We start from the raw sequence: 141095 nt of genomic DNA, 5'->3' as shown, positions 1-141095 counted from the left end.
GCTGGATAGTGGGAGGGTGGTGAGAGAGAAAATATGTGGACGATCACAAATCGTACGTTAAATGGGAAGAAACAGGGAGAGGTTGGGATGAAGACTGGGAATAAGATGAGAGAGTTCGATTGAGGAATGGGAGCACACTTGCCCTGTTGATCTGGCCTCAGTCGAGCAGCATCACCCCCACTCTACCCCATAATGCATTTTCAGGTAGTACCGTGGGACAGTAGTTTTAATGTTCCGATAATTGAGTCTTTCCTGCAGGAGCACTGTCTCATGTGGCTGGAAAGACGGGAGGAAGATTAACTGTGTCCATGTGTTTTTGACCTTCTCTTTATCCTTGTTTAGCCCTGTTTCACTGCACTGGAGATGAACACCCACATGATGAAGAGAGAGCGAGAGAGAGAGAAAAGTAAGAAGCGTGTTCTCACACCGCTGCAGGCTCTCCTGCCAAATTCCGACTCTGTCTCTCTCTCCCTCTCTCCCTGTCTGACTCATCGCAAAGTCATGAAATACTAAAGCGAGGGTAAATAGAGATTATTTAGAAACTCTCCTATACATTCAGCAGGAAACCAGGACTGTCAGCTCCTGGCTAATCTGTCCCACTGTCTTTTTGTCTCTGGCTCACTCGTCCTCGCTCTATCTTTCTCCTCCACTTTGTATAATATTCAGCTCATTAGCATTTCAAAAAAATCATATCTTTATGAGTCATGCATCGCAAGGCACTCTGGTGAGTTTGTCATTACTTCGGTCGGGGGAGCCGGGGCGAGTCAGCCTCCCTCCAATGCAAGACCCAGTTCAGAGGGGGCGGGCGGGGGGGGGGGGTGGGGGGGGGCTGTCGGAAGACATTTAGCATCCTGGAAAATACACCAAACCCACTCTGTCAGTCATGCGACAAGCGAATGCAGCTGGATGTATGCGAGTGCACATAAGATCCGATGAAGATTCACAGATCGCTGAGGAGAAAGTGGGTCAGTGCAGCAGCAGCAGACGGAAACAGGATACAGCACGAAATGAAGGAATTTGTATGAGCAGAGCAGATTGGAAGGATTGAAATGATGAGCCACAGAGTCAACATCAACAATCATGTGACTTTTAAAATCAGTTCAAACAAATGCATCTTTTAAATCTGCACACAGAGCGCGTCCGATGTTAAACAGCAACATGGGAAACAATGAGAAAATGTGATAAATTGTGTTGAGACAAACTGTGTTCTGCTTCCTATTAAATCCAAATGTGTCCAGACTAAAACGAATAATGACTTCCTCGCCAATTCCAGTGCATTTAAAAAAAATACTTACCAAACATATTTTAACAGCTAAATGCTACTAACCCTTTTTCTCAATTTTTTTTGTAATTGATGAATTATTTTGGTACATCGATTTCCTTCCTTTCTGAACCCTGACCCAGCATTTTCTACAGTGTTAGAGTCTTTTCTACATATTAATAATACAAGATTATGTATTAGTAGACTATGAGTTTTTATTTAACAGTAGAAACCTTGATCTTATGGTTAATTCTTGTTGAGCATTAATTCAATATGTTATTTTACCAGGCATATTAGAATGAATCAAAACAGGGCAGGAGATGATAGTTCTTCTTTGGGCATGTCTTCAATTGAGAAATGGAATTCTTAATGTGACATAAAATAAATTCAAGTTGTTACTCAGGCTTTACAATAATGTCACATTTATCTAAAATATATATATATATCTAAAATCACAACTTCTGTCTATTTTTCATGAATCTTCACAGTTACGTGTTGAATCCAGGGTTGAAGCTGAGCCAGGGTTTGAGTTTGTGGCTCTTTATGTCACACTTGACATGTTTGAAGTAGTCAAGCTAAAGCTCAGGCAACATGTCTGCATACTGCATGTGGATTGAAGTCGCCTACACTATGAAAGGTGGGATGACAACAACGAAAAATAAAAAAATATGCTTTAAAAACTGAAGAACAAAACATTTTGATCCACTCATAAATAACTATTCTCTGCTCTACTTGTGAGCTGGATATAAAACTTTGAACAATAAAACCTAAAATCAGGTCGGAGAAACTGTCGGATCCCATTGGTTCAATCTTAAAACAAGGAATAATGGTTATTACACCAGCAGAGTTTAATGAGGAACTTTATGTTCCTGAAAGTGGGTTTTATGGGTCTCAAAAAGAACTGCTTTCCAAAAAATTCTTTTTCCCAGAGAGGTGAATCAACTTGTCTTGAGTTGCTGTCAAACGTCATGTGAGGATGACTCACAATGTATCCATGCAAGTCCTTGATGAATGTGTGCATTACGAACTTAGCTCTCCATAACCCTCCTCTAGAGCCTGTGGGCTATGGAAGACAACATGATCAGCATATCCAGATATTCTGGCACTGGTTCTACAGGTCCGGCTTTTTGGTAACCAGCTCTGAATCTGTCATCTTCCTAATATGGTTGCTGCTTGGAGGACTTCTCAGAAGGGGAGCATGGTTGCAATAGCAGGCCTCCCCATCATTTCCCACAGGCCCAAGAAGACAAGTTGTTTCTCACCCGTGGAAACTTCCGGTAGAAAAACTGCAGGGTCCTGGAACTTGACTGCAACCAGCTAGACCCCCGTAATCTTCCCCGTGATGAGAAGAAGATTGCGAGCAGGCTGCACCATCTGAGCCGCTCCCCCTCCCCATCATGTCCTCTATTGCCTACAGCTCCACAACTGGAAGAAGGGGAGCATGACTGCATCTTAGGCCGACCCATCCAAACCTCTGTATGCTGTCATCCAGGCCTAAATTGGAGTCCGTGCTGTCCTTGACTCTGTCCTCCCCATGTCAGATATATCTGTCCCTTATCATCCCTGGGCCGTATCTCACACATGAGACAGTGTCAGCTGTTAGACAAATCAATGTGGTCGTAGCGAACAGGTGACAGGGTTGGCAATCGATCATCTGTGCTGGTATCACTTAAACTATCACATATGAGGTGAGTGATTTACACACACAGACACATTCCCCTACAAGGAACAAAATGTTTTAATTTACGGGGCTACACTGCTGTAAAACCGCCTCCATTAATGACGGGATTAACTGCCGACATTTAGGAGATTAAATTCTCCGTGTTGACAGGGAACATCACCCACTTCGACACGAGCACACACTTTGTCTCAGTCATCTGCAGAGAACACGTTACACACACATGAAGTTTACTGCATGCTGCGTAAAACGAAAAATATTAAATATTTTATTCCTGCGGAAGGAGAAAATGTATTTTTCCCTCCAACATCGATGTCATGTGCAAACAGCTTCATCCCTCCCCATTGAAAAGTCCAGAAAAAGGAACATGGAGGGAGGCTGAGCGACTCATCATCGCAGCGGCTCGGAGAAAAGGATCCGTCCCTGAGAACCGTGACACAACGAGATAAAAGAATGAGGCGAGCAAGTGCATCAGAAAAGCGAAAGAGAACAGCTTTTTCCCCCTGATGTCAAAATGCAGTAAGGACTAAAACGTTCACTTGTCGAGCATGATTTCAGTTTGTTGAGACTCATGATGGTGAAGTAGGTCGGAGTCACGAGAGTCATACGTACAGAAGTGAGTGGGAACTAATTTGCATGGAGCTTGTTTGCATTTGACATTAGTGTCACATGCTGTTGTGCAGCGTTGTTGTTTCAGTGTCGCATTGATGAAAACATTGCTGTACTATTCTGAGTACTGCTAATGGAAAGCATGTCAGTGAAGTGTTTAATAATAACTGTTGGTATTAATAATATGATTGTGGTAAATGAGGGGACTTTATAATTATAGGCTCAAAGAAAACAAAGAGGAAAGTCTGTATTTTACGAAAACAGGAGCAGGACATAATATAAAATATTTTGGGGAAAAATACTTTTATTTTGAAAGAATACCATAGAGATGGCCGAGTGTCAAAAAAGAGCAGGACGTTTTTTTTTAATGTGCCGTTCTTTCCTGTTCCAACTGCGTCTAACGTCCTCTGATGTGCACAACATGTCCCAGGACATCGGTGACCTCCAGACCAACTCTTTGTTCCTGTGCACATTCGGCTCATTCAGTACAACAATATTCAACAGAGACGCCAGATAACTGCAGAGTGGAAAACTACACTGAACATTTCAGGAGCTATCAAGGACATGATCTAAATGTGAAATATGTAAGACTGTCCACCTACATCTGTGACTGACAATAGTACTGTCATATAGGGCAATATGAAATCAATAATATATATTGTTAATATAGCGAAGGTTTATTAGATATATTGATGTAAAGCTTAAACATTTTGTAAGCACAATGAGGAAGTACAACAAATAATTGATGATCAAATGTTTTAAATTTTGCCAAGTGAAGAAAAGTCCACCACCACATCACTCAAATGACAATTAAACTAAAAAACAAATGTTATAAATGTGACATTTATCAGGATAATTATAGAAAGTTACTTGCATGAACATTTTATCCTGAAAAAATGTTATATGGTCCAACATTTCAAATGAAGTATAAGTAGTAGTATTAACAGATTTGTCAAACATTGTGATCACACAAAGCAAAGAAGGCACAGGCGTGAGTGTTTGTGTGTGTGTGTGTATGTGCGCGCTGTGGGCGAAGCTTCACTCCCCCGATTACCTCTACCTCCTCCTAATCGTCTCATCACCTTCAGTATAAGAGCTCCAGCCGCTCATCTTCAGCTTGTCTTCTTCACCTCGGTGGCAGCTACTCGTGTGCTCTCGGCCTTGGCGCTGTGTTTTCCTGAATCTGTCAGTGATCGTCTGGTGTTTGTGACTGTTTACTGTTTCCTAGCTCCACGCCTGCTACAACCAACCAACACATGCTCACTTGTTTTGCCACAGCCACGCTGCGCCTACCAGACAGCTTCTCTAACACCTGCCTGCTCCACCACGTGCTCCTGAAATATAAATGTAATGCTAAACTCTCATCCAGTGTGTTTCTGCTTCTGGATTTGCCTACATTTTTTTGCTACAGGACGGAGCCATCTTTAATGCAATGCATTGAAATGTTTACAGAATTTACAGAGTTGTGTAATGAAGCGCCATTGGCCTTCAAATAATAATCAGAGTACATGTAGCGCAGCTAATCCATCAGTTCTTGGCAGACATGCGTGTGTGTGTACAATAGAGAGTGTCAGGTTAAGGCCTCCTCCACAGCACCTCACTGAAAATAACAAGATAATCTGATCAAAGCAAATCACCCACCTCCTCATGTACACTTAAAGCTGCAATCACAGCGTTCGCCTTGAGGCTTCATCACGACTGATTAAAAACACATTTTGATCCGGCAGAAAATCAAATGTGCAAAATGCATATATGATACACAATACACGTTTCCCTGTAATTTACCATGATGTGTTTTGCACTGGGCTATAACAGCAGAGCCAGCTCTATAAATGGAGGCAGAGCGGTCGCCAACTGCTCCAGATTTTGTCCAAGTGTCCTTGAACAAGACGCTGAGTCCCTGCTCCTATTGTGCCGAAATCCCCATCAGCATGTGGAGTGTGTGTGTGTGTGTGTGTGTGTACATAACAGTTGAAGTGCTTCGAGTGGGAGACACACCAGATAATCTCGATATAAATGGAGTGCATTTAGTGAGCGAGGGATGAGGTGACATTGTTGGTTGGAAAGATGAGTGCTCGTTCAAAATGAGAACAATGAACAGAACAGCTTCTGTTACAAAATCAGAGGCGTTGGTTGCTGATTGAAGACTTTGAATGTAATTTAATAGACCAGACGGCAGGTGACATAGATGTGACTGAGCTTCTGACTTTCTCTCAAAGTGATCGTTACCTCTCTCAAGGACTTTGTGTTGTGTTTATGTCAGTTAGGCTAACACGAAGCTAAAGGGAGGCTTACCACGGAACTCTTATGGATCAGGACAGAACCCTTCAAATTTAGGTGTGAATCTGGATCAGATGAATTACCTGATTACTTGACTGGAACAATTCAGAGAACTTGACATAAGAAATCAGGTTTAGTCAAACACAAGGTTGAACAAAAGAAGACAACACTTGACTATGTTAATAAAAGGGACTGTTTGTCTTTATTGTTAGTCTTTAAGACTTTCCTGGGAAATGGAAGAATAAGTTCACAATTGATGTTGTTGATAAGTCTGCTCCGATTTCTGTGCATCAAATGACTTAGTTCACTTTTTGTCAGTTCATTTCCGGGGATTTTCTGTATCAATGTTTACCAATGAAGTCATTTTGATATGTTTTCCTCTTTATTTCTTTGCATTCTCTTGCATTCGTATGCTCTGATCGTCGCTGTCGCTGTGACCATCTGAGAGCTGATCATTTCCAAAGCAGATCTACGTGTTAGATGTGAATGGAACGAAAACAAATGCTTTGGCTTATTAACACTGACAGTCACGGATGTATTATGAATGCAAAGTGGCCTATTTCACTAGAAGGAGGAGGAGAAGCTTTACAAACTCATTATGAAAATAGTGCTTCTTTTCTGCCTGTTGTTGAAACGGTTGTATCAGATACCGACACTAATCAGGTTGTTCCTCGATGATATAGTTCATTAACAGGCTTCGCTTCTTCTTTCTGTTGGAAATAAGTTTCATGTGGAGGACAACAAGAATTCTCTCCGAAGACTAAACAGAGGTAGAGTTTTGAGAGTTCTCGAAAATGAACGCAGGGTCGTGACAGTGTTTGAATGTCTCCTCCATGAACTCTCTCAGCTCTGCCTTCATCTTTGGATCGACGCGATCAGCAGCTCTTACATTATTTTACTTGAACGACTCGACGTGATGATTCAGATGCGATGCGTAACTTCTGCTGCACCTTATCGTTTTGCTCCAAACACAACGACTCAGAGATGTAGAATGAAAACACAATGTCCTTGACTGTCTGAGTGTGGGACCGCTCTTTGTGCTGCACCTTCCTGTCATCTTTCCAGTAACATCCCTCACAACCCACACTGTGTCTCTCACATCAATTTTCTTTTATGTAGGATCTTTATAGTTTTTATTTTTTGCAATAAATCGGACCTCACAGCCCTTGAACTGGGCTGAAAATATATTTTTTTTCCATTTAACTTGCCAAAATTGAAAAGGAGCAGTGAAGATCTCCTCACAAAATTAAATAAATAAAATATACCAGAAATCAATAAACTAGAATGGCACTTAGTAGAGCACATTCCTCTGTCAAGGTCAAACAATTGCTTTGAATTGAATCCAGACCGGACTAAACCAACAAAATCCAGATCATGAACTCAAAATCTCCATTGTAAACATGAGAGGTTGATATATAGACAAACCAGGGCGGAAACATAACCTCCTGGGCAGAGATAACAAGGGACGATACAAACCGGACTAGAATTTGACTACGAACAGAAAGATGAAATGTCAGTTTGTCTCAACTAAAATCAACAAATGTCAAATGAGTCAAACTTGCAACTTGACTAATAACTAATTAAAAATTTCTAAATAAGGGGACAATGAACACAGCAAAGGATCATGTGCTGAATATAGAGTCAGAAAAGTAGAATCCAGTGGATCAGCAGCACACACCTGCCCTTCCAAACGAAGGCCGACAATGCCTGCTCTCAAAATGATGGACCTGGACTTCACTCTCATCTCTGAGACTTACCAACACATTTGATGAAACACATCCCACAATGGTGTGAGGATCACAACAAGCCGCACGCCGCGGAAAGGCAGCCGCGACGAAACCAATGCGAGACTGAGCAATGACCTTGGAAACCGAGACTGTCAACACATCTCCGTGTCTCACGTCCGAGTTCTGTCACAAGCCCGGAAACTGCTCCTTTAAAATCCCTCCAAATCATGTCAGTCTGTTCACAGGATCGTATTTGTGACGAGCTGAGTTGTTTACTAAGAATTCTTTAAGGTTTAATTCAGCCGGGCGAGGTGAGAAAACTCAATTGTTCAACAAGCGCGCTTCCCTCTGCTTTCTCACAATAAAAACACACACACGCACACACACATGCAGACATGAACACACACATACTGTGCACACGCAGCAGAGTGGTGTGTGTGAAATATGAAAAGCTTATTGCAGGGAAACCCATCTGATATCTGTTTCAGTCATTACCATAATAATTGGCACTCCACTGCACAGAGTGAAAGCCGAGCGGACTGGGATAGAATAATAACTAGAGACCAGGGAGGGAGGGGGCACACTGCAAAAAATATCAATCATAACAAGTCTCACATACAGTCCGACACCCCTACCCCAATTTAAACGGCAGACAATTGACACCCAATGGGCTGCAGTTGATCTTCTCCTTGATCCCAGCACAGATCACCTCGCATCAGGAATTGCCCCGAAATAAAGGTCATTATAGTCAAAATTTAGAAAATGTATGTTTCAGAGACAAACAAATGAGGAGCATTTCCTGTCCCTTGTTTAACAGAGATTCAGATTTCAGAAACAAGGGGTGAGTTGAGAGGTATGAGTGCAGAGTGACAGAAAGAAGAGCAGGCGATGCCCATGATGCTCAGTTTCACGCTGCACGTGCCTCTGCTCCCCTGGCTGACAGCCGTATGAATCCCTGCTCCCCCGAGATCTGTTTTATCTATCTACCATGTCACACTCACACACACACACACAGACACACACACAGACACACGCACGGCTTTGCTCCTTTTTTTTCCTTTCATCATCGATTTTGCTCAAAGCTCCCTGCCCTCACTGATGATGAATGGCTTCATATTAGTGTAAATTCTACACCCTGAAGATTAAACTGCTTCTGAAAACAACAGAGATTCACAGATTTCTAATGTGGTACAAATCCTCAGGTCACTGTGGTTATCGCGGAAGTTCAATTGATGCAGTGTTTCCAACATCAAACAAACAAAAAAAAAAACTGTTAAAAAAATAGATAAATAGACCTTGAAGGAAATGTAGGCATCCAGTAGCTTTAAACACACAAAGGCAAATGTGTGTCTGCAAACAGTCGACAAATTATCAGTAATATATTAGGAATATTTTGCTTAGGTGAGGAAAATGTAACATAAAACCGATCATATTGTGCACCGCCTCACATCTTTGTTCCCTAAAAGTCATTCACATGACCAAGCTTCAGGTCAAACTGAAGCTCACATAAGGCCTGATAATAACAAATGCATTTTTCCATTTGCAATTTCTCTTCTCCTGTCTTTTTACATTTCATATCAGATGGGGAAAGTCTCTCTTATAAAAAGTGGGGATTAGAAAATCATCACCCTGCTCAACGGTATAGCCAGAGGCAGGGTATTGTGTGTGTGTGTGTGTGTTTTCGTGTGTGTTTGTGTGTACATTGAATAGATAGATTTTTACCAACCTTGGCTGTATCACTTGGGAGGGTGTATCTGATGATGGGATGAGAGAGGTGCTCTCATGCTGTCTTATCTTAATTACTCCTAAAACCTCCACTTTGTATTTTGATAACATTACCTTTCAATGCAACTTGATTCCATAAGTTCAATGTAAAAGGGCAAATTTAATGAAGTCCACGTTCGTTCCTGTCTTTGAACTGCCTTTGTGTGTAATCTTATTGTGTGAAAAATGATTGTGTTGTGTGTGAGCGCGACACAAGTCTAATTAAAGAGTGTTTGTCCTTGTGTGGAGTCTTTCATCCGTGTCCTCGCCTGTTGACCGTCACGTCTGCAAACAAATCGGTTAGAGAGACACTCTAAAGCTCATATATCAGGAAATTGAATCGTAAGGACATCCCTCCACATTTCTTAAGTCATCCCTGCATCTTATAGGACTATAAACTTAAAGCTTTTATAGTTTGAAAACATATTTGATCATATGGTAGGAATTACATCACATCAAATCAAATTATTAACTGTTGCAAACAATGAACCGAGACACAAGAACCACGGATTATTAAGATCGACCAAACGCGGTCGTCTGATGGTTTGAATGATGTCATGATGATGTCATTATGAAAAGGCATTGTTACAATATAAAAAACTTAGCATTGACCGATTGTTTTTTTTGTCATTACCCATTAAAAGTCCAATTTGTTCAGATCCGACGCTGTATGTTCAGCTGCAAAGTATTTTCCCACCACTGTATTAGAGGAACAAAGATGAACACTTGATGTAACTCGTGTTCTCTTCCCACCATCTGCACCAGTACAGACTGAGCCTCCATCAGCGAGACACCAGTCGGCTAAACGACAGCTGCAGCGTGTGCCATTGATCAGCAGCTGTAAGGAGAATACTAATGCAGCGCTCGATGAGTTGCAAATAATAACGTCACGTCAGTGGGTTTCTCACACGGATGGAATTCCAGTTGCGCGACGGCGGGAGGGGGGGGGGGGACTTTGAAGGTGAGGGGAGATAAACAGTGAGAGGACTTTTCCAGGTAAAAAAAGATGATGAGGTGATATTTTACCGGAGCAGAGGGTCCACCCGTTATTTACACCCCCGCCCTGATTCGTACGGTTCTACAAGGTCCCTTTCCGGGATGCTGCTGCTGGGTCCCCCCCCCCCAAAAAAAAAAAACAGAAATGGCAGAGGACGGTGACATAAAGATGGGCTGTCAACTGGATTCCCTCATACCGGACAGTTTCCTCCAAGGTCACGACGGAGCTCTGGTATGACTCATTGAATTAGTTCATAAATCATTCAGCGGACGAGGAGATAACAAACCACCACCTGGAGGCAGGTTTGTGATGGAGCCAAACCTTCCCACCACAAATACACGTGTAAACAGCTCATTTACTTTGAAAAAATACTTCTTAGGGAGGTACGATTACTGTGTGATGACAATCAGGGCTGCATGAAGGAGATTTGGGTTTTCACATGTCTACAGGGACTCACTACAACAAGGGTGTTTGGCTGCTTTCCTGTTTTCTTTTAAAATGTTTTTCCCTAGCTCACTTTTATACCTCTCTTACATGTGCAATATGGATTTCAGTCTGTGCAATCCATTTCACTGTGTATAACCCCACACTGCATATTCTGCATGTTCTATTCTATCTTTGGTTATAGTATCTCAACTTAACTTAAGAAAATACACGTAATTGATGTGGCAGGAGGAAGAGTTAATAATACTTTTTTTGGGGGGGGGGGGGGGGTGCACAGGACCTTTGTACTGGAGATAAAGTCTCAAATCCTGAGTTCCATATTGTTTTGGCAATAAAAACCCTTGTTGAGAAAAACATCACCCAGGCAGTATTTGTTCAGTACAGTGGTCATGTCCATGAGAAATATTTTTCGGCAACGGTCCAGGAGAAGAAATATGAAAGCTCTTGGTCCAGTGGTAGAAGGATGTGGGCCAGGAGGGCTGAGCTCCAGGGGCTGGAAATTTGCGCGTTGAAATCCATCATGACGGCAGCATCATGTTTTATATCATCCGATTCAAATTACTCGATAATAATGTGACAATATTCCTGCTCTCTTTCACAACCCACACGCTTAGTCCTCGAGGTTTCGGTGACTAATGGACGACAGGTTGAGTCGTCATATGCCGTGCCATTAAATGACTCCTCTCTCGTCCGTCTCTCCTCCTATCCTCTCTCCATCTTCGTCTCTATCTCCTCCCCAGGTCGTTGTAGGATGTTATTCGTCAGCTAATTTAGTGCCGGTTATTATGATTCGTCATGAAAGGCTCACAGTCACACCTTCTCTTCTTACTCAGTGTCTCAGTTTAGCATGACCTTCCCACAGCTCTGTCTAGGCAATATGTCTCATTACTGCACCACAGGGAGCTGACCCCACACACACACACACACACATACACACACACATACACACACACACAAATACACACACACAGATCAAAGATAATTGAAGAGAGCACAAGAATGCTGACAGGCGCGCACAAGCAAATCAAATTCGGAAAGACAAACTCAGAAATGTGTTGCCGCGTCACTCACACTCACACAAACACACAACAGAGCATCGGTGACTGACAGAAAAACTCTGGAGGAAAAGAAATGGGTCTTAGAAGTGAGGCAGCATGAAGGTTTGACAGATTTACACGCACCCTTGCCTCTTCACACACCCACACACACACACACACACCTGTGAAAAACTGCTTCAAAACTAAAGTAACAGAAGTTGAAGTGGAATAAAAAAGTGTGAGACGATTGTGCAGGTGTCACGAGGTGAAATAAGTCAATAACTCTCGGGCTCATACACTGTGAGGATCAGAGTTCAGCCTCCGTCTTCTATTCATTTCAAAACTTCACCATTCAAGTGTCCATTTTCATGAATTGAGAAAAAAATTTATGAATTTTTTCCTGAACCTTAGCCAAATGGATTTAGCTGTAAAAATACTGCTTATTAAAGTAGAGGCTCTGTGAAAGTACACATAGACAGTGTATTTCATTTATCGACCTAAATGCAAACACAAAATTTCAAATGTTGAATGAGAGGAGCAGAAGAAGAATAATCTTATATAATCAGCCCCTTTTTCCCCAGGCCCCAGGTCCAGGAACAATGAGGAAGTCGTGCAGATTTTGCTTTATTATATTTGTATTTTTATCCAGTTTAATCCCCTTTTTCACTGGACTGTTTTATATTTACCATCACCAAGGGCATTATGTGTTCATGTCTTTCTGGATTACACAAAGGGCTACTGATCCGATTTAAAATGGCCTTATTTTATACACATTCAGGTTCATAATTCCTCATATTGTCCATTGTCCCCCCTGATAAAGCTCTAATACTGAATGGCCAGCTGGCCCACTCTTTTGTGAATGGCCAAACACTTCAAGCGAGAGTAGGAAATGATGGCCTCCACTCTCACTTTACCTGGCTTCGTTAGGAGGCGTGCCAGATATGCAGATGTGTGTTTTACCTCACAACCCAGCCAGTCCACTTCACTCTGCATCGGCCAAGCTCTTACGACTACACCTTGGTAAAATAGATGCGGGTCTATAATCCAAAAAGTTAGTTGCACGTACACGTATATTGTATGGCTTTTTTGAAGATAATGTAGTAACATGATTCTTGCAGCTCTGGGTTTGTTCCCTCATGGTTGAATGTACATTATTGTAAGTCACTTTGGATATACACTGCAGCTAAATGATATGTAATGTTCTATTTGTTGCTGTGTATCAACTAACATTTTCCTTTAAATCTTTTCTATTACAGTAGCTAGTTAGAAATGTTTAGGATTTTTTGGCCTTGACTCACAGATAACAATATGTTTGTATTTTGATATATATTTTTGCTCTGTTGCTTTTGGTATTTAATTTGCTGCCCTGTGTGACCATGGTCTCTCTTTTGGTCTGACAGTGCAGAACTTTAGTAAATGTTTTCATTCAACTGCCTGAATGGAGTAATAACTGCAGGACACATTCTCCCTGACATTTGCATTTACGAGACAGCTCTTTAGCGAAGTGTACACCGAACAAAATGTTATTTACGAACTGATGAAATGCAACATTTCCTTTGAGATGGATACAAAGCTGCAGTATTATTATTAGTTTTCTCATTCACTGGCTACAATTCATTTCAGCAAAAAAATGATATTGATGAATAGAATTTAATAAAAGGTGGTCGACACTACAAAACTAGCTTCCGACGTTCCCTGTGCCATTGTCACAGCAGAGCAGTTTTAAAAAATGAGAGGGAGAACAGGGAGGAAATGAAGCGCTGAAGGCGACAGGCTCCAACATGACATATCATCATGGTAGATACCTCTTGTACTGTGTTGTCCTATTGGATATTAGCACTTGTATGATGTATGCATTGGGCAATCTAATCTAGGTTTTTTACCAGTGTAATGCTCGACATTCTTATCCTGGCTTTAATCTGACATCAGGAGGATCTCTCTACAATCACTCTTTGCTGTCTGTGACGACCACACCCTGTCCTATCAGCCACATATGTTCAGATATTTCACTTGAAATACAATAAAACATCAATCTTCCTGTTCTAATTGAGCATCTACGTCTAAAATAAGAAGTGCCTATAGTTCTCTCATGTCACAGTCGAGCCATTTTCCCAGATCTTGCTGGGTGACATGAAACACAGAGACAGCTAATCCAATGTTGTCCTTATCACAGGCACACAGAGCTGTAGATGAGAGATGGCAGAATGTTTCTTTAAAAGCATATGGGTTCTGATGGGAGCGTATCGGAAACCGGGAGCCCCGGGGGTCGTGAGTCCCTGTCAGAGGTAGAGCTCGCGATCACATGATGACAAATTGTCTCTGTAGCAGACTGCATGTTCATAGGGTGCCACTCGTTTGTCTATCACACACACATGCACGCACACATGTCAGGTAGGGAGACAACCTTCACAGTATTTGTGTGCAACCGTGTGACTGTAACGTAATGGCTTTATTGACCCGAGGCTCAAGGACACCGCGGCACTCCCCCACCCAAACAAAGTGCTTGTTTAATGGAAGGCCCTGCTCCCTCCGACTGTTTCAGCCACAGTTTTCCTCTCTCGCTCCTTTACTCCCCTCACCAATGATGCCCCCCCCCCCCATCTCATCTCAAAGACCACCTCTCCTCCTGATCCTAGCTCCTCCTCTTAATCTGCTCAATCTTTCCATAATCTCTTGCTCCTCTCAAAGTAAGTGAACGGGGGAGAGGAGAGTAATGAAAGTCAAAGAATTGTAATGTGCCCTCACCCTTCAATCTGAGATGGTTTATTCCAATCAGGGGAAACTTCGATGTAAAACAAAATGAACATTTATTTAAAGTGATGTGATGTAAATGAGTCCATTAGGCGCTTAGCAACCTTGTGGTGTCGTCAAGGGTGAAGGGGGGGGGGGGGGGCAGTATAGGTAACTCCCCCAGGGTCTACACAGGGGTGGTGTTTGATTCTGTATAATGTTGAGGATGTGAATGACATGACACTTAATATGGAGACTGGATGTGACGGCGGAGGAAGGTCGAAGTGAATCACCGGAATGACAGCTGACAGCCAGCGAGTGGAGAGCGGCTCTGAAGTTTGACAGTAACGACATGATTGGCTGATTGAGATCATGGCCAAATCCGATTGGATTACCGTAAACACCCAACAGTCAGCTGATTCGATTAGGTCAGGAGAGAGGGAGAGAGAATCGTGAATGAATCACAGAGATAGTCATCCTGATTGAAGTTACTGAGAGAGGCTTCATATCAATAAGGGAAGAACACTGGGAGATATATGGAGCTTAAATTGGGAGAAATCTAAAAAAATAAGTAGCTGCTGAATACATATCACACACGTTGCTCAGAGTTGACCGAGAGTTGATGGTAGCCTTTTGGATGGAGGTGGCGATGTCTGTTGGTATAAGGAGTCAAGAGGAGAAGAGTACAATATATATATTAAAGACAGGTGTTAAAGCAGAGTGTTTCAGACAGAGGCTGAAAAGAGGAGCTGCAGCAATAGAGCATGTTAACATTGACGTAAGTTAGTAATAATCCACATTTAAACCAGGACCATGGTTATTAGCATACTTATAAAGTTGTTTCAAGACAGGCTTGTCTAATTGTATTTTTAAACGATTCCCTTTTATTAGTGTAAATACAGTGTAGGTCCCCTTGACCTCAAAAGTTAAATGAAAGATAGTTTCTGCTATAACTAACTATAATAAAGTGTTTTACAAGTGTTTGAACCTGTGCAGTAATTCCACTGGCCACTTGCACGTAGTTTCTCAGCATCCACCACCAGGGGACCACAGTCGACTGCTTCCTTCACAGGCTCCTAATTGATTTCAGGATGAAGTCTGGTCACTACAGGCTCCTATGTAAACTCTGTAATTGTGGCTAAATAATGATAGCTTTACAAATTGACACCATGTGGCTGTCAAACATCTCAGAGGTGAGTTGTCTCTTGTGGTGTAACTTTTCGTTAGCTTTAGTCTCAGAAACAATAAGGCAGCAGCCCATTTTCTCTGCTACTTTCCCTGCAAGAGGACCCACAGATTAACGAGAGCTGGATTTTTACTCATAATATTAAAATCTGGGCCTTTGTGTGATTTATCAGACAACAGAACAATCTAAACCAAGTGGAAAGCATTATATTTGTTCGAATGAATAACTTTAAGGTAATAACTTATTAACACCCTGAACGTTGATAACAGTCCACCAGGTTGTTAAAAATAGTCGCACCCACCTCGGAGCAGCACGTCATCAGCTACTCCTGTTAATTAACACTGATGAGACTCAAGTAAACATGGCTCCTCCCGCTGCACGCCAGCCCGGCCAGATGACAGTTACAGAAATAAAGAGGGGGCTGAGTTTCAGCAGGACATCACAGTTGGTAATAAAGTTGAATTCATTGTAAGGACAGCTGTTGGAATTGGTGAGTGAGTTGTATTTATTGTTTGCTACGGATCTATTCATCTTTATTTTAGCTTCTTTTTTGTCGACCAAATAAAAGGAAGTTGAAACATCATTAAACATTAGAAACTGAGCTGGCCAGGCTCAAAGGATTGATTGTAGTCTTGGCCCCTAACGAGAAAATGCTAATGAGGATGTTCATTAGGTGTATTTGGACTACTACTGCGCTTGGTTGGTGATACCGGTAGTAATATCATAACGATAATACAGCGGCAAAAACATTGATTTTTTCGTTCAGACTGAAAGAATCCTAATCCTTGCCGATCTGAAAACACACTGTCAGATCAGAACAAACCTGTACAAGGAGACAAAGACATTTGGTTCAACCTTTAAGGAATTGAAATCTTTCAATTATTGATCTTCTCACTAGTCTCTGGGAGTGATGTCCCAAACAACATGTCGCTTTTAATGGCACCTGTTGTGTAAAAATGACTTGTACTGTTAATCCAGACTAGACGGGCTGTTAGAGAACTCACATCCCCATCATCAGTAACGAGGCTTCGGCCTGTTACTCACTCCCCTTCTTCTCCCTTGCTTGGACACAGTGGCAGCTGTTGAGTGTAAATCACACCACGTGCTCCTCGAAGGTACTCAATTCATGTTTCACACCGAGCATTGATTCAGCGGTAATTGTATATCGACCATGATGACGCGGCAACGGCTTCGACAAACAAGCTTCAGGAGCTCGTTCTTTCTTAGTGGCGATGGATGGCCAGGTGTGAGGTTGAGCACGGTCAGAATCTCAAGGACGTTGGAGGTCGAGGAAGGCGGAGTTGCTCATTTCTTCCCAGAAAACAAAGAAAGGCTAAAGAGGGACACGGCAGCCACCTGACAGAGGAGAGGGGATTGTCATTCAGGAGGCGTCTGATGTCTGTCAGGCAGTTCTCCTCCACTGCAGATGTGACGCAAACATGCACTCCTCTTTCTCCAAACTGCGCTGTGTCACCCTCCTCCCCCTCTTCATCCTCTTTCCTTTCCTTTCCCTCCTTTCCTTTCCCCCCTCCTGTCTTTCTTGCTGTTTTCTCTGCGTGCCTCTTCTCCCTCTGTGGGCTTTTTTCTCTCTTTCTCTCCATCCACTCTCCCTCTCCCACTTCTTTCTTCCCCTCTCTATCTCTCAGCCGAGATGAGTGGGTGGAGTACAGCATTGTGCCCTGGAGATTGTTGTGCCATCCCCTTTTCAGACGGGCGAGACCCTGCGTGTGTGCAGACTGTGTGTACACGCATTTTTGTCTGTTTGTGTATGCGTGCGAGTGTGTTTCCTTGCAGAGCCCCTTACACAAGGCAAAAAATGGACATTCGCTTTTACCAGGCTTAAATAAATGATCCAAGTTACTGGTTCATCGTCGCCCTGCAAATATATATAAATCTTACTTAGAACGTGACAGCTCATTTTCTATTTCAGCGAGTTTCTCGCTTTTCTAGATTTTGTTTCCGCCATTTATTTCTTTTATTTTTCTTTCTGATTAAGTTTCCTTTCGTTCCCTCACCCCCCCCCCCCCTTTTCCTCTTATTCTTCCAATCCTCTCCATGTCAGCTCAGAGAGAATTATATCCCCCTTGCCTCTCCACCATGTATCTTCTCACTTACCCTGCTTGTTTCCCCCTCTCCTCCTCCTCTCCGTCTCCGCCCCCTCCCCTCCTCCTCTTTGGCCATTTTTAGACCGTAAATCCCATCCTCTCCTACAGTGAGTGCCTGGATGTGTATGTAAGTACGTGTGTGTTGAAAGAGATAGTATGGGATACACACACACACACACACACACACAGGGGCACCAAAGCTGAGCCACTCACCTTCTCAACCCTCATACTTTAAATTCTTAAACACACTAACTGTGATATGAAACCATCACTTGTGCACCACTGTAAACACACCAGCATCTGCCGAAGCTATATTTATTTTTTTCCGCGTCTTTAACATTAATATTTAAACCAAAAAGTAAAACCACAGCTAGCAGCCTGGTCGGAGATGTTTTTTTGATCACTTGGCTGATTGGCTGTGTCCTTTTTTTATTTTTTTTAACCACACTGGTTTGTTTTACTGATCTTAGAGGATAATATCTGTCAATCATATCTTCCTAAATCCATGCAAATCAACACATGTTACCAGACCCTAACCTTATTCCAGTGTTTATGCCCATTGACGTTTCGCTAAAAAAATCAAGTCACAAATAAAACTGTAAATCAGTTATATTCACAATTTTAGCTATTTGTTTATTTATCGTCTTCTTACATTGACAGCTAGGGCCAAAGTACCTCACAATCTGAACCCTTTACTTTACAGGTGAGCCGTCTCTGTTTCTACTCTGGATTTCGTTGTTCAGTTTTTCTTCTATAAATGGGATATGTTGACTTCAATTCGATGCAAATACAGCGCAGGCAAACTTCAAAAGCCTCAAGACAACATTGGCTATCAAACAGCACGTGAGAACGACCCCATTAACCCTCATTTACATCTGTACATGAAAGACAAAGAAATACAGAAATACCCCCCATCGTGACATTTTTCAATGCATAATACAGATGAATTATTCTTCGAGCACGGACCATTTACCCACATAAATGCATCCTGATGAGATGAAGCATATTTAATTCTGCCAAGTAGGTTATGTTTTCATTGCTGTTTGTTCTTTACCAGGATTATGCATAAACTGATAAAGGGATTTTATTGAAACTAAGGTTGGGTATGGGCCAAGGAAAAACCCATTAATTTTTGGAACAGATTAGATAAGGATCTGGCAGTATTGGCAGATCTGGCATTTTCTTTCCACATCTTCAACATTGTGAGAAAAGGGCATTAGCGTTGGTGACAGTATGTGCTCACAATCCCCCCCCCCTTCCAGTTTGTTACTGGCATTGCTGGTTCTATAGAAATCTGACCCATTTGATGTATAACTGGAATAACCACTATCTGAAACAAGTGTTGAGCCTAAAAGTCACAGGATGTGTCTGAATTCAGAGTGACAATTGATGTGTCTTTGCAAAGTAATAACTAAAACAACAGAACAGATAGTTTGATCAAAGCCACAACATGCAGGACAGAAGCACTTGTTAGAATCACTGTGATTTCATAGCTACTTCATGTAAATTGCATGGTTCTTAGAAAAATATTAAAGAGAGATACATAGTTATATTGAGTCAAAGATAGAATCATACATGTATCACACCTGAAGTCCATTGTAAATCTTTATATAATAAACAACTCCTATGATCCCAAAATACCTCTGATCCTGGCAAATCATATTTCAGAAGCACAGAGTAGAGTCTGCCATCTGTATTTCTACTGGCCTCCCTCCAGAACGCTGCTAACCATACACCTGGGTCCTAACCAAATCAATCTGGCCACACAATTAGAAAGCACAGAATGGTCCATAATTAGAACTAGATTAATTGAAATGCATCCCAAACAAACTAGGGCTTCACAGAAGGAAAAACTGTGAGCCCTCTGTACGGTGAAGAGAAATATGTTTCAGGTGACTGGATGTGGTGCGGAAACCTCTTCCAGATTCTGTAGGAGAGTGTGAACTCGTGTTTTTCATACCTCTACATCTCTTACAAGTGGCAGGGGACTGAATGTAAATGTTGCACAGAAGAAATTGGTTTTAAATGGAAGTCACTCTCCTCAAATAGCTGTTACTTTTTTATTTTTTGTTTTGAAATAGTGACTTCTGCTCTTGAAATGTCGAAATTGAATAAACTTAAAGGTCCAGTGAGTAGGATGTAGAGGATCACGGTATTTATTATGCTTTCATTTGTGTATAATCACCTTAAATGAATGGTATTTTTGTTACCTTAGCATAAGCCCTTTAAATCTTCATTGAAAGTGGGTCCTCCTCAAACGAACGTTGCACCACCATGTTTCTGGGTAGCCTAGAACGGAAAAAGCAAATACGGGCTCTAGAGAGGGACTTTTCTATTTTTACAAAATTCAACCATACACACTCAACCTTGAACTTACCTAATTACTTAAAAAATGTTGACAGTTTTCTTGATGAAGGTTGGATTTGGCTAAAAGTCTTCTCTCCTCTGTTGTTTTATAAAGAAACAGCAGAAGAGTACATGTGTTCTCAATGTTTTCAGAGTCTGTGTTTTTTTCCACATACACCTCGAAGACCAGGTGCAGCAGGCGTGGGTATGTGTCCTTTCGTCCGCCCCATCCATCCCTCCATCAAGTCATCATCTTGCCTTGACAAGGTACATGTATCACTTAGCCCTGGGCTGTCAGGCCTTTCCCATAAGCCACTGCAGCTTGGAAGATTAATGGCTGCCCTAATGTGACACTGACACCGCACTAATAGCCGGGCCTGCAGACACGCCTCTCACAGAATCCACAGGAAAATAAAACCTGCGGTAGCTTTGGGATGTTTGTTGTTCACCTCCTGTAGAAACCCTGCACAGAGACTACACCTGCTCGGTGTACTCCGGTGCTGTGACAGTGATTTTCAGTTCCTGTTGTAAGAAGGTCAAAGAAAAGGTCGTCCCTCCAGCTACTGAGGAAACTAATCAGGGCATTAATTAGACATCTGTTGGACACATCTGTTCAGCACATTGACCTTTAAACAGGAATTAACTAAGATGTTTGAAATATTTAAGCAAAAGTCGTGGAGACATCTCGTGGTAGGAGGGTCATTGGTCTGAATCCTTGAAAATGCATTAAGGAAATGAGCGAATGCGTTCTCCTCATCCTGCTCTCGACAGCTACTTACAAGGTGCCTTCTGGCATCACACTGAGCTCTCATCTGTTTTGGATGCAGTGGGTGGGCAGCGATAATATACACTGCGCCCCTTAGCAACAGATTCCAATTTAACGTCTGAAAGTAAAATTATATTCACCAACAGAAGAGATGTTTATTTTTTTTTTACCCTTTTATTATCTAACATCAAGTTGATATATCTTGTTAAAAAACAGATTGGATTATTAAGGCACATTTGGAGTTTGGCTCTATATGTCAGTCTGTTGGTAGGTCCACCAGTTTGTGTCGGGCTGAATCTCTGATACCTTTACTCATGTTGTTTATGGAATAAATGGTAAATCTGGTTAACTAAGTAGTTTTCATGAAGCTGTGATCTGGTTGAAATTTGGAATAAAAATGTTCAGATTGTTAGCATGCTAGCACGGTTAGCTAAAAAAGTGACCACAGTAAATATCACTCAGCCTTATCATTGCTGTGCCCAAGTCCAGCTAATGGAGCAGATAGTTTGGATGTTACGGTTTGTTCAGACCAAATTTGAAGCCCTTTTTTATGTCAAATTATTTGTGTGATTATGGCCTCTTTTGTTTGTGATAAATAACTGTAGAAGGCAGCTAAAACTATGCTAACTTTGTTTGGTAGTAAAGTGCGACACATAGATTGAAAAACGTAACAGCATACGTATTTTCAGAACCTTACCTTGTATGCCTTTTCTTCAAGTCCTCTTTTTTTTAAGTAGGCTACAGGAGTTAGAGGACCCATCGTATGCCCATTTTACCACAGTTGATATGGCTCCTTGGGGTCTTAATGAAATGTCTTTAACATAATTTGGTAAAAATACCACAAGGATAATTTAAAACAGCCCCCTTTGTACCCTGTCTAAAACAGCCCTCCTCAGATTGACCTGTTTTGAGTGTCCCGCCCCCCCTCTCAGCCACAACAAATCGCAGGAGTTGTTTTTTTCCAAAGTTTTTGGGACGGTAGATATACCAGATACCCAAATTAACTCGTAAAAGTGGAATTTTCATAATATGTCCCCTTTAAATATCATGAATCTGGCTGCAAACAAATTGGGACAATAACTTTGTCCTAGATTTCGGAACCGTGATGGAATTTTGGAACAAGGCATCAGTCATTTTCCACAAAGGGTGACAGGTCTGGCTTGGATTCACAGCTATTTGCATTTTTTTACTTTGCATGCAATCACACCATGGGAAAAATTTGCTTTGTGATTGGTCTGACCAATATGTAGATAAATGAAGATGGACAACCGGTGTCCACGTCCTCCAACGAAGCCTAAATATGTCCGTTATGAACTCTGCTATCTTGCGTTTGGTGTCTGTGCAGTAGCCATCGGGAACCAGTAACCCTAACCCAATTACAAGTCAGCCTCAGCTGTCAATCATAGGGTTAGCAAATAATTAATTAAAACCTAACTTAACGGAAAAAATAACACTAGATGAACAACACTACAACTAGCCGCTAGGGGGCGATTCAGATACTTTGGAGCTGTCCAGATTTATATAAAGACTATTGTCTGACCTCAATATTAGATTAGAAGAGAAATGGACAAAAGGAGACGGTCGATATTTCCTTTTGAATGCTGTTCTGTTTTGTTGCCGTCATATTCACTCACAAAACAAAATGACTGTGAGAAGACACCTCGGGAGGCAGCTAATAGATTTCTGAGATATAAACAGGCAGCTAATTTGTTTAAGTAATCACTTAAGTAAGTGATTACTTACTGCCCCTGTGGAGCAACAGTTAACGCAGTAATACAACTTTTGTGATTAGTAATTCTGCGACAGTATGGCACAGGTGAGTGACTGTGTATGACCAGGTCCCTCTTTAATAATGCTATGAATAATAATGTCTTCTCAGTCAATTGGGAGTAATTAAATAAATGAATGCTTATTAGCCACCTCCTTGTTTCTGAGTGTGCATGCAATGAGTTCATTAAATCTCCCTGAAGGAATTTACGGAGGGAGAGCTGCCTCTTAATGGTTGAAAAGGGCCTATTAGGTGTGTTTATAATTATGCTTTGTGGATTATACTCTTTGTTATAAAGCATAATCTGTCCCAAGTATGTGACAGTCAATTACCGAGACGTTGACTTAATGAGGATGATCGTTTTGTCATTTCAGGTCGCTCCCTCCCTCTCTTCTTCTCTGCTCGGGGGAGCTCAGACGACCGTCAATTTGAAATCACACGCGGCACATTGTGAGTCCACGTGTAACAAAGCGCCGCGGAGGCAGCCACCTCATTCTCCTCATCGTGTCAGATACTTATTCTAACAAGGCGCCGCAGACATCCCGCCTGTCATTCAATTGCACCTTGTTGAGTTGTTTTACATTTCTTCCTGCATTTTGATTCCTGCAGCGTCGCTCAGTCATGTTGGCTCAGCCGCCTCATCGAGAGTCGTTTCTGTAATACAACATGACGGCTCCTCTCTGCCTCTTCTAATAGGGAGTCTGCTCTTACATGTGCAGGAGAGGGAGATGTCTGATTCATCTGTTGCATTTATTTTTCTGCATTCAAGTTCATATCTCGGTTGCTGGGAATCAGAGGAGAGGGACTTGTTTTATGATTTTCAGGTTTGTGTGTTTTCCTTTTATAAAATATAACCTTCAACCAAAGTCTCTGCAGTTATGCAATCCCAAGAACATTCTATTAATCACAATGGGGGAAAAACTGCAACACATCCTTCAGCTGTAATCCTCCAGGTTTAGCTGGATACACAACTGTTGTTCTACACAATAGCTATTTGATATTTGTGCAGACAGACGCAATGAGGGAAAGTTTTACTTGGTGGAAAGTAAGTCTCGCTTAAGGGTCTCACTCTATCGAATTTAAACACTAAAATTATATTATAAATATAACATTTGAAATGGTGACTTTTCAACTGCTGCTCTCCATTAGACAGTTTTGTTTTTGTTTTAATCTTTCCGTTCCTGGAAAAACTAAAAAGGTTCATGATTCATTTACTGTATCACCATTACTGGTCTTTTTTTAATTTCTTTTATGCTATGACATGGTTTACTTAATGTTTTTATGTTTACATTCTATCAGGCTTAATATGAAAGTACCTTGTAGTGTGAGTGAAGGGATAGAAACTATAACGGTAAATATATGATGGAAGAAAAAACTTTCTGCAACTCCAAAGAATTGCGTAAAAAAAAGGCCTGATTGACCAAAGTAGAGCTTTAGGTATAATGTACGTTATATCTGGTTTAGAGTTGAATATTTGTATAATATAAGAATATTTTTATTGTTCTGGTGATTGGGTGACATTTAATAAAATGCTTATGGTTGCGCCTGATGCGGATGGCATCACAGACAATGTCAGGAGTGGGAACAATTCAGAGACACACGTCTGACGTCAGTGTCTGGATCTTGCCTTTGGATGCGGATGTGTGGGTAAGCGGGTTTTCACTGTCGATGCTGGACTGAAACAGATTCACAGCAGTTAGAGAAATACGTACATGAGATCAAACCTGTTAAAACCACTATAGACTGGGATCGTGTTCAGCCTTTTGAAGCTCGGTGGATTAAGTTGATTTAAATTCCAGTCAGTCAGTGAGTTGAGACATTGTGATGCAAGCGTGACTAAAACAGGCGATCGTTTCATGAACTCTTAAATCCCTCAGATCTCCCCGATGTGGGTCCATATGTTACTGAACCATATATATATGTATTCCTTCATCAGAATTTGACATAAGCTGCAAATTAAACCGTGGAGCTCAGTGCTTTGAATTCATGAATGAAGCAATTTTGACCTCTAAGGCTGTGGTCCGCTCTGTGTGTGTGTGTGTGTAGGGGGGGGGGGGGGGGCTGGGAAGTCCTGGGGGGAGAGCAGGAGGAGAACTGGACCCTCTGAAGCCACGGACAGGAGGGTGTTGGTCAAACTCTCAATCGTAGACAACGTCTCCCACAACGTCTCCCGGCCTCATACACAGCTCTTTGCCTTTCCAGAGTGCGGACTCGCATGGAAACTATGGACTGACTTTATTTATGACTTCATTATGTTATAGGTCCAGTGTGAAAGATTTAGGTGAAAGGGATCTGTTGGCAGAAATTTAATATAAATAATCCTAGTGATGTTCTCACTGTTGTGGTTCATCTAAATTGTACAAATGTTACTTTTCTTTACCCTAGAATGGGCTATTTTTATACATATACTTTACTATTACATCTTGGAGCGGCTCCTCTCTATGGAGGCCACCATGGTTTTTTTTACAGTAGCCCAGTTTGGACAAACTGAAAACTTTTTGAGTTTTAATGACAACTGAAGGCTCCCACAGGTTCTCTTACATGTTTGGAAGGGGGGGGGGGGGGGGGGGGTATTCTGCAGCAGCATGCAGCTTCACCACTAGATGTCACTAAATTCTACACACTGAACCTTTAAGTCTTCTTCAAATGCATTTCAGTTAGTTCAACTTCCTGCTATTGATCAGTCTCTCGCCAGTTTTTCCGTCCACCTGTTTGCATTGATATAATCTGACATCCTTGTATTCACCCCCCCCCCCCTTTGGTTCACTTCCTGTTTGACAGATTGCCTTCGCTCTGCAGACTAGCTTGTGTGTGACATCTGCCCGTTTTTTGACCTTGATTATTCCCTCAATCCTCTGAGGCTTTGTGAAGTTTATCTTCTTTGTCTTTTTGGCATTATTCATAAAAGAAAAATGTGGAACTTTTTGTGTTATCCTTGATATTGAATCAGGTTTTCACCCATATTCCATTTTCCATCCGTGTACCTTGGCACATCGGGGTTAATTCAGTGTTAAATTAACATTAATCTACTTTGATGTTCACATCGTTGCCCATATGCCAATATCCTAACTGGATGTTAAGTGCTTGTAAGAAAACATTTTCCCTGCGGGGATCTTTTTGGGGTTCTGAACTTAACTAGTCCAATCATGTCCCCCTGAGGGTTCGTCCTCTGAGCAGCGCAAACATCGACTCCACGAGGGCGTCCGTCCTCAATCTGTGTCTCACACAGCCTCATCTCAGGCTTAACAACCTCCCTCTCATTCCAAACAAAGGTTAACACAATGATTATGTTTACTCTTTTAGAGCGTCTGGCAGGGTTAGATATGCCTCAAGTAGTGTCCTTGCCCCAGGAGTGAAGCAGAAATGCTGCATAATACCAAATATATTGAGAAGTAAATATCTTGTAAGTGTATATCGCTCATCATTGTTTATTACATTTTTTGAGCTGACCTGTGTTTCTGCTGCTGAGACATGAGCTGTGTCGAAAGAAGCAGCTTTGAACAGATCAACTGTTTGACATGGATTTCTTCATTTATGTATGTATGTATGTATGTATGTATGTATGTATGTATGTATGTATGTATTGTGTATGCAGTACAGGTCATAAACCCTGCCTCCTCCATGTTGGCCGATGGGACTAGATTGGTGCTTGGGACACTTTTTTTGTGTTCAACCCCAACAATACCAAAGCCTGACCCACACTCGACAGGCTTTCTGTTTTTGTGTATTTACCTGATATATCTGCAGTGGAAAATGGTGTAATCGGCGTAAGATGGCAGTTTTTCAGTTCTGGGATATTTGGGCTTCCTTTCCATATAGTGGGAGGAAGTGGAGACGCTTTGTCCATCTTTATATACAGTCTGTGCTACATATAGCTTCAGATTTCAGTGTGAGGGAGGAATGAGAATCACAACAGGGAACATCCCAGCTGCGGAGATAAAGCTGATCCGCCTGAAAAACGGGCAGAGCGAGCAGAAAGAACAGACTGATGGAAGAGGGAGAGGACGGAGGATATTAACTCCACCTGACCATGAACAGATTGATAAACTGTCCACTACAGAGAACTCACTAGTTTAATATGTTGGGCTGATGGTGCGGTCGCTCCTCGTACATTCTATCTTGTGTTAATGATAGCATGAGTGTGTCATAAACTAAAGTTAGTATCACCACTCAAATACATTGTTACGGTGCAGTGAGGCTTGTAATGAGAAGAGAGGAGGAGACACCACGCACTGTGAACTCATTAAAAAACATAAACACAGTTATATGATTTTATCACAAATATTGATCATTATAATTTTTTTTTTTTTACCAAATTTAAGTTAACTGTCACTTAGTGTGGAGAAGCTGAAGGAAGGAGGACAGCATATACAGTAAACCGTCTTATATAAAAGGAAAATATATATTAAGTCTTTGAATTCTTCTACATTATTTTGGTTGCTAGTTGTTTAACATCTGCGTCTCCTTGTTACCTTTATTATATGTTACTATCTAATTGGATTTACACGATTATTGATTTCTTAATTGTGCAAATATAAAATGACTAAACACGTGGCAAAGCTGAGGAAATTAAAGCTGTAGTTTTATTTCTTTTGTTTGGTGATATTTTCTTTATGCATCCAGATCAAGTTCCTGCTTCTCCACACGACGTGAACATCTCGGTTGAGACCCACTATCTGACATTAATTAACAGATACCTGTGTGAAACTATAGGGACGTACTTTCCCAGTAAGATGACCTGTGAAAAGCTTTCTTACCTTCATGTGAATGGAATTTATCAGAGCCCTCCGGTGCAGACAGAGATATATCACATAAGCAGAGGTGTTAGAGGAAGTGAACCGAATGAGTTACTGGCAGATGGGAGAATGTTGGATCGTAAATCAGCCTATCCAGGACTTTCTGAGTTGTGTTTACCTTTTCTGCCTTAGCTATTTGACGAGGTCATAGCCTACCATCAGTGTATTTCACTCAAATGTTTTTTTTTTATTATACATATGCATATTTTATTATACATCTCCCTTATAAATAGATTTGTTTATACAGATGTATCCACTTCATTTGTTTCAATTCTTTCAATTCTCTCTGATTTTAAATTGCTTTATTTTAATTTGCAGTTAAAAATTAGCAATAAAACTGCCTCATCTAAATTAGACCAGCCCGAAAAACTATTGCTTCTAAATGTAATTTGCTGTAATAGTATAAAACTCTCACTCTGAATGTTGACCATCAGACAGAATAAAACTCATCTGAGCCAGCCACATAAGTGGACCTGATGGAATTTTTTGTATTATTCTTCCATAAAACTCGGGAGCAATGTTGTTTAAAAATTGTTTAAAAGTTTTTCTCATTTCAAAAAGAGCTGTATTCGTTTGTGGAGTTTTCATTCAGTTTTAGCTTCAGCAGGATGGGTTGCAGTTGCACAATACAAAGGAGAAACCTGATTTTGCCTGCATCTGTCTGAAAGTGAAAGGACTTTACAGAGTTTAAGGTGGCAGAGCAAATGCAATTTAGGGGACGAGGCTCCGAGGCTCGGATCGAAATCCTAATGGACAAATTGAGGCAGCTGTAGCTCAGGTCATTGAATGGGTTGGCCCTTAATTGCAAGAAACGTGGTCCACATGTCCAAGTGTCCTTGTTAAGCAAGAACCTGAACCTCAATTAGTCCTGAAGGATGTCGGGGGGGGTTGCTTTGTTCGCGGAGTGTCTGCCAACATAATCCTATTTAAAGGCGTCAGGGTTGAGACACTCAGGTTGTAACCGAGCACAGATCTGCTTTTTAACGAGAGGAAAAATGTGATAGGAGTTAATCCCGGTGACCTAGTAAGTGTGTGTTTGTGTCTGTGTGAGTTTTACTGATGGTTCTGAGAATATCTCCAAAGTTCAGCGTGCGCTCGGGGCTCGCCGTCTCATGCCCGGCGTCATCAGGCCGACAGTTTCTCACTCACACACGCTGCAAAGGACAGAGAGCACGAGTGGCACAATGATATGTTTATTGAGAGGCTTTGGATAATAGAAAAGGTGGTGGCTGCTGCTGGAATGTCACAACCATCGACAAGAAACATGGACATGGACTCCCTAATCTAGACACACACACACTCACACACACACCCATACAGACACACACACACACACACACACACACACACACACTCTTAATTCCCTTCACTCGAGAAGAACTTACAGCAAAATGCACAGGACGAGACAGTATCACAGTTTCTACGAGCTCATTTCTACATGGAAAAATGTCACAGTATACACACATATGAGGGAGATTTTCTTCATAGGCACAGCAAAAGCAATAACTTGTATTAAATCTCAACAACGACAAAATAACAATTAAGAAAATAAAAACATCTTCAGGAAAACCTCTGGCTCCCAGATGGACTGAATGTTTACACTGGCTTTGAGGAACATCTGCCTCTCGCGGCTCCCCCCCCGCAGGGTCTCGAGCTAAAGGTCGCACTCATAGCAAAAGGAGAAAATGGTGTACGGGCCCATGCATAAAAAGATGGAAGGACAGAAAAATGTCTGCATGTGTTTTCTCATATCTGCTCCAGAGTAAGGAGTCAGTTCATCTGGAAACCTTCCCACTGTGTACGTCTTCATGTGATCTCTTCCTTCACATATACACATTTAGGGAATCGCAGAGCTTGGGACCAGAACATTTAATATAAATGTAATCCCAGGTCAGTCAGAAGAATGGCTATTAGAGCGTTTTTAGTCAACTCCACTGGTCCAGGTCCAGCGGCTTTTTGAAATTTACGAGTAGATAACACACAGACAATATCACGGAACGTCACTTTTTTTGTTGCTCTTCTTCAATATTTGCAATTCAAGTTCAGAAAATTCTGCGTGCTGTCCCGTCTGCGCAGAGTTCTCGACAAGTCCGCTAAATATATAACAAGGTAATCATCGATAATTTAGCAGCCCCCCCACTCCTCTTCTTGTCACGCTGACCCAACAACAACACAGAGACAGACCCTAACACTTCATCCTCACCCCATCTTTGGAAAACCTTGTGTGCAGACGCCCCACCCCCCCTGCCCCCTCCCTTAGTTTTTTCTTTTTTTTTTTTTAAATAACATCTATCATAGCAGCTGGATTGTGGGAAAGCACGGTGATGGGACGTAGCTCGCACCGGAGCCTTGTACGTTAAATGAGTGCTGCTGAGTGGTAAGCTGGTGTTTGTCCTTTGTGTGAAGGGGACACACGCACGTTTGTTTCACTAGAGAACTACGTTTGGTTGTTGTTTATTTTGTCTGTACTCTACGGGAGCCTCAAGGATCCACAGTAAAACAAGGAAGCACCGGGGCAATGAGCAGTTAGACGACCCACAAAATAACATCTTAAAAAACTGAAGAGTATTGCTGGCATTTACAGTCAGTTCCCACATGACTGCGTCAATAGAAAAACTAATCTAACTCATGACTGCTTTAAATTAGAATTTAAATGTCCCATTTTATTCTGTTGGAGTTCCATTCGTGATATTTCGCAAAAGTAACGTAGGTACCAGTACACTAAAAGCTCAATTTAAATGAACCGGAGTTCTCGTCGGACTGAACCCTGATTGGCTAAAAAATCAAACTCTCATTAGAATGAGGTAAATCTGCTGGTGGAGGTCCACCCATGCAACAAACAATACATGGTCCTGATTGGCCACATTGCAGTCGCTCTATAATGAGAGCCAATCAGAATCAATTCATGGTGTGTTGTGTTTTACTAGTTATGCTGCGTTCATGTGACATCATAGTTATCAGGTTCCCACTTGTACATGTTGATTCATATTATTATCCAAGTAACTGAGTAATGATGCTGTATGATGCTATATATATATTATAAATATTTAATGTATTTGCCTGAATACGTCTGAAAGCCAAAACAGACATGCACATCTCCAACAGCCTAGATCTGTCATAAACAACACTGCCCTCTTCGACTCTTTAAGGACATGGACAATGCATTAGTCTAAAAATGGACCCACAGAGTCCATGTTCAAACATCACAGCACACGACCCTACCGTCCATTAAATGATGGCTGGCTGCTTAACGGAGCTTTTAGGTAATCTTGGTCAAATTATATGATCATGTCATTTCTACCAGGTCCATGTGCTAATGTGAGCCTGCACTGGTAATCATATCACACAAACCAATTCAATTTCAGGTTGTCAAACTGGTTGTGAAATTGGGGACATGCACATTACTGTCACTAAAGAAATTCTGAATTTGTGATATTTGTGTAATGTGACGCCGTTTTTGTTTTTATTTGATAGAATTTCATGGTCCCGGGTCTGAATGTCCAGCTCTGTGCTACTGGCTGAAGGAGCTACAGTACCACGGTGATACTATTGCTTCACACACGGCAGATCACAATGAACGCTGGACGCTCTGTGGCAGTTTAAAAAGAAACAACACACACATCCAACACACACAGCGATGGGATGGCACTGGGTGGAAGGATTTTCAGCCAAATCGAGTCAGTTTGAGATAAAAGTTTTCATCTTCACAGCTAAAATGGTTAATCACAGTGGCAATGGCGTTATGGCTGTGTGTTATATCTTTGTGTGTGTGTGTAGGTGAGTGTTTTCCTGAATGAGAGACAGACGTGCTGTGTGCTTGTTTAGATAAGCCTGTGCCTGGATATACAGTACTGCATCCAATGTTTGAGAGTGAGTGTGTCAGCTCGGCAGATGGAGTTTGATTCTCACCACTGGGAAATCTCAATCCCACAATGCACTGGGAGCGGCGCCAAATGAGGAAGCAGAAGCAGACGCAGCAGCAGCAGCAATGAGGAACCAACACAGCTTGAATAATGGAAAAAATGTGATTTCCCTCGCTCTCCTTTCTGTTGCTGTTCCTCCTGGACCGGCCATTGTTGTGCTATCTTTCAACTGATTTGGGTCTATAGCATGAGTCGATGCTTCACTGATGAGCATAAAGCACAAACACATCTATCACAGGCGCAGTACAAAACCATTAACACCGATCACAAATGAAAACCGGAACAGACAAATCCAAAATAAAAACAAACTTGTCATTGTTAAGTCTACAGAGGAAATCATTCCAAATCTGCCCTGCTTTTACATGGGATCTCTTCTGTATTTCAGGGTTTTCCCGAATCCCCCTTCAGTCTGTAGGAATGTTCTTTGTTGGTGTGCTGAGTTGAAGAGGGACAAAGGACGGAGGAGCTGATGATGACGTTTTCCCAGCATCCTCAAAACACAGCATATCACACACAACTACGACCAGCAGTTAACATGAGGACTCAGTACAGCAGTAACCAGTAAAAGCACAAGGGTGTTACAAAAGGAACAAGGTGCTCCCAGTAAAACAGGAGGGGATGGAAACATGAGCTGCGAAAAACCATTACGACGTGTCAAAGCAAAGTGATGACATCATACTCCTCCGCCCACAGCAAGTTGGGTTCAGATCTAATAATTGTCATGGTGTATGAGTATGTGTGTTTGTGTATGTGAGGGTTTGACCGACATGTGATTTTGCAGCGAGTACAGAGCCCAATTTAGCTTTTTAATTTACTTCCATAATCAAACGAGAATTGAATGTAATAATATTTCAATAACTGCATTGTAAAACCTCAGAAAAACTATTTAAGTATTTTGAAACTGTTTATTGAAATCCAGACTAATGACATTAAGGCAAAGTGGAGCATGTGTCATTGTGTTTTTTTTTAATGCTAAAATCTGGAAATAATCTGATGTCAACTTCCCAGTATCTATGACAGCAAAATCACATATCCATCTAACCCTCAAGTGTGTTTACACATGTGCGTATGATAGCTCGCTCACAGAGACAAACAAAAAACATGTCTCCCGTCCCCTGTAGCCCTTCTTTGGCGGGGCTGGAACAAAAAGCAAGGTCTTGCCTTCCCAAATAACCAATCACAGTCCGTGGTGGATTGCAAAATAGTCCAAATAGATCGCTATGGACAGCGGAAAAAAAAGGGCGGAAGAGGAAAGCGGCTGGTTCGTTGTAGTTAAGGGTCTGTGTCTGACGTCTTCTTCGGGGAGGAGTCCTGTTGGTCGCCCCTGGTTATCGTGCTACTGCAGTCCCAGTAACTGGAGGCTGGTCTCCCAGAGGCTCAGTTTGAGCTGGGGGTCAAAGGTCGGGGGTGTTGTCAGCTCCCTGCACCCATTGGACCAGTATCCTTCACCGTGCTCCCCCTCCAGGGCTGGTGATAGGGCAGCGTGTAACACAGTGGCAGCGCCCTCTACAGGGGTCTGTGGACGACAGACACACAAACACATGCACCAGCTGAATAAAAAAAGGAATGAGAGAGTCTGCAGGATGACAAGTTCAACAACAAGTTATCGCCGCGAAAACAAAGAACGTGTGTGTGTGTTTGTGTGTGTGTGTATGAACGCCAGAGGACGACTAATGTCATTGTTTGTTAGTGTCAGCGAAAAGAAGGCTCAGGGTACATGCCTGTGTGTGTGCCTGTGTGCGTGTGTCTGCATGCATAAGTGTGCGTGAGTTTTAGAGTTGATGCTTTTTAACAATGATCTCAGTGTCAGCTGTGAGACCAGGAGCAGGTTTCAGAGCGGAGAGGGGATCACATCCTGCGAGCATCAACACTGACACAGGCATACTCTGTGTGTGTGTGTGTGTGTGTGTGTGTGTGTGTGTGTGTGTGAATAAATACGCCATAATATTTCCCCAAAATCTGTTTAAAAAAATATTGTTTCCATGACAACAGGCCGCTCCTGAGTGACTTGTTGCTCTGTTGTATCTGATACTACCAAAGATGCTGCTCAACAATATTCACCAATAACAATGACTGTGTCCTCACAAAAGGGGCTGTTGATTACATATTCTTTTTAAAGAGCGTCAGAAAATCAAAAAGCTTTCATTAATCAGTTATACATTAGAGACAGCATGTGAGCACATCACATTCAGATAAATAATATAATAAAATCATTTTTTATGTCACTTTCCTTGAGAAAGTTGCAAAGTGCAGCACAGAAAAAAAGGTTTTTTTTTCAACACAAGACTCACTCCATTGGTGGCTCATGGGGAGATATTAGCCCTTAGGAGCACTCCACATTGTATTTCAATAAAATAGCATAGGTCTAGTGGTTTTCAGACATTTAAATAAACACCTGTTACAGTTTTATTGAATTTTTTTACTTTGTGTGTGTGGATGCTGATGATTTACATGCATGAGTTTGTGTGATGCATGTGTTTGTGTATGTGGGGCAGAACCCTCCCACAGGTTGCGCTCGGAGACAAATGCCTGTGACAATCGTGGTTTTGGTCTCAAACACGCACACGTCTCCTTCCATTAAATCCCAGGGACATTAACAGCAGCCTGCGGCCACCGCTTTCAGCTATGCAGGAAATGTTTAAATATATAACACACAGTGAAGAGCCTGCTTAGATTTTTTTTTGCACTTCCATTTTTAGCTATGTGGAGGGACTGTGTGCATTTGTGTGCGCATGAATGAGTGTTTGCATTTCAAATTTAGAATATCATCTGCAGTCGAGTCGGTATTTCAGGTCACCGTGGTGACAACAGCACTGACAGACGCAGCTCCCTTCTAGGAATGCAAACAATGAATGCTGCAAAGCTACTGACATTTTTTTAGTACAAAAGTCAATCAAAGTTGATGTATGGGTGAATAAAGCAGATGAAAGTCACCACAGTGTTTACCTTCAGAAGCAGGGGGGCAAGGGCGCTGTGTGCCAGGTGGAGGGGCTTCCAGAGGTGGCAGTAGAGAGCAGTGTCCACCATGCCAGGGTCCACAGCACATGAAGTCACTGGGAAGCCTCCGTGCTGCAGCTCCTGCTGGAGGTGGGAGCTAAATACCAGCTGGGCCAGTTTACTGTGACAGTAAGCAGCATGGGCTGAATAACACTGGCTGAAGAGAGAGAGAGGAAGTGCCACAATAGAAATACAATTGTCATTAAATAAGAACTTGTCCTTGTTCAGCAAGATGAGTTTGTCCTACACTAAAAACTTAACACTGATACAATATACACAAACTAGACTAGAAAGGTAATTGAGGACAATGTCCAAACTCTGGATTCATTTTAATTTGAGTGAGAAAATCAGTTTGCATAATCAGTTGCATTGCGGAACCGGAAGTGATTAAAAAAATAAAGCATAGACTTCAGAATAAGGGCACCTATTAATAATCGTTTGAATAATCGTGATTTTGATATTATCCAAAATAATCGTGATTATGATTTTTTCCATAATCGAGCAGCCTTAAGAGTTTCCAGAACATTTTATATCTTTTATATCTTGCAAGGGTCCTTGTCTTTAACAAGCAACCTACAGTCACCATCATGATCTGCCTGTTGAAATCTGTGTGACAACAGGACTTGGGGATAAATAAAGGGAGAGTTTTGTTTGTTTTATCCTTTTCCAAAGATCCTACAGATCACTACAACAGACTTGTTCAGATTTGATAACATGTGAGAGTCTTTGCTCACAGCCATGATCCACAGACCAGCCCAATGGCAAATGAAACAACACAATGAAGACGTTGGGGCTGCTGATATTTCCGGACAGCAGTGGTGCTCTCTGGCAGGATACTGAACCAACTGGAGCCAACAGCTACTAACCCAGAAGAAACTGAGGAGCTTGTGTTTGTGATGCCAGTACAGAGCGCGAGCAGGTGAGCATGACAGGCTTGGCCTGGAAATCTTTTACCAAATAAAACAGCACAGAAGCCAAAACTCTCACTTCTCTTTTCTTGACAGGTTCCCTGAACATTTCTCTCATGTAGTTTTCAGCCGGAGATAAACACAAATATCAAATTTTGGGCTTAAAATATTCTTTCAAATGAAACACCACAACATGCGAGTGTGTGCACGTGTGCATGCGTGTGTGTATGTTTGAACCTACCGGCTGTTTAAATCATTAAGTCGGACCTCGCCAATGCGGTGGGCGGAGGAGGAGACGTTGACCACACGAGAGAAGTGACCACACTTCCCAGAATCCTTGAGTGTGTCCAGGAGCAGCCAGGTCAACAGGAAGTGACCCAGGTAGTTCACCCCGAAGTGCTGCTCAAATCCATCTTCAGTGCGGCGCTCGGGAACCAGCATGACACCCGCTAGACACAGAAAATGTACACAGAGGCAAGTCAGGCACAGAAAAATACTTCTCAGCTTTTTGATAAGCATTTATTTTAAGCATGGTGCAGAATTAAATTTACACAATCTACAAATTGTTTAATATATCAATATTTTTAAATCCTGAGCATTTCTAATATCCCTGCAGTGGTCAGCCCAGAGTTAGTGATGTGTTTTCTTTACAGCACATTCTTACATTAACTTTAAATGGCATGTTGCTTTCAAACAGAGTATGTAAACATGAAATGGAAAGCCGTCAGTTTAAGATAAAATAATATATGAGCTTTGATTACTGGTGACGGCAGACATCTTCTGTGGCTTGCTTATCAATAAGGACACAGACCTTTCCGAGGGCTTCAGTTTAGAGCAGAGTCTGACTGATTTATCTGTTGACGGTCAAATTTTGAATCATTTCAAATTTATTTTTCTAACATACTGTATATTTAAGCCATCTGACATGGCCGGGAGCGTGCATTGGTTAATAAGCTGTCACTAACTGATGAAAAACAAACATATTGTTCTTCTTCCAATACTTAAATGGGAAATACTATATGTTAAAGATTTGTCAGTGAGTCCAAGGCTGAGTTTAATACTTCAAATTCAGGTGATAGCATTTAAATTACACTGCTGTGTGGACGATCCCTATTTACCCCATTAAGTACTTTATAAACTAACAAGACATTTCCATCACTCACCATTATTGATAAGTATGTTTAGTGGCAGGCCCTGCTGCTTGAAGTGTTGGACAAATTGATGGACAGACTGCAAAGAGGCGAGATCCAGCTTCTTGAACTCGACTGAAATGGAGACACACACACACGCACGCACACACAGAGAGAAGCACATACATCAGAGCCATTGCAAAAGGATTATTTCTGCTAGTCGTTGGCAGTACGACATCAAAGAGTGTATTAATCATGAGACTTGGTGGGTTCTTACAGTAGGACACTGGCAATGCTACACTTTCTCTGTACATCTTATAAAACCCTATACTTCTACCTGAACCCCATCAATGCTCGACACACTGGTATATCAGGTATAATGTATGATAAGATACAGGGAGGAGGAAAGCAAGGCCCAAGAGTTGACATCAATTGAGAATGAAAAGTTGGGGAACACTGACTTTACTTTCACAGATTTCTTCTCTCTGGCTAAATATTACGATTGTTAATATTAAACAAGCACTGCTATTGTAAAATACTGAGATAAAGGCAAAAAGCAAATAGACATATTCTTATTTATGGCCGGCAAATTATATGGGGTCGTGGGATTTATAGGCGTGTCTGTCTTTCATGTCAGTCACATGATTGCTCCAGCCTTTAGAAGTGTGTATATTAGTGAGTGGACACGCACCGTTTTGTGTCGATTTGAGGCATAGTCATAGCCAGTACATTGTGGGTTTTGTGCTAGGCTACATCCTTTGGGAGCATAGTCATTAGTAAATCTTTGGTTTAACTTTGGGCTTGCACAAACTCTTACATTTGCCATTTCACCTTATTTTTGTTTGATGACAAAACATCACTTTTTTTCGTCTTCCTTCTTGATCTGGATTAATTTCCTACGTGTAACTCCCCTAGTTCATTCCCTAGTGTTTAGCACGGATGTAATAGGAGCACATTTCAGTCACTGAGATTTCATCTCTTTCTTTTCTTTACAGCCAAAGACAAACACATAGATCATAGAAATGCAACTAAAACATAAAAACAGTAGAATAATATACAAATTTGAATAATACAGTAAGAAATAAGCAGTATGGCCTCACTGATGATTTCTTACAACGCATTCTCTACTGTTGTTTCTTAGGTTGGCAGGTGTAATCATCGATTTACTCTACAGAAATAAAGTAACGTTGTTTTCCATGTTCTGAATAGGAAGGTGACAGGGGAAATATGCTGGGATACAATAATTTTGTATTTGAGAAATCTTTTATCAGCTGCTGCCAAAGTACCACACAAAGGCACTGCCATTTTGCAGGAAGAATACAAAAGGGCCATATCTTTCATATATCGAGAGCATAATATCTTGTTCCCCCAATGAGTGGAGTGAGTGTGGAGGGTCAAATATAATGGACAAGGACAGGAAGAGGCCTGAGAGGGAGCAAGGGGAAGGAGAGTTGATCGAACTGATAGAGGAAAAGGCCACCACCACAGAGGAGAGTGCAGCCGTCCCCGATGAAGCTTTGATAGCACCTTATCTCCAAGCCACGCCATTCAACTCCTGCTATGTGTGTGTGTGTGTGGGGGGGGGCATCTGTGTGTGTGTGTGTGTGTGTGTGTGTGTGTGTGTGAGAAAAATAAGGACAGAGGGAGAAAGCAACACAGAAGTAAAAAGGAAAGAAACACAAGCAGAGAAGTATGTGTTTGCATGTCTATGAGCATACGTTTGTAACAGTATGTGTATGCATTTAAAAATGACTACAAAGTAAATTTGAGTGTTTGCACATGTGCATTGGCCTGACGTGCCTTTGTGCGTTTGTCTGTTTGGTGCATGCTGCTCCTTTCCTGTCCTCTTCACTGGGCTCCCTTGAGGCCAGTTCCTATCTGACAGGCCAGTCATATCTAGAAAGCCCACTGGGAGTGAAACGCCATCGATCGGGGCGTTGCTGTCAGCCCAGAATTCAGATCCCAGGTACTTCTATAAAGCTAAGCTTCCTCAGCTTCAATAGACAAACGCACCCTGACTGTGTTTTTGGTCGAGAGAAACTGCCTATGGAGACGTGCACTGAATCCATTCATGACTCCTTTGAAAGTTTCCATTTATTTCATCCAAGCTGCATGTTAACGTACTTAACATGGAAGGAAACCGAATTAAAGGGTTACTTTAATCATTCAATTTGAAGTTATCAAATTGTTGCCACAAACTGGCCATACAGTGGGGTAACGGCCTTCCCTACTTTCCTTTTGCCTTCACCTGAGTTTTGCAACAGTGTGGATGGAAAAGCAAACGCAAGTGTTTCACAACTGTGTTTATAATTGTGGACACTTAATGTGATTACAAATGGCTCCTGCCACATCATTGCACATTTAGAGCAACTACAGTGACAAAAGAGACGCTGAAAAAATGAACATACTGTTCCAACTGAGATTCCTTCAATAACTCATTATACTGAGCGTCCAGATTCATCCAGCTTTTAACAAAAGTAAGATATAACGAAGGTCAAACATGTAATACAAATAAAACAATTACAATCATCAGTTAAATTTAGACAATAAAGTTAGGAATTTTAATGGATTTAACTAACTATTCTGGGTGATAAGAATTTGAGACACAAATATGTTCAAGGTATAAATAGTATCCCCTGCTTTAGCTGGTGCTTCTTTGCGAAAACTTATAAAAAATATAATGAGGGAGGACTTCCTGCTTCTTCTACCAAAAATCCCCTCAATCCACCTGGCTTTAATATGCATCATGCATCCTGATTGTCAACACAGGTAATACTAAGCCGGATTATGCCTAACTCTGATATGAAAATGCATCACTGGAAAATCCCATTGAATTTCTCCTCTGCTTCCCAACAGGTCAGAGCTCTATTACTCACATGCTCTGCATCTGACAGAAATAATAGGTGAATTTAATGTGGTCAAACCATCTTCAGAAATGTTTGAATGTGTTTTGTTTGCTTGAAACCCAACACAGTATGAAATGATAGTCAAGTCACAGGATATTCTGTATTCCTATTACAGTACAGTACATGGCTAGTTGATAAAGGTGGAGTAGGGAAAGGCACTCAGGTTCCTTGAGAAAATTGAGGACACCACCTTTAGTGACTGGGATGACCTCAGAAACACAGAAACAGGTGGTCAATCTGGAGCTTACATTGCCCTGAGAGTAGTGAAACAATTTTGAGTATGCAGAACTGGTGGAGGAGTGCTGCAGAAGAGCTGCACGCACGGTGAATGTCAATTGAAATGACGAGCAGGGGCTTTGCAAGAGAATCTCTGTGCAAAGCTGACAGCCTCCTGGGCATCACTGGTGCACACACAAAAAAGAAGCCAGCAGCAGAACTTCAGAGACAGCAGGGAAATCCCCAGGAGGGCTGTGGATCAGGAGGGTCAAGCTGTGGTCTAATGTCTGAAGTTGAAAGACCCACAACACCTGATGACCCAAGACACTATCACTGATGATGTGTCCAAGTGAATCAATAAATCTATGCTACAAATTACAGAATATAGAGCTATAAAGAGTGTGTTTTAAGGCAAGACAAAATTAATTATAGGTCATAATATGAAACCAAACTGTTCCTACACTGACTTCAGTGTCTGTCGGGGGTTTGCAGTCTGGGTTATTATCTATTTTGAGCAAATCAAATAAGCCAGCAAACATTTACTGCAGGGGTGATGACTCAATCATGACTAGACCAAAATAGTAAATGAAACTTGCAGTTGAAAGACAAGAAGCACAGGTGTAATGTGTAATATTGCCCTGATTTTAAGTAGTATAATGATTTCTTGATTGAATGGATCTAGATAAAATAATTTCATGTGTTATAAAGAAACACTGCACATGCAAACGCAAACTCACCAACACACACAGGTTGACTTGCTTCACACCGTCAATCTAGGCCTATAGGTTGCGGCAAAGTGTTACTGTCAAGTGCACCGTGACTAAAGTTAGTGGACAGACTGCACTGCCTGTGGCAAAAATACACCCAGTTTCTGCATGTGATGTGTATTTGTATGCAAATGTGTGAGTTTATAATTTTACGTAAAATAGTTAAAGCCTCATTGACTACAGCTCACTTGCAGTCTAAAGTGATTAGCATATTCCCACAAGATTGTACTTGAGGTTTTCTGGGCCTTATACCTTTGTTTCACTCCATTATGGCACCAAATGGTACCAAAACACCTTCACATATTTATATCTAGTGACTGTTAGATAGAGAGAGGGGGAGATGAAAAGTACATATCTATATATACACTTGAGTTAGATGATTGGTGCAATGCTATAGCTCTCAAAATACCAATTCTTTGATAGGAAATGTCGATATACCAGCAAGTGGAGGTGATTGGGCAGCTAGTGTGGTTGTACATCAACATGGCTTGGCAGCTTTTTTTCACTAGACTTCCATTTCCTGAATCTCGAAGGTGGCCTGTCCGGCTTCAAAACAGAATAAGACTAATGATTTTTCCTTTAATTGCATTAAAGGTGATTCAGATGACCAGTCTCTATTTTCTATTGTTTACAAAATATAAGGATACTTTGTGAAATTAAATTATGTGTATAGTGACAACCAGTGATGCCGGTAACGTGTTACTTAGTAACGCACGTGTTACTTAGTAACGCACGTGTTACTTAGTAACGCGTTACTCTAATCTAATCTGACCACTTTTTTCAGTAACGAGTAATCTAACGCGTTACTATTTCCAAACCAGTAATCAGATTAAAGTTACTTGTCCAAGTAACCTTGGGTTACTATTTCGGTATTTGTGGTTAAACCGCTGGGCAAGTCCTGCGGCTGGGGGAGCAGTCGCCCCGTCGCGAATCTACTTTTGTTTTCTTGCCAATCGCCATGATGATTGACGGAAGAGTTGCGTGTGTGTTTCCTCTTTCACCATGACCTGCCAGGCCTACAGCCAGAAAGTAAAATATTCTATTATTTTATATTTTGTTCATATTACTGATTTGCTTTTTTGTATTAATGAATTGCCTTGCGGGCCAGATCAAACTGCTTCACAGGCCACATATGGAGTGGAGGCTAGGCGTTCCACGCCCCTGATGTATATTATGAGCAATCTCCCATTTCATAACAGACTAATGTGCAAACGCTAGGAAAGATGCCAAAGGGTGTTTGGACAGAGATGTTTAAAGCTCCTGCTTCACATACTAATGAGAATCCATTACTGTCGCATTCAAATATGCGCACACACACGCACGCATGCACACCCACACGCCAACACATTCTCATTCAGTGCACAAGCATTTGGCTACAGACACCCCTCTTGTCCCCTATGCCTCAGTGCCTGCCAATTACAAAAGAAGTAATCAATTCCACCACGGCCCCGTCCAGGGAAATCGACTTCAATGACACCAGCTACATGGCTGCTGTCTCTGTACCTGACAGCCACTTACACACAAGCAGGGACCCAGCCACCCATCTTTCTGCTGCTCTCCACTGCGAGGCCGGGCAAGACGAACCACTGCTTGCTTCCCAATTGGCAGCACTACATGTTACATCATATCTAAACTGTATCCAACTGTACCAGGAAGAATGACAGCATGTATTTATCCTGTCTAACTGATGCATAAGGGACAAGCGTTCGTAAGTGCATGAGGCTCAAGTGGAAAGAATGTGAAGAAGAGGAGAGTTTATAATAGCTTACAGTATGTCTATAGGACGACAGCAAAGAAAAAGAACGAGTGCAGCTTACAGTTTTGATAAATAGTGACATCAAGTGACGAAAGTAATAATAGTAAAGAAACAGCTGGTGCTTTCTCACTGCATTTAAGGAAGCTCCAACCTTTTCGCCATTTTGTCACTGCCTCGGCTCATTGATGCCAGGCAATGACCCCAGCTTGTCATCGAAGGTCCAGTTTGTAGGATTTAGTGGCATCTTAATGGTTAGGTTGCAGATTGCAACGAACTGAAAAGCCCTCCCATCACTCATCCTTTTCTGTGGGAGGAGAGGTTGATGCAAGAGGAGTGCTGGGAGGTGAGGGGACGGTGATGTGAAAAAGATTCCAGTGATGTAAAAATGAAAAAGGCCCCCTCTAAAGCCAGAGTTTTGGTTGTTTGTTTTGTGATGCTGCAGAAAAATTGTGGTCCAACATGAAGGACTGAAGGATTTGAAGAGCTCATTCTAATTTAACTAAATTACAACAAATCAGGTGACGATACTCTGATGAAAGCATAATTATTAATATTATCTTAAATTACTGTCAATAGATCCCCCAAAATCCAATTAACTGTGCTGTTACACTTTGTTTTGATTCTCCATATTTGCTGACATCCTTCTTGCTGCGTTCACACCAAATGCAAAATGATATTTAGCCTCACTTTAATTACTTGCAAGTGGCATCAGGATCATGGCAAGGTCACCCCCTTTGCCCGCCATTTACTTCCAATCTGAGCGAGGGAGTAGGCAAATAAAACATCTACTTCCTGTGGTGAGGCAAATCGGCAGTCTAGCTGTGGAAGGAGTATAACTTTGGTGAACTTTACCCAGTGACACCCTAAAGTTGTGTCTTTTTGTGTCTTTGTATTGACTTTGTATGAAATCTCATCACGCAAAGAAGTAGCCTCACGTTTGGTTTGGACGCACCAATCGGTCTCACGATCACAATGCCAGTGGTTTTAATATTACCTGATGAACAGTGTTCTCTGTTGACTCTACAGACATTACGGTGTTCGATTAAACTACGCAGGAAGTAGGCTAAACTAAGGACCTCTTCAGACGTAATGATCATACCTCATTAATGCAGTGGTATAAATCTTTGAGCATCCTCTGAGTTAAGAAGCTGCTGACAAACCCTGCTAGGTGGATTAGACTCCAGGATGTTTTGTACACAGAAAGATAACTCACGAAGCATCTCAGTCAGGAGACTACGGTGGAATTGATGGTGCTGTGAAGGTCAGCTGCATCCATTCCTCAACATGTGAGTTACAGAGAACACTTTAAGGTTTCGGTAATGGATGGTAGTACATTGCTTTGTGGCTATAATTTGTCTCTTCTCATATGCATCTCTTCGTCTGCACCTCTGCCCTTTATCTTCAAACACTGGCATACAAAAACAAACGACATGTACACAAAGGTTTAGTGTGTTTGTGGGTGGTTGTGTGTTAGTTCTAAGGGATGTTCGCAATGTTACCTTTGGCCTCTTTATACTCCTCACAGATCCTTGTGACGGCTGCCAGGCCCTCACGCTCATCCCTCCCACCTGAAGAAGAGACACACACAGATTAATACAATGTTTGACAAGCCCTTAGAGGCTTTTATACAATAATAGTTTTTGTGTCTTTTGTCACTCAGATTTTTAAGTATATTATATAATGATTCAGTGTTTAGAAAAACTTTAAAATGTTAAAGTAACAACAATATGTTTGTACTTTAACATCAGATACAGTACATTAGATAATTTAATATTTTTATCAGCTGCAAATGCCCGGGTGTGAGATGCCGTCATTGACTTGGACTGTTTACAGAGAACGTCTGCATACAAATGAAATATTACATAAGATAAGAAAGAAATTGGGTACAAATATAGGGAAGAGAAAGGGGAGGATGAGGAAGATAACGGGGCTTGTGTCTAAATTATTATTTTATTGCCAACAAATGATTGCTGACAATAAATCAATTAGATGATCCAGTCAATTCAGTCAATCTACAAACATCAGTTAAATATAAACTGTTCACCACTTCTCAAATGAAGTCAATCATTACACATACAAATGTATACCATCACACACACACACACACACATGCAAACTCTCTTCCTATTCAAACTCATTCACACAAATAGCCTCACTCTCATTTTCTCTCTGCACACACAAACACACAGACACACTAATCTTGGATTATCACGCAGGCCTTTTCAAGGGCACAGCATCATTTACCCTGATGCACTGCGGTTCAGGCTCGATGTGGCTCTTCAGGATGACGTGTTACAAGGGTAACACAAATGCACATATTCAGGACAGACCCACACAGATTTCACACACATACAACTGTTTTCTTTCTTTACACAAATAGCTGTTGTTCGAAAGGCCTCTCTGCTCATGAACTGGCACTCAATGAAAATGTTGCATATCCTTACATTTCTGCTACTGGTAAAAGCTCTCTATTAAAATAGCTACTGATTAAAAATATGCCCAGAGGAAATCATTGCCTACTAGATATTTTTGGGCTTGGGGTTGAAAACATAACCTAATTTTTTCACACCAAAATGTCTGCAAAGTTGATACAGAATAAGAAAGTTACAAGTATACTTTCCAATATTTATAAACTAGCTAAGGCATCAGTTCAATCAAATCTTACGTGCAACACAAAGTGCACAGAGCAAATAGCAAATGCACTTGCAGCCTTCTGAGTGAACATGGGAGTGTTGGTCTTAGTACATTTTTGACACATTGCTAAATTAAGGCAGTGGACAGCTTTTGATAAATTTAACTGAGTATCTTGTATTTTTTTTCTCTGTGGACTTTCTTTATGGCTGCTGCTGTCACCTAGATGTCTGTTTTGGACTGTTGCACCTCAGCAAAGTCAAATTCACTCTTGATACCTGGAAATCCATCATTAAAAGCCAAGGTCTAGGAGATGGCACTCAAATTGGTTTATCGCATGTTACGCCCAAAACAGTCTTATAGAACATGTGTCAAACATTGGTTCGACACAGTCTGACATACAATCATATTTTCTAATAACAACCGCACATAAAAATGACCTAGCGGTGTGTCGGTTTCTTGTCCTGTGATCTGATGAAGAACCTTGAATTTGAAAAATTGTTTGATAAAACAGTGGGTTCATTTTATGACAGGATATCATGTTGTGTGCTGTGGCTGCTAACAAAAGCAGAGAAATCATTTGTCTGGCGCTTTGATCAATCTGCTGCTAATCTATACGTGAATGATTGGACCGTGCGGAAAAACAAGCGTGCAACTTGGGGCTGTCAGTGAGACATTATTCAGGTTTGGTGGAGCAGACTGATTGCTTTGCATGACAAATGTATTTATGAATGAAGAAATGAAATGAAGAAAGAGGGAATTATTTTCTACTGTGCTGGGAGGTTCAAAATTAATTATAACTCATAACTTATTTTTTGTGATGGGTCAAATTTTAGTTTGTCCCACAAAAAGTCGGTTTCAGTTTTTCTGATATCGAAATGTTTTTTGTTAAATGATGAAGATTATAAAAAGGCAGCTTTTTGAGTGAATATCTCAGCATTTACAAAACCAGGCTTATAACTGTAAATGGATTAGAACATTTTCCCATGGAAAACATCCTAACCTGCTTGCCTCTTGGGTAATGGATCAGGAAAACAATCATGCAGCAGCTTGACTGATAGTTCACTGAAGAAATTTAATTTCGTCGTATTTAACCAATTTGGCCTCCAGAGACTTTTTCTTCCATGGAAGCAAATGTGATAACAGAAGACAAGGATGGGTTCCTTTGTACGTCCTCTTTATTGATCCCACATATCACAATGTGTCATTTCATGAAAAAACCTAATCCAGCTGCTATTCGGCGTCTTTGAGAGGCTACCGGAATTTATTATCATGAACTTTTCAACTCTGGGAATTAAAATGGGGAAATGGAATCAGAAGAAATCTGTAAATGTTGATAAATGTACCTGATTTAAAACTCCATCAGTACCCTTATCACATCAGTTATAGTAGCTGAGACAATGATAACTGATCTATCCATGTTTTTCGGGGGGAAATAAAGCTCTTTGCATTACAGTAAATGTGTGTAAACGATTAACAATATATTAAAGTACAGCTTCAAACAGATTATAATTTTGTTTGTATTATCTTTCCTACACAGAATAATTAAAGTGTAATTATTTCTCTTAAATATATTCCCTTTCAATCAAAACCCATTCTAAAACACTTCAAAGCAAATTGCACACTGATAAATCTCCATCTCTGGCATTTGCCGGTACACGGGCTCAAACCATTAACTCCCCTCACGCAAGCACTCTGCTCCCACTCCACCTGAAATATGCATCCACTCCGTTACGAGAGTCGGATCTATTTTACCACCAAATATTCTCACTTCATGAATTATCTCAAGAGGTGGGGGGGAAATTGAAAATGGAGATAGACTCTTTCCTGCAGGATCAGCTTCAATACACACGCAACTGTCTGTGTCTATCACGCACACTTGAAGTTCTTCATGTATTGATTCTGTGTGTGTGTGTAATCATACAGAGCACAGCTCTCAAGTCTCGTTATCTTCTGCTCAAACCGTCTCCAAGGATACTCTGACACGGACTTGGTGGTGTACTCAGAATGAATAAAGCTTGACTTTTCTTCAAAGTTTTCAAACTCGTGAACTGAATGGCAAATTCTGTCTCACCCTGGCAGCCAAACCACATTAAAACATATTGCTGTACTGTGCACAGCATATTGAAGCAGTAATGTACTGCACCTTAAGTGGGTATTTTAAGAAAATTTATTTAAAAAAAATTTTATTTGTATTTCAGGAATCATCGCAAAACAGTGATGTGAAAAGCTCCCATAAAGTCAAGCCCCTCCACTCCTTCGACCACCTCCCTTCCATCAACACCAATACCACAAAACAAGACTAACATTTTATTATCGGCACATAAAACGGTTGGACAATAAATCCTTACATCCCATGAGAGACCCTGTCACATCCAGATATCGACATTAATCGATACTCATTATTTTCTTATCCGAGAAAAACTTTGGGGCCATGTCTTTGTAGATGCAACCTAAGTTAATAATGTTTCGGTCCACTGTGGAGACAAATTGCCCACTATGGATTTGTGGTGTGTGTGTTGTGTGTCACATTCAGGCAACAATGCTCCCTCCTAAAAGAGAGGCTTCTTCAGTTGCCTGAATGTTCATTTTCTGCCTGAACATATGCTATGTAGAAGAACACAAATCAAATAGTCATATTGCTGTAAAGAGTGATTTTAAGGTAAAATTTAGTTTTTCTATTGTCAGCCAACATGTATACTCATATTGCAAAGCCCTGGCAAATATTATCATATTTTAACTTTTCGAGTAATCCGCAGAAAACCCACACTGCCGCAGGGAGCACATGTATGTGCACTCCAAACAGAAAGACCCTGGCCTCTGTGTCATTAGCAGAGACCATGTGCTCTCCAAGGTGCTGAATCAAGAGTTCACACCGTTTCACAAGGGCATCTTAAACTCCAGCCTTCATTACTTTACTGTTTAATTGTTCAAACACAATTAACAATTGTGCATGAGCAACATTATCTTCCAGTTAATTTGCATTTGCAGTCTCTGGACAGGGAGTACAACCTCTCTGCAATGTGTAAATAAGGTGATCCAACTCAAGTGGGTATTTATACAGAATGTAAAATGTAGCTGTTGTCAACAAGTGAAGTACTCCTCATCACAGCTACCACAGGGAGTTCAGTGGTTTAACATGATGATTGAGTTGAGCTGAAACCAAACCATGTGACTGGACAAATAGAGTACAGAGTCAAACTTGATCCTGATAGCTTAATGGGCACAGCAGAAACGACACCAGTCCCTACGGGACGCTACGTTTGAGGAGATGCTAATGGCAGTTAGCTCAGCTGCCAGTTCTGGGTCGTTGCTGAGAGAGATGTTAGAGGAAAAATGGAAAAATGCACTTCCTCCAACCACAGAACCCTCCAGACAAAAAGAAAAATACAATACAAACAATTAAACACATTGGAATCTTACCACCAATGTGTCTCCAACAAAGATAAAGCTATAACCAGCTTGTGTGAAGCTTGTTGGTTCATCATGATAAAGGATATCAAAGAAACAGTGTCAATGTTTTAAGAAAAACTTTGACAAATAGGGTTGCTACTGTAATAATAATTTCACACTTATATTTCTCCTAAACCTGTAACTAAGAAGAAACGTCTGAAATGCACAAAAAATATCAACATATAGTCCAGAGCGTGTGGAAAGAGCAAACTATACATTCTCCGACTGCACACATGTGTACATGATCGCAGCATTCATCCCTCTTTAACAGTGGAATTTATTTTCATCAGTTTCACCATAGGGCAACAAACACCCACTGATATCACAAGTGGGATTATTGCTCCAGCTCACTGGCATCAACATCAAACCCTAAATGCTAAACAAAACACTGCTGCTCCTTCACAAGTGGGTGAAGGAGCTGAACTGTTAATATAAGTGGGAGACAGGGATGACATCATAGGTACTGATCTTGATCAACATATTTTAGGAAGTGGCTGCAGGGAATAAAAGATGAGGGAGTGATCAATGTAGTACATCACCTTGGTGAGAAGGTACAAGGTGGCACTTTAAGGAGGAAAGCAAAAAAGTGATGCACCATATAAATGTATACGACATAAGGGGTTCATTCATTTGATAATGTCTGTGCAGTCCACACACACACACACACACACACACACAATCTCACTCTCTTCATCTGTTTTTTTATATCTATTACGCAAATCCTTTGAAAAGGGCAACAATGTCCAGAGTTTGGTTATCACAGGCTTTCATTAATAATTCTATTTAAAATTAAAGCTGTCCTTTTTTACCAACACATTTAAAAGATAAATACTTATACTTTGTAGGTAGTCAGTATTTTTGTGTTCTGTAAAATGATGACGTTTCTCACATACTACAAGAAATTCAGTCCATTCCTCTCTGAGACTTTGTTGGGTCTTTTGCAAAAGCAGATAGCACTGAATATTCAACAATAACCATGGAACAATACAAGACCTTGTTTCATGCAAAACGTAAATTTGCATTTAACACTCAATTTGATATTAACCTTTAAATCCCGACAGAGCTCAAAAATCATCTCACAGTTTAGTATCACATAATTTCTAATGATGAAAACAAACCTTGAGACGGATCAGCGGGGCGTCGAGAGGCATCTGAATGTGCCACTGACCTTCTGATACTAATTAAGGATTTCTGTTAGCAACAGGCTTTTACACAGATGATTCCTTCCACATTTTGGTTCACTGTACAATACGAATTGCTTTAGTATGAGGGTATATCTCTGGAGCCATTTATCCTCGCTGTCGCTCCACCAACAGAGAGCCATTTTCCTTCAACTAAACAGGATGTATTACATGATACATTAGGACACCATACAAAGATAGGCACTGCATCGAATAAGGTTGATAGTTCTGACTACTGCACTGGACCTGAAGATTGTGATACTGGTAATAATACCATCAAGATATTACAGTGGCAATGAAATTAACGAAATTAATTATTTCATTCATTTTCTCCATTCAAGCGGGAAAGACTATCACCTGTCAAACTGAAAACACACAACACTGTCAGAAACTCATCTGCCTACAAACCAATCAATGTCATGTAGGCCGACACAATCCATGTAAGCGATGATGACAGAACGTACGTATGTCATACAAAATCCCTGAATTGCAATCTGAAAGTAAAACTAATCGCATCAAATGGAACGAAGAAACGTCATAACTCTTAACTACAATCCCTGTGTCGTTTTCAAATTGATTGAAAGGGATTCAATTAAACGTGCTGACATTTCCTACTACACACAGCCTGACACACGTCTTTTCGGTTCTCCCTGTGCTGCCGCTGATCATCTAGCTGAAAACTCATTTAGGCCCATTTAGCAGTGATTAAGGGCGTTTTCACTATCATCTCTAAGGTTGCTATGCCACCAGCTTTACACCTGCTTAAGCTGTGAGCGGGTTGACAGATTGCCTTGTCAAGCTCACTGCTGTGGGCAGGTGGTTATAACCTGTGCATAACTTACTTTTATGGATGTAAAGTCAAATTATTCGGAATATATTAACGTATGGGGAGAGCGTGGCCTAGGGGATAGAGCGGGTGTTCTGCAACAAGAAGGTTGCCGGTTCGAATCCCACTCTTTCCCATCTGCATGCCTAAGTGTCCTTGGCAAGATACTGAACCCCTAAAATGGCCCCTCATAAATGCTGAGTGTTCTAAAGATGTAAGTCGCTTTGGACAAAAGCGTCAGCTAAATGACATGTAATGTAATGTAATGTATCAAATCAACCAGCAGGCTCAACATAATCACAATTTTATTCGAGAAAAAAAGATAACTTTTCTGACAAAAACCAACACAGGTTAGGTTTAGTACACTATTTTATAGATCTATTGAGGTTTTATGTTAAATGCTGCAACAGTTATAAATGTTTTGACATATCTATTTGTCTGAAAAGCTGTAGTTCATCCACACAAATCCATGGTTTTCAGCCCGATATAATATTTTCTCCTCATAAATTCTCAAGGCTAAATATATTACGAAGGAGAAAAGGCTACTCCTCCTCAAAGTATCTTTTATAAAGCAACGAGAGAATGAGAGAGAACTTACAAAAGGGTTTGTTTCTCAGAAAATTGAGGGAGTCTGCCATTTGAAGAACAATGCTCACCAACCAACGTTTTTTCTTTTCTTTTATCTTCTTATCGCCATGCTTTTTTGTTTCCATAATTTATGTGTTGTTCCATGTTTTATTGCTTCCTCTTTTTTGTATTGTTTGTTTAAAAACTGTGAAGCACCAAAGGTTATCATTAATATTTCCATTTCATTTTTAAGTGAAAAGAAATGTGAGTAAGCCTGAGGGGAAATCTCTTTGACATACACATGTGTTTACCCTGTATCTCCTGCCATGCTTGTGTTTCTCATTTGTGTAGCGGTCTCATACTGTACCTATGATAACGTGCGCGCCCAGTCTGGCCATGTGGCGGACTACCTCATAGCCGATTCCCCTGCCCCCTCCTGTCACTATGGCAACCTTGCCATCTTGTCTGGGCATCACTGGCAGAGGCAGAAGAGGACACACAGATATCAGGGAGAATGTCATTGGACAAGGAAGCTGCTTCAAGACGGGACGCTTTTTCACAACAAGAGAAGTCCTTGAAGCTACCCTTGAAGATAGTGTGGAAACCTGGAAGTGACTTTGTTTAGGTTTTTAAATTCAGGTTGTACTGTGAAAGGACTTGTCTTAGCTTTCTTAAACGATGTTGAATTGAGTCGCTTGTGTGTTCTTAAATCACCGGAATACATTTTTTGTGTCACTGCTAATTTCTTGCCTCGTTCCTCATTCCTGTCAAAGAAAAAAACTTGGATACAAAAGTATGACGTCATATTAAATTTAGCATAGTATAGAATAATTAGTATAGAATAGAATAATAATAATATAACTAGTATAGTATAAGTATATAAGTATGAAGTCATATTTTCATGTATGTATATGATGATGACCTCGTTGCATGACATGTGATCTGTTATATAGATTTAACAGTAATTTGTCACTGTAGGTCTAATATTCAGAAACACCTACAGAGAACCAGAACATTCATGAGAAATGAGCTGCAAAATATATCTCTTAATTGATTTGTTGACGTCATTGTGAAGCCTCATCATTGACCTGTGGCTGTGATACGTTCTGTCCTCTCGTGAACAGCCACCACCGACCAAGCCACATTATAAAAAGAGGTTATTTAAGCCGACGTAGCTTGCAGAAAAACGCAGACACTTTTAAAACGATAATTTAATTTTACAATGAACTGCTAAGCTGTTCCGGTGAATTCGGCTGACATAAGACACCAAACAGAGGCTAATGTCTCTAGTGTTTTGACTCCTTTCTCTCTAAAAACTAGCTAACGCGGCTAGCTTAGCGTCTGACACACGTTCCAGGACTACGGTGACAGCCCGGGTTAAAGAATGGCTCCAACAGGCACAAAGTAACGTAACGACGCGTAACTTACAGGCTAATGGCCGTGCATCACTCACAGTACAACCTGACAGGGACACAACACAACAGTGGGTGAACCATAAACTGTGCGTAGAGGTGAAGGAACGCAGCAGCACAGCGGACAACTTTATCGGGATTGGAACCGACCTGGCAGCCGGAACGCTCTCGTGAAGAGCTGGAGCAGCAGCACCTTGACCCCGAGCAGGTAGAGTCTGAGCACCGGGAGGAGACGAGACCGGAGAAAGAACATGTCTCAGGACCTGAGGAGGAGAACAGGGGAGCAACTCACTCTAAACGGTACTGATCGGCCTGCGGGACACGTTCCAATAGGAAGTCATTCAACCTCACTTACTGCAAAGGCATCACATCAGTCAATCCTCCGTCGACACTTTACAAACGCAAAGCACTGAATATTTGTGTATTTTGTATTATAGTTTGTTTTTGAGAAACTGGACATCCTATTCTATTATGCACTAGTTTTTTTTTACAGTTTTTTAATTTTATTCTGTATTTATTCTGTATTTAGTGTTTTTAAGAGGTGGGGGTTAAAGGGATAGTTCAAGGACTTCCTCCACTGTTGGCCGCGAAGACCGAAGACCCTTATTGCTGTTTCCTTGCAACAGCTGAAGTTGGACACTACGAAAAACGTTTAATGACCCTTGTTTTTTAAAACATTTGCAGTATTAGCTGTTAGGTTGAAGTGAAGCGTGATACTCAAGCGTTGTACATCTTGTCAGTGAAGAGCAATGAATCCTAGGATCGATTGGGCCGGGAAAGGATCAACCTGCTTGATCCTTTGTTTCTCTGGGTCAAAAGGACAGAGCCCTCGAAATGTGACTGCCTTGTCGCACTGCTCTAAGGCAGAGGTCTTCAACAGGGGGTCCGCGACCCCTAGGGGGTCCGCGGAGGTACTGCAGGGGGTCGCGAAATGTTTGGTAGATTAAACAATTTTTTTAAATTTTTTAAATTTTTGATTTATTTTCTAACAATTTTTTTTCCACAAATTTAAATGTCTGTAAATACACATTAACATGCATCCAACATATTGTGAGGCTGATATGACCCTCTGCTGCAACCTCCATCCGTTCAAGCTCAGATAAGTTGTGTGCTACCCATCAGGGTCCGACATCTCACTAATGTGGGAGTATGTGTGCCATCCAGAGACGGCTTGAGGATTCACTGTCTCTTCTACATGTATGTTTAAAATAAAAACATGAATCTCTGAACTACTTTAATAGCTCAGTGTTGTTTGCAAGATGTATGTTTATAAATGGCAGTGGCATGGCCACCCTGTACCGTGCACATGTTTAAATTAAAAACATGAATATATGAGCCTGTGTAATATTTGAATAGCTTAGTATTGAATGCACAATAACAGGGTAGCTATGTTTATATATGGCACTAGGCAATTTTATACAATATATATAGTAGGGGGTCACTGCTCCAGCTTTCCACCAGTTAAGGGGTCCTTGGCCTGAAAAACGTTGAAGACCCCTGCTCTAAGGGAATAGGTCTTCAGATTCCCAGATGGCGATAGGACCATTGACATGCCCCTAAACACAAACATGTGATTTCTAGCGAGGAATATAATCTCCCTCCTGCATCCTCTACCCAGACGCCACCCTTCGCCTGATTGTTCTGGTTGTTGTGAAGGCGTCGGTCCCGGAGAATCTCCTGCTGCATTCTTTATATGTGAATTGGATGCCATTTACGTGAGCTTTTCTTGAAAATCAACAAATTGGCCAATATCGCCGACGCCCCCGATGAATAGTTGACCTTGAAAAAATCGGATCTCCAGTAGCCATCCATCACTCGGCTGTCGAGGTTGAATCAGCGCATGATGGAGGGGACTCGTCGCTGCTGCTTGGCTGCTTGATGCGCCATATTATCCTTCTCTGTAGATCCAGCATATTGCTCCCTTCAGCTCACTGACTATCTCATTAACTGCTGCCAGAGAGGTCACGCACGATGGAGGCAACAGAGGGATGACACATTAGTTTGATCCATAATTTCCCAGGATAGGCTTTAAAAGCATGTTACTGGAGCAGCGCGGCTTCTGTCTGCAGCCTTATTCCTCCTCTTTTACTTGGAGGAAGTGATTTCTGGTTGACTGCTGGATGTTGGATTTTCCTCTGGGATCACTTGAGTCCATATCGCAACAGTGTACTCTTATTAGAGGCCAGTCATGCTGCCGCGATAATTAGTCAAAAAGGACCTCAGCTGTGAAAGTCCTGGCTTTTTCTGCAACACTAATTCAACACTAATTCTCTGATTTAATCGGGGCTAAGTGTCCCTTCAATTTGCACAGAGAAGATCCACCATCTTTGATGTGAAACAATAAGATGTAACGCAAGTATGTTAACTCAAATGATGTTGTGATTAGAAAGATAACCACATACTGTTTTAATAGAAATGTGTAATATGCATCATATCTGCTTCAGGGAGAGAATATCCTGCTTTCAATACACCCTGTAGATATGGAACATCAACCATTCGATGGGCAAAAAGATTTTTTTGTATCATAATTCCACTTGAGTAAACCTTGTTTTTGTTGAACAGAGTAGATAATAATGATGGAAGTACTCAGATCCGTTACTAAAGTAAATTGTGTCATCACGTGTACAATTTAAATCTCTCCATTACAAATAAGGGGGAAATTATTATTAATAAGTAAAAAGTAGGCTACACAGGTGTTCACAGCTAAATGTATTTGAAACAATTCTGGAGGAAAAGGGTCACAGTGACCACTAAACTACGAAATATCCCATTATTAGACTGTTACTACTGACACATCATTAATAAGTCACTTTTTACGTTTTACTGTTGTCAAAAGCTACATCTAACAATCTGAGTACGGGCGGCTGTGGCTCAGGAGATGGAGCGGTTCATCCACCTACTAGAAGTTCGGAGGTCAGTCTCCCCCTGGCGGCTGTGATGGCAGCGTAAGAGGGATGTGTGATGAGTTAATGAACTACCACAGCTAATATGGTAGAAGAATCTGTATTTGATCATGTAAACTGAACTGCTTCACATTAGAAAGGCAAAGCAACGTGTACAGTACATATCAGACTGTATCAAACGGACAAGCAGGTAGAGGCCTTGTTCACACCGCTCTGAGTACAACTGATCAAACACGGCATTAGAATGCGATTCCACATGCGACACATACATCCAGGTTCCACTTTCACACTGGTCTTAACATTTGAATTGATTTAGCCGTTGCCATAAGTCACCTTCCCCATTGCAAAATCATTGATTTGTTATTACTGCTCACGTAATGAAACATTTCCATTTTGGGTATATAAAGCAGGTATGTGTCTTATAACCTTGTCTTTTAGAATCTTGGCTTAATTCATACACTGAATCATTTGTTAGCAAAGACAACAGGGTGAGCAACTAATGCTCCATGTTGTGTTAGACACTGGTGGCCAAGGCTTATGCCAGTTGTTTTTGACGAATCAGCAAAGGCTATGTCATGACTGAAAAGGCTCAATCAGCAAACAGTTGTAAGTCTCTATGTAATCGTTACCAAAAATCTCTGTTTCTGCCCATCAAGACTAAAGCTGATCCAGTGGATAGCATAATTTCCAAACTTCCAAACACAGATGTGTGGTAGTGTGGAGGTAGCCTTAGAACAATAATTCTTCAGAGCATCTGGAGACTGAGGTGGACATGACAAACTCACCTGCAGAAAATGGGATAAACATCTGACACACACCACAGATCTAAGAATATCATTAAATCATAAAGACTTTAAGCCTAATGTAAATTTTTTGTTCGTCTGCTGCAGTGATGCATCGTGTCTGTGTTACCAGCCTAAGGAGCCAGCCACATCTGTTGTCCCTGGCACTTTAAGTTGGCCAACCAAATTCATCACGACCCTCCCTTCAACCTTATTACAATCATTTCTGTTAAAGACAAGTCTGGGGGCATTCACAATAGCTTCTTCCTGTTTTCCCTTGGCAGGGAAATCAATAGTAATGGTTTGCGTCTTTCTCACTACCAAATAGTTAAGGTCTAACTAGACCGACAGTGCTGACAAGCAGTTGGCCCCGGTTATTAAGTCTGCTTAGAAGGCAGCTAAAAGAGCAGCAACCTAAAGAGACTGTGTCATCATGACTGGCCCCGTGGAGGCTGAGCTGCGGGAGGCTGTGTATGTGTGTATTTAAATGTAAGTGTAAATGTGAGTTAATGCAAGCTGAGAGGACGCACGTGTGTGTCGTGTGTCATGTGTATGTGTGTGTGTGTGTGTGTGTGTCGTATGTATGTTTGTGTGTATCTTTTGCCGCAGCCTGAGAGGTTGGGGGGTCACCGAGGCGAGCCGGCCTGCTTTTGTTAAAAGGAAATCACATCTCACGGATGACTGTGGAATGATTATTTGGGTTGATGGAACATCAGGGAGACAGTTGTCTGCACAAACACACACACACACACACACAGTCAAATGAAGACATATGTAACCCCCCCTACACACCCACACACACACACACTAGACATGCCAGGGACAGGACGTGACAGGAGGGTGTGTGATGTAAATAACGTTTGAACAGCATCAAAATAGCTCCAACCAACAGTCACCTAGTCTTATATGACAACCACTGGCTGGCTGTAAAACCCGACTTGTCTTATTTTGTCAATTCAAGGCTGACAACCCCTCTAGAGCATCTCTGCATGTTTGTGCCAGTTAAAAAGTCATCTTTATTTCACATTTTACAAAAGTTTATTCCTGCTGAGACGAGAAGTTGGATGTTATTTTTTAGCAGCTAATGGCATAACATTTTTCAAATAGGATTATTTTGACACGTTATCACATTGTTTTTTTTTACTACTGATCTGCTGTCACCCGGGGAAGATGGCAGGTAGAGTGTCATATTGGGAAGAGAAGGCAATTTTCTGTTTCTGTCATGGGCAATTTGGGCTACAGAGTGCAAAAAGCTTGGACGAAGTGATATTGTCATTGCGTCTCTCTTTGGCTTCCTCTTTCAAAAGCCTTGGCTTGTCCATCGGAGCGGCTGGCAGTCAGGGATGGACTCAAAGTTCTGAGCTGCAGACTACACAGTGTGCAGACCTTAACGAGTAGAGAAAGGAATCCATGGGGTATGCCTTTAGCAGCCGGAATCGCACATATCTGTGTTCACCTATTCTTGATTCTTTGTGTTAATAGCAGTGGGTGTTTAGTTGTGTGTATTTGCTTGACAGTGTGAAGATAGAAATGTATCTTTAAACCAGAATTAAAGTCCAAAAAAGACAATTTGACATTTGACATTTGACATTTCAGTTTTTTTAAAGATTAAATAATAAATGGTACAAGAATCAAACTAAGAGGTGGTGGCAGGCTGATTCTTTTAAAGGGATAGTTCACCAAAAAAAATAAAATTCACTCATTATCTACTCACCACTATGCTGATGGAGGAGTGGGTGAAGTGTTAGAGTCCACAAAACACTTTAGGAGTCTCAGGGGTGGACAGCGTTGCAGCCGAATCCAATAAAATGTAAGTCAATTGTGACCTTTTCTTCAAGCGTATATATAAAACAGAAAAAACATGCCTCCATACTGCTCGTGCAGTGTCCCAAGCCCAGAGATTCATATTCAACTCAAAGCGGCGTCATTTACACTGTGGTTTTAGCATGAATGTCGTAGGCCCATTCACGTACCCTCGGGCACATGGAACATCGCACACACTCTGGCCCAAGGGCACGAGCGGGGTGCACAAGCAGTATGGAGGCATGTTGTGTTTTTCTGTTATTTTATAACGTCTGCAGAAGAGGTCGCCTTGGTTGAAACTGTTTACCCCTGAGACTCAGGAAGTGTTTTGTGCCTCCATCAGAATAGTGGTGAGTAGATAATGGGTGCATTTTTTATTTTTCTGGCAACTATCCTTTTAAGCTGCTGGCTTCGTCTAATCTCACTTTCCACAAGAAAAGATATAATTGCATTTCCCAAAATGTGAAACCACTCCACTCGGCACATGTTTCAGTTAAGACTTCTATCATGACATCTTAAAGGAGGAACTTCTACCTACTTGCAGTTGTTTCGTGGGGCCCAGTACCATATACATAAGGACAGAGGGAAAACACAACAGCAAAAAACACTATTACAATGTAAGTAAAAAAAGGAAAAAATCAAGAGAGGCAATTCAGAGAAAGAGAAGGAGAGAGAGAGGGAGAGAGAGAGAGGGAGATCTCCTCCTTGTGCATTGTAGCCAAGGGTGGGAAAAGGCAGCAGACTGTACATGGACAGATTTGGTAATTGTTGTGTCGCCTCAGTTGCAGCTGCCACAGGCTTTCCATGGGGAGTGAAGCCAAAGGCCAGCTTGTAAACATGAAAGCGAAACCTGAGATTTTTCTGCATGTGTTTGCAGTAGGAAACTGCACACACCCTCTATCAACATCTTGGAGACGCATCTGGTTTTGGATTTTCTCCTCAATTTTTTGGACTTAAAGGCTTTTGCGACAAAAAGGCTTAAAAATGTCCCAAACGCTAAAATGTACACTCTCATATTTGGAATTCTTAAATCAGTTACATTAGGGCACTTCTGTTTCTAATTGCTGATTGCCTGTTGGTTATTTTGAAACAGATTTGCATGTGTAACGCATGTTGTAATAGTTTATTTTCTATCTATTGATTTCTGGGACATACGGTGAAAATGTTTCAAGGTGTTTTAAGGTGTTTCCTATCTGTTTGTGTTATTTTCATGCATGTGTGTGTGTTTGCACTGTGTATATATATATGCGTGTCAGTTTTAAGGAGATACATTTCTGTGCAAGTGACTGTGTTTATACATTCTTATGTTCATCAAATACATCCCAGCACTGTAGAATAAATATATATATAAGATATAGAATAAGGAGCGGTGGGAGAGATATTTGCTTGCACCGATAAAGAGCGTCAACCATTAAAAGAACACACATACACAGCACATATTGATTTCCTTTCATTGTTTCATTGTGGTAAGCCAAACCAAAACCATATCCCTAACCACAATTCACATCTTACTCCTAACCCTGGACAGGACCTCATGAATTATGTTTTGCCCCATTAGGCCACGCTTTGGTTTCTAATGACGTCTACTGGTCCCGACAAGTTCATCATAGTAACTATGATGGAAAAGTTCCTAAAGAGGACAGCACACTGTATTTAACACATTTAATTCAACAGCCTGTTAGTCAGTTTGTGTGCCTCTGTTTCTGTCTGAAACCAGTTTTCACTGAGACACGGCTGTGAGCCTCTGCATGAACACAGATGGTGTATTTAGGTCTGTCTGTGTGTGTGTATTTGTGTGTGAATGTGCGTCTCTCTGTCTCTCTGTGTGTGTTTTGCTGCCTTGGCCTCTAGCCCTTCCCTACCCCTCCATTTAACCCAACAACACAGTTTCTTCAGCTCCATCATGGTATCCAGGTGTCCTCCATCACAGACACGCACAGGTTTCAGACAGAAACAGAGGCGCACACACACTGACCCATGGACTGTTCAATTAAATGTGTTAAATACTGTGTGCGTGTGTGACTGTGTGTCCTCTTTAGGACCTTTTCCATTCTAATTAATCACCTTGTCAGGACCAGTAGACCTCCTGAGGACTGAAGCCTGGTCCTAATGGGGCAAGACATAATTCCTGAGGTCCTGTTTAAGGTTAGGACTAAGATATAAATTGTGGTTATATAGCTTAAGTTTAGGGTTAGGTGCTAATTGGCCTTGTTAAGTTAAGGGATAAGGCCTTTCGTTAGAATTACCACAATGCATTTTTTTTCAAACAAAATCCGTTGAGGTGGATTCATAATTATTTTTCAACATTTGCATCATCATTCCCAGGGATCTTGATGAAAAAATCAGGCATGTTAAAGGGTTTGATTTCTATGTGTGTAAGTAACCCTGCAAAACTCATAGTGCGTCTCTACCTTTCTTCGCCTCACCTGAATGAGAGCAACACTTTTAGTTAAATTTAGATCATTAAATGGGCCCATTTTACAACCCATTCCCTGCAGTTATTTCGAAAACACTTTAGGGTGCATTAGAGTTTCATTTGAGGTGGGAAAGCCTCTCAACCTGCATCAGACCACCAGGGGACAAAAAAGCCTCCATTCAAGGCCAAGTTAATAAGGGAGGAAAATATATTTGCATGGAGGATGATTAAAGTAACTCGATATAAATAATGCAGGTTAAGTTTTTCCCATAGGAAACCCGTGCAGATGATAAATGTCTAATCAAACACCCTGCACCACATCTGCTCTATGGAGAAAGAGGAGGTGACACAGACAGATCCGATGTTTCAATGAAGACGATGGAAAGCTCTTTATATGCTCTAGATTCCAGCCCTGAGTTGTTCCAGGTTTACCAACATCGATTGAACTGTCCTCCTGGCCGTAGGGAAGCTGGATCTGGCTCATGTCTGTAACGCAGTGTTTCTGTTTCCAGTCTGAGCTGACATGCTAATCATGTGCATTGTTTGGGCTGGAGGGAGTCTATTACGCTGACTGTATCACATCTATGTCCACTGGGGGACACACACTGGGGAATGTAGCCTCAGAAAGGAAGGAAGAGGGAGAGAGGTTTGCACGCACTCTGGGAAAAGTGTGCGTGCGTGTGTGTGTGTGTGTGTGTGTGTGTGGGTGTGGGTGTGTCTGGAAGCTTGGACACAGCAGACACGTGTCACCTCAGCTCCAGTGCCGTCAAGCTAAACTGACATAAACAGCCCCAGGCGGCCCTATCAGAGATGGACTTTACATAACGGCTGAGTCACTCACAATCTATTTTTATGGCTTTGAGGTGTGTGTGTTTGTGAGTGTGTGCGTGTGTGTGCCAGCGCTTGTATCTTTCTAAAAGACAATTTGAGTTTTAGGTCTTCAGAATGAGGACATATTTGTGATGTCAGGTCATCCTGACCAGGCTCCACCGCTCTGAGGTGCTGTTTGAAGGCTGTTACTCTGGTTTTCAGGTTAAGGTATAAATATGGGTTATGGTTAAGTAAGGCTATGAATATAGTGCTTTTTAAACTTGAGATAGCCTTTAGGAGAGAGTAGGGAAGTGATAGGAAGGGAGAGAAGAGGGATAAGGGGGATAACTTGCAACAGAACGCACCAGTGATGATGGCAATGAATGATTCAGGGAAGGAGAATCCAGAGAAATAGAAGGAAAAAAAACTACATTTTAATCTGGTTCTTTATCTGCCTCTGCATATTCCCAATTATTTCTCTTTTCTGTTAAAGATAGTGGAGTTAATTATGTGAAAAAGTAAAACAAAGACCTAAAGATAGTAATGATGGAACAGAGATGTAATGTAAACATCCATCCATCCATTATCTATATGCAGCTTATCATTTTAGGGTCGTGGGGGGAGCTGGAGCTTCCCAGCAGACATTGGGTGAGGGGCGGGGTACACCCTGGTTAGGTCGTAGAAGGAAAACATTTTAATTAAATTCAGTTCCCTTCAGGGAAAATCACACAGCTAGAAGGTTTGGATCTGAGTCTATGCAAACCACTGTATCCAAAATATGGAAACTTGAAAAAACAAAACATGAACTTACAATAATAATGATGTAATTACATTTTCCTGAGGTTTTGTATTTAGATTTTCACAAACCCCACCACTTAAAAAAAAAAACATCTCAATAAAAAATGTATATTCCATGATGTATCAAAGTGAACTGTACGTTCACGTGCTCCTCGGAGGCTCCTGTTTCCTGAGCTGTGAAGTCGTTCTGACTTTGATATGTTGAAGTGCTCTGAAGTCGGAGTGAGGAAAACGAACGCTGTGAACAAAATGTGTTGTATTTGTGTGTTTAAACAACACACCACACATGGACACCTCTTTCCATTGTTTGAATTATAAGAAAGAGCAGGTACGCGATTTAAAACCTGTGCTTGTTAATCATGAAAATGTCTGTAGGGCTAAAGGTGCTTGTGGGAGATGGAGATAATTTGTCAGTGATAAAATGTGATATTCGACAAGTTGACTTTAGTAGCCCCTATTTGATTGTTAAATGAGTTGATTATAAAATGATGTTAATGGGTTTGAGTGATGAGGTAGCAACATTTTTGCCAGCTTTCCAAATCTTTCTTCCGACTTGAGATGCCAGTCATGTTAATGGTCCCAGTCAGGACCCTAATTTTAGAGAGAATTCCGACACCACACAAACGCACAAAATTACCAGATGTTCAATAGTCACACCATGCATGCTTTTCCTATCACCATAAGAGGGAATGTGAACTACACTGCTGTTAATACCACAGCAGCAATATTTTAATTTCAGTGGGAACAAACAAATTGGAACCCGTTTTTGATAAAAGCTTAATTTACAAGGTTTTATGATCCATAACTAAAGGATTCATTAGCTGCTTGTAAATCATTGAAACAGTTGACTGATGGATTTTGGTCTACATGTGCTGCAGGCTTTTCCAGAAGATGAGTGGTCAAACAGACAACAGACTGAAGAGGTTCGGCCTAATAAATTAGAGAGCTAAAAGTCAAGCTAAATGTCACGCTGGTTGAGAACTCTCTACAACCCTCATTACATTCTCCAGATAATACAAATGAGAAGGCAATTAAATACCATCTTGAACAGTGTAAAATGTGAGAGTTTGTTTGATCTTAATTATTGTTACCCAAAGATATACACAGACCCATGTTCAGGAACAAAGGCTGTGTTCAGACTTCAGGGTAATAAGATTAAATAAGTTTCTTAAACCAGATCTTTAGGACAGACTGTCAGACATATGCTTTGCTCTAGTAGTTACGTATTTGTCAGTAACTATGTGGCTAAGTGGTCAAAAGATACTTTGAAATCCAATATGAGCCACTGGACTGTCCAGACTGGGACACAGCTGAAGAGATTTGAATAGAATCGCATTTCAAACCACCTCAAATTGTGGCTTTGATCTAATTTGCTAAAGTCGCTGTCCGGCTGGTGTTCCTCCCGAGCTTTTTAAAATCGATCTGAACGTGCCAAAAAACAAAAACAATATTGTTAATGAGTTGACCTGGACCAGTGTGGACACTGAAAAAGAAAGTATTATATTAAACCTCTACAGCTGCTTTTATCATGATAAAATAGCCCTGGTGAAATCAGTCCTGGATGTACGGTGTAAGAAGCGCTCTTAATACATCCTTGTAAGGAGCAGAGCACCCTTCAGGGAAAAGCAGCAGTGTCATTAATATTTCAACGCTGGTTAATTTTTTTTAAATATATTTTGAATAATGTAACATAAATGCCATGTTCAATTACTTGTACCAGTAAGTATTGAGTCCTACTGAAATGTCCTTGAGCAAGACACTGACTATCCAAGGTCCCTGCTGTGTAGCTGTAGCTGACCTCTGACTTCAGGCAAGAAAATAACTATTATATAGAGTAAATACATTGTTTAAAGTAGGAAAAATAAAGCAAGATTTATATGCTTTTTCTTAAAGCTGCTATTCTTACTGTTGTTACTTGTTATAGCTAAATTTGTGTGTCTCAGTGTTATTGGAGTCTATAAAATAATGTTCATCAGGCATGTCAATTCTATTAGTGTTAATATTATCAATAAATAATAATAATATAAAAATAACAATGAAACTATGTATTTATATAGCACCTTTCAAAACACAGTAAGGGGCTTTACAAAGTAACATTTTATAATTGACGGCAAACATGGGAAACAATAAAGCTATTTGAAGATCGCACAGCATTAAAGCACAAATATGAAAATGGAAAGTAGATAAATAAATGAATTAAAATTGTAATTAAAAATGTATAATTGACCTTGTTACGAACTGACTGATAATGGATGTTGACGTGAGGTGTTTGCTTAATGGCATTTGCAGCTGTTCAACAACTAAAGGAAAAAAATAGAAAATTGAAATACATAAAGAAATAGGAATAATTCTCAGTGTTTGCTTTTATTTACTCAGCTCTGACTTGATTCAGCTCCTGGGCCTCGCTCCTTGACCTTAAACGTCCCATCCCAGCAACTCGAGCAGAAGAGTTAACCTTTACAGCTGCGTTAATAGTTTGATGATGCGTAACGTCTCTGATCATGTCTGTGTTCATGAAGGCAGGTATTATGTGAGACTCAGGAATTCATCAGCAATGGTGGTCAAGCCGCTCTGTCCACTATGAATTATTTGTGAGAATGAACAACCGGAGGCAAACACACACACACACACACACACTCATTCATACTCTGCCAGTATTTACACATTCTGAGGTCAGAATAGGTTCCAAATAAATCCTAACTCAGTCTCAGCCGGTTTTAAAAATGTACTTTTATCCCTATATTTTATGACTTCAGTCTCAATTCATCAAGCCGTATTCACGTTCAAGCTTTCTGAAAGAAGCCACGTCTGTTTTCATCCTACGGCATCACATCAAGTTTCACTCTGTTGTGTTAGTGGAATAAAAATACCCCTGATCGCACATGTGACCATAAAGATTGAGGTGAAACCAATCCAGTGTCGCAGTCTGACGCACTACATTACAAGAGATGTGTATCTCTGTTTATGGAGTAAAACTGTGGACAGTTATTTATATTGTGGCTCAAATAAAATTCAATCTAAGAAAACGTACAAAGAGAAAAATAATGAAGCCGGGTGAAATTGTTGAGTTATTTTAGGTTATGGCGACGCATTAATTATCGTATGATTGATTTGCTATGTGATATGTAAAAAAGAAAGGACATCTTTTATGTTATGTTATATATATGAAATGGTGACAGGTTAATGTGAGTACATTTAAGTATATACAAGTATAAATATAAGTGTACTGCACAATTTACAACAAGAAAGAACTGCTGCACAATTGATATATTGTATGTTACAAAGAAAGGGCAAATTGTCCAATTACACAATCTTGATCACTATCTTGATATTGTACATTTTGAAACAGTTGTTTTTATTCATATTTTTGTTCTTACAACATTTCCCCCTTCCACTGTAACTTCCATGTGTCAATTTTGAATTTTCTCTATGGAGGATCCACAAAGGTATCTCCTCTCATCTTATCTCATCTTATCTTATTTCATTTTATCTTATCTTATTGTTTTGTAAAATCGTTTCCAGATTACAATGAAATGAACTAAATTCAAAACTGAACTGCTCTTCAATATGTCTGTGATTGGAAGCGCTGTTCAATTAACTTTTCAGCTCACGCACGCGGCATAGAACATCACTTCTGCCATCACACACTTGCTACGCTGCAATATTACAGTTTGAAGGAAAAGATGTTCAATAAAGTTGAATTTTACTCATGGTCATGTACACACACTCTCACACACACTTTCACAGGAACAAACACACCTGTCTCTCGTGCTGAGCCTCCTCTGCTCCACATTTGTTTTCCTCATCTGTCATTCTGGGGCATGTCAGTGTTTAACCCCCTCCCACGCTGGCACTCACAAACGCACACTGCCTTTCTTTTTTTTAACAAACTGCACAGACATACACACTCGCTCAAACACTGCTTTTTTTCCACACCTTAACACACACTTACACACTTATACACACACAAACACAGGCAATCCAGGGCAGTGGCAGACAGACACCAACAGTAAGAGCAGGATCTTTCTGTGTTGGGGCTGATGAAGTTGGAACAGCCTGGAACAGCCATTTACAGTGTGTGTTTGTGTGTGTGTGTGTGTGTGTGTGTGTGTGTGTGTGTGTGTGTGTGTGTGTGTGTGTGTGTGTGTTGAGAAGTGACAGAGGTTGGCTGTATATCTACTCATAGCTGACAGAAATCATTTTGTTGTCCGGTCAAAGAGGGCATCTGCTATCCCTCCAGACTCTCCTTTTCTAGGAGAGTGCACACAGCCGTTTTACCGGGCTGCATCCAGCAATTAGGCTGCTTATGGATTTTTCCACGTTGCGCCTGCAGCTCTAAATAAGAAGGTTTATGAAAAAATGTATCTTAAACTTTCATGAATTGTGTGGGGGATGCTTGGATGTTTAAATCCTCTGGGGGTGTTAAGGGGTGTTCCGTGAAAAGGGGCTAATTTTACAGTGTGTGTTGCTGATACTGATTATCAATCAGCACTAATCTGGTATGAGTCATTTTTCCTGTTATAGGACCACCCTCATGTTCCGTGAAGATGCGGATGTGCAATTTTTGTCGCATGGGGTTTGCTGTGTGTCCTTCTCTCCACATTCCTGCTCCAATGTCTTAAAAAAGCCTCATAAGGCAACGTGTCCTTGGTGTGTCCTTCACATTATCTACTTTAGAGTGTGCACAGCTTCTTCATTTCCCCCTGTCTGGGGTTGCTGCGGATGAAAGCAAATGACTTTGGGTCCGTGGAAAGCGGCAATCATATCTCACACTTTCATTATCTTCAATATCTTTATGGGCCATGAGACAAAAAACATGTAGCCACTGTGCAGGTGCCAACGTGCCTGCAATGTTGAGAGGTCCTCCATCAAGCGTGCGGCCAGATTGTGTATGCGTGCGTGTGTGTGTGTGCGTGTGTGTGTGTGTGTGCGTGTGAGTGTGAGTGTCTGTGAGACATCTTACTTTAAACTAAGATTGGACATACAGCGTGTTGCAACAAGCTCAGAGGATGTCCAGGGGAATATAAATGCGCTATGCGTAAAAGCATTAGAGGGTGTATTTGCGATAAGGGCTCCAAAACATGGCACAAAACAGATTAGGAAGAAGACGCGAAGGAGCCAATGGAGATAATCCCGTTATCTCGTTGGATGTAAAACGCCAATGTGGAAGCATCCACAGAGACCAAGATGAACCGAACGTGACCTAACGCTGCAGATGTATACGGGAGGAGGAGGTGGGGGATTTGGGAAGAGGGGAGGGTGGAGGGGAGCGCCAAACAATATTGGAAAACACTGCTGTTCTTGACCTTACGGGACACCCCCACGCTGTCTACCGCAGTGTGACCGGCGGCCCTTCGTGCAGCCTTTTAAATGTGAGCGCGCACACGCTCCATCCGCGCCTTCCGCACCAGTTCGATATCCTCCTCATGACATTGTTTCACCTTTGAGTATTTCCCTGTAATTACAACAGTGTGTCGGTGGTGCATAATGTTGCATATTGATAGATGACCGATATGAAGTTGAACAGAATTGATTGAGGGTCTCTCTCTGGGTTCAGGGTGCCGGGGGCCGGGGGGGACGCACGCCGGTTATCACCTTTGTAAACCAGAGCGCATTTACCATTACGCGCGAGGGGATAGGACAACGATGGGAATGCAAGCGTGTACACACACACAGAAACACACGCACTGCCACAGACAAGCCACAAACACAACAAAAAGAGAGCAGACTCACGGGATGACCCTGGGCTCCTTCGCGCGCCCCATCGCGAAATCCCCGTTATTCCCGTTTTTTTTAACGGAGTCCTCAGATGCCGTGGTCGCAGTCAACGTCCCTGCAGATGTACCAGAGGATCACATAGAGAATGAGGAGTATGGCGAAGATGAAGAGCGCGACGAGGATGGCCTTTGTCACCGGAGAGATGATCGACTGCATGTCAGGAGCAGAGCCGGGCAGAAGCGGCGTGCAGGGGGGCTCCGTGCGTCCGTCCTCAGTCCGCTGTCTCCCTCGCTCTCCTCCGCTCCTCTCCTCCGCTCCGGTGGCAACTGTTGAGGATGGAGCCCGGAGATTTGCCGTGCGCGAACTTACACATTTAGACCCCGACGCACTCCAAGCCGTGAAGGTATCCTACATGGGCTGCCGGCGATCCAGGCGCGCAACGCGTGGAGGGGCTTCCCCGGCTAGAAGAGAGGCGCAGGAGTGAGTGGGCTGTCAGTCCACAGGTCCCCTCTGTCTCTGCCCGTGGCACAGCAGAGAACACAGCAGCGAGAAAGCAGATGATCGCTGGATAGCGCGATGAAATCCAGCAGGTGGAGGTTCTGATTCAAAACCAGCAGAGACGTCTCTAGACTCAAGAGAGGAGAGAAGTCCCAAATCGCGAGCCGAGCTGCTGCACTTGTCAGCAAACAGGTTGATTAGTATTCCTCACATTGGAGGGGGTGTGTTTGTGTGTGTGTGTGTGAGAGAGAGAGAGAGAGAGAGAGAGAGAGAGAGAGAGAGAGAGAGAGAGAGAGAGAGAGAGAGAGAGAGAGACTCATATCGCGACCCTCAACGTGAAGTTCTGTGGTAAAACAGTCATATACCTCCTATAAGTCATACAGTATTCCCTGGATCCGTCTTACTTGTGTATTACAATAAAAAATAATCATCAAAATCATATCTTTTTTTCCATCTCTGATGAGTAACTAAAACTAAACTTTTCATTGACACCCTGACATTGTGCCTGGGAATCCCAGGGGTCCACAGTACCTCATTTGAGAACGACTGAATATGACCATTAAACCCACTTGATTAGCCCATTAGCCTATTTGTATTTAACAATGTTCTTATTCTAAACAATTCTGTACAGCCTTAATAGTTCGTGTTTTGTTGAGGCACCTTTATTAAAAGAAGTAGCCTATAGTTCTAATGTCTCCTCGTATTAAAGGGTAGATAATTGAGAATCAGTCGATATTAATAATCATCACAATAAACGTCAGGTTATTTCTTTAAGGTGCTTGACAAATTGTTGCTCCTGAGGGAAGTTTGTGGTTTTAAACTCTATTTGACAAACACTTGATATGTGTGTTAATGTGTGTGTGTTGAAACGTTATATTACTATAGTTGAGACTCATTATTTGTATTGTTGTATTGCCCAGCTTGATGACTTGATAATTTGAGATAGAATATAATAATATTAATAGTAAAAGTCCCACTCGATTAAACAGAGTTGAATATAAATTGGTATCAAAGGGTTGAAGTTCGTTTTTACTCGTTTGTGTATTTGTTTGTTCTCTTTTAGCCTCATAAATAAATTGTGTTCAGCAGTTTCTACTTCAGAGGCGCACTGCTCAGCGCACTAACCCCCCGCCACCGCTAGATGGCGACAAATAGAGACGTACGTGCCTCCCATGTCAGTGATGGTGTGTGTGATTATTCCGCACACCATCGTTACACTGTGTTCTTCTCGCATAACAACCATGTCAGCCGGGCAGGTGTAAGACGGCCAGAAGGTAAGAAGAAACAATGCGGCTCTACCAGCTGACATTTCTCCCGTGCGCCGCCGGGACGCGTCGTATTTTTGTCTTGGTAGCGAGCTATAGCTAGTTAGCTTCACTAGCATAGTGGCCTGTGGAGCGCAGTGGGTGAGGAAGCTATAGCACCGCTGAGAAGTTTGCGCGAACCGAAGTTGTGTTTCGTGTCATTCGTGGCGTTTGGTGCGAGCTGGGATTCATTCACGCGTGTTGCTTGTAAGAGGACTCTTCCGTCACTGTACGGATGCGGTGTCAACTGAATACTGCGGCTAAAGGAGCTGCTCAATGTTTGCAGCTACGTGCTAGCAGCTAATTAACTAGCTTCATGCAGGCCGTAGATAGTGGTCGAGTACTTGCATAGTAAAAGACTGGGCTTCCGGCCGTAGCCTTCAGAATAAGGCTTCTAGTAAGACATGTGTTTGGTAGTCAGTGGACGAGTTATAGCAGAAACATTAAATGTATCCTGCGACATTTGCTGGGTGGGATTATGCTATAGTTATAAGTCTCGACTTGAATAAAAATAACTGAAATAAGGTCATATTTAGTTTTCAGGATACTTAATTTGCTTGGCTGATGTGGTTTATAGCCCTTTTCAGATCATACTACCAACGAGTTTCAATAAAAATCTAAGTTTGAGCGTTGTTTTGTTTATTTGTACACGCTGTCCTATTCGAAATGATAAGCGAGGTTTTAATTTGAAGGAGCGCCGGCCCCTCTTCCTACGTCTCCGCAGAGGTTTTGGTTGTGAACGTGATGAAGTTAGCAGCTCTGACAGGCGCGGCTAGCTAGCTAGCAGGCTAGCTGCCAGGCGAGGGACTTAACCCACTTAACCCGAGTGACACAGTGAGTGTGTTTACATATGGGTCGCAGCGGTTGTTGTTTAAACCGGGAGAGACTCCCGGGTCAGTGTGGATTAGCTCACGTTCCAACGTCCACTCATTTTAAACGGTCCACAATTGCTAGGTTAGCTTATGTTACACCGAGCCACTGCTGGTTAACTAAGGAGGTGTTGAAGTGCAGCTACAAGTCAGTGTCATTGTTCAGTGTGAAATATGTATAACTGGTTTTATATCTACTCCCTCAGAGCTGGCAAGATCATGTTCTGTAATTTAAAAGGCCACATTAAACAAGTATATTTGACCTGGATCATTAAGACATTAACTTAAACAGCCATCAGCCAGAACACTGTAAGGTTATTGGTTTTAATATTGTTTGTGATCAGTGCATGTGATCAGCTCTAGGTAAGGTTGACTTGCTACCCTTTATATAAATCTAAATAACTTGTATTTCTCTTTCTCAGTCGACTGTCTGCTGATGGTACAGGGCCTCTTATAAGTTGGTGTCAACTTTAACTGGGTCAGCTGTTGTGTGTGATCAGACCTTACACAGAGGGACATACTTGAGAATTTACTCTAATTTTGTGCTGTTTTCACGGGCCTAGTGTTATTCTTATTATTGAAGTCATGTTGTACACAGACTAGTTCGATAACTTCTTTTACATTTTATGTTCCTATAAATTTCGAATATATTTCTTAAACAAATTACTAATAAGTAACCTTCACATAAGAAGGTCAAATTATGGTTCGTAAAGAAATGTTGTATTGAAAGTTTAAGCTTTTCCTTCGTATTTACAATTGTCTGTAATTTAGGTAATTTTATTCATGATGATATTCTGTTCTATCTCATATCCTAACACTTTGGGCCACACCATTACAGATCTTAATGTGATCTAGCATAAATTTACCAGTGCATGGTTGAAGTAAGTTGATTTAATTTGGCCTCTAAGACAAGATCTTACATGAGAGATGGCTGCATAACATGGATTCTACTATTCCTGCCGGAGTTGCTGTTTTGTGTTGTGGGAATGAAGGAGGAAAAAAAGGGGGACATTTTCATGCTGATTTAGTCACATGAGAAATCTATGGAACCTAATGTCATGTGTCTCATATCCTAATTAAGAAAGATATGGAAAAACAAAGCCTGAATCTATTGGAATAAATACAGTATGCTATCCCAAATTAAAACAAATAACATGAGTGATTATAACAGTAAAAAAGGGAATTGCAAAAACATGGTGTTGGTTAGGCAAATGCAAAATTACCCATTTACTAGTTACAGCATGAAATATTTTAATAACATTTGCAACTGTGCGGCCCTGAAGTGTGATGGTTTGCAACAGAATGACCTACTTATGGTTAGTGTACTGGTTGTACGCTTTTATGATGCTGCTGATATTGACCTAGACTTCTCTTTCTCCACTATATTTAGAACATGTACTAATGTGGCAATATAATGTCTCTTTTTTTCAAATAAAACTCCAGAACTACTCTATGTAAGATGAACGCTGATGACAAGTTGGATGGCATGCTGCTGAAGTGCAGCAACGGAGGGGTAGATGGAGGAGCGCGAGTCGGGCTGGCCGGCGGAAGAGGACTAGTGTTGATGACCCTGGGTGAACGGTCCCTGGTGAACCACCCTCTCTTGGCCGAGGACGAAGACGACGATGAAGACGACGAGGAAGACGAGGAGGACGAAGACTTGACCGGGACCTCGCTGGTCACTCACGACCTTCTCCCACCAGAGCAGCTGATGATGCAGGAGGAGACGATGAAGAATATTGGTGGTGGAGAAGAGGAGGAGGGAGGAGGAGAGGTGGGAGTGCATTTCCCCCTAAAACTCACCAATAAGTTGCCGTGCTTGCTACATATGCCAGTGAGTCCATGCTGGTTTAAGAAGTGTTTCATGTTTTGATAAGATTATTTGTGTGACTGCTGTTCTCAGGGTTCAGTGTGATGTGATATTAATGACATTCTTTGGCCTGTCTTTTAGAGGCGGTCAGTTCATTCATCACTGAAAATGTATCTTAGGCATTAACACATGGAAACCACCCGTGCCTCTGTTAACAGTTGTACACCTTCATAGTCAAAAAAGCCTGAATAGACTTAAGTAACATATACAATATTTTTGATGTGGATGGCTGTTTAACATTTCACTCAACGACAGTAATTTTTAATTTATAGGGTTGAGTATCGTGTCTTTTTTTTCTAAGCTTGTGCTTAATTCTTCACTTAATTTTACTTTACTTTATTACCTTTATTGGACAGGGACGGTTCATATTAACAACATTTCTGAAAATATGCCTATTCCCATCTGTAGTCCCCTGGGCAGGCAATAAAAGCATGACATAAACAGGGCCTATTTTACATAAAAGCAACAGCAACAGCTGTTAAAATACACAGAAGGAACAGTACGTAGCAACAAATAGCAAGACAACACAATTTTCTATATAAGGCCTGGTGGTGAGGTGTGAACACTTTGCACAGAGACATTGACAAGCAGAGCAGCTGCCAACCTGAGCACAAGAATGACATGAAAAACAAAAGATAACAAATACCATTGAGGTGTTCACAGTTTTGATTTAGAATAATCCAGGCTCTTAATGTAGAGAAGGAATGGTAGTTAGCACAGTTTCTTATGTGTTGCTGTACTTTTTAAAAGTATGGAAATATTAACAAATCTAAATAACAAAGTCACTTAAATAAAACCAAATCCAACTACAATAATTTAATACTAAATAATAGTTTCAGTGCTTGGTACAGCAAAAATGCTCCAGACCAGATGCTCCAAACTCTACATCAATCGTCTGCCCACTGCCGAATGATGTGCTTGTCATGGAGTCACGCATGAAGTCAAACACGGTGCAACCTTCTGTTTTCACATTGGTCCTGTGTGTCACCAGATGATTCATTATGCTTGTCGTGTTCCTCCCTTAACACAGAATTGATTTCTGCTCATCCCAGTGCAGGAATTCTCATGTGAAAATACAGCCACACTTTAGCTTAAGGTATTTTTAGGTTGTCGTGTCAACTCGCGTTTGAGGTCGCTACGAGCTAACTCTGGGCTAGTGTTACATGCTGCCAGAGCCTTACAGAGTGTCTGTTGCTACCGTACTTAAGTGTAATGTTAACTAGGCATTCTTATTGATTGCTATTTCACTACAGAGCTCAGTCACTCAAATTAGGCACCGAAATCTGCCTTGAGGTTTGGTCTGTCAACCAAAAATGTTTGTGCTTGTGCTTTTTATTTCTCTGCATCACAGACAAGATGAAGCATTTATTTTCCCTGTATATAACAATTGGATCGTATTTTCTTAAGCTCAGGCCATACAGAAGGTTATTTTCAGAAATCTTGGAAAGTGGCAGTATAATTAAAAAAAAGTCTCTCGCAGATGTAATTTCTCAGCATTTCATAGGTTTTCTAGGACTAGTGGTTTTCCTCTGGTCTATTATCCCTCAAGCAGGGGTAAATCCTTAGAGAATGCTTGAACCACATTCACTGGCTGCTTAAGTTGTGAAGGAGTCGCTGCTAAATAGAGTGACCGCCTCACTTTGGTTGTGTGAGTGCTGGATGGTTTTAGAGGAGGTCATGTATCTGACTTATCTTTGGTCCTACATTAACAGATGAGCATCAAGCAGGAAGTGAAGCTGTCTGAACCAGCGGTCCAGATAAAGAAGGACAAGAAGGCATCCAAGGACCTGCTGGTGTGTCCCAAGAAGAAGAAAAGGAAGCAGCATTCACCAGCAAAGGTGAAGGTCACAACACAAAAGAAATTCAGGGTTTAAAACCTGTTTGCGAGCTTGAGAGTGGAGGGACTGATGCATCCGCTCAGAGACAGCTGAAAGATTAAAACAAATACCTGTGTTTGTCTTTGTTCTTTAATCATAGATTCTCAGCAACAATGACGACGAATCATTGGGCATGCAGAGTCCCAAGTGTCACATCTGTGGTCACTGTAATGCTGCGTTCAGAACCAACTATCATCTGCAGAGGCACGTCTTCATTCACACTGGTATGAATTACTTTTTTTTCGTGCGGATGGATTATTTTTCCCAATTGAAATGCTAAATCCAAAAAGGGGCCTTCAGCAGTGTTCAGCTTTGTGTCCCTACACTGAGGTTTCTGCATATTTATGTATTTCATTCAAACTCTAGGTGAAAAGCCATTTCAGTGCAGCCAGTGTGACATGCGCTTCATTCAGAAATATCTCCTCCAGCGACACGAGAAGATCCACACTGGTGAGTGAAGAATACAGTCAGTATTTACTAGGATTTTATTTATAATATAGAAGTGAGTCTGGTGTATCTCCATTTTCTTTTGTCTGTTTGTGTTTAGGGGAAAAGCCTTTTCGCTGTGATGAGTGTGGGATGAGATTCATTCAGAAGTATCACATGGAGCGACACAAGAGGACTCACAGTGGAGAGAAGCCCTACCAATGTGACTACTGTCACCAGGTACGTTACATAGACAATCTGGAGGTATAAAGATTTGTAATATTCACCCAATTCACATTTATTGGACCTTTTAGCATCTTCATTATTTTAGACACACTTTATTCTATTCTGTATATTTATATTTAAGAAAAAGAAGACAAAACAATCACCAAATAAGCTGTGACTTGTGTGTCCTCCATCCACAGTACTTCTCCAGAACAGACCGGGTTTTAAAGCACAGGCGAATGTGTCACGAGAGCAGGGAGAGAAAGAACAACAAGGCTGCTGGAAAAGTGGGAGCTTCACGTGAAGCAGATTCTTTAGGTCTCCCCATGCTTGCCAAAGAGTGCTCACTCCCCAAGAAAAAACGCCAGAAGTGTGCAGACAAGAGCTCAGGCGCTTCCTCCACTGTCCAGACGGAAGGGCACATCATCGCTATTGTAGAAACGGAGGAGAAGGAGGAGCAGAGACAGAAAAAAATTGAAGGTCCACCTCTCTATGATGTGTCCTCCAAAGTCAAACACGAGTATGTGATTGCCGACTACTCAGTGGAGTTCCCTGAAGACATGGCCGGCCACCACGAAGAAGAAGAAGACGTGTCGTCAGAGGAGACGACCCCTCCTAAGCTTGTTCTGAAGAAAGTCCCCAAGAGGAGTCAGAAGCTGTCCAGCGAACAGACTCCTCCTTGTCTGTCCACGTTGTCTTCCTTTGAGGAAAATACCAAGGTCACACAGTACACCTTTGAAATCGTGGACAAGCAAGGCCTTCTAGAAATAGAAAGCAACACTGAACTGGAGTCAGTCGAAACCCTTCAAGGAGGACCAACAAAGCCAGCACCCAGCAGCACAAACTACGACGACGCCATGCAGTTCCTCAAGAAGAAACGCTACCTTCAGGCGGCCATGGCCAACAACAGTCGGGAATATGGCCTGAACACAAGCAGCATCTCCTCCCAGCCGCCTGTTACACAAACCGTGGTGTCGGCAGTCATTGACGAAACTGTCCCCGTCACCATTCTCGAGTCGCAGCCAATCAACGCAGAGATCAAGGCATCTCACGACAAGAGTGTGTTACCAGATGAGGTTCTTCAGACACTGTTGGAGCACTACTCCAACAAAGCTAACGGGCAGTCGGACATCTCCTTTAGCGTGGCAGACACGGAGGTGACGTCAAGCATATCCATCAATTCCTCCGACGTTTCGGACAGCAGCCCCGTTGAGAGCCTCGGAGCCTCCAGCGCCCAGGCTCCCCCGGCTACAGAGAAGGTCAGCCTCCTGCAAGAGTACTCCAAGTTTCTCCAGCAAGCCCTGGAGAGGACCAGCCAGAACGACACCTACCTGACCAGCCAGAGCCTCAGCCTGGTCTCTGAAAGCCCCACGTTAGCCGGACAGCCTCTGTTCTCCACAGAGAAACAGTTTCCTTCCCCCAGCAGGTTCAAATCAGGAATGAGCTCCCCTCTGAGGTCCACTTTAGACAAACCTCACTTTGGATTACTGGTCGGGGACTCCCAGCACTCGTTTTCATTTTCAGGCGATGAAACCACCCCTCCCTCCACAGTGTCCCCCGCTGAGGAGGACTTTCTGGAGCAGGTCTCGCCCTCTAAAAAGACAGAGTCCTCACCAGGAATACTGCAGACATTTCAGATAAGCTCCTTCGATCAGAACTTCAAAACTCACTTCCAGACATCGAGATCTGGAGCCTCCTCACAGTTTACTGTAAACAACGGACAAGTAAGTCTCCGGGCACACAGCACGGACTTCGCAGAGTTCCCCTTAGTCAGAGTCACTGAGAGCAGATCTCAACTGAACTCCTCCCCAGACGTTTCATCCAGTGAAACATTTGGCTGAAGGGATGTGTGTGTGTGTGTGGGGGGGTCATCATTCATTTCTGTCAATAATTTCGGCTGCACTTTATCTCATGTCTCCTTTTTTGCCAAATCAAGTCCTGTTGTAAACGAGTGCTCTTTCTTGAAGCATTTGATCACAAAACTCATTCATGATCTTTTTTCTTTCTAAGTTCAACCTCAACCGAATGGAAGTACTGACAATGAATTAATCACGAGCATTTCCCCTTTAAAAAAAGTGAATTCTAATCATCAGTGGGTATATTTCCCCGGAATGTACATGAAGAGATAAGGGGTGACCAAAGTTTAAAGTGTGAGGAAATAATATGAAAATGATATTGAAATATTCTCTCATACTGTTGCCATAGTTTATTTTGAATGTTTTTATTTGTCAATCAGTTTGCCTTTTGCTGCTTAATGCAATATTTCCACTATTTAAAATGTAGGCCCTATTTATGTATAACTTTTTTTCTCTTTCTGTAGCTACCTCCCCCGAGCTGTGTATCAGGTTATAGTTCAGTTCTCTATGAAGCCAGGGCCACACTGGATGTGTGAGCGCTGCTGGTGCGTTGGAGTCCCGTCTCGCTTCTCATTTCTGTGCCTGTGTCCTCAGCTCAGAGCGGCCACACTGCCCATGCTTTTCTTTTAGAGAGTTTGGGTCTCACCTATTTTCTCTGAAGTACAGCACTTGGTTCACAGAATCCGTTAATCTGTCTTAACAAGGTGCACCATAAGATGCACAACTTTCCTACAGTAGAGTCCTGGCATTTAGTTGAGCACATCACTTTATTATACTATTGATATCTATATATATGTATATCTACATATATAATTATATATTTATTTATATAGTCATCTAAGCAGAAACTTCATGTAGCAGCTCTGCAGCAGACACACAACAGACACCTGAACAGAAGCAAGCGACACACAGCAGATCAGTGACGCAGCTGTCACACACTGCACACGCACCCAGTGTGGCCCGGGTGGGAACTCCTGTTAAACTGCTCATTAAAATGAAACCAGAATTAGAGATTATTGACTAAATGTCTTTTTGAACTGGCCTCAAATGGGTGTTTCTACACAAATCGTGTAACGGTGTTTGTCGGATCTGATTCTCATTCACAGATTGAACCTAATTTGTTTTTTGTGATGTCCCAAAATAATTATCAATCATGAATTGTTTAACATTCTTGGTGGAATTTCCAGGTAGTGACTTTTACCAATATAACGTCAGTGCAGTATAAACTGTGCAATTTTTAAAAAGGCTGGGCCGATTAGATCTGAAAGATTTTCTCCCCCCCCAAAAAAAGCTGCACGCATGTAATGTCTGCAGGATAATTCTTATTTTCTCTTGGTTGTTGTGAAATCACACGACAGGATTGTGCTTAATGTTTGCACAACTTGCACATTATTCACTACAAGAGATGTGGCACTTATATCACAGTGGATGAGTTGCATTATACCTTTATTTAAAAAAGGCAAAAACTGAGATTTCTGACATGGACCAATTATAGTGAAAGCCCCTTTGTCAGATATACATTATGAGATGACCCTCTTTGCTTTAGTCACTTAGCTGCAGCTTGACGTCTGGTTCTTATCGGAGCTTGCACTGGTTTCTGGGGAACAAAACCTCCATGACGAGAACCCTTTCTTTTCATTGAAGGTCAAAGGTCAAAGAAAACAGGGAGATTGGTTTTCAAGTTTCATCAATTTTGTATGTGCCTTTCTTTCTTTCTTTCTTTTTTCTTTTTCTTTTCTCATTCTTTAACATGCATTCTCTCTGCCAATGTTCTAAAGTAACTAATTCAACTTGCACAATATCAACACACATAAGCTATATCAACCTGTTCAGTCTGTGATACGTTGAGATGTGGGAGCTATGTTTAATTTTGCCCATCATAGACTTTAAGAAAGAAATAGCACAGAGTCAAGTCTTAAACCATTATCTGTACCATGCTACAGTTTGTCCATATGAGTTATGTTATATATATATATATATATACGTAGTTTTGATCGTGATCCGCTCGTAAGCAACATCTGTCTATAGGCCTTGTTTTAAATATGGTTGAGTGAGATCTCCTCTGTACTTTATCGCACTCTTCACTGTATTCCACGTGTACATGTTTGTGTTACGTCTTAGGTGCTACTGTGTTGATCACTGTACCATCGAAAACTAGGTTCGCTCCCTCCCCCTCGAGCTCCCTCTTGTTAACGTTTCTGCTGACAATCAGGGACAGACGGACATAGGTGCCGATTCTGTGGGTGATCCGGGGTAACATTAGCATTGATTTTATGCTAAAACTAGGCTACCCTTTGAAAAAAACATGCAACGAAACATCCCACCCCCTCCCATTGGCTCTCTCGTCAAAGCTACGCCTCCAAAACACATGAACGTATACTGAGTGACAACTGCTGGAAGCCGTCTTTTCCGTGACTTGCCCGCTAACCTCGGTCTATCGTCAGCGAATGGTCCTGTTTAATACAGTTCTATGAGCAGTTGCATTTTTCCTGTCTTTATATTGTGAACAGGTATTCAAGAACTAGAATTAAAAGTGTTTCAGAATCAAATGACCAACCCTGGACTTCACGGATGGTGTGAGATTACAAACAACTGGAGGGACCACACACGTCTGTGATTGCTTGCAACTCTGTCAGTGTCCTGCTCAAAATCCTAGTCACCAATCAATGTCAGTTAAACTTAAGATCTCCGGTCATACGTTTTATTTAGGGCGAGTGTCAACTGAGATGAAAGTTACTTCACGGCTGCGTGCGGGTCATCCCTGTTCATTTCCTACGGTGCTGAAATGCTCAAATTTGTCCACTTTTTACAATTTCGCAATTCAAGTAAGCTATGGTTTTTGCATTGGCTTTATTTTAGGACGTGGGGGTCGGATCTTACTGTTTCAAGCTCCCATTGGCTGCGGCATAAATCGACGCCTACTCAGACAACCACCCGCATTAATCCCAAGATACTTTATTTTATCCTCATTGAACATTCCCTCTAGAATGTACAGACAATATTCTGCTGTAAATACATTGTATATTTTTACGTTCTGAGAAGTACTGTTCGATCTCTGTGTCGATCGCGGGACAAGGCTCATGCAAGAGACACTTTTTGTCAGAGAAAGGCACATCTGTTCGTTTTCAGCATTCACGCTGCGTGTTCCTGAGGTTAGTGTGTAAACAATGTTAGCAGAAGACAATTGACCCTTTTACGGTTTTATTGGTTATAAAATTGCTTGGGACATTAATGCAGTTGATTTTGCATCATGATGGGTTTTGACTGTACAAAAATGTATGTAGAAAAACACCCAGAAAGTAATGCTCCAGCATTTTTGGTGTTCAACCTCAGCAGCTTAAATTCATGTCAGTTCAAGTAGATTTTGAATGGAATTTTACTCAAAAAAATCTCTAAATATTCCTTTACCTCCCTGTTTCACTGAAAGCAGTTTTTAAAAGCACATCGCAGAGGAGTAATTCTATTGTGGGAAATTGTAAACCCCATTAAAGTGTTCATTTTGAATTCAGTTAAAAAAAAACAACTGTTTATGGAGATTCATGACCTATCAGCAGTACAACGGTATTTTTCCTTTCAATGAACTACTGTCAGTAACCTGGCCATAAGTGTCCTTGTATAAGCTAGAGAAAAAAAAAGCTTGTCTGAAAAAGAAAAAGATCTGAATTATGAATTTTTTGATAAAGTATTTTTGAAACGTGTCATCTATTGCTACCCTCGTTTCCTCTCTGTATAAGTCCTTTGTGTCAAGATGATTCAAACAGGATGGAGCGTAAACCTGAACCGGCGTTTTCATACTTCTAACGAACTCTGACGAGGAAGCCTCATCGCTCCACTGCCACCAGGGGGCGGGATAGCGTTGATCTCAAGTTAGACAGGGAGGTTTGTTTGCATGGGCTCTAACTTGTCGGGTCGAGTGAACTTGTTCTTTTTTTTTTTTTTAATAACGTGCAGCTTTAATTGTAGCTGGTAAATTTCAGTCAAGTAACCCCATATGATTAGATCGTTTTGCAATATGTTATGGTTTGTAAACAATCAGATTAAATTGTTGTTTTGATTGTTGTGTGTCATGTCCTTATAAATAAAAATGATTCACACCATGAGCTTGGGTTGTTTTGAGGTGAAGAGGCCTTTCATGTTCTGGGGCCACGTGTGGAATAATTGGTTGATTTCGTTTGTCATAAGTCTGAGAACAATTCATCAAGCAAAGACCATTTCCTTGGTGTTGTTATATTGATTGTTCTGACTGGTAGATCCTAAATGGACTGTATCTATGTAGTGAATTGTCTGGGTTACACACACCTATACATACACATTCATACAGCACTGTAAGTTGACTCTAGACCATGATCACGTGTATGGAGCCCAAACAGAACATACAAAACAAAAGAATGGTACGGTTGAACAACTGTTACTTAAACAAGAGGTAGGACGTTCAAGCTGTGTACAAATATCCTGGCTTTTGTTATTGTAATAAAATACTTATTTGAAACACGGGTGGGCTGTTGGGTAATACTGAAGCATAATACATTCTCAATAACTCAGAATTCATACATTCAAATGAAACAAAAGGTTACAGACCCGCTGGTTTCTGTTCAGCCCTTTATATCTTCACATAACCTTCAGTATTCTGGTGTTATTCACATAATCTGCTCTCTTCCAGTTTGAGTTGTGGTCTGAATACTACACAGACATCAGATGTTGAATGAATCGATCTTTGGGCCTCTCTTTGATAATTATTGTTAACCGATTGATGCTGCAATGCCAGTGTGTGAGCCAAAGGTAAGAACAAAACTATCACACACCATTCCTACACAGCGGCGCAGCCATAGGGGCAATTCGGGGATCAAACCATCAACCTCCTGGTTAGAGGGCAACCTGAGCACACTACCCCCTGATCCACAGATCGTCTTGGATGAGTTTAAATAATAATTTCACCAAGAATAAATCAATCATCAAAAATAAAAAGAATAAAATTAAACAAATCAAAAGAAATATGTTTTTATGTTAAGATTAAGATACATGTATTTATCTCAAACACATGCGCAGGCACACATGCAATTGTAGGGAAATTTAACCTCTGCTTTTAATCCATGTGGCAGGACACAGAGCAGTGAGCGACCATGTACGATGCACGGGGTGCAGATGTTGGGGGAGTAAGGTGCCTTGCTCAGGGGCACTAGACAGGGTATGGATTTTTGGACAGATCAATCCAGGTTCGTCTTTTTGTTGTTTCTCCGTGGAGTCGAACCAGAGACGAACCAGAGACCTTTTCTGCCCATATAGTCCAAGTTTCTGTCACTAGACCACCGCCTCTATTGTAGGGCTACAAGAATAAACTATCTTCAGTTTATATCAATCTGTTTTTATTTTTGTATTTGTCATCCATGTCCAGAATTGTTGAATAATGTCAATCTTAGTTTTTAAAAGAAAGAAAACTTTCAACCAAAATAAGTATCTAATGAATGAATCAGCTAATTGTATAAATACGAGAAGGTAGTTGGAAGTGAACAAACTTCATAAATTTGCTGGATCTTCTGCCACCTCAGGGATTAATATCCCTCCCACTGAAATCTTGTAAATAAACAGTTAAATCCCAAAACACACTGAGGATTTCAGATCACTTCCTCTTACACATGCATGTTGTCATTTCTGAGAACAAAAGACAGAAGCTTCCTTTGGTCTAATCATGTGTTGGGAAATATTTCCACAAATAAAATAAGAGAAGATAAGGATATATTGAAGGGCCACATATTCGTGCGTTGGCTATGTTTCAGCTGTAATCATGAGTCAACCTTGTCTGCAGTGGGTCTTGCCAAAACTAACACAGGATCCTTGAGCAAAGCAGCAACACCCTGGAAGGTAACCAACACATCGACACGAACACCTGCTGCTGCTGACGTTTCACTGAACACGTGGACCTGATCACACTGACTGGATATAGATTCAATAGAAAAAACAATGGATCAATGAATTCATCTGACATTTTACACACGATTAAACCTTCTGCAGCAGCATGGCGTGACATGAAGCTCTCTGCCACAGGTACGGTTTACCGTTCATTTTCAACATCACGCTGCACTTAATTCAAAAATCTGTCAATCTAAAGTCAAACTTAAATAGTCCAGGCTGGATCGTATCGGCGCTTGTCCTTAAATGACTCGGCCGCGCGCAGTGTGTCCTATAAACAGACACTTGTTTTGCGTAACATTTCAACTTTAACTTGTTTTACTTGTTGGCTAATTCAATTGTTTTTTATTTATTTAAGTAGCCGAATTGCTTATAGTTTAATTTAAAACTGTCTCGTTTGATGTTTAGAGATTGTGGGGCAATACATTATACGAAAGCGCCCGGGAAACCTTAAATTGTCCGTTTTGTCAATGCGGTTTCGTTCCAAACGGTGTCTACGCTTTGCACTGTGTAAACACGACAGCCTTGTTAACGAGGAGGCGAATGCTGTGTCCGAAATCATAATATATCTATTCATCCTCTATATTTTTTGAATATCCAATTTTGTCTATTTTTTTATTCTTATCGATATATTTATTGCAAGACAACATTAGAAAGTAGCCTAACCACAAACATTTTGGTTTATGATATCTACAGCTGAATGAGTTAACCTCTTAATATTTGCTGCTGAGTGCAGGTTCATTTATCACTGTGCTGATGTGTTATTATAAATACCTGGCTCACCATTCAGGTTCACACCCTGTTGTATCCGGGTGTCCTCACCGGGAGAGGCGGGACTAACGCAGCCTTCTGTCACTCTCATGACACACACACAGCTTCACAGCCTCAGACGTTCATGCATTTGGTCTTAAATCAGAAGAAAAACGAACGTGGATTTATTTTTTCTTCTCATGTTGACTTTTGACTTCTCGAAGGGGACATACCCGTAGGTTGCCATGGATACCCTCCCATTTGGTTGGACGGTCCACGCTGGGGACCAGAAGGGAGATGACCCTGGACTGTTGAAGGAGGGGGTCATCGACAACAAAACAAACACACACGTCCAAGATCTGTTTCATGAAGATGCACAGGTATGATTCGATGTAAATAAAACACAAGAGGTGAGAAATGTGCTTTGATATCTTAAATATGACCCAGATTCATGGAGATGAAGCCAATTGGATGATGAATACGACAATGACCTTCTTATTTTGTAAATTAAACAATTACAGGAACCCTAAAAAACATCAGATATAGATTTACTATCACCAAGGGGAATGTGAGATTAAAAGGTGCAGAATAACTGAGGTGCAAGTGTTAAGGACTTCTAAGTTGATGTAGTTACTGGATGGTGTACAGTTGTGACTTGTTTTTAAAGGGCGAAGTGAAGTAGTGTGGAAGTTTCCTCAGTAGTTTTATAAATGAATAACATGAGATGACTGTTTCCTCTTGCAAGAAACCTTATCGTTAAACCTAGAGGTCACTCAGTAGAGTTCATAACTCTACCAAGATCCAATAAGGCCCCACTAAATTTCACTCACATATATCAGTTTCCTAAATATTCAAAATGTTTTCATCAAATCCCTGAATTATTCCCTGAGAAATTGGTGAGTTGTAAAAATAGAAAACAATCAAAATATCTTGCAATTTGAAAGACATAACCTCCTTGGTGGAGATACTCAATCCTCTCTAGATATCCCAGTGCTGTACCGGTTGTGTTCCTGTGTTTTCAGGGTTTCCAGCAGCCGAGCCAGCCGTGGTGGAGGATCAAGGTGTTCGTGTGGGAGCCGGTGCTGTTCGGCACCTGGGACGGTGTTTTCACCACCTGCATGATCAACATCTTCGGTGTGGTTTTATTCCTGCGCACTGGCTACCTGGTGGTGCGTTCACACTGCGTTCTACTCTCCATATTTGTGCCTGTAGACAGTTATACAACCATATCCACTTAAACTCTCACTGACTTTTAGAGAGAAGCAAAGAAATATAAAGACAAAATCTGTAAGGAAAATATTTGGTGTGTCAAAACAAATGATGAAACTAATACTGATAGCCTCAGTCAGATTTTTTCCCCCCTGACATCAGATGCATCCATAGTTTTCGTCTTTCGTCACTGTTTGACTCTTTTGTAAAGGTCGAAGAGAAGGAATAATAACAGGAAATGAGACAGATACAACAGGACAGTTATGTTTCAAAGGTCCTTGGACATCAAACAAGGGACAGTACAGTTCATTGATCGCTACTTTAACCCCAAGGTCTCCCGGATTTCCCGTTCTCTTTAGTTTTCCTTAACATCAAGGCCACAACCCAAGTATAAGGAAGTAAAAAAGTTAATGTTTTCTTTCAGAGAACATTGTAAGTTTTGAACATAGTTCAGCTTTATCTGGATTATACACATTTTTACATTATATCCACGTTGAGTATTCAAACAGCTGTATTAGAAAAACAAGACAAACACTGAAATATCTGTATATAGCTAACAACATTATAATAATAATATAAATGATAGAAACTGCAGTTTTACATTAACAGTAGTAAGTGCATTCATTAGTTTCAAATGGTTCTCTTTGTTTCTTCCAGGGGAACACAGGCGTGCTGCTTGGGATGCTCCTGGTTTCCTCGGTGGTGCTGGTGGCTTTAGTGACGGTGATGTCAGGGATCGGAGTGTGTGAGCACTGTGGCGTCGGAAGCGGAGGAATCTACTCCATGATCTCCACCGTCCTGGGTGGCCGGGTCGGGGGCACCATGGGCCTCCTGTATGTCTTTGGACAGGTGAGTATTTATGAAGGCTGAATATAATATTTGCTTATGTGAAGTTTTGTGTTTTGTGATATGACTTTGGCTCCGCAGTGCTCGGCTGGAGCCATGTACATCACCGGTTTCTCTGAGTCGGTGGCTGAGCTGCTGGGTCTGCAGACCCAGTGGGCGGTGCGTGGCATGTCGGCGGCGGTGCTGCTGGCCCTGCTCGGTATCAACCTGGCGGGCGTCAAGTGGATTGTCAGAATCCAGCTGCTGCTGCTGGCCGTGCTGGCCATCTCCACGCTGGACTTTGTGGTTGGAAGCTTCACGCACCTCGACCCAGGTAGGATTTGGGCAGTAAATTCTGATATAAAGGGTAAAAAGCCAGATGGTTTCTGACATTGTGGTTAAATCAGTTCTGCTGTGTCAGGCCAGTCTCTGTATGAGTATTTTCAAGTATACATAATGATCAAAAAGAATCTTCAAATTATTCAATGGCATAATATTACTACATCAACCGAGGAGGTTATGTTTTGATTGTTGTCTGTCTCCTTCTGTCTACCTGTCTGTCTGTCTCTGTCTGTCTGTCTGTCTCTCTGTCTGTATGTTTGTTTGTGTCTTAGCAGGATTTTTGTTGATTTGATTTGATTTGTTGAAAAGTTGCAGAGCCACTGAAATAGTCAGTGGACAACAATTTTGAATGTCTAACCCGCTGAGACCAGTAGGTGGTGGTGTAGTACCACTTATTTGATCAGTGCCAGTCTGTATCCTTTGCGTTCTGTACACTTTCTCATCATCCTGTGTGTGTGTGTTTATGTGTGTGTGTGTGCAGTCTTGTACAGCTGTCTTTGTGAGGACCAGTTTTAATCTACAACCTATGGAGTGAGGACATTTTGGGAAAGTGAGGAATCTTTTTGACCCCCCCCCCCCCCCCTTTAATGGACTCTTAGGGGGTTCAGACTTGGTTTTAGGGTTAGAATTAGATTGAGGTTTGGTCAAAGGTTATGTAGTTAGTTTGGATGGTTAACTTTTGGGCTAGTGGCTAGGGAATGCATGATTTCGATGAGTGTCTTCACTAAGATAGCTATACAAATATTTGTGTGTGCGCTCTTGTAAAGATATCTTTGTGAGGACTATTTTACTCTAAAACCTACGTAGTGAGGACATTTCGGGAATGTGAGGACATTTTGGCAGGTACTCACTTTGTGTCCCACCTTTAATGGACTGGGGATAAGACTTGGTTTTAGGGTAAAGGTTTGGATTATAGTTAGGATAGTGTTAGGCATTTAGTTGTGATGGTTAAGGTAAGGTTAAGGGGCTAGGAAAAGCATTATGCCGATGAGTGTCCTCACTAAAATAAAAGTGCAAATGTGTGTGAGTGTGTGCGTGCGCCATGTCTGTCTCGCTTGTCAACCTTTTAACCTGTTTGCCTACAGTAAAAAAAAATATTTCCTCTCAGTTTCTATTCCCTGTTTTTCCGATGTTTTGGTTTAAGCCGGTCCAAAACTTGCATTGTGTTCTATTAAGTTTTTTTTTGTCTGTCTTTCTTCTTTTATTTTTTTGTGGTGAAAAAATGTTGCTCTTTTTAAGTATCTTGTACTCTTTTGCCGGCCTCAGGAAGTCCTTCCCTACATTTCCTGTTCTCACTGATTATCAACGTCCTGTCCAGTGGGACGACAAAAGTGTTTCACGAGTCGAGCCAGTACTTTTGTGAATAAAGCAAGAACACACAATTTGACTTTACTTAAGCCATAATAGTAAGAGGAAACTCACTGCACAGAATATAAAACAGGCTTAGATGGGTTTCAGACCACCTGTCCTATACTGGCTATATTGGTTGATTCTGGCATGATCAAAATTTTGTACTGTAGTTGCCTCTGTGCCACTTACAGCAACAGTTGCTAGAGTAAAGTTTGCCCTTGCTGAAGAACTGTGGGAGAACCGGGCGTGTAATGCCTTCTCCAGGTTTTTCCACTTAAGAGCTGCTGTGTGTTCTGCGCTGACCTCATGGTTGGCAGTGGACCAGCATGTCCCCAAGCTAGCTGAACCAGCTCAGATTAGCGTGCACTCGCTGGACGCCGAGGCACATCCTGAAGGTTGAAGAGCCGCTGCCAAAACCGTGTCATAGTTTGATAACATGTCCCCTCTGTAAACACTTGGTGAGAATATCATCATGACAGGTTTCAGATACCATTGTACATCATACCTACGGCTAAGGCTGTTCTGGTGGGCAAAATGGTGCACAACATAAAAATTTAAATGGGATATTGGTTAATCCATATTCTCAGGAAATATTGGCATTTTAAGAAAGGCTTGTTATTGGCTTGTCAATATTCTATACCTCATGATCAACGGCTCACATTTTGAACTGAATGGTAGAAAAGAACTGGATAGCACTTCATGAAAAGGCTAAAATGCAGGACTAATTCGAAATATTCAGAAATATGATATAATATTGAAAAATATTTGCCAGAATAGTCAATACAGAAAAATATTGAATAATATAATGATATTTCAAGGCTAAAAATGCATGATTCTGTTTATGTTGATTTTTGTTTGCGTTATCATCCAAGGTCTCAATGAGATGATCTTTCAAACTCTGATGCTGTTTCAGTCAGTTAGTTTATATAACTTACTTATATGAATTCTCACTTGTAGACTGACCTGGCTTCCTCATTTCTTCAGGCATTAGGATCTGCTAAGTGGCTTATAATGACAAGTCCTTCCTGCATTACTCTGACAGGAGGAGTTAGATTTGGTTACTGAACTACTCCAACACCTATAGCAGCTCAGAATAGCGTTTTATCTTCCCATGTGGGAATCGGGAGGAGTTTTTATTTTTTCAATTGGAGAGTAGTAAATAATTTAGTCTGCTTAGTAACGCTGCCAAAGTATTGTCTTTGCAACTAAACAGTTCAAGTCCAAGCTGCTGTGATTGTGGTGCTTAGATAAAATACAATCTGACACAGATTACTCTGTCCCAATACTTGGAGCGTATTCCCTACACAACAGGAAGCCATAATGTTCTCTTCGGGTCTGGAGTTTAGGGTGTTAGCCAGACTCACCCACATTTTTGGAAAATGAGGATAGGAGGCCGGAACTGAGATCTGAGATCTGAGGCTGTGGCCGCGACTCCAGGGACCGCCACACTTCACTCTGTGATTCTACGGTAATACATGGTTCTCAATCATCCCAGCGGGACGTGCCCCACCTCTGCAACATCACAGCCGGCCCTGCTCCCCATGTACAGCAGTTTATAGTCATTGGTGTCGGAGAATAAGAGGTCAGTGAGTCAGGGAGAGAGGCCTCAGATGCTCATGTAAGCTGACTACACATTCCAATCGGTATCAGAGGAATGCTGAGCTCAGAGAGGAGCCCCACTCAGCCTGTGCACTTGCTGTTCAACATACACACTGAAATGTGGGTGCTGTGGTCCGTAGATTGTTTTTAAAGCTGGGTTAGCAGCTCTGTGAGGACGTCAGGAGATACTTTGAGCTGAACACTAACATCAACATCCTACATGCTCTCAATGACTATGCTAAACTGCTGATGCAGGATTACAATGGTCACCATCTTAGTTTAGAATTTTAGCATGCTAAAATGAGCCAAATGGCACCAGCAATGTAATACAGCTGATAATCATGTGAATTCCAGTTGAAGAGAAAATGTATTAGAATGAAATGAAATGAATTGTGACCAGGAGGATTAGAGTTTGGAAGCACAACGCATTGGAATCATTCCAATGAATTGGGTCCTTGGGATGTAAGGATGTAAGGCTTCCTCTTGGAGCCTTGACACTTGTGGTGCTGGTGATGAGGAAAGGAGCACGAAGTTGGGATGTCTAATGAAGGCCTCTGATTGGACAGTTGAATTGGATTTAAGTGTCCAATGAGATGGCGTAGGGGCAGAGGAGAGTCACTAATTAATCACGGAACCGACAGCTGATTGACAGGAGGGAGAGAGCAGATTTTAAACTCTGGCAGATCACAGGTGATTGGCTCAAGGCGAGCCTGTCAGGTTGTGATTGGATAAAAAGAACGAATGATCCGGTGCATTTGAACATAGATAAGGCTTAATCTGTGCATGTGACTTTGGAGAGATGTAAAGTAGCTTCATCCTTTGTTATCTAAATCTATGTGCAGGCCATACTACAAATAAGAGCTTGGTACTGGAGGTGTGAGTTCCCATATAAAATGGAAAACACAACTTCAAAGGCATTTTTTTCGTAGCTTTGTCCACAGCTCTTGAGATCAGATGCTGAAAACTCTGACAGTATTTCTAAACATTGAATTTCTGTTCATAGAAACACATTTACCTCATAAAAATGTGAACGCCCTCAACTGCAGAGAGTTGTTGGATGCTGGAGCATGATGTTGTAATATGGGTGGAGAGCCTGTGGTGCAGACATGGACACTGACCGGCGTGGAGTTGTTTGATTGTGATTGTTTGCACAGAGGGCGGTCGCATCGGGTCCCAGAGTGAAAAAGAGTTTGGGCTCCCAGTCCCGTTTCAAGTCGAGTTTTTGTAGCCTCCTTTAAATTCCTACCCTGGAGATTATGTGCACGAGGAATAACTAGAATAACCAAATTTGTTCTTGGTTTGGGCTTTTGACTAACACAAAAAAGAAAGAAAACAAAAAACAGTGCATGGTCTCCCTCCCTCTCTTGGTCTCACTCTCTGTCTCCCTCTCTCGCTCGCTCTCATGCTTTTCTCTCAAACTTGGAAGCTGTTGAGCTTCTGAAAAGGGCGGCGACTTCCTTTTGGATAAACATGTCATTAATCTGACAGAACACATTCTTTCCCATCGCAAGATAACCGAGGGGGAAATGTCCGGTGTTGTAACACAGGCGGGCACTTCAGCCTGCACGCTTTAAATGGCCCCCATCAGTGCAGAACAATCTCCCTCACTCAACCACCAAAGTGACTTAGACTCAACAAACCGCACTCATCTTTTATACTGCATATTTTTGAAGTGAATTTCTACCTTTGGTTGTCATTTGTTTGATCGAAATGCACACGATTTAATCTCATGTTCTGGACATGTGGTCCTACAACTTGTTTAGTGTGTTTAAATTGCTGGGAATTGCAGATCTATCCAAATAGGTTCCTCAGAGTTATATAGTATAAAGGTTTAATAAGAATGCTTTTTTAGGCCTCCAGCTTCCCTTTGTGATGTACTGATTGTTAAGCCTTTGTGTCTCTACACTTTGCAGACATGATGGGATATTTTCCAAACCTATAATTTCTGTTATACGTCTTTCATAAGGAAAATCCCCTGGTGCAGACATAATGTGTTCACATTTTCCCGTTTTTCTCACTGTCTCCAGGAAGTGCAGTGTAAAAAAAAACCATCACTATTAAGCATCCTGGACAAAGAATTATGACTGAATAGAAAGAAAATGAAAACACCACTGCTGTAAGCAGCTGATTACATTACATCATGCTGTAGCTGGAGGGAGAAATAGAGGCTGTAGTCTGGCGCTACAGTCATTGGGGAAAAGGGCTGATTTAAAAGATGATTATCACATAGGAAACTCGAACAGCCCAAGGCCCAATGGTCCCTTAGGAAAAACCTGATTTGAATTCACTAGATCCAGATTTTTATTTGAAACTGCAACCAATTGCAGACCCTACACATGTCTCTTTTTTTTATTAAGATCCATGATTATCCTCTGAGATATCAAGTCAAATGTTGAAAAGTGACTATAACAAATACAGTGAAAAAAAAGCATTACTGGATCCGCCCCCTGATCCAGATCTGCAGCCAAAGGTATTGAGTTCTTTGGGGGGGTCATGCTCCGCCCTCCACAAAATTTCATGGAAATGGGTTGAGTAGATTTCTGTGTAATCCTACAAAAAAAACAAAACAACAGCAGACAATAATATAATATTCTGGGCGAAGGTGCTCTTCAAATATTGCTTATACCTTCTGCAATTTATACATAATGTGATTTTTTCAACAGTTCATTTTACGTTTATACTCACCTTGTCCCGACCTAAGGTTCATTGCTGATTTTCATTGTTCGCTGCTTCCTCTTCTTTCAGAGCATGGTTTCATTGGTTATTCAGCCGAGCTGCTCAGCAGCAACACAAAGCCTGATTACACTCCTGGGGAAAACTTCTTCACAGTATTTGGGGTCTTCTTCCCTGCTGCTACAGGTGAATAGACCCCCACCGTCGCCTCTTATTGGTAGAAAACATGTGCTGTTAATTCTACCTTTCTTGCAGCTATATGGAATATTAAAAAATCCTTTTTTATTGTAAGGTATGTTGTGTACATTTCTGTGGTTTTTCTTTACCCATGTGTGTGTGTGTGTGTGTGTGTGTGTGTGTGTGTGTGTATGTGGGTTCGTAGGGGTAATGGCAGGCTTCAACATGAGCTCAGACCTTCAGCGGCCAGAACAAAACATCCCTGTGGGAACGCTGGCAGCTCTCTTCACCTCGTATGACAACAGCCCAAACACACTCCCAAACAAACGAAAACAACACAGCGATATTGTCAAAAGACGAAAACACCACAGTGAAATAGTACACAATGAATTATATAAGTCTACAACTACAGTAAAGGTGCACAAACTAACCCAGGGACTGTGAATAGAGTTACATGAATTCTAGAAAACCACCAGAAAAATGATATTTCATAGAGTTTTTTAACTACATTGTATGGATGATATGATCCATCTTAAAATTATTGTTATCTTATAATAAAGACGGCCTTTTCTATTTTCACCAGAGGGAATAAACATCCCACATTCCCAGCATGACTCTGTCTGTCACTTTTGGAGCTCTGATGACACCATTTTCCTATTAATAGTGAGAAAGGAGCCGTTGTTAATAGTTCTGCGTGTTGTACTGTTGGTGATCCGCAGGTGGTTCCTGTATCTGGTCTTTGCCTTCCTCCTGGGGGCCATCTGCACCAGAGAAGCTCTGCGCTATGACTTCTTGATCGCAGAAAAGGTAAACTCCTTTGTTTCCATCCTGCCCTGTGAGAGAGGCCCTCTGCCGCAGCAGGGTTGAAAGACTGTATTTATTTCCGTAGATGGTTGAGATGTAAGAACCTTTGACCCTATTTTTTCTCCTCAAGTGGACATTTTCATGTTCAAGCTAGGCAGATGAAACATTTTTCTGCTGCATTGTTTTTGTAAGTATTCAACAGAATTTGTGTAATTTCTTATTACCCTGGACAAATTACCATGACCACATTTCCCTGACCTTTTCCCACACATGCAAATAGTGCCAGAGGGGCGAACTACAGCCATGCAGCAGACATCACTTTGAATTTACATAAGTTAATTTGATATTCTAAGAGAACAGGAAGCATCCGATACACTTTTAATCCAATGCAAACATGATCACATCACAAGATACAACCTGCTCATTTGTGACTTTGAAACTATGTGATGATCATGCAACTTTTTTTGAATCACATTAGCTCGAACATTTAAAGAGCTGAAGATACATTTATTGTGTCTATTTCACTGACCACACATTGGCTGTTTTCTCGCAATTAAGATTTATTATGGAGACATTTCAGAAATTCTCAAAAGCTTAGCATCTTTCTTATTTTTTAATTTGAATGAATCTATTGTTTTGACATGTAATGCTCAGCTCAAACTATCTAAAGGCAAAAATAAAACAAGACTGACTCAGTATCTCATATATAAGCCAAGGGCCCAACAGTCTCACATTTAAATTCTCTAGCCTCCTGATCCGGATCTGTACCAAAATGTCAATGGTTCTTCCCCGAGCAATTCTGCATCATTTCACAAGGCCTTGCTGTAATTGGTCTTGTATTTTTTTGCGTAATCCAGCTAAATAGCAGACAAATAAACAAAAGCAGAGGAAAACATAAGCCCCTTGCTGGAGGTAATAACTGACTGGAAGATACAGCTCATGTAACATAAAGACGTAAAATAGCATTAACAGAGGTTTAATGTGGGATTTATGAATTTCAGCAACAATGGAGCATTTGTCAGGCTCCATACGGAAAACTGATGTGAGGAGGACAGGGTAGATTTACATAGAGCAAAGCTGAGTTCATAGGGACAAACACAGGAAGTCTTCATTAAAGTGGGAGGACGTGATTGAGCTGTGATTCTGACGACGAATCAATGATGTTTCGGATGCTGCTGAGTCATCTGACAGTTTGTTTTCTAGTCAATGTCCATCAGCCAGATATGAGGCAGAAATTGTTTTAGTATGAGCTCAGCTGGTGGCGGACTACTTCTCACCATATAACAGTTTAAAACAGCAAGACTGAGATGAATATATTATCCAAACCAACCCATTACACTCGCTCTATAATGAAAACACAATCTTTGGCTCTAACTGTCAATGCTCGGCTCTCATTGTTTTCGTAAGGAGCTGGCTGCAGCGGAACTGAACTGGGTGTAGCTGTTGTACGCTCCCGACCCCACCCCATCCTCTTCCACCCCTCTGTTTGTTTTCCTTCTTCCTCCAGGTCTCCTTGGTGGGTTTCCTCTTTCTGCTGGGCCTCTACGTCTCCTCCCTGGCTTCCTGCATGGGCGGCCTGTACGGTGCACCCAGGATCCTTCAGTGCATCGCCCAGGAGAGGGTGATCCCGGCTCTGGCCTGTCTGGGAAAAGGGGTGGGTGGGTGGATGGATGGATGGATGGAGCCACGAGGGGAGGGATGACTGGATTCACATTGACAGCTTGCTGAAAAATATTGGCTTTAGACTCTAGGGTAGATTGTTCAGTGAGTGAATGTGTCTAAGAGTGAGTGCACAGTAATTACCTGCTGTTAACCAAGTTTAAACTTCACACTTTTTATCTGATGACCTTGTTTGGATTGAGTGGATGATCGCAGTCAGCAGAACCTGATGAAAACCATGAATTCATCATTTTAGCATTTTACTCCCAATTTATTCAGTTTCCACAGTTTTAGACTTTATTGCCGTTTGCAAAAACATATGAACCATGCTAGTTTTGTGCAGTTCTCCAGTTTGGTTTTAAACTAAACGTAATCATTTAAAAGCAGTAAGTAAGCTTGTACACTCTTTAAAGTATATATATCAAGTTAATTTATACCCCTCTGAAGTAGTTTGACAAAATGATTCAAAATTAAATTCTGCTTTTTTATGTCTCTAAGCCAGCGACAGCTCTCAGGTCGACTGTCCCGTTCTTGTGAACACGATATTATAACAAAGCTTCGAAGGAACTGTTCAAATTAGTGTTTGTACAAATGTTAATTTGGACTCAAGGATGACCTGAGTACAATTTGGTGGTGAAAGGTCATAGTCACCTAACAAAGCACGTTTATGTTCTTGTGAACGCAACATCTCAGGAGCACCTTCAGGGACATTCTTCACACTTGGAACAGACATTCACTTTAACTCAAAGATGAACTGATTACAATGTGAGTGGTTAAAGGTCAAAGGTTACTGTGGCCTCACAAAACATGTTTTTGGCCTCTTGAACATGATGTCTCAAGTCAGCCCTTAGGAATTTCTTTTCATTTTAACCAGTTGTCACTTTGACTCAAATATGCACTGATTAGATTTCCAGTGGTCAAAGGTCAAAATGACCTGGAAAAAATGGATGTGGACTAAAACTGGTCTGAATTGGTTCGCAGAGGCATACGACCACCGGGCAGTATTTTTGGTTGGTCCTTTCTTTTTTAACTGTATCGTATTAGCCCTGCACTATATTGATCACAGACATTCATAAATTGAACAGAAATACAATGATCTCAGTATTCACTGTACCTTAAGACTACTACCTCATAAAAAGGGAATGTGTGTTTTTTTTCTAGCTCAGACAAACAATCCCCGGGAACTGAACACCTTTACATGTTTTTCATTACCTGAATCCTTATTATTATAATATTAACAGTAATGTTGTCCCTGATTAAGAGTAACTGGCATTTTGTATGTAAAAAGTGTACTAAAGATGAATGTACAGGGCGTTGCGATGGCTGGACTCAAAAGGAAGCAGTGACACAACTACCTAATTATAATGTGCGGGCTGTTTTGTAGAAGTGCGTTCAGTAGGCTGACTGCATTACATCCTCGACTTACGACTCACTCCTGCTACACACACATTGTCACGTTGTCGCTCTGACCTCGTCTACCCCAGTTTTCCTCAGACTACCCTGGGACAGCAGCAGCGCCTGACCTCTCTCAGCGGGCTGGAATGAGGCTCTAGACATCTTGGGCCAAATCAAAGCATCAGAACAAACGCAGGAAGGGCGACGGGCAGGGCTCCGCTCCGCTGTGTGCTCTGGAGGGCTGCCAGGCACACTGCAGTGCTCCTTAAACTGTACGACAGGACCTGGGAAGTGAAAGCAAAATGCTTATCAAACCACATGCACTGCAGAAAGTACAGAAAGAAAGCACTTGATTTTTGTACAACTCAAACTCAAGAAAAGATTTGAAGAAAAGTGCCAACCATTTATTTGGACCTCTAATCATTTATCTTTTATAATTCTAGACAAATAAGTAAATTTTGAGCTAAAATATTACAATTTCAAGTAGTAACTATTCTTGTGTTGCTGCTCAACATAGTGAGGTATATACCAATTTACCATTTAACCATTACAAAATACAAACGTCTTTTTTATTTTCTTTTGCGAAATAAATATAATTAAATATACAAATATAAATTATGTTCTGGACACTCAGTAGTCACTTGGTAGACCCGCAGTCTTGATGAAAAGCCAGAGAATTACTCTGTAGACCCCGTTGCATGACCTCCACTCTAAACAAAACTTTTGTTATTTTGTGTCTTGCCATCGTACATTAACTACTAAGGGTTACTTCACAAATTAAACTAAATAATGCTAGTGGAAGCAAATTATTCCTAAGTTAAAAAGCTAACAAAACCATTAAATATGTTTTGGTGACTTTAAGAAATCCTAGTTACCCAAACAATCTCAAGTTTGTGTTTTACAGTGTAAAACAAGGTTTCGTTTTTGACAAAGGAATTTTAGTTGAATTGTTTTTGTTCTCTTGCTTGAACCCGTGTTTCACAAATGATATCAGATTTTTAGACCATCAGATTCAGTTAATTCAACTGTTTGTTCTCCTCGGACATTTAACCCTCCTGAAGTCAAACTCAAATAACCTTTTATTGTAGAGAATTGTCTAATAGAAAGATAAGCATCCTTTCTGAGGTGGGAATGACTTTCTCATGGGCCTTGCAGATGTCCAGTGTCAGGTTAGCCTGTGAGTAATGACTGAACGTGGCTCCTGACCAACCACAGGCCACATGAAGTCATGAGAAGATTTTGTGGAATGCTTTATTTAGTTGTGCTAACAGAAACATGAACTTGTAGTTTGATAGTTGTTTACTAAGATCTTAGTCACACTGAAAGTGTATTAAATGCACTATATTTACAGTATATATGTGTGTATAAGACATGGTATAGTCAAAAGTGAACATTCCAGTGCTAATTTCTAATTAATCCAATTATCATTGAGAGGAAATAAATGATCTCTAACATTAGTCTGGCACAAAAACACCATATTTTTCTTGTGTGGTGCAGCTGTCACTAACATTACTGTGTGGATCTCTCACAGAAAGGCCCAAACAAGACCCCAGTGGCTGCCATCTGTCTGACCAGCCTGCTCACCATGGCCTTCATTTTCATCGGCCAGGTCAACGTGCTCGCTCCCATCGTCACCATCAACTTCATGCTCACCTACAGCTTCATCGACTACTCTTACTTCAGCGTGGCCATGACCTTTCGGCTGCAGAGCAAAGAGAAAAGGGACGCCCTCACCCTGGCCAGGAGAAACCAGCGCAGGTCTGCCTTACAGAGCTCCAGGCCGCTTCTTGAAGATCCTCTCCCCAACTATGGGAGCGGAGGCGAGAGTCCGCAGAGCAAAGGCACTTTATCGGAGTTCACCAAGGACATGGATCAGATGTTTCCGCCTGTCTCAAATGTTGACGCGGGGGCTGAGAAGTCCTTTTCTTTGCAAGAGTTAAGCAGCCGGGGAAAGGGCGGAAAGGCTACTCCTAAACAGACGCTGATGGACAGCTTTGGTTTGGACCTGAACAGAAACATGTTCTCAGAAGAAGAGAAAGGAGAGGAAACGGGTTCACCTCCGCCATACGAGGAAGCTGAGGTGCAGCCTGGAAGCGGTGAGCCCAGAGCTAGAGAAGAAGAGTCACAGGTCAAAAACTGTACAAAACCGGATTTAGGTGCCGACCATCGCAACCACAACACAGGTGATTGGCTATTCCACTGAAACATTAGACAACTATTTGGACCTGCTTTTCATGACCCCCTCATGTTATTTAACATGTTCAGGTGCAGAAGGTAAAGCAGAACAACAGAGCTTCGAAATCAAGGCCTTGCAGGATTCAGTCTACGCAAAGTTCAGCAACCACTGGGTCGCTCTCATCGGGGTTCGTTGCTTATTTCTCTTTGTCCTCATGGAATTATTACTGATAGTTGCAGAACTCAATGATTTACTTTAATATATCATTTGTTTTCCTTTCAGGCTTTGACCTCTTTAGTGATCATGTTTGTTATCCAGTGGGTTTATGCCTTGGCAAACATAGTCGTGGCCTTGCTGCTCTACTTCTACATCGGGAAAACAAGCCCCGGACTTCCCATAGGTGATTGTTTCACTTCATTTTCAGTCATCGCTTAACCGAATAGTTTGTATTGATGCCGTTAAAAACAAATTGCTGTTTTTGTTGCATGGGCGAGTATATTAAGACAACATAACTTTCTTGATGGAGGTAAAAATCTGTCACAGTAACTTAATGTATGTACTGCTATATAGTGTTTCTTGCTTTGATTTTCATAGAGGAAATTTAACTTAACTTGAGGCTTTATAATTGTAGGTGTATCCTACAAGTAATGTCTTACATAACCTGGAACAAGATTCCTATCTTAATATTGTTAGTCGAGCATTAAGTCTAAGATGTCTATATGTCCAGCAAAATGAATTAACAAATTTACAATTGAACAAATAGATTTGATGCCCGTGCTCCGTGGTTATTTGACCTGGTAACGTAATCTCACACATTGCTGGGAGTTTCACTTGCGGCCTCTTTGCCTGGAAGGCTGGCAGCTGTTGTGGCTTAGAGGATTTCTGGGATAGCTGGATGGGACACTCTGCATCTGACTCGCCACAGTACAGTGTGCGAAGAGCTGTGAGGGTCAAACACTTGTTGCACAGGTGGTTGATGAGATGGTGTGTGTGTGTGTGTGTGTGTGTGTGTGTGTGTGTGTGTGTGTGTGTGTGTGTGTGTGTGTGTGTGTGTGTGTGTGTGTGTGTGTGTGTGTGTGTGTGTGTGTGTGTGTGTGTGTGTGTGTGTGTCACTCTCTGTTACTGTTACTCTTGCACTTTCTGTGCTATGTTACAGCTTCAGAGATCTCCAAAGAAAATTCAAACTTAATAAAGTATTATTTCTATTCTTATTACCTCTGTCATTGCTGCTTGTCGGTCTTTTAGACATAAACTTGGTAGAAGGGTTGGCTACAGGCCAAGGAAGAACCCATTCACTTTTGGTGTGAGATATGACCAAAGGGGCAGATCCAGGATAAAGGATTACGAGGGAATTTCTCGACATCTTTCTGAATTTCTCAAGAAATAATGCAAAATACTGTGAGCATTTATAAATAGCAGATTGCAGATATTGCTGGGTTCGATCAGCCTCGGCAGACGTATGAACTCTCTGACTAACCTTCTAGTTATTCAGTTGTCTCCTGCAGCTACAATTTGAATTAATTTGTTGAGCTCATTTGTATATGGGGCAAAACAAACTAATGAATGTCATGTATTTGCAGGTATTGCAGCTCGATTCAGCTTTTTCACGTGGCTCAAATCAACACTGAGAAGTATTTGCAGGTATCGAATGCTCCTATTTATCTGTCCAGATCATTGCTTTTTTTATTGGTTCCTCTATTACAAGGTCATAAAACATTTCATGAGGAATTCTGCTTGTAATGTCTTTTCATCAATATGCTATTTTCCATCCCAACCTTATCGTTTTTTCTCTGCACTGGTTCCGTCTCCTCCAGGGGAAAAGGATCTCCCCGGGATGAAGTCATAGTGACGCCCTCTCTGTCCGGGGTCGGGCTGAAAACCAGGCAGCTGACGGAGGAGAATGCTGACTTTGCCTCTCGCCACCGCTACCACCAATCCTCATTCATCGTGTCCGACAAGATGGTGCAACCGCCATCACTCCGCTGACGGAATCAGACACTGCTCCTGGGGCTTGTCGTACAGCTGACAGCCCGAACCCACACGTTCTGCCTCAAACTGGGTCTCATGTTGAGCCACTTCCGTTCTCCTACTGACATTTAATGGCACCAAGCTGAGGAACTCTGAACTGTTTCCAGAGTTACAGGGTGTGTTTGTGCAAGAGAACGAGAGAGATGTCTGAAAAAGTGGACGTAGCTGGAGTTTGTCGCTTTTTTTCTTCCATTAAAGAAAATATTTTGTCTTAACTTTTACTGATAAATCACAATCGGTGATTGTCAGATTATTCTTTTGCTGGGCCACTCTCAGGACGTCCAGCCAGCACGGTGCCGTTGAGGAAAAAAATCATTATCCTTTGTACATACGACACATAAAGGTTTAATAAAAAGTCAGTGAATAATTGTTTTGGTGAGGTTGTTATTGTGCTTTTCTTAGTAAAATTGCAGGGTTAGGGTTATGGTTATATGGCGCTATGAGCTCTTCAAGGTATGAAGGTGCCATATTATTAAGGGCCTTGTAGGCAAGAAGGAGAATTTCAAAGTGCAGTGAGAATATGCTTAGGACCAAAGGCCTTTCTTAATTCTAGGAATAGCGATATTTGAAAAAATGACCTGAGCACAAGGTCTATTTAGTGGCTGTTGTGGAACTTTTGTTGAAAAGAGCTCGAGAACAGCAAATAAGAGAAATGTGTGCCAAAAAAAACAAGCCAGGAAGAAGATAAAACAGTTTTCAGACAATATCAGTGCCAAAGAGTGTGAGTGAGATGGCGGTAATGCACCTTCACATCGGTTTCCACCCGCCAATGAACCAAACTAAGAAGTATTTTCTTACTCTCCTATCCTAGTATTTGTTTGTTAAGGCCAAAATAACAACAATGAGCCACATTGAGAAAAACTGTCAAATACAAGCAATGCAGACATACCAAATAATAGAAAAAACAATAACGTTTTATCTTTTCTATTTAAATGAAGCATTGCATTTGGACTTTTTGGGGGGTAGGGATACAAGTGTGTGTGTCTGTGTGTGAGGGTGTCTCTGTGTGTGTATGTGTGTTTATGTGTGAGTGTGTGAGTTTGGGAGAGAGTGTTTGTGAGTGTGTGGAGTGTGAGTGAGTGTGTGCAGCAGCAGCAGCAGCAGGGGGAGGAGCCCGGGCTCCTCCGCCTTGATAACAGGCTGCTGCCTCGGCTCTTATCTCCCGCGCCTCGCGCTGTCCGCCTCCGAGCACCAGCTCCTCTCCTCCGGACCTCCACCAGGATTTATCTTCATTCTCAGCGAACTTCACCAAAAGCCGACCCGCTCCTCTCATGCTGTCCCCGGGAGACCACCCCGGCATTCACTCGACTTCGCGGATACTTTCGGCGACTGTGTTGCGGTCTTGAGAATCATGGAAACGTGGTTCTTGAATCACGTCCTCGGGCTGTCTCTGCTGCTGCTGGGTCTGCCGCGGCCCCTCGGGGCAGGGACCCCCGCCAGCAACAGCTCAGATCCCGGATCGTATCACTCAACCTCGGCGGATGAACTGAGCAGCGTGTTAAACAACGCGACTTCAAGTGCATACTCCAGCGAGAGTTTATCCCCATCACAGAGGAACCTGCTCACACACACCGCGGCTGCTGCTGCTGCTGCGGGAGGAAACTTCGGTAAGACACTGGTCACTAAGAGGCCTGCTGCGGCAAGTGCACCCTCATGGTGTTAGTCCACTGACTTTATACTTTTAACACTCCACTGTCCTAAATGTTATATTAACAATCCACTGTCCTAAACTTTATATTAACAATCCACTGTCCTTAACTTTATATAAACAGTACACTTTTCTAAACTTTATATTATCAGTCCACTGTCCTAAACTTTATATTAACAGACCACTGTCCTAAACTTTATATTAACAGTCCACTGTCCTAAACTTTATATTAACTGTCCACTGTCCTAAACTTTATATTAACTGTCCACTGTCCTAAACTTTATATAAACAGTCCACTGTCCTTAACTTTATATTAACTGTCCACTGTCCTAAACTTTATATTAACTGTCCACTGTCCTAAACTTTATAGTAACTGTCCACTGTCCTAAACTTTATATTAACTGTCCACTGTCCTAAACTTTATATTAACTGTCAACTGTCCTAAACTTTATATTAACTGTCCACTGTCCTAAACTTTATATAAACAGTCCACTGTCCTTAACTTTATATTAACACTCCACTGTCCTAAACATTATATTGACAATCCACTGTCCTGAACTTTATATAAACAATCCACTGTCCTAAATGTTATATTAACAATCCACTGTCCTAGACTTTCTATAAACAAAATCCATGTCTTAAACTTTCTATAAACAGTCCCTTCTTTACCTATATCAACACTCTCTACTCTTGACCTCCTGTCCCACATGAGAATGGCTGGATCATATATTCACTTTCACTCTCACCACATTAACATGAGCTTTAGCACTAAGAACAATAACGTTAAATTATGATAACAGGTGGAGCTGTGAAATAAATCAAGTAATCAATCAATAAGCATTGCAATGTAATTTCCATAGCAATATAACAAAGGTTAAATAATTATCATGATTCATCCCTTAACATATAATGGATATCGCTCAGATTTGTAACCCACAACCTTTAATCAGGAGCAAAAACTAGTCTTTAAACTTTAAAAGACATAATAATGTGACAAATAAGGTAATAATGAATCAAGTCTGCATTTTCAGCTGATAGGGAACCTTTCAATGCAACAGGTGTATTGTTTTTTGTCTTGTTTGCCTCTCTGTTTGATGCAACCTACCATTATTCCCAATAGAGATTCAATCTTTTATTCTCGCTTAATTTTTTATTCGTATTTCTGCTTTAAAAGTTTCGGAAATAAGGAAATTAGTATGATTATTTATCACAATACGACAGGTAGCGATGTGATAATGGATGGATGGATTTGTTATTATTATTTCTGTCCATTTACAAATGTTCCTTGTGTAATTGTTTCACTTCTATTTGAGTGTGAAAAGTGTGTTAAGGCTCTTACTGTATGTTTAGGTCAGTGGTTCTGGTAAAGAGGAGGGTAAATCCACCTTAAAGGGATAGTTCACCAAAAAAAGAAAATTCCCTTATCAGCTACTCACCACTGTGCCGATGGAGGGGTCGGTGAAGTGTTTGACATTTGAACCCCAGCTCATGCGGATGTTGATAAGGTGTATGGAAACATGCATGGATCATTCCAACCTCTGCTTTTTTAACACAGCATGGTTAGGTCTGCTTACAATGTGCAGTATGCAGTACGGTAGAGTTCAGTCGAGTCCACCAAAAAGCTCAGTTCAGCTAAAAACCACAATACTTTCCTTTTATAGTAATTAAACTGAAGATGCTCCTAAGGAATGACAAGTGGAAATAAATCACTTAATTCACTCAGCTTTTACCCCAGTCCAGCTTTCCTTTACTTGACAATAGTAAAAATCCTCACCTAAAATCTCCTATTTGGCCTTTTGTAAATTAAACAATAAATATTCACAGCACTGCTACCTCCATCAATCAGCTGTTTTCATTACTGTTTTGGAACATACTGCATATACCTACAATGCCAAGCCACAGTGTTTATGAAGTATGACAGATGTGGAAAAAATCCTCACAGTGGCAACTGTGTTAAGAGTTGAGAGCTGAGCGATAAACAGCCGAGAATCTGGGAGTGTCCTTCACTCGTTGCCAACACCACGTTCCAGTCTGAGTTCTGCTGGATCCAAAGAGGACATGAAATAATGAGAGAGACACATGCAGAGGAAGTGAGAGAGAACGATCGAGTCTGGTGGCCCAGTTCTCCCTACAACACTCCCAGTAGATGAGCTGTTGTGACACTTGAACTCCATCCCTTCATTGGTATTGGATGCTGGCTGCTGGTCACTGTGTGGTGGATGTCAGGAGGCGGCAGGCTCCCACTGCTGTTGCTCCAGTCCTGGGGATCAGACACACAGAGTGCTGTCACACAGCACAGCATCAGGGGTGTGCTTAGAAAAGGCTTTAAGTCAGAGCGAGATCACTCATCTTTGTTATAACTAAGTAATATCTTGATGTCAACAACGGATCCTATGCCCGTCCATTGGATCCTGACCAATAGGGATATTTGAGGTCCAATGCCGATGCTGATATTTAATATAGTAGAGGCTTGATATTTACAGTGTAGCCATAAACATATAAATAACTATAAATACCAACCAAATATAAATAAGTGTTTAATCAAGAAAATAAACTGAATTCTTTCAAATATAATTTCCATATAAATGCACACCGTTCTCCATTGTTGACGTTTACGTTCCAAAATATGTATATATTGTTCTGCAATGCATTATAATTATTATCCAACTCAGTAGTTCTCCTTAGCAACGCAAGGTTTTTGGCGTCTTTCAGCAAACAGATGTTAAGTTTATTTTGTATTTTCAGTGAACTTTTTTAATTTACAAAAACTTTGACAGTATTTAGACAAAATTATAAATTTGCCACGAAACAAAGATTTGGTGGAGACCAAAATGGAGCTAACAGGGGGTAAATATTGGGATTCAATCTTGTCATACGCACATAATCTCTACATGAAAGGCTAATGCTAGCTTGTGTTTACTGGATGTGTATATAGTTAAAAACATGCAGAGATACTATAATTTACTTAAAAAGTGATTAACGTTGTAATATGTAAGTGTTGCATTCTCAGTTTGTTCTTCTCCCAAAAGTGGACAAATGATAATGAATGCCGCTTTAGAGTAGCGAGTTCAAAACCATTTTCAGGGCAGGTTGCCATCGATTCATTTCATTTAATGTCAGTACCCTCAGACTGAATCTGACAGGGGCGAGTCAAACAGGGGTGTCTCTCTCAATGATCTCTGCTTCACTGTCAAATGTTAATGTCAAAATAAAGCAACAATCTGAACTTTATAACTTCATACTTTTCTTGACATTTCACTTGTGGAAGTGTGTGGTTTAGTTAATACGACCTAAGGAACAATAAAAGCACACAATGAACATGAACCCACGCCCGGATCCATGGTGACAGTTTTCTGCCAGCGCCTTGTGCTCGCTCAGCTTTAGGAAGGAAATGGCCGATTCCCAGTGGAGACCGTCGCCGCCATATTTAGGACATGAAGCCTTTGTTAAAGCAGACAAGCCCGACTGCCAGTTGTTCTCCACCCAAAATGATTGCCCCTGCAGCAAACTACAGCACCTCGCAATACCCCACCCCCCCACCCCCCTGTTTCTGCAGACTGCACACAGTCTGCAGGGTCAGCGCCCTCTGGTGGCCACAGCATGTGGATGTTCCATTTTTGACAGTTTGTAATCTGAATTTGTGATGAGAAAGCTGTAAGAAAATCGACTGAAGAGGAGTATTGATTTCAACATCCATTGCATGAAAAGTCAACCTATTTGTCAATGAGACTGTATTTATATACTAGAACATTCAGCTGATCTAAGCGTGAAGGCTCATGGAAAGTTTGCAAATCCTTGATGAACACAGCTTGTGTAAAGATCTAAATGTCATCAATAAAATCTTAAAATCAATGCCAATGCAACATTGTATTAAAATTGACTCTTAGATAGCTAGGTAATAAAATAAATTATCTTATTTTTTTCCTTTTTTAAATATTAACAAAAAATGACTCAAAAGGTAAATAAAAGAAGGTGGAACCAGCAAATCTGCCAAGAATGTATCATTGATACATCGATTCAAAATATTTTTCCATCAATCTAATAATAAGTGTGAATGTTTCAGTGGCAAACCTTCACCTTCAGGTTCACTTCCAGTCAGTGGGATTGAGGGGGCGAATACAACTTTTGATTCTTATGACGAAGCAAATCTGTAGCGTGGCTTCACATGGAGTTAAACTTTGGTGAACTTGACCTGCTATAAATTTCCTTTGCATTCACGTATGTGTGGCCGTGCCCTGATACCGTGAAGTTGTAATAACTGGCCACTGTTGTTCTTCTTACTTGAAGATAAGAACTTTTCGTTTAAAACATTGTTTTGTTTCCGCACAGACACGGAGGAGACACAAACCTTCACAGAAACGAGCAGCAGTTCACTAGAGATCAATCTTTCTACTCAGCCGCTCTCCTCCACCCTTGTTGTGGCCACGACTGAGGCCAGCAGCAGTGGTAGCAGCATCAGCAGCAGCATCAGCAGCATCCGCAGCAGGAGCATCAGCGGAAGGAGCAGCAGCAGCACTAGCAGTGGAAGCAGCACTAGCAGTGGGAGCAGCAGCAGCATTAGCATCAGCGGCAGCAGCAGCATCACCTGCAGGAGCAGCAGCAGTACTAGCAGTGGAAGCAGCACTAGCAGTGGAAGCAGCACTAGCAGTGGAAGCAGCACTAGCAGTGGCAGCAGCGGCAGCAGCAGGAGCAGCAGCAGCAGCAGCAGCGGCAGCAGCAGCATCAGCGGCAGGAGCAGCAGCAGCACTAGCAGTGGAAGCAGCACTAGCAGTGGCAGCAGCAGCAGCGACAGGAGCAGCAGCAGCATCAGCGGAAGGAGCGGCAGTGGCACTAGCAGTGGCAGAAGCGGCAGGAGCAGCAGCAGCAGCAGCGGCAGCAGCAGCAGCGGCAGCAGCAGGAGCAGCAGCAGCACTAGCAGTGGAAGCAGCACTAGCAGTGGAAGCAGCACTAGCAGTGGCAGCAGCAACAGCGACAGGAGCAGCAGCAGCATCAGCGGAAGGAGCGGCAGTGGCACTAGCAGTGGCAGCAGCAGCAGTAGCGGCATCAGTAGCAGCAGCATTGGTAGCAGTAGCAGAAGCAGCACTAGCAGTGGCAGCAGCATCAGTAGCAGCAGCATCAGTAGCAGCAGCAGTAGTAGCAGTAGCAGCGGCAGCAGCAGGAGCAGCAGTGGCAGGAAGGACTTAGGTATCACAGACCTGTTGCCCGGCGTCTCCCACCCTGTGTCCTGGAAGGCCAGATCCTGGACGTTGACAGAGGACGCCAGCCTGCCCCAGGACCACTCAGACACCACTCTGCGGCTGCGAGACACCACAGCCCTGGCGTCACAGACAGCCATCCACACCGGCCGCACCTACACTTCCTCAGCAATCAGCCGAGCCGGGGAGAGGACCCTGCTGTCCGTCACCTCCTCCTCTAACAACAGCACCTCCTCTGCATTCACAGAGGATTCCAACTCCAATAAGCCCCCCTCTACCTGGGGTGTCCCGGCTCGGGCCACGGAGACTGAGGACTACACCCACAGTGCCCCATCCACTCGGACTGACAGCAGGGACTCAACAGACGAACACATGACCCAGTCCTTCAAGGGGACGTTTTCAGAGACTGGGAGCCCAGAGGGGTCCAGAGGAACCCAGAGCTTGACTCAGCCACCAAACGCCACCTGGCATCAACACACCTCAGAGTCTGAGGAGACCTCCGACTCGACGCCGCCTCTCAGAGTGACAGAGCTCAGCACTGACCAATCAGACGTAACAGTTTCCTCCACGCCTCCTGTCACCTCAGCCGCAGGAGGTCCGACCAACACCTCAGGGACAGAGATGGAGACGGTATCTGATGTGGGAAGCTCCACCGAGGCCTCGCAGAGCTTCAGCACTCAGAACCAGGAGGGCACAGAGGGGCTGTCATCCCAGACCAGAGAGGAGAGCATGGGCCCGGGTCTGACAACAGCGCCCCCTACAGTCAGAAGCAGTACACATGATATGGATGACCATCTGACAGACACTCCAGTGCTGGTTACTGAACTCTCTCTCAACACGTCACCTGTTACTGTCACAGAAAGGTACATTGTGTTGTTTATTAAACTTTGTACATAATTCAAGGAAAGATACATGACTGAACACTAGGTGATGTTATGAGCCCTGTTCAAACTTTAAATGTAGATTTTTTAAATGAGCATTTATTTATATCGTCAAAGAACAGTCATATAACTTAGATTAAGTTGTCATGTCAGTCCTCTGATGAACTAGACTGTAGTAATGATGACATTCTTAGTTGTTGTCAGGAGTTAGTGAGAAACTGATTTATTTATTTTCTCATCAACAGATCACAGATAACAGAAGAAGAGACTTTTAAAGCCTTCGCCTCCTCCACCACATCCAGCACTAGCCCTCCTCTACCAGCAACCTCATCCTCTCATTTCAGCAGCACCAGCAGGAGCACGACGTCAGAGTTACTCACCAAGGCCACCGTCCCTTACACCACACCCCCCACCACAGCCTCCACCCCAGCCCTGCAGCCCACAGCAGGGCACACAACTCGCCATGCGTCACCGAGCCAAACCCAGGGTCCCTCAACAGAGAGTGCCAACCCCACAAAAGGCACCACCCTGCAGATAGAAACGGGCACTCTGGGAGGTAAAACCTCTCACGACCAGTATGTCACCACGCCCAACACCCACAGCACCCCGACCAGGAGCACAGAGGTCCTGCACACCACCGGGAGACAGAGTGATAGGGGGACCACAGAGATGGTGGTGACTACGTCACCCGCTGACATCCAACCCACCAAGGCACTGACGCCACCACCACCAAGTGAGTTCACTCTCTTCCTTCACTGTAAATAGAAATTATGTACATGCAGGTTTTAAACCAAGGTTGTTATTCAGACTCTCTTTTCTTCTGTTATGGAAACTGATAATAATCCTTTTTCACAGCAGCCATTTTGACACAATTAGTAGGTAAATACAGGTATAAATAACCATATGTGTACAGGGTTGTGGTCTATTTAGGTATAAAGCCTTTATTAATTAATGAACACTTGTGTCCAGCTACTGCACCATGACAATTAATCTCACCTATTCCAAGAATATAAACATTCTAAAATGAGGTCTGGCATGGAAATGGGCATCACAAACATTTTACATCATGAGTTTAATAAGACGTAATAAGAATAAGTTCATTTTAAAAGGTCCAGTTGCATCTATTTCATGTTCAAATGTCTGCCCTCCTGTCTGACCTCCAGGAAACCCCTGTGGTTCCAATCCTTGTTTGAACGGAGGGATGTGTGTGAGCTACAAAAGGCATCAGTTCACCTGTCACTGTCAGCAGGCGTGGACAGGACCGACGTGCAACCAGGGTGAGCTTCTCTTCTCTGCTCTTCTTTTTCCTGACTGTCTGATAACAACGTTGTTTCAAACTGCTCAAAGTCTTTCGTCTCTCTGCATCCAAGCATGACATTTCCTGAAAAAATGTTCATACTGATGAACAGTGTGGAATGTAAAGATTAGGTCTAAGCTCTATGGATTCAGTTGGTGTGTTATTGTAATAGCTTCTTGCTCTGTGTGCCCAGATATGGATGAATGTGAGAGGGACCCCTGCCCGGTTGGCTCCAGGTGCGTGAACACACGAGGCTCCTTCAGCTGCGAATGTGCACTCGGCTTTGACCTCGAGGATGGGCGCACATGCACCAGAGGTAAGATCACTGTCTACACACACACATACTGATTATTATTTTTTTAGAAGAGTTATTGTCTGAAACTTGTTTTTTATGCACCTTCACAGCAAAGACATTTCTGGGAACGTTCAGCTTCAACAGGCTGCCACAAGACCCTGTGATCTTCAAGAGCTCCACCATGCATGAGATCCAGAGGGAGATTATTCAGCTGGTGAGCGGCCGTCCACCTCACTGCATCGTCCTCTCTGCTAATTTCTGAGAAAATCTGAATGACTAAGTAACTCACACACACTCTCTTCCTGTCGTCCCTGCAGCTCAATGCGTCCTTGTCGGTCCTTCAAGGCTACAGCCGCTCGACTCTGAGTAAGAAGTGAGTTCTTCGATAAACCTTTCGATTTCTGTATTTTGTTATTGTTTGTCAATGTATTTTTAAAGCAACTCATTGTTATAAGAGAAGAAAGGCTGAATTTCTATGTCAGAACTGCAATATGTTTTAGTCTAAATGATACAACCTGAACATTTTGTCATTGCCGACGTCTGTGCTGACCTCTGCTCTCCTCCTGCAGAGAGGAGGACGGGCTTCGTATCTTTGCCGTCAACATGTTTTCTATCTCCACTGACGTGACGAGCGCTGAAGTCTATAACAGCATCCAGATGTCTCTGAGCAACTGCAGCTCCTCCATGGCGCACTGCCGTATGGTCCTTCACCACCAGCTCACTTATTCCGGTAAAAAGAACCACCACAGCCACATTGTATACAACATAATAATGATTATTTCTGATTTAAATACTGTTTCCTCCTGTAAACAGGATTGAGGCCCCACTATCAAAGTAAAAAAAAATGTTCAGAGCCACTAGAGGGCAGAATGCAGGAGTAAAATGTCCCCTGTGAAAGGTGCTGTGATAGATTCGGGTATTCAATATCATAAATAATAATAATAACTTGGATTAATAAGGTGGCTTTCAAAGTGCCCATGGCTGGTGGGTTAATATATTATGGTTTCTTCTTGAGCTGAAACCTGAGAATGAATTAAGGGGAATGCAGGGAACTGAACCGTACACATACATTTAACAATCAAGAACTTTATTGTTCTTCTGCAAGCACAACATTACAAAAGGTAAATTCTAAAAATCTAATTGTGCCTGTTTTAAATATTTCCAAAAAGATAAATACAATTATTAAAAGAATAAGCAACTAAATAGTTACATGTAAATGAAAGCTAAAGAAGTATAAAATAAAGTTCAATAAAATATAAGTTAACACAAGTTTAAGTAGTAAGTATTTAAAGAACAAACAATAGCAGTAAAGTAACTGAGACAATATGTCTACCCCTGTTGCTACATCCCTGGGATATGACAAAGTAAAACTTCCTGGGACATGTCATGTTGTCCAGTTTAGGATCAAATCCTATGTCGGTACTGACTCTGTCAACGTTGCGTTCCAGTGGAGAGTCTGTGTGTGGCTCAGAAGGCTCAGTGTGACACCGAGCGCTCCTCGTGCACCGACAGCGGAGGCACAGCGTCCTGCCAGTGTCTTCAAGGATACTACAAACACAATCCTGAGGACTTGTCCTGCCTCGGTAAGCTCAGCTTTTCTCTCTTCTGGTTTCTGCGGATACTACGACTACTACTACTACAACTTATAATAAGATTGGGGAGTAAATTGATGTAGTGATAAAACATCAAACAGAGCAGTAAAATAATGACAATAAAAATAACTACTGCACAAAGTGTTTATTAAAACTAACAAAAGCAAACAAAAATATATGATTTAAGAAGTAATTTAAAAGGTGTCATTGATTATGCAAGCCTCAGATCTTTGGGCCTGGACTGAGGAGCCTTGATTGCAAAAGCATGCATGCCCAAACCTAGACAAAATATAAAACAGATAATTAAAAAAAAATTAAAATGTTACACTTCTGTTATATATATATATATTTATAACAGAAAATGTAATTTTCCTTTCCTGACTAAAAGAAAATTCTGTGGCAAAAGTAGATTCATTCAAATTAAGATCACTTAATAATAGTAAAACACTTTTGACCGCTGTAACCCATAGAGGAAACTGTAATTGGATTTTGTTCTGAACACAATGTTTATCTCCAGATTGTGGGGATGGCTACAAGCTGGAAAACGGCACCTGTGTCCTGTAAGTTTGGCTCTATTTTTCTTTTTTTTTAACCTACAGTATAAGAGGATAGATTAAAAGATTTAGGATCATATGCTCATTGCAGATTCTGTCTCTGCTTTACAGTTGCACGTTTGGATTTGGAGGCTTCAACTGTGGAAATTGTAAGTCACTGAAAAAAAAACCCATTTCATTTAATTTCTCATTGTGTGATTGTTGTGTGCCTTGATTTTTTTATGTGTAGTATTTAATACTGTATCTGGTTATTTGATGTTGCAGTTTACAAGCTGATTGCAGTTGTGGTATCACCTGCAGGGGGCGCTATGCTCCTGATCCTCATCATCGCTCTCACTGTCACTTGCTGCAGGTAAGTCTGCAGATATTTTTTGCATTATAACTTTTTCCCTGTTTGCTATTTATCTCAACCGTAAAATGTCGATAAACCAACAGCTCCACAAAAGTTAAGCCAAGTCATGTTGATTGCCACCTGGTGGCTCGCTGCAGTATAAGTAATGAACTCCACCTTATCCATGGTAGTGGATGGGATGTGGACCAAGCTAAAAAGTAAACCTTGGCAGGGGATTTAATTTGTTACGTTTTTCTTAATGCCAGGAAAGATAAGAATGACATTAACAAGATCATCTTCAAGAGTGGAGATCTGCAGATGTCCCCTTACGCCGACTTCCCCAAAAATAACCGCATATCCATGGAGTGGGGCCGAGAGACGATCGAGATGCAAGAGAACGGCAGCACCAAGAACCTGCTGCAGATGACTGACATTTACTATTCTGTAAGGACACCTAAAATACACTTCTTATTCTAAAACACTCTTATTAAATTGTGATTGTTTCTTAATTTGTCTTTCTTGCTCAAGTTGGGGTTTCGTTTTGTGTCATTGGATAAAACTGTTGAGTAACTCTACCTGACAAGAGGAAACTGTCAATGAAAGACATGTTGATTTTCTCTCTCTTTGTATCCATCCGCTTAGCCTGCTTTGCGTAACTCGGACCTGGAGAGAAACGGCCTGTACCCGTTCACAGGTCTGCCGGGCTCTCGCCACTCCTGCATCTACCCCGCCCAGTGGAACCCCTCCTTCACTAATGATGACTCACGAAGAAGAGACTACTTCTAACTGCCCCACCTGAAAGACACACACGCAAACTCACCGTCTCTCATACTGTGATGTGTCATGATGGTTTTCACAGTGAAGATGCTCGTGTGTTAGCTTCACTTTAAAAAAAAAAAAATATTTGACCATCTGCATTCAGGGCTGCAAATGAATTATGTAAATGTGTGTGTTTGAGTGAGTGAGTGTGTGTGCTTGTGGTTGAGAAATACACAAATTTTGCAAGTAAAAGTAAGTTTGGGATGAATTCAGTGTTTTTGCATGTTCTACCTCACTTACTTCAACTTGCATGTACTTTACATTACCGCTGTGGCGTTAAAGTTGGTGTCATGTGTTTTCCCGTCCTCCAGGAAGCCACTGATTCTCATTTGTCAAGAAAAAAAAATTTGCAGACCAATGCAAAATGCGTAAATACACAAATGATAGTAAAAGAAGAAATTTAACTTTGTTTATCAACTGTGCACAAAAATATGTGTGTGAGGTATCTGGAGAAACACATTTATATTCTATTCAAAACAGAAGTATTATAAACTATATGTGATATGTCCCAAATAGACCAGAACATGCAAAAATAACACTGATGATGTATGGTCCTTAAAGTGCTGAAATATGAATATGTGCGTGCCACTGCTGTCGTATGGAAATGATCCGTTTCTTCATATTGATGGAACATGATAATAACAAACCACTGAAGGTTGTAAGTTATTTTTTACACCAGCGTAACATGAGGAACGACTTCCTGATCTGATAATTATGTTTATTTATTCCCTGTTTGTTGATATCCTGTATATGTAGCTGATGAACATCTCATTCATACACCTTGACTCGAGAGGAAATATGTTGTTTTAAATGCATGTGTGTGTGTGTGTGTGTGTTGTGTATTTCCTTTAAGTATTGATGATTGTGTGTCTGAAGAATAATGAACTGTATACCAGAATGTTTTTAAATGTTTGAATGTAAAGGTGAATAATAATTAGATATTTCTGATGAAGTGCTATTTTTATTCATATATGTTTTTATCATCTGTTGACTCTGGCGTTTTAGTCAGACGTGCTTATTTAAATAAAAAATATAGCAGAGCATTTTGTCTCTATTGAAATTATCTTTGAAAGTCTTTTGAATCATTCACAATTGTTACTCTGTTGTTGACACAGTTTATGTTGCAACTGTAAGAGCTTGAATTCATATTGTTAAATAATTTAAAATCAAAATGACTGATATAGATAAAATAAACTTGTTGTGGAAATGTTATTTTCCTCAATAATATACATTTTTGGTAAAACACTTAAAATGTTGGCACATAACAGGAATACAATCAGCAGTTACAATATGTTTTAAACAAATAAAAAAAATATAAAGTTATTATTAACTTCTATAGATATTTCTTCAAAATAATTGTGGCTTTATTGTCACTTTGTGAAACTGCTGAAGTCATGAGCCCAGAGAGGCAGAGCTTTTATCATAGCTGAACAAGTCGCCAAGTTACATATTTAGGGAGGTAAAGATAAATGATAACTCAAAGCTAGATGTCATGAAAGTCAATGTACGTATCTGTTAACAGAAAGTTCTGGCTGTCTTGAAACTTTGATGCCTTTTGTGTGTCTGCGCCACTCAAGTTGACTTCCTGTGGGTTAATAAATACCCATTTGTTGGGTAATGTATGGCTCACATATGCTGGGATAAGCTCCAGCTCCCCCCCCCCCCCCCCCCCCGCTACCCTTGAAAAGTTTTTGTATGTCTTTACAGTCTGTCTGATGTCCTCAGAAACAAAACACAGTGACAAAACCAATGTCAAAAGTACTACACGACAATTTCTAGGTTTTATTTTCAGGGTGCATGACAGAAATCGATGTGTATGAATGCAAATGTATTAAACAGAGAAAGTACAACGTGCTTATTCGCAAGCTTTACAAGAGCTTCAAGTTTCGAGTAAAGCGCTCTCTCCTGGTTTTCAGTCTTCAGAGGTTACAGTTTGTATTTACATGCTATGCCACATTGGTTCTGGTTGTTTACATGAAGTATGACTGTTATGGTCCATTTACATTGATTTCCCTTTTAAGAGACACTAAAACAGGCACACTCAGAGAGGAACATTTCATATGTCAGACCTTTCTTAACCACCGATGGATCATCAACAGCTCACTCTCAGTCCTCAGGCTTTTGTACTGATCAATGCTCCTCTCATCTTCGCCAGCCTCACTGCGAACATCTTCTACGCTTGTTGTTTGATCTCCCTGTCGCACGGCAGACAGAAACTCAAGCAGCCATTGAAGACCATTCTGGAATGTATTGTCAGTTGCTCTATACTTTATTGTGTCTTTTTGCCTTTCTTGTACTATGTGTACGAAGACCAAAAAGACTTAACATGGTTTGCCGTGTCATGGTTGATGGTGATTTACTTCATGAACAACAGCATGACGTGCTACGTTCGGCTAAACTTCTACTACTATGTCCAGATTGTCCCTGCACGGAGAGCTCTTTTGATCTGGGTAAAGAGGAACATGAAGTCTTTCATGATCTGGGCCTTTCTTCTCGACCAGATGGTTCTTTTGCTCATCTCCATTGCGAGTGTGGCAAGTCAATTTTCCAGGAGCTTTACGTATTCTAACAGCACAAGGACAGAATATAGCTTTGACCTGGACCTCTTAAACTTTTTTAGTTTTTACATCTTCATAGCTTACATCCTGTTGTGTCTGTGTGTCACAAGCGTTTCTAGCTTCTCAACGATCCTCTACCTCTACAGACACATGAGAAACGTGGCCGTGAGCGACAGCAGCTTCAACGCGCCGAGGAATCAAAGACATATGAGAGTGGCCATCACTGGCGCCTGCCAAGGAGCCATGTACTTCTTCTATGCCACCTACTACCTCTCAAGCTCATTGAGTAATGTCTACTCGCCGAACTTTAGGTTAGGTTACTGGGCCCTTTTCACTGTCGCCTCACTGTTCATATCAGGCACCACGGTCAACCTTGGGATCGGTCAGACTGTATTCAGGCAAAGGGCAGCCAGAACATGGATGGCACTCAAAGCACTGTGTAATGTTGGAGTGATAACAAGTGATGGCCAGAATGACATAGGGTTAAATATCTGATACTCTGAACTGTTGTTGTCCAAATGTCATAGTGATAATTAGGTGTCTGATCAGGTTGAGTTGAGGTCCATTGGTTTGCTTGTTAAAAATTTAATAGAATAGATTAATAAAGAATAGATTACTTTAAAGATTGTTATTACCCTCAAATCTATATGAATGAATGCTGATGACGAAGCTTGTAAGAATTAAGGAATTCTGGGTTTGTATTTAATCTTTTATATCTCATAAATCTCATTTTATTTGATCTAATCTCATTTTATCTTGTTTATTCTCATCTTGTTTCATCATATTATATCGGATGCAATTAAGAAACAATTGTCTTGTGATTACGATTCTTCACAACTATGACAATATTTGTTGTATATTACTTGTATGTTTTTTTTGTAGCTGTGGAATATTTGTTGTTGTTGTTGTGGGTCAGACTGCTATAAAAAATAACATATTGTACCACAATACTGTAATTGAATTGTCTGTAATTTGTTGCCTGGTAAAAACAATCATAATATGTACAATATTATAATAATACAAACACCCCCCCCCCCCCCCCCCCGAGTGCTCTGCGGTCTGAGCTCCTGTGGAGGCCGTGAAGGCACCATGAGTCCGGTCCAGCCCCCCCCCCTCCTTCAGATGTGTGTCAGTTGGACTGAAGAGGACACACACAGACACACACGTCAAGAAAAACAAATTTGCAGACCTATGAAAAATGCGTAAATGCACAATTGAAAGTAAAAGAAGACATTTTACTTTGTTTATCAACTGTGCACAGAAATATGTGTGTGAGGAATCTGGAGAAAAGAATTGATATCCTATTCAAAACAGCAGTATTATAAACTTTATGTGATATGTCCCAAATAGACCAGAACATGCAAAAATAAAATTGATGATGTATGGTCCTTAAAGTGCTGAAATATGAATATGTGCGTGCCACTGCTGTCGTATGGAAATGATCCGTTTCTTCATATTGATGGAACATGATAATAACAAACCACTGAAGGTTGTAAGTTCATTTTTACACCAGCTTAACGTGAGGAGCGACTTCCTGATCTGATAATTATGTTTATTTATTCCCTGTTTGTTGATATCCTGTATATGTAGCTGGTGAACATCTCATTCATGCACACTGACTGGAGAGGAAATATGTTGCTTTAAATGCATGTGTGTGTGTGCTTGTGTATGTCCTTTAAGTATAGATGATTGTGTGTGTGTGAAGAATAATGTACACCGTAACTGTATACCAGAAAGTTTTTAAATGTTTGAATGTAAAGGTGAATAATAATTAGATATTTCTGATGAAGTGCTATTTTTATTCATATGTGTTTTTTTGATCTGTTTTGGCGTTTTAGTCAGACGTGCTCATTTAAATAAAAAATATAGCAGAGCATTTTGTCTCTAATGAAATTATCTTTGAAAGTCTTTTGAATCATTCACAATTGTTACTCTGTTGTTGACACAGTTTATGTTGCAACTGTAAGAGATTGAATTCATATTGTTAAATAATTTAAAATCAAAATTACTGATACAGAAACAATAAACTTGTGGAAGTTACTTTCCTCAATAATATAAATTTTTGGTAAAACAATCAGTCAGATTTAAAATGTTGGCACAAAACAAGAATACAATCAGCAGTTAAAATATATTTTAAATGAGTAAAAAATAAATAAAGATATTATTACATACTATAGATATTTCTTCAACATAATTGTGGCTTTATTGTCACTTTGTGAAACTACTGAAGTCATGAGCCCAGAGAGGCAGAGCTTTTATCATAGCTGAACAAGTCGCCAAGTTACATATTTTGGGAGGTAAAGATAAATGATAACTCACAGCTAGATATCATGACAGTCAATGCATGTATCTGTTAACTGAAGTTCTGGCTGGCTTGAAACTTTGATGCCTTTTGTGTGTCTGCGCCACTCAAGTTGACTTCCTGTGGGTTAATAAATACCCACTTGTTGGGTAACGTATGGCTCACACATGCTGGGATAAGCTCCAGCTCCACCCCCTGCTACCCTTGAAAAGTTTTTGAATGTCTTTACAGTCTGTCTGATGTCCTCAGAAACAAAACACAGTGACAAAACTAATGTCAAAAGTACTACACGACAATCTCTAGGATTTATTTTCAGGGTGCATGACAGAAATCGATGTGTATGAATGCAAATGGATTAAACAAAGAAAGTACAAAGTGCTTATTCGCGAGCTTTACAGATGCTTCAAGTTTCGAGTAAAGCGCTCTCTCCTGGTTTTCAGTCTTCAGAGGTTACAGTTTCTATTTACATGCTATGCCACATTGGTTCTGGTTGTTTACATGATGTATGACTGTTATGGTCCATTTACATTGATTTCCCTTTTATAAGACTGGTGTAGAAGGGACCATAAAACAGACACAGTCCGAGAGGAACATTTTATACGTCGGACTTTTCTTAACCACCGATGGAACGCCAACAGCTCACTCTCAGTCCTCAGGCTTTTGTACTGATCAATGCTCCTCTCATCTTCGTCAGCCTCACTGCGAACATCTTCTACGCTTGTTGTTTGATCTCCCTGTCGCACGGCCGACAGAAACTCAAGCAGCCGTTGAAGACCATTCTGGAATGTATTGTCAGTTGCTCTATACTTTATTGTGTCTTTTTGCCTTTCTTGTATTATATGTACAACGACCAAAAAGACTTAACATGGTTTGCCCTGCCATGGGTGATGGTGATGTACTTCATGAACAACAGCATGACGTGCTACGTTCGGCTAAACTTCTACTACTATGTCCAGATTGTCCCTGCACGGCGAGCTCTTTGGATCTGGGTAAAGAGGAACATGAAGTCTTTCATGCTCTGGGCCTTTCTTCTCGACCAGATGGTTCTTCTGCTCAACTCCATTTTGAATGTGTTAAGTACATTTTCCAGGAGCTTTACGTATTCTAACAGCACAAGGACAGAATATAGCTTTGACCTGGACCTCTTGAACTTTTGTAATTTTTACATCTTCATAGCTTACATCCTGTTGTGTCTGTGTGTCACAAGCGTTTCTAGCTTCTCAACGATCCTCTACCTCTACAGACACATGAGAAATGTGGCCCTGAGCGGCAGCAGCTTCAACGCGCCGAGGAATCAAAGACATATGAGAGTGGCCATCACTGGCGCCTGCCAAGGAACCGTGTTCTTCCTCTATGCCACCTACTACCTCTCAAGCTCATTGAGTAATGTCTACTCGCCGAACTTTAGGTTAGGTTACTGGGCCCTTTTCACTGTCGCCTCACTGTTCATATCAGGCACCACGGTCAACCTTGGGATCGGTCAGACTGTATTCAGGCAAAGGGCAGCCAGAACGTGGACGGCACTCAAAGCACTGTGTAATGTTGGAGTGGTAACAAGCGATGGCCGGAATGACATAGGGTTAAATAGCTGATAGTCTTAACTTTTGATGTCCAAATGTCATAGTGATAATTAGGTGTCTGATCAGGTTGAGTTGAGGTCCATTGGTTTGCTTGATAAGAAATAGAATAGAATAGATTAATAAAGAATAGATTACTTTAAAGGTTGTTATTACCCTCAAATCTATATGAATGAATGCTGAAGACGAAGTTTGTAAGAATTAAGGAATTCTGGGTTTGTATTTAATCTTTTATATCTCATAAATCTCATTTTATTTGATCTAATCTCATTTTATCTTGTTTATTCTCATCTTGTTTCATCTTATTTTATCTGATGAACTTAAGAAACAATTGGCTTGTGATCATGATTCTTCACAACTATGACAAATATTTGTGGTATATTACTTGTATGTTTTTTTGTAGCTGTGGGATATTTGTTGTTGTTGTTGTGGTTCAGACTTCTATAAAAAATAACATATTATACCATAATACTGCAATTGAAGTGTCTGTAATTTGATGCTTGGTAAAAACAATCACAATATGTATAAATGTCAACTTATCCGGAGTCAATTTTGCTTTTTCAGGTACAAACAAAACCGTATTTTCCTGCAATTTGAAAGTAGGCGGTGTGAAGGTGGGATTTGTCCCCCTCCAAGTGCTCTGAGGTCTGAGCTTCTGTGGAGGCCGTGAAGGAACCATGAGTCCGGTCCAGCCCCCTCTCTTCAGATGTTTGTCAGTTGGACTGAAGAGGACTCTCACACACACAGGCGTCAAGAAAAATGAATTAGCAGACCTATACAAAATGCATAAATGCACAATTGAAAGTAAAAGAAGAAATGTAACTTTGTTTATCAACTGTGCACAAAAATATGTTTGTGAGGAATCTGGAGAAACAAATATATATTCTATTCAAAACAGAAGTGTTTTAAACTATATGTGATATGTCCCAAATAGACCATAACATGCAAAAGTAACATTGATGATGTATGGTCCTTAAAGTGATGAAATATGAATATGTGCGTGCCACTGCTGTCGTATGGAAATTATCCGTTTCTTCATATTGATGGAACATGATAATAACAAACCACTGAAGGTTGTGAGTTCATTTTTACACCAGCGTAACGTGAGGAAAGACTTCCTGATCTGATAATCATGTTTATTTATTCCCTGTATGTTGATATCCTGAATATGTAGCTGGTGAACATCTCATTCATACACACTGACTGGAGGGGAAATGTTGCTTTAAATGCGTGTGTGTGTGTGTGTGTGTGTGTTTGTGTGCTCGTGTATGTCCTCTAAGTATTGATGATTGTGTGTCTGAGAGGAATAATGAACTGTATACCAGAATGTTTTTAAGTGTTTGAATGTAAAGGTGTATAATAATTAGATATATCTGACGAAGTGCTATTTTTATGTATTTTTTATCATATGTGTTTTCATGATCTGTTGACTCTGGCATTTAAGTCAGACGGGCTTATTTAAATAAAAAATATAGCAGAGCTTTTTGTCTCTAATGAAATTATCTTTGAAAGTCTTTTGAATCATTTACAATTTTGACTCTGTTGTTGACACAGTTTAAGTTGCAACTGTAAGAGCTTGAATTTATATTGTTAAATAATTTAAAATCAAAATGATTGATATAAAAACAATAAACTTATCTTCCTCAATAATATAATTTTTGGTAAAATACTAGGTCAGATTTAAAATGGTTTATTATTACCTACTATAGATATTTCTTCAACGTAATTGTGGCTTTATTGTCACTTTGTGAAACTACTGAAGTCTTGAGCCCAGAGAGGCAGCGCTATTATTAGCTGAATAAGGCGTCCAAGCTACATATTCAGGGAGGTAAAGATAAATGATTACTCACAGCTAGATATCAGGAAAGTCAATGTATGTATCTGTTAACTGAAAGTTCTGGCCGGCTTGAAACTTTGATGCCTTTTGTGTGGTTGCTCCAATCAAGTTGACTTCCTGTGGGTTAATAAAAAAACATTTATAAGGTAACTTATGGCTCACAATTGCTGGGATAAGCTCCACCCCCCCCCACCCCCCGCTACCCTTGATAAGTTTTGTATGTCTTTACAGTCTGTCAGATGTCCTCAAAAACAAAAAACAGTGACAAAACTAATGTCAAAAGTACTACAAAACAATCTCTAGGATTTATTTTCAGGGTGCATGACAGAAATCGATGTGTGTGAATGAAAATGGATCAAACAAAGAAAGTACAACGTGCTTATTCGCGAGCTTTACAGATGCATCAAGTTTTGAGTAAAGCGCTCTCTCCTGGTTTTCAGTCTTCAGAGGTTACAGTTTGTATTTACATGCTATGCCACATTGGGTCTGGTTGTTTACATGATGTATGACTGTTATGGTCAATTTACATTAGTTTCCCTTTTAAAAGACTGGTGTAGAAGAGACCATAAAGCAGGCACACTCAGAGAGGAACATTTCATACGTCGGACTTTTCTTAACCACCGATGGATCATCAACTGCTCGATCTCAGTCCTCAGGCTTTTTTACTGATCAATGCTCCTCTCATCTTCTTCAGCCTCACTGCGAACATCTTCTATGCTTGTTGTTTGATCTCCCTGTCGCACGGCCGACAGAAACTCAAGCAGCCGTTGAAGACCATTCTGGAATGTATTGTCAGTTGCTCAATACTTTATTGTGTCTTTTTGCCTTTCTTATATTTTAAATACGAGGACCAAAAAGACTTAAAATTGTTTGCCGTGTCATGGGTGATGGTGATGTACTTTATGTACAACAGCATGACGTGTTACGCTCGGCTAAACTTCTACTACTATGTCCAGATTGTCCCTGCAAGGCGAGCTCTTTGGATCTGGGTAAAGAGGAACATAAAGTCTGTCATGATCTGGGCCTTTCTTTTCGACCAGATGGTTCTTCTGCTCAACTCCGTTTTTAATGTGTTACATCAATTTTCCGTGTGCTATACATACTCTAACTGCACAAGGACAGAATATAGCAATTACCCGGACCTGTTGAACTTTTTTATGTTTTACATCTTCATAGCTTACATCCTGGTGTGTCTGTGTGTCACAAGCGTTTCTAGCTTCTCAACGATCCTCTACCTCTACAGACACATGAGAAATGTGGCCCTGAGCGGCAGCAGCTTCAACGCGCCGAGGAATCAAAGACATATGAGAGTGGCCATCACTGGCGCCTGCCAAGGAGCCATGTACTTCCTCTATGCCACCTACTACCTCTCAAGCTCATTGAGTAATTTCTACTTGCCAAACTTTTTCTTAGGTTACTGGGCCCTTTTTACTGTCGCCTCTCTGTTCATATCAGGCACCACGGTCAACCTTGGGATCGGTCAGACTGTATTCAGGCAAAGGGCAGCCAGAACATGGACGGCACTCAAAGCACTGTGTAATGTTGGAGTGGTAACAAGTGATAGCCAGCTGACATCGGGTTAAATAGCCGATACTCTGAACTGTTGTTGTCCAAATGTAAGATAAGAATTAAGGAATTCTGGGTTTGTATTTAATCATATCTTGTTAAATCTCATTTTATTTGATCTAATCTCATTTTATCTTGTTTATTCTCATCTTGTTTCATCTTATTTTATCTGATGCACTTAAGCAACAATTGTCTTGTGATCAGGATTCTTCACAATTATGAAAAATATTTGTGGTATAATACTTTTTCTGTTTGTTTTGTAGCTGTGGGATACTTGTTCTTGTTGTTGTGGGTCAGACTTTAATACAAATAACATATTGTACCATAATACTGAATTGAAGTCTCTGTTATTTGTTGCTTGGTAAGAACATACGTATGAATGTCAACTTGTCCGGAGTCAAATTAGCTTTTTCAGGTACAAACAAAACTGTAATTTCTTGAAATTTGACTGGGATTTTCCCCTCCGAGTGCTCTGCGGTCTGAGCTTCTGTGTAGGCCGTGAAGGCACCATGAGTCCGGTCCAGCCCCCTCTCTTCTGATGTCTGGCTCACACAGACACACACACAGACACACACACTGTACACAGAGCAGTGGATGATATGATTTCACCGCACAACAACTCTAGGTTTCCCTCTGATATGTTTCTACAAGCTGCTTCGGTGAAACCATGAAGAGCGAACAAGGAGAAAAAGGGAAGAAGACGTAAAAATATTCAGGCGTAGATCCTTCAGGAATAGGAGATGATGGAGTCAACGGTTCTCCTCCTGCTCCAGGTGAGTGATCACAACCCGGGAGAGTTGACGTCAACGTCCGCTTCCAGCCACTCGCACGGTTTATTCAGTGTTTATCTGATTCTACATAAACTCACGACCACACGGCGCGTTTACCCCGTTGTTACCCGGATCCTCCCGCACTGTTTTCTCAACGTTTGGTGTCGACCTGTTGCCTTGTTGTTATATATCACATATATTCTACCGTTTGGATGTAAACAGTCTTGTCAGTTGGTCTCTCCAACGTCTTTTCTTTCCAGTGTCACCACAAAAATACTCGTATAGTAAAGAACATTTCGAGGAATGTTTGCCTGTCATCACCAAAAAGTTTAACCATAAACTGTTTATAAAGATGGACAACATGACATCAGCAGTAATAAGTAGAAATATAAAAGAAATATAGAAAAATATAAATGGAATTAAACTGATATACACAGCGTAAATAAATATATGATGTGAACATGTTGTGCTTTTGAGCAACAGCTGGTGTGTCTGTTGTTATTGTTTTCCTGTCTATGAATTCAATCTTTCCCATGAGATTCTCAGACATTAACCAGACACTGATGTCATTGTTACAGTCACAGTATTTTCACTCAAAACGTATTTTCTATGTTGAACTGTTCTTTCAAGATATTTTATAGCTTATTTGGCATTTTTTTTACGGTCTTAAATGTGTCTCTAACCGTCAGATCATTTAAGATGCACTCTGGGAAGTCTTCCCTCACGGCTGCCTAAAGCCTCAGGGGTTCAGAAAGCAATATGGCCCCAGCCCTGACCAAAATCCTGAAAGATGGCCACGGCATCCACCTGTCCTCACCTCTGTCCTCTGTCAGAGGGGAGTCCAATGGGAGAGCCGTGCACAGGACTGAGCTGGATCCTCACATGAGGCTGACAGAGGACTGTGACCCCCAGATGTGGCTGAACCTCTCCTTCTGTCCTTCTCTGGACCCCTGCCTGCCAGCGAGACCCCTGAAGGTCCTTGCCAACCCTCTGCTCCCTCCATGTCTGGAGGCGTCTGCCAGCCAGCGTGAGTCGGTGGTTCTCTCCAGCCCTGCTTCTCTCCTCGGATTCCTCTCCTTTAATGAAGATCTGAGAGGTGCTCATCAGGTGGTCTCGGTCCTACCAGGTGTACCGGACATGTTTTTAGGCCCTGTCCCTGAGCACAATAGCCAAGAGGCTTGTTTGCTGCATGGCCGCGGTGCTGCTCATGAATGTGGGCCAGATGGTGGTGATGTGCACCGCTCCCCTTTCACACTGACTAGTGTTTCTCAATCAGATTTCTTTGGGGAGATTAAGTCTCAGGACTGGGCTCCCTTTTTTCCACCCCCACCGACACTGACACAGGAGAGAGTAGCCAGAGTGGACTGTGCTCCTCTAGCTTCAGAGCAGTCTTGCAGTGGCAGCTTGAACTTTGACCAGCTGGTGCCAAGAGCTGTGCTGAAGGAGGCCATGAAGGAGCAGCTCTCTAGGCAGGAAGAGTTGCAAGGCCAAGCTTGCAGGCTAAAGAAGAGACTGCAAGCCCTACTCGGAGAGCACGCTTTGCGACACTGCAACCAGCAGCTTGAGGGGCTGAAACAGCACATTCATCTTGGGGATGTACTCAATGAGAGCCAGGACTCAAGCCATCTTGGTATAGTACCTCCACCATCGGGTGGCAAACCCTTTCTGTCTTCACTAGAGTCGTCCACAGCCTCATCTTCCTTCACAGAGCACAGGGAGTTGAGCCGCTCCAGCCAGGCGGTGTTGAGAGGCCTGCAGGAGGCTTTGGACTCTGAGGCCACAGCCAGCAGCAGCTCAGACGATGAGGTGGAGGAGGAGAAGAGTCTCAAAACCACATCATCACGTGTGTGAGTATCAACAAGTAGAAGTAACTTAAATTGTATGATAAGACATATTAAATCCCTTAAGATGGCTTTTATAGAGATGATGCTTATTTCTCTTCGCAATGCAAGGGTGGCAGATAGTGGCAACTGTAGTGTTATTTTACTTTTACCGGTGTGTCTCATATGGAGCCACAGTGTGTATGTGGCCATCACATCTGGTTATCACAGATAAATGCTTGAGAATCAAGCTACAAAGGAGAGACTGTAGAAACCCCCTGAACTGCAAGATTTGCACATTGAATTGATGCGAATCATCATTCCACACATTGTCAGGTGTAAAGTTACTCACAGCTCCTGCTTTTGTGAAGATAACAAAACCAGCTCAGAGGCGTCTGGACTGTTGTCACGCTTCCAGGAGATCTGTTGTTCTGTTCCAGTAATGTCTTTCCTGACCCAGCTGTGGTTCAGGCTGGAGTCATTGGCCTCGATTTAACTCAAGACAAGTGGACAACAAACAGCCGCAGACTCTCCTACTAGGCAACCTTTCAGTTCAGGACAATGAAGGCACTGTAAACAAGATTAAAAACAGCTCAAAAATGTTGTAACCTTGGGTGGACGAGCATATTTAGCCACATCCGTTTTAAATTATGATTATAATAGTCAATTCCGATCACATGTGATTAATCACAAATGTCAGGGATGACAAAATAAAGACTTATTTCCGGATGACAGCATAAGTTTTGGAAAGTCAGCTGTTCACCGAATGAGGTCCACTGTTATTTTGAAGTGTTGGACAGATATTTGTCTTGGCCACGAGCAAAGTTTACAGTGTGGTTGGCACAAGTTTTGTCCTCCTGGTGTTATGATGTCGTTTTTAGCCATGCACACACATTTCTCTCTTTATGCTGCAGTTGTAGCGAATTCTGCAATAAGCCAACCCTCCTAATCCGCAGGGCAGGAAATCAACGCAGACATGCCAGCATCCCTGCACCGTGCCAGCCACTCTGTGCCATAATGCCTCAGCTCTTCCTCTTTATAGTGAAAAATACCTTTCTCATATTTAAAACCCCTGTATGATGCTTCTTGGGCTTGTCCCATAGACTGTACAGAGAGATGGATGACCACATCCTCAAAAGTGAAGCCGTAATATCAAGGATATGGGTTCTGCCATTTTGGGCACTTGACATAAAAAATCTGGTCAGTAATGATTTTTTGCATCCGTGGCATTTAAGGGATAGTTCTCCGAAAATCTGATGCCGATGGAGGTGTGGAGAGTTTGAGTTCATAAAACACTTTCAGGGGTAAACTGTATTGGAACCCCTTCTTTAGAAGTAAAAAAATAACAGAGCTATACCTTTAAGAGCCTACCGATTCGACCAATAGTGAGACGGTCTCAGCTTTCAATCGTGATGTTTCAAACCCATTTTTATAGCATCAAATAACTAATTAAAACCAAATTGAATGTACAAATTTGCTTTTGAACTAACATCAATGTAATATTTAACGTTTATTTGGTCAATATCCACCGACATGAAGGAAGCTGGGCTAATGACCTATACTTCAGGGGGCAATCCAGTTGATTTTGCTTTTGAGGAGCTGTCATTTCCTTTATCTTTAAATGCAGACTAAAGTTTGTCCCTTGTTTTTTGTGTGTCACAGCTTTTGCAGATAGATGTTTTTGCAATTCCTTAAATTGTGCGGATGGTGTGCTAAGTTCTGTCTTGCGTCATTGTGTTACCAGGTCAATGCGCTTCCTGGTCAACATGAAGTGGAGATGTCAATGTGTTATTACTTTTCCCAGAAGTGGGGTTACATCCTGTTCCTGATGGGTCATTGTAAAAAAGCTTTCAACCCATTATCACAGTGGTTTTGACTTCTGGCCACTTTTACCTTTCATTTAGGACTTAAGCCAGGTCTGGTTTAGATGCAGTGGCATTTAGTTCTGTATAGTTCTTCAAGGTGTCTGCGATTTTCTGAATCAGTGTGATAAAAAGGTAAAGTTTAAGTCTGCTTATGTGAAAACATGGGACAAAGTGGAGTTTTTTATGAGTGCCTTTTTATTTGGCCAGCATAAGTCGTTTAGGAGGTGTCAGCTTGCCTTTTGTCCGAGCGTTCTCTTCCTTCACGGAACAATGCTCTGTGCTTCGTCAGTAAATCTCCCCCTGGGGAGTTTTTGTGGCAGGTTCCGCCTCCTTGAGGATATTGCCATGCTGGAGAAGGATCGGGTCGTTGTCCTCCTCTAGAAAATGTGGAAACGGTTGACCTTTATGAACTTGTAACACACAGACAGTGTTTGGATTTCAGTTTGAAACCATGTGTCCACGTCGCTCTTTTTTATGCACTGACAGCAGGTCCTTCACACCTACAGCTGTTGCTCATTTTCTGTTTCCAGTCTGTTTAAATATACTGCATGGGAGTCTTTTGAAAGGCTAAATACTGGAAAGTTTAACTGACACACCCTAAAACCCTAATGCAGCTACACAAGCCAAGAGCCCGTGTTCAAAGAGGGGAATTCATAAGCCTAAAGAACTACTTGCTGGGGCTGGCCTTGGATTCCACCAAGTTGTGGCAGCGCCAACTCATTTTTTCTCACTGTGGAGGGAGGCCAGTGGGTTGCTAGACCTCACACTTCATTCGTATGTGTCAATAACTTCACGATAAATAGTGTAAGAGACAGGGTACTTGTGAACTTGCACACTGTCAGGTGGAAGCCAACCTCTCCTCTCCTCTCCTCTCCTCTCCTCTCCTCTCCTCTCCTCTCCTCTCCTCTCCTCTCCTCTCCTCTCCTCTTCTCTACTCTCCTCTCCTCTCCTCTCCTCTCCTCTCCTCTCCTCTCCTCTCCTCTCCTCTCCTCTCCTCTCCTCTACTCTCCTCTCCTCTACTCTCCTCTCCTCTCCTCTCCTCCTCCTGATTCGCGTAATGCTCGGCAAATATTCCTGGAATTTTCTCATTATAGAGTTGGAAAGAGCCGCAGGGCAGCCAGGTCTGGTCATTGTCTATGGAGGAAAGACATCGCCTACTGCTTAGCGAAGGGTATCAGCTTGTGTGGAGTGACCCTTTCCACTGGTCGAAAAACCAACTAACACCCACAACCATCAGATTTTTGTCCGCAATGACAAATGGATGCAATCCGCATTCACTCCTGGGTCAAGTTTTTATTGGACCCAACTCTGATAATCAGTGATGGAAATGTGACACCAGGTTGAACTTGTAGAGATGGTGAGACAGCAAACTTTTGCCTCAGGCAAAGTCCTTTACTGGCAATCAGAAAGGAGTCAATTGTCTTTTTGGCCATGTTTAAAAAACCTGGCTTTACCCTCTAAATCAAAAAGAGATTAAACTCAATTTAGAGCCAGTTGGTTACCATTTACTGTGTATACCTTGTTATTCATTCTCCTCCAGATCAACACCAAACTAGGCTTGGAAAAACAAAACGTCATTTACTTTCAGGCTAATATTAGTTTAGTTACCTTGTAATACTAAATATTATCGTGAAGTATTCTGCCAGTATCTGCTTCCTGCCCGGCCTAACCTTTCTCTGTCCTGCATCCGAGTGTTTAAAGTGGGGGGAGTCACTCCCTTTCTGAGCCAAGGTCCAAGAGCAGTGCCATAGCAACTATTGGCCCACTGTAACTATTACACACACACACTCACACACACACACACACACACACACAGACACACATACACACACACACACACACACACACACACACAGACACACACACACACACACACACACACACACACACACACACACACACACACACACACACACAGGATAAATGTTAACTGAACAGTCTAGTGCCATGGAAACACACTATAGACACACACCACACAAATCAACAATGTTCTATTCTGTGGGATAGATAAGCTTTTGTGCTTCAGCAAAAATGCAGCCCTCCCTCCAAACGGTGTTAGGATGCTAAACAATTTAAGCTCTAAACTGCAACAGGGCTGTGTAAAAAGGTGGTATGTTGACTGTGCAGCAGCACAGATGTGTCAAACTGTTTGCTCTGTCTTTACTCTCTTTGTGTCGCTCAGTCTCACTCTCTGGTGACACACATGTTCCTGGTAGGGATACTCATATGCTAACCTCCTCACACACTTCCTGTGGTTGGATTTCAGCAGATGTATTTGGGGTTTTTATGACCCACATTTAATATCCTTAAATTGTTGCTGCCTTTATAACCAAATTCCAAAGTGTTACAAGGACATTCACTTCTTGTGAGGTTGGATCATAGTCTGAAGCCTCTGATGAAAGGGAATAAAATATATCGTAATACTATAACATGGGTGTAAATGTTCTCTCTCTCTCTCTCTCTCATCTGCCACTCCACCCCTCCTGGCAGCAGCAGCAGCAGCAGCAGATGTGCGAGGCGATGGCTGGAAGAGAGAGTGGAGCTGGGCAGCAGATGGAGCTGGCTGCAGCTGCGTCTGTCCGAGCTGGAGGGGAGGATACAGCAACTGGTGGAGCTCCACAAGCATATCCGCTCGTCCAAAGTAAAACAATACTCCTCTGTCTCCACCTCAGTCAAGGGCAGTTGACATAATGTAACATCTGGCAGATATAAAGATATCATCAACTTATTGTATCTAGACAACTTTGGTGTCTTATTGTATCAGGCTAAGTCTTGGTGATCTAGGTTTTCTCACCTTCACATTTTACTGTGCAGTTATTAACCACTAGGGGACAGAGAGATTATGGAACAAACTGTAGAATGTATGTAAAAATAGACAAAAAATGGCAGCTCCCCAAAAACGAGGGCGAAAGGCCTCAAATCGCCCAATTGTGGCTGTCTACATTATAGGTCATAAACCCCACGTCCTCCATGTTAGTGGAGGGGACATGAACCAAAATCAAAACTACACAGTAATTTTTTTCTCAGAGATGGTTGTGTCATTTGAAGTAGTTCTTATCAAACATGTATTTTCCAAATTTTCATCTTCCTTTGGTTTTAAATTGCTGATGTGATGTTGGATGAACTGCACGATTGACAACTGAGACTGACCCATCACAATTGGTTGAGCGCCTTTATCGACGACCTTTATATTTTTATCTCCATCCAAACAAAACCTTTGGTTCTGAAAAGCTACATGTATATGGACATATTATATATGTATCAATAGATTAGATCTTTGTTTTTTCACTCATGATGGTCATTCTTAAAAAGGATTATAAATTCAATAGTGGAACATCCGTGTTTTTCTGTGGCTCTTAGGGGGGTGTGGTGCTCGCAGCGTCCCAGCCGCTGACCGACAGGCAGATTCAGAAGACCCTTCTAAAGGAAGTGAAAGGGTTATGCTGCACAGCGTCAGATGCTGACACTGAAACTTGCAGCCCCACACACCTTCTGCACAGCATAGAGAGGCAGGTAGGTGAGATGAGCTAGCACACACACACACAAACACACACCCCTGTAATGGTGAGTGTGTCTGGAGTCAAGAGGATTAATAATCCAATTATTCTTCGACACTTTGTAAGGACATCAACTTTTTTAACGTACTCTTTTGTCATACCTATCTCTGTGAGAGAAATATTAAACTTATTAATTAAGGTTATCCTGTTTGACCTGTGTGTTTTTGTGCTAAATTACAAACTGGAAATGGGATGCATGAATTCCTACTGCTTCATGAAGTCTATTGTCACTTAAATCAAGAGAACATTTCCAATCATCCTTCCACCTGTAAAGACTGTTCCACTCACCCTCAGGCGTTTAATCATTTCAGAGAAATTTGTTTTAAAAACTGCAGGAGGTAAAAATAACTTTTTGTTTCACAGTAAGAGGTGATCTGAGGATACTTAAGTTTTAAATAACCATGCAACCGTTTAGTTTGCTGAATACAACCCAAACTGTGCATCCTTGGGGCCAAGATAGAGAAAGAATGGTATTTAGATGGTTAAGAATGTATTGTGGTTATGTATGGTTAAGAGCATATATTTGTTTGCATATATCTATCCTTCAAAAGTGCCATGTAAAATATGATAAAGTATTAAACAATGTGTTCAACAGCAGATGTACGCCACTTCAAGCTCTGCAGTGAGACATTTGAAAGGAATGTAAATTATAAATATTCATTAATATGTAACGAATGATGAAAAAAGAGGCTTCTGAGGTTCAAAACAACCAGGATTCTTTAATCTGTGTGTTTTCTTTGGTAGCATGAATAACAGCATTTTCTATGGAAATCCAAAATACCTCACACAGCACATGTCTCTCTCTGATCATTCGATAATCACTTCAAAGCAAAGGACATTAGAGAACTGAGAGAACAGTGTGTTGGTGACTCCATCACACGCTGTCACTTCTCTTTCTGTTGAGACGACGGACTGTCAATTCGTCTCTTGTGAAATGTATTTATGTTGGTGACGTCTCTCATTACAGAGCGCCCAGCTCAGCCAGATCGTCAGAAGTCTGATGCCTCCTCTCAGCTTTTCACCGCTCTCGAAACAAGCACCGACCTGTAAAGACAAGAGATCCTTCACCAGGTGGAGAACACACACAGCGAGAGTGTTGCACATATATCAACATAATCTGTGATGCTCATGAGTTGGGGGTTAAAGGATGCGTTCATTATGTTGTTCGGAGACAATGTGTGTTTGTTTTTTGGTTAGATTGTTTGTTAACAGATTATTAAAAAACTATTGGTCAGATAATCATGAAACTGGGTAGAAGGATGGTTTAAAAATCCACCATCCAATGAATGTTCATATGCAGAATGTATTTACAGAGATTAATAAATGTGTGCACTTGGGTGCAGATTGAAATTAGGGGATTACTGGGATTTGGCAGAAGTATGTGCAGAGTACAATTCTGGTTCATCGTAGGAATCCTAGACTCATACTAGATTTGATCAGACATGCCCCAAATTTCCATCAGACAAGCTAACAATACTAAATAATAGTTTGTCTTATCGGTTGTATCCACTCTCTGTTTTTAGCCTTGGCTGTAGAATATATTATCATGGCTGAGCCCATGCTCCCTGTTTGTAGTGTAACCCAGTGAAACAGTCGGCTCCCATCTGGCCTGACTTGAATCATCCCTTCATGTTCTCTCTTCCTGCTGCCTTTTTAACTCTCTGCCTGCCTCTGGAGATAGAAGCAGTGTAGTAAAGAGAAGACGCTCTGCGTGTTAATGCATCGACAGGAAAAAGGTTTTTTTAAGCAAGTTATTTGTTTCAGCTCGTCGTTTGTGAACAGCGTCTGAGAGACGCAAGACCTTCAGAATCTTACCCTTTTATTGCCTGTGATCTGATCATGAATCACATCCCTGACATTTACACGGCCTCATGTGATCTCTTCCCTTCAGTGGTCAGAGAGAAGATGATGCTTTTCTGCCTGGCGGCTCTAAGAGACAGAGACTGGCGACCACAAGGCGGCACAAGGCTGATGCGTGGGTCTGTGCCCGAACCCGGCCTTTGGTCTCATACCACAAGCCCAAACTGTTCACCATCAACACACACAACTCCAGCAGTTCACAGGTAGGCCCGGGTGCATTACCCAGCCCGCCCATCTGAATATTTACTAACAACTTAGCGTCGAACCACACAAGCACATTCTCTATGACATCTGGAATATCTCAAGTGCACATACACACATCTGAATGATATGACATCTGAATCCAGCGGGGGAAACCCCTGCTGTGTTCTCACATCGACTTCCCCTGGATATCTACAGACATTATGGTAGGAGGCCAGGCGAAGAAAGTCTGAAATTTTCCTTCACACATGCACGTCCTCCAGAGAAAGTTCGGAGGAGCTGCGGAGTTCAGCGCGTGTCTGAAGCAGCTTATGTTAAGACTTGAGAAGCCCATCCCCATGGCCCTTACATCTTCTCACTGTGTAACTATTCTTAGCTTAATCCTGCTCTGTGCTGCTCATACAAATCAATTTCGTCATGGATACGCTACTGTTTATATTCATTAGTGCTTCTTGTATCCCTGCACAATTCTCTCTATCCTGAGGACAAGTGCTAATCACTATGCTCTATTATTTTACCACCAGCCAACTCTACGCAACCACAGGGTTTCACAGTAAAGGTTGGAAAGCTGATGAACACATCACATTATATAAAGGTTATATTCGCGATTGATCTAATACAAATTACTCACTTATACATGTTAAATGTGTCTTCAAAGCAGTTGCTCTTGGCCCTGTTTCAGTGAGGGGTGCCATATCGCTTAAGAAGCCCCTCAAATTAAATAGGACTGAATGTTTAAAGCCCCACACCGGCTTTTAATCAAACACTAGAATCTGATGGATTTGCTTCAAATAAACAAATCTAATCTGTGGTATTAGTCGAAAGCTCCAGCCTTTATTAAGCTCCAGGGGGTATATGCATAATGCTATGTTCTTTCTGCCAGTAGATAGGCAATCTGATTCAGTTTATTTTTAGTGGCGTCTTTATTTAAAGCTGCACCGAACAATACGTTGGTGGATCAAATGACTGAGTGTAAACCCAAGTTGCTGTTCTTTGTAAACAACTCACAGTGAACGAGTACGAAATTTCCTTTACTGGCTCATCTTTGAGATTGAGCTATTTCAAGAGGACTGTTGATCAGTCTGACACAACAGAACACAAGTCTATTGGGCCTGTGATAGAATCCTAAGATATAATCCTTATTGCATGTGAAATATAAATATAGACTATTGAAATACAAAATCTGGCTGAACACTATTATTTCAGACTGTTTAAAAAATCCTAGAGCCATTACAGCTGCTATAATTAACGGCACCAAACCACCATATTATTGCCAGATGTCAAAGAAAGTGCTCAAACTGAGACCTTCCTGAAAAACCTTCTGATGAATATTTTTCTCTTTCTCTTGTTTTCTTTTCTCTTGTGCTCCAGAAGCCGTGGAAGTCCATGTCCACACTCAGCTCTTCACTCTCTTCATCTTCCTATTCGTGCTGCTCCTCACCCGCTGTCCTGAGTTCTGATGCCGGCTGCAGCTCCTGCAGCTCGGCCCTGACCTCCAGGAGAAAGAGCTCCAGACCTCACTGTGCGATGTCTCTTTCATTTGGTAGGAGAAACCTTAACATGGCATAGTGAGGAGGTTTAATGGCCACAATTTTGTATCAAATGTTTCGTCCTTGATTGCATTTGTATTTCACAAATTCTTCTTTGAATTTTTTTACAATTTTACTCTCAGGCACTCCTCAGGCCCACCCCCCACAGAGAGCCCTTGCTCGAGAAGAATGGTCCCAGTCGCCCACTCCAGTACACTTCAAGAGACGCACCTCCACGCCACTGCACGAAAGTAAGATCCTGCCCTTTACAAGAACTGATTACAGATCCTCTTTATCTGTGTGCTCTCACATCCCGTCTGCTCCTGTCTTCTTCTGTTTTGCTCCACTTTGTGAGGTTTGGTCCATTTTCACCAACACAGTAGAAAACACGCAGCATGTCATCGAAGCAGTATGTTAAGATGTTGCCTGTGAGCGGGGTTAGAGCCCGACTGTAACCTGCTGTGCTGATGTCATAGACAACCAATAAGCAAGAGAACAGGAAGGCAGGTTTGCTTTTTGAAAGACTGGACCTGCTGTTTTGTTGCCTTTATTCAACTAACAGATGGAGACATAGAAATCAGAAAGCCTTTATTGTCTTTGTAAGAGCTGTTTGCTTTTGTTTGTTTTTTTTGTGAGGCAGATGAACATGTAAACTTGTATGATAGGCTGTACATGTGTAAGTGTATGTACACACACATTATTTAGTTATTTTAGTTTCCAGTATTATATAAAGTTTATCGGCACTATCTTTTTTAAACATCATAAAATACACAATTATGACTGTTGTTGGTATGATTAATATTATACAAGAAAATATAATTCTGTAATAACTGGAAATTTATACAAAACAAGGATATTGATTTGAGCGAGTTCACAAAAAAGTATAATATAAATTGGGAATATAATATAATATTATCTTATCTTATATTCTATTATATTGGTTAATTTTAAACACATATAATATCATTATAAACTGTAAGGATAATGATCTCATTGCTTGTGTTCAGTAAAGAGACACTCTGGAAAATGATGCTGCTGTAAAGCCTCCCACTATGTCTGCTTGTTTTCTCCCTGTGGACCAGTGTAATTGGTTGCTAGCATGTCAGATATCCCCCTGTGTTTGAATGAGGCTTCGAGGTGAACAGTAGATGGACATGAAATCATTCAGCATTTCATTGATTTTGAAATTGTGTCTGAATACATTTGTGTAATTAATGATTTTTTGCCTTTGTATTTACTCACCTATGGCAGCTATTATTTCAGTGGCTTTTGTGGTCATCCAAAATGGAGATCAATGTTCCACAGGAACCATTGACTGGTTGATTGTAAGATCTCCCCAAGCAGTAAGGTGTAGCCAAGCAGGGTTGACTAAACCTTACAAAGATGTCACTTTTTTTCATTTTCGGTTAACTACCGATCTAAAAATAGACACAGAATGATTTACCTGAACTCAGAGTTTCTAAAGGTGGACACACAAAGGAGGGAGATGGAGAATGGATGAACACATCACTCACCCATCACCCTGTCGATTTCCTGTCAGCTTGAATGATCTTATTCTCCCTTGTCGCGAGGAGGAGAAGACAGTGTGTCTCCTCATTTTATCCCCTGACATGTAGCATCAACCCTGTTATCCTTTCTGGTCATTGTTAATAAAGAATGAGTTAACTAGTCAAAACAAGCAGGAGATAGAAACATGGCTGACTTGGAGAATAATGATTGAACTAGATTTATAGGAGAATAAGGAAGCAGTTTTTTTTCTGAGCTTTTTTCAGTTGTTCCTAATGAGGAGAGAGCATTTGTGGACCATGTTGGACCCAGAATGTTCTTAATGATAATGATTTAAACAATAGTCCATAAATTGCTTTCTTCCTTACCTCTTCCTTCCTTCTTTTCTCCTTATGAATTCTTCTGGAGTTCTTTGTGTACATTTCTATGATTTATTTGTCTGTTACTTGTCTCATTAATGAAAATGGGAGAAGAGGTTAAACAAATCTACTTTTAGCACATGTAAATAATTACTGGTGGAATGGCCAGAACACTGAGACCAGTGGTTAAGGATGAGCTTTTGTACACTTTAACCAAAGTGAAAAGTCCCAGACGAACTGAAGGGGAGGTTGAAGGGAAAGCTTATTCCTGTAGTGTATGAACTCAGTTTTGTTTGTGTGTGTCATCATAGGTCACAAATACAAGCAGCATGCAAGACATCTTAAAAGCAGAGTTATGGGTCTGTCACCTATCAGGATGACAGGCTCTGCTCAGGGTCAACACAGGAGAGCCAATCAGAAGGAGAGGAAGAGGGGACACAGCCACAGGCTTGAGGAAGGTGTGTGACGTATGCAGTGTATGCATCGCAAGTAAACAGTAAATCAGTCTGTGACACTTGGCGTCACTCGGTTTGTGTGACATCTTTTTGAAATCAATGACGTGTGTGTGTTTGTGCTCAGATTATAAAGATGTCCTGTACCGGTCGTGTGAGCCGGAGGGAAGTTCAGACGAAGTGCTGGAAGAAAGCTACACACAGTTCCCACGCAAGCAGGACTCTCAAGTAAATCATTTACAGATTACATTAGTACACAGAAGCTTAACTCACTGTTTGCTTCTCAATCATAACTCACACGTTGAAAGGAATTTTATTGATACAGAATCCGGATCATTTTCCATATCTGCACCAAATGTACCCTGTTCATAGATATTAGCACTCAACAGAAATCTCTACATTATTTCTTCCTTGGCCCAAAACCCACCACTTCCATCAATTTCCAAATCAATCAAGGATTAAAAAAAAAAAATGTTAGTACTGCTAACAGTCAAATAAACAGCAATGAAATTATTACCTACCAGGTCTAGATGATTCAAGGTCAAAAATATTGGATAGAAGTTAAATGTTTTTGAATTTTTATACTTGAAATGAAATTGTATATTGAATTAAATCCTATATTTACTTCAAATGATTCCCACTCACCAGACCAAATCTGTGTACCGCAGATCCACATGCATCACTTGATCCCTGCATCTGTTAAATGTGCGAGGACTGTGTCGGTCTGTGTGAACGTGTCTGAATCATTGGTGTGAACTGTCACGTTGTTCTTACTTCAGCTCGGCATGTGTTTCCTTTCAGGGCTCTGTTCGCAAACATCAGGGAGAAAGTGTTTACAACATCAACAACATTGTCCTCCCCATGTCACTGACCAAAGTGGAGAAGCTGCAGTACAAACACATCCTCACACCGCGGTATGGAACAAACCCACCCGTAAAGGATTGCCATAAAATTCTTCAAGTCACTTTTGTGTTACGTCTTAAAAACCAAGTACATGAAATACTTTTTTTCACCCACCCTAAACACTTTAATAAATGTACTAACTGTATGTACTTCGTTTTTTAATAAATAATGATAACAAATTATTTGCCAAAATTACAGGTTGATTATCTCTGATTCGTTACATTATTGTTTTCAGTTAACTTTCTGCTTTCGATCTTTGAAAGACAGATAAAGAAAGTGGAGTTTGACATTGTCCATTGACATTATCCTTCTTTGTGCAGTTGGCGGCTGCTGTCCAGTCAGTCTCCGCGAGAGGAAGAGACAGAGCGGAAGGAGGACAGTGAGGAAGAACAGGTGATGTCTTATACCTTTTTTAAACATGAGCACTTTATTTGAATTCTTTGAAAAACATCCTCCTCATCCGTTTGTGTTGTGTGCAGGTGGAGGAGCTCAGCGATGGAGCCTTTGCTCAGAGGCACCTGGCTTTGGAGAAGAAAGAGAAACTGCGCTGGACCTCGTGGGGAATGAGAAAATGCTTCAGGCATCGTACAAGGTACAAACACACACACACACACACACACACACACACACACACACACACACACACAAAGTCCTACTATCGTTCAGTATCCATATTGTTGTTTTAGATTCCTTGACTTGTTTTTAAAGCACTTCTAATCTTGCACCAGCATAGATGTCTCACATGCTTGATGTATATGAACCTTCTGGTACAAATCAGTTAGCTGTTCCACAGTGCAGGACGAAACCCTGTGGTGAGGCAGCTTTTAGCTTTTGTGCTCCAAATCGAGTTAAGGTCCTGAGAGCAGCCAGAAATACTGAAACCTTTAGAAAGTAAGTCATCTCTTAAGTCACGTTTGATTAAGTCTGATTTATAGACATTTCTTTATTTTATTCTATTTATGTGGTATATTTATCAGTGCTCCCACACAACCTGGAAAACATGGAAAGAGTACTTTTCTAGTCAAGGAAACAATCCGGGATTTGATCAAAATGACAATATATCTTTGAAATAATCTTCATCGTCTTGGAATTTTTTTATGCAGTTTATGCCCATACTAACCTCCCCTATGTAAACTTCAGTGCATAAACTAAACTAAAACACCACATCCTTATACCTACTTGATGACATGGTAGCACAAGTTAAAAATTCAGCATTCTCAATTCCAGCCCAAACCTCACTGAAAGCAACGCTACCACATTCATCAGGACTGAAGAGTTTATCAGACTTTCTCAAATGTCAGAAACAACAGGCAGTGTTTGTCACAGCCTTTAATACTTAAATCACAACAAAGAGAAGCATGTGACAGTTGGATTAGAATCCTGAGCTCACAAAGACTGTGCTGACTCTGCAATGCAGCTGTTGGAGAGTCAGTGTGTTCACCTCTGTGCATGTAAATACAATCTGTGTGAAAGTGGAATGCTGAGAGATCTCTTGGCAGAGTTTCATGGGGTATGCTTGTTTTTTCACTCCAGATCTGGCAGCAGGCTGTCAGGCGGTGGGGGCGGGGTGTTCACATCAGGAGAGGAGAGTTCCGCGGAGTGGAGCGGTGCTCAGCTGGAAACAGACGGACAGCCGAGCTCGGAGGAGTGGCTGGTGAGATCAAAAGCAACACAGCTGAAACCTCAGATCCACCAAACCAATATCTGAATATCGGAGGATTAGGATCCTGGTGACATAGGCAGGAACTCACTAGTTATTTATAACATAAAAGCTCTAAATTACAATTTCTCTGTCTTTCTTTAATTGCTTAAGTTTGGTCCTTGATCAAGATAATCTGTGTTTGGTCGATGTTTTAACGCTGATAGCAGCTGGTGGTTTCTGAAATGGGTTTTACACTGGAGGGAAGAACGTTTTTCTCAGATGTGACTCAAATTGAATAATAATGAGTCTGGGGTCAGAGTGGGTCAAAGATCTAAGTTGTCAATTCTTTCCTTCACGATCAAAATTATAAAAACACCCAGATTGGGCATAAAAATGCGAAATGGACATAACGACTATGTTCACAGGTTTTGTTTTATTAGGCTGAAATTTGTTTGGGTATTTGAGTTTCTCTTCTTGAAAATTGCAACACTCTTTTATTATCGTGTTCCTCCAAAACATTTTCAGACCTTAAAGTTGCCACTGTTTCCGTTGGGGAAGTTCTGAAACGTTCAAACTTGAGATTTGAAAGGGCAAACCTTTATTTTGAAATTCCGCAGACCTACGCCTGCACTCCTGTTGCAGTCTGTTATTTTCAGAGTTGAGTTTGCAACACCCACTTTTCAGAGATTGACCCACAAATTGATTTTGGCAGGGTTCTCCTGCAGCTCTGTTCTTGGAACTTCGAAAGCCATGTTTTGAATAAGAGTAGGGATCCAGGAGGCAGGGGCACTTGCTAAACATATTATTTGCTCTGTGCTGAAATACAATAACATTTCAGGTTCATGACGTGTTGACAGACTATGCACAGGATTTTTTTTTTTAGATCGCAGAATTTCGACCTTTCGAAACGTTTTTCTCTTCTAGTTTTAGAATGTGGCTTAACATTTATCCCAAATAAACTGACTGATGTATTTATTTGCTTGTACAAAATTATTTCTCACATCAATCTGAAAGATTTAATGTAGCGTTCCAGTCCGGGATGAAATTGGGTTATTTGTGCGTGAGCAGAATTACAAAGAGTACGTTACATAAAAATGCACTAAAGACTATTCAGTAGTCCTTCCCAGGAGTGTTGTGTGTGTTATGAGGATTAGAAGGATTCTCAAGAGCCAACACAGATACTCGTCGCTCCTTTCTTGAATCGACGTTGCTCTGATTGCAATACTCTCTAGAGTTTTCGCTTTGATTGGACGAGTGAGTCGATACTAAACCAGACCGTCCTAATCAACCTTCTCCACGCCACCAATTTCCTCCTTCACTGCCTTACACTACTTATGCACCCATACAAACCCTGATTGAAGCACGACCTTAGCTTTTTTATTTTAAAACCGGCTTCTGAGCCCTGCACGGTCTAAATTCAGAGAAGGGACGGATATGGGAAAAGCAATTGTCATGATTCGGAGCATTATTTTAGGGGGTCATGGCATAAATAATATATCAGATAAATGGGTTACACTGTCATCTCTGTGTCTATCGCAATCATTACCCACTATACAAACTAAACTCTGTTGTGTTCTCCGGCAGCCTCAGACACCGTGGGAACGACGAGTGTTTCCTCTGGACGAGGGTGAGGACGAAGCCCTCCTCTCTGACAGTTTAGTGTGCTCAGATTCTGGTTATCGATCCGCATCGAAGAACTCCAACTCCCAGCTCTCCCCTGCACAATCCTCAGGTGCTACACTGCCCTCTGGTGAACAAAGCGCCAACATTACATCTCAAGGCAGCTGAGGGAGCAGTGCCTTAACCCTTTTTATTGTAAGTCAGGGAATATTGTGAATGTTGTGTTTATTATCTATTCAATAATGGATTCCTGGTTTTATTTTTTACATTTATTCATTCATAAAGTATACTTTTAAATTTTGGATCTTAATTTACTCAGAAATAAAGGAAGAATTAGTGTTCTGTTCTTCTTTCTCCTTTTTTTAAATGGAAAATCTCTCTTTTTGCCAATTAATGAAAAGGGGAAGAAGACCATTGTAACTGAATAACACTGAGATTGTAATGTTGTCAGAAAAATGAAAATTTTATTTAAAAACTGTTGCAGCTATCTGAAAACTTGCTTCACTTTCCAAATAGTTTTCATGTCAAATATTAACAGACGAGTATTTCTCATTTTGAAGTACTTTGCATCAAATCCAGGTCACAGTCAAACGATTCTAATAATAAGGAATGTTTTGACAGTTACTTATATGACTTATATGTTATAATTGTAAATTAAGTAATAATTATATTATTTCCTCTCCAGATTGCCTCACGTCTGGGAACGGAAGGAGAAAATTTGCCCTGGGAGCCTCGATTTTTGATACTAAATACATTTCATGTGTATAGTGATCTGATGTCATTTGATAAATACTTTTAAGCAAAAGCTTTTATTTTATGAATATTGTAACACGTGTAGTTGTAACTGTAGCTCCTGCTACACTTTCAGGTTTTAATGTAAAGAAATGTATACCAGCACAACTCCCCTGTAGTCTCAGGTTTGTGTACTGTTTGTAGTTGTCACCTGCTATTTATTTTCACTGTTGTCTTAACAAGTCTGTATAAAAAAGACTTATAAAATATATACATATGTCAACCTTCACCTGAGTTACGTGAGCTTTTTGATTTCATGGTATTTGTGGATATATGTCAAAGCAACAGGTAAGTGGGGAGATATCAATTATATCCTTCTTTTCAAGGACATATTATATTTAAGGAATTTACAGATGAGTAAACTTAGTTAAATACAGTGGATGTCATACTTTTCCTGCCTTTATATTATATTTATACTGATATAAATATTTATATTGAGTGGGAAAGATAAAGCATATAGTTCGTTTCAGTCATATGAAATATGTCTACAACTTCGACCAAGTTTATTTAGCTATGATGTCATTGATGTGAGCTAATACTGGAAGAAGAGA

General features: G+C 41.3%; 7 protein-coding genes across 12 annotated transcripts; 6 read left to right on the top strand and 1 right to left on the bottom strand.

Annotated features, from left to right (window-relative positions):
• Nucleotides 1-28671: 28671 nt before the first annotated feature.
• On the bottom strand, nucleotides 28672-52510 carry LOC133967460 (dehydrogenase/reductase SDR family member on chromosome X-like). Of its 2 annotated transcripts, XM_062402923.1 has the most exons (7): nucleotides 52318-52509; nucleotides 51123-51230; nucleotides 43597-43665; nucleotides 36486-36587; nucleotides 35564-35771; nucleotides 34364-34571; nucleotides 28672-32933 (listed from the first exon to the last, which is right to left on the bottom strand). In XM_062402923.1, the coding sequence occupies exons 1-7, from the start codon at nucleotides 52418-52420 to the stop codon at nucleotides 32754-32756; spliced, it is 978 nt and encodes a 325-aa protein (XP_062258907.1). In that variant the 5' UTR covers nucleotides 52421-52509; the 3' UTR covers nucleotides 28672-32753. The 2 variants fall into 2 exon arrangements, with proteins under 2 accessions (XP_062258907.1, XP_062258908.1); XM_062402924.1 differs by lacking the exon at nucleotides 51123-51230 and having other exon boundaries at nucleotides 52318-52510.
• A 16564-nt stretch (nucleotides 52511-69074) lies between these two features.
• On the top strand, nucleotides 69075-80422 carry znf148 (zinc finger protein 148). Its single transcript, XM_062402754.1, has 7 exons — nucleotides 69075-69169; nucleotides 71512-71902; nucleotides 73651-73776; nucleotides 73916-74039; nucleotides 74182-74265; nucleotides 74363-74481; nucleotides 74667-80422. The coding sequence occupies exons 2-7, from the start codon at nucleotides 71528-71530 to the stop codon at nucleotides 76305-76307; spliced, it is 2469 nt and encodes an 822-aa protein (XP_062258738.1). The 5' UTR covers nucleotides 69075-69169; nucleotides 71512-71527; the 3' UTR covers nucleotides 76308-80422.
• A 1638-nt stretch (nucleotides 80423-82060) lies between these two features.
• Nucleotides 82061-99588, top strand: slc12a8 (solute carrier family 12 member 8). 2 transcript variants are annotated; one of them, XM_062402940.1, is made up of 14 exons: nucleotides 82061-82181; nucleotides 83204-83359; nucleotides 84002-84148; nucleotides 84846-85037; nucleotides 85116-85347; nucleotides 91050-91163; nucleotides 91360-91447; nucleotides 91874-91961; nucleotides 93466-93612; nucleotides 96544-97195; nucleotides 97278-97375; nucleotides 97471-97588; nucleotides 98769-98829; nucleotides 99003-99588. In XM_062402940.1, exons 2-14 carry the CDS (start codon nucleotides 83225-83227, stop codon nucleotides 99172-99174), a joined length of 2244 nt encoding a protein of 747 aa, XP_062258924.1. In that variant the 5' UTR covers nucleotides 82061-82181; nucleotides 83204-83224; the 3' UTR covers nucleotides 99175-99588. The 2 variants fall into 2 exon arrangements, with proteins under 2 accessions (XP_062258924.1, XP_062258923.1); XM_062402939.1 differs by lacking the exon at nucleotides 82061-82181 and adding an exon at nucleotides 82188-82364.
• Nucleotides 99589-100400: 812 nt separating this feature from the next.
• On the top strand, nucleotides 100401-112871 carry heg1 (heart development protein with EGF-like domains 1). Its single transcript, XM_062402976.1, has 14 exons — nucleotides 100401-100823; nucleotides 105194-106922; nucleotides 107186-107673; nucleotides 108104-108217; nucleotides 108431-108553; nucleotides 108643-108746; nucleotides 108850-108905; nucleotides 109102-109262; nucleotides 109981-110115; nucleotides 110642-110684; nucleotides 110790-110827; nucleotides 110943-111030; nucleotides 111276-111453; nucleotides 111652-112871. Exons 1-14 carry the CDS (start codon nucleotides 100568-100570, stop codon nucleotides 111793-111795), a joined length of 3657 nt encoding a protein of 1218 aa, XP_062258960.1. The 5' UTR covers nucleotides 100401-100567; the 3' UTR covers nucleotides 111796-112871.
• A 717-nt stretch (nucleotides 112872-113588) lies between these two features.
• Nucleotides 113589-118280, top strand: LOC133967085 (uncharacterized). The gene is made up of 2 exons (XM_062402300.1): nucleotides 113589-114880; nucleotides 117383-118280. Exons 1-2 carry the CDS (start codon nucleotides 113913-113915, stop codon nucleotides 118278-118280), a joined length of 1866 nt encoding a protein of 621 aa, XP_062258284.1. The 5' UTR covers nucleotides 113589-113912.
• Nucleotides 118281-121016: 2736 nt separating this feature from the next.
• On the top strand, nucleotides 121017-121685 carry LOC133967082 (taste receptor type 2 member 8-like). Its single transcript, XM_062402297.1, has one exon. It carries the CDS (start codon nucleotides 121017-121019, stop codon nucleotides 121683-121685), a length of 669 nt encoding a protein of 222 aa, XP_062258281.1.
• A 551-nt stretch (nucleotides 121686-122236) lies between these two features.
• On the top strand, nucleotides 122237-140773 carry kansl1l (KAT8 regulatory NSL complex subunit 1-like). 4 transcript variants are annotated; one of them, XM_062402835.1, is made up of 16 exons: nucleotides 122237-122441; nucleotides 123128-124285; nucleotides 128620-128764; nucleotides 129484-129636; nucleotides 130648-130751; nucleotides 131572-131743; nucleotides 133113-133284; nucleotides 133414-133521; nucleotides 135447-135593; nucleotides 135715-135815; nucleotides 136389-136501; nucleotides 136811-136883; nucleotides 136970-137082; nucleotides 138024-138144; nucleotides 139717-139947; nucleotides 140438-140773. In XM_062402835.1, exons 2-15 carry the CDS (start codon nucleotides 123198-123200, stop codon nucleotides 139918-139920), a joined length of 2814 nt encoding a protein of 937 aa, XP_062258819.1. In that variant the 5' UTR covers nucleotides 122237-122441; nucleotides 123128-123197; the 3' UTR covers nucleotides 139921-139947; nucleotides 140438-140773. The 4 variants fall into 4 exon arrangements, with proteins under 4 accessions (XP_062258819.1, XP_062258816.1, XP_062258818.1 ...); XM_062402832.1 differs by having other exon boundaries at nucleotides 128617-128764; XM_062402834.1 differs by having other exon boundaries at nucleotides 128614-128764; nucleotides 133116-133284.
• The last annotated feature ends 322 nt before the right edge of the window (nucleotides 140774-141095 follow it).

This window comes from Platichthys flesus, chromosome 13, assembly GCF_949316205.1.
Source record: "Platichthys flesus chromosome 13, fPlaFle2.1, whole genome shotgun sequence".
Lineage (NCBI taxonomy): Eukaryota > Metazoa > Chordata > Actinopteri > Pleuronectiformes > Pleuronectidae > Platichthys > Platichthys flesus.
This window is presented reverse-complemented; position numbering and strand designations above follow the sequence as displayed.

Coding starts and splice junctions, on each gene's coding strand:
- LOC133967082 (XM_062402297.1), top strand. CDS start 121,017: ATGACGTGTTACGCTCGGCTAAACTTCTACTACTATGTCCAGATTGTC.
- znf148 (XM_062402754.1), top strand. CDS start 71,528: ATGAACGCTGATGACAAGTTGGATGGCATGCTGCTGAAGTGCAGCAAC. Junction 74,040..74,181: donor GCACGTCTTCATTCACACTG/GTATGAATTACT, acceptor TTCAAACTCTAG/GTGAAAAGCCATTTCAGTGC. Junction 74,482..74,666: donor AATGTGACTACTGTCACCAG/GTACGTTACATA, acceptor CTCCATCCACAG/TACTTCTCCAGAACAGACCG.
- kansl1l (XM_062402831.1), top strand. CDS start 123,198: ATGGCCCCAGCCCTGACCAAAATCCTGAAAGATGGCCACGGCATCCAC. Junction 130,752..131,571: donor GACAAGAGATCCTTCACCAG/GTGGAGAACACA, acceptor TCTTCCCTTCAG/TGGTCAGAGAGAAGATGATG. Junction 136,884..136,969: donor AGGACAGTGAGGAAGAACAG/GTGATGTCTTAT, acceptor TGTTGTGTGCAG/GTGGAGGAGCTCAGCGATGG.
- heg1 (XM_062402976.1), top strand. CDS start 100,568: ATGGAAACGTGGTTCTTGAATCACGTCCTCGGGCTGTCTCTGCTGCTG. Junction 109,263..109,980: donor CCACCAGCTCACTTATTCCG/GTAAAAAGAACC, acceptor GTTGCGTTCCAG/TGGAGAGTCTGTGTGTGGCT. Junction 111,454..111,651: donor TGACTGACATTTACTATTCT/GTAAGGACACCT, acceptor CCATCCGCTTAG/CCTGCTTTGCGTAACTCGGA.
- LOC133967085 (XM_062402300.1), top strand. CDS start 113,913: ATGGATCATCAACAGCTCACTCTCAGTCCTCAGGCTTTTGTACTGATC. Junction 114,881..117,382: donor GACATAGGGTTAAATATCTG/ATACTCTGAACT, acceptor CATCTTCGTCAG/CCTCACTGCGAACATCTTCT.
- LOC133967460 (XM_062402923.1), bottom strand. CDS start 52,420: ATGTTCTTTCTCCGGTCTCGTCTCCTCCCGGTGCTCAGACTCTACCTG. Junction 43,666..51,122: donor GGGCGCGCACGTTATCATAG/GTACAGTATGAG, acceptor TCTCTTCTTCAG/GTGGGAGGGATGAGCGTGAG. Junction 36,588..43,596: donor GGAGTATAAAGAGGCCAAAG/GTAACATTGCGA, acceptor TCTCCATTTCAG/TCGAGTTCAAGAAGCTGGAT.
- slc12a8 (XM_062402940.1), top strand. CDS start 83,225: ATGGATACCCTCCCATTTGGTTGGACGGTCCACGCTGGGGACCAGAAG. Junction 91,164..91,359: donor CTTCTTCCCTGCTGCTACAG/GTGAATAGACCC, acceptor GTGGGTTCGTAG/GGGTAATGGCAGGCTTCAAC. Junction 97,376..97,470: donor ACTGGGTCGCTCTCATCGGG/GTTCGTTGCTTA, acceptor TTTTCCTTTCAG/GCTTTGACCTCTTTAGTGAT.